The 144,179-nt window shown below is 38.3% G+C and overlaps 1 protein-coding gene and 1 long non-coding RNA gene across 5 annotated transcripts; one reads left to right on the top strand and one right to left on the bottom strand.

Moving 5' to 3' along the window:
- Positions 1 to 42,442: 42,442 nt before the first annotated feature.
- FLRT2 (fibronectin leucine rich transmembrane protein 2) lies at positions 42,443 to 108,340 on the bottom strand. 3 transcript variants are annotated; one of them, XM_087747459.1, is made up of 2 exons: positions 107,058 to 108,340; positions 42,443 to 50,259 (listed from the first exon to the last, which is right to left on the bottom strand). In XM_087747459.1, exon 2 carries the CDS (start codon positions 49,827 to 49,829, stop codon positions 47,841 to 47,843), a length of 1,989 nt encoding a protein of 662 aa, XP_087603585.1. In that variant the 5' UTR covers positions 49,830 to 50,259; positions 107,058 to 108,340; the 3' UTR covers positions 42,443 to 47,840. The 3 variants fall into 3 exon arrangements, with proteins under 3 accessions (XP_087603585.1, XP_087603582.1, XP_087603583.1); XM_087747456.1 differs by lacking the exon at positions 107,058 to 108,340 and adding an exon at positions 104,189 to 104,312; XM_087747457.1 differs by lacking the exon at positions 107,058 to 108,340 and adding an exon at positions 103,867 to 104,005.
- On the top strand, positions 104,303 to 140,654 carry LOC148056821 (uncharacterized). 2 transcript variants are annotated; one of them, XR_015702271.1, is made up of 5 exons: positions 104,303 to 104,402; positions 121,823 to 121,879; positions 136,207 to 136,331; positions 139,259 to 139,339; positions 140,454 to 140,654. It is a non-coding gene; the product is annotated as an uncharacterized LOC148056821 (long non-coding RNA). The 2 variants fall into 2 exon arrangements; XR_015702272.1 differs by lacking the exon at positions 104,303 to 104,402 and having other exon boundaries at positions 121,846 to 121,988.
- Positions 140,655 to 144,179: the final 3,525 nt, after the last annotated feature.

The following is a 144,179-nucleotide window of genomic DNA, read 5'->3' as shown; positions in this document are numbered from 1 at the left end:
CTTAAAGAAGTCTACATGTAACAATTGATTACCTTTGGTGTCTTCTCTGTGTGTGAAAATAATGTGAAAACTCCTAATTTACAATTTTGGATAATCCAAAGATATCATCAGGCAGAAATCAGTTATTTTTCTACTCATAAAGTTTGAGGGGAAGAAATAAAAATATGGAGGAATAGAAGGAGGGATTTTTTTTCATTGGAATGGAACCAAAAATATCAGCCAGCCCTCTTTGTTCAGGGCAAACAATAACAAAAATATGACGACTCAGCCTCTTGTCTGGGAAAGTAACCTGTAGCAGGTTATAGATTAGGTATAGATTAGGTAATAACAAAAAAAAACCTCATGAACCTATGCTTATTTTAAAAGTGCAATAACTATTTTTGGAAGAATTATTTCTGAATTTTTATCTTGGCCATCCTAATGATAGGTGCATATGTTTATTTGACCTGTAACTTCATGCATTCTGCATGCACTATGTGTGCCTGTTTATTGTCAAGTGTAGTTACCTGTCAAACTGAGACCTGAGGAATCAAAAGGAATAAATATTAATATGATGTTTAGTGATTCTTTGTTATGTGCTGTTATGAGTAAAAAACCTTAGTCCTTAAACAGATAAGCTCAATTCTACTTTGAAAACTCTCCTACTACTCTGCACCAGAATAGGTCACAGACACAAGATTTCAGAAGAAAGTAGGAGGCAAACAATGGTGAAGCCCTGTAGTTCTTTAGCTTACATACTTTTCAAAAAAAAGACTATATTATATGTGTATATGTGTGTGTGTGTGTGTATACTCACATATATAAAGTACACAGAAAATATATCAGGACAGATAATTTTGCACTAGCGAACAAGAAATACTAAGTATGAGTTGACATATTGAGTTTTGCATCTGTGCTTTACAAAGCTATCTTTCCTGCACTTCCACCTGATGTTAAGCCTGTCTTACCCAGTACAAATGAGCAAGCAGCCACAGTTTAAAACTGGCCCATTAGGGTAAACTGTCTGTTTTTTTCTTCAGCCATAGAAGGTACAAAACTGTAGGAGGTACAAAAACAGACATATCATTTTCAGTCAAGAGGGTGATAACCTCCATAAAAGATCTGAGTGTAGTACAAGTTTTAGCCACCACAGATAAATCTGTTTGATGTCAGTAATTATATTGCCCTCGATGGTAGTAAGAACTCTTCACTGTTCTACAGTTGTCCGAAGGGTATTCTGCAAATTTCTGTGTTCTGTATAGCTTCAGCTTTTTACAGTCTTCCATTTCATTCTTCACGTCAATCAGGGTGGAAACTTCTTCCATTGCAGCAGAACTGCCCTAGGTAAAATACTCCATTACAAAAGCTGCTTTGCATTAATTGTGCAATAAAGTGAGATTGTTCTTCATATTTTTATGAAATGTTGGAGCTGACCTCTGCTTTATGAAGCAATGTGGAAGGTAGGTATAGAAGAATCACTGAATGCTTTCATATGTCCACTCCATGAGCACTAAGTTAACTGGCATAAACCAGAATCAGTTCAGAAGCCATGTGTGTTGCTAAGCCTACACTAATAAGGCCTACTGAGAGGCTACAGAGTTGGCATGCAGCTTATACTCTTTCAACACATGAATCAAGCCTTTTCTGCAATAGCTTAAAAGCCTCCCAACAGATAAGTCTAACCATTAGAATACTTTTCTAAGAGGAAAATATGGATTTGAGACTCCAGGCAAAGGTTCTGGCATAGGAAAGACAGGCTGTAGCTCCTGCTGCAAAGACTGGTTTTGAGGGGGTTCCCACAGCAGTCCTCACTTTGCTTTGGCAACCTCTTCTCAGCCTCCCTCTATCTATGGGTCTCATATCTTTCCCCCTCCTAATCCAAATCTAACCTTTTTGTCTGGGCAAATGTTGGCTCATCCTTCAGTTAGGTTTAGGTTTAGAATTAGGGCTTGGGTTAGAATCACAGAATCATAGAATGTCCCGAGTTGGAAGGGACTCACAAGGATCACCGAGTCCAACTCCTGTCCCTGCATAGGACAACCCCAAAATTCATACCATATGTCTGAGGGCGTTTTCCAAATGCTTATTGAATATTATCAGGCTTGGTGCCATGACTACCTCCCAGGGGAGCCTGTTCCAATGCTCCACCACCCTCAGGGTGAAGAACCTTTTCCTAATGTCCAACCTACACCTCCCCTGGTATATCTTCCTGCCGTTCCCTTGGGTCCTATCATTGGTCACCAGGGAGAAGAGATCAGCACCTGCCCCTCCTCTTCCCCTTGTGAGGAAGCTGTAGACCGCAATGAGGTCTCCCCTCAGTCTCCTCTTCTCCAGGCTGAACAGACCAAGTGACTCCAAGTGACCAACAGACCAAGCCGCTCCTCATACGGCTTCCCCTCTAAACCCTTCACCATCTTTGTGGCTCTCCTCTGGACACTCCCTAGTAGCTTTGTATCCTTCTTGTATTGTGGCGCCCAAAACTGCACACAATACTCAAGATGAGGCCGCACCAGTGCAACGCAGAGCGGGACAATCGCCTCCCTCGACTGGCTAACAATACAGTGCTTGATCCACCCCAGGACACGGTTGGCCCTCTTGGCTGCCAGGGCACACTATTGGCTCATGTTCAACTTGCTGTTGAGCAGAACCCCCAGATCGCTCTCTGCGGGGCTGCTCTCCAGCCTCTCGTTCCCCAGTCTGTATGTACATCCAGGGTTGCCATGTCCCAGGTGCAAAATCCAGCAGTTGCCCTTGTTAAACTTCACATGGTTGGTGATTGCCCATCTCTCTAATTTGTCTAGATCTCTCTGCAAGGCCTCTCTGCCCTCGAGAGTGTCAACAGCTCCTCTCAATTTTGTGTCATCCGCAAACTTAGATAGTAATCCTTCAAGTCCTGCATCCAAGTCATTTATGAAGACATTAAAGAGCACTAGTCACCCTACTAGTGACTGGCCACCAGCCCAATGTAATCCCATTGAGTTACAGCTGTCAATGCCTATTCTGAAGGCAGAATTTGGGCTCTGGATCTTACGAAAACAGAAATTCCTCTTGCTCTTGGATTAGATGTAGTTGTCCTCCATTTTTAGCAGCTTTTATTTGCTATCTGAAGCAAGCTTTCCCCACTTTGTATGTGTGAGAGGAGAGGTGGATGGGGAGGACAGATTGCACTGTGACTCAGTGACAGATGTGTCTCCCTATGCACCACAAGGGAAGCCAAGGTCCATCATCCAGCATTTGGGATCCTGTTGTAGGTGCTTAACACTTAGATGTTTGACTGAATAGTTTGCAGGTAGATAAGCCTGTTATAGGAATGCAGGTGTCCAGGGCCCCTGTGAATTCACTCCCCAATGAGGCTGCGTGATTCATTTCAGATAGTCCATCTGAATTGCCTTCTTATAGCCACAGCTGGCATCACTGACATTGAAAACCATGGCTGAGATTCAGAAGTGTGGCTTTAAAAATGAAAAATACCCAGTTTCATTATGTATCCCCAGGTACCCAGTTACTAATAAGTTCTTTAATATAGTAAGACCTTAACTTTGTCAGGTATTATTTTGAACTACATTTCTTCCCCTTCTTTTTTTTTTTTTCTTTTTTTTTGTTTAAATACAAGAACACATTTCTCTTTAATCATAATTATTCCAAATTTTTGACAAAATATTTCCCTGCAAAAAGTTAATATGTTCTTAGACCAGCCTTTTAAACATGATTCATTTAACAATTGTGATATTAAAACTCTGACTGGGTAGTTTAGTATTGCTATTGCATAGGAAACATGCTTACTCATTTTATTAGAGACATGCCCAGAAAAGAAAACTTTATAAAAATGTAATTAATTGCACACTTTAAAGGTCAGCATTAATAAAAATCAACCTGTAGATTATTAAACCCATAGAGAAAATTATTAGTGATACTTTCAGGTGTTGTTACAACCAAATCTACTGGAATGCAAGAATAATTCATTTTGTCTGAAAGATGCAGCAGATTCCTCGTCCTCTGTGACAGAGCAAAGACCTTCAGAACTTAATGTGGCTACCTCACAGTTTGAATTATGAGGTGACAGAGAAAAGTTACTTCATAAATTTTAGTCATTGTAGCTGCTCACCATGTATCCTTCAATGTTTCATCAAAATAATCAATTTTTCCTGGGTTATTATGAAGTTTCTTTTATTCCCAGAAAGAATTATGAGTTTTGGGAAACTTTTCCGTTCTTTCTATTTCTCTTTTTTCCCTGCTTGTCATCATGAAAGTGTCACTAGAAGACATAAATACAGTAATAGTGTAGGAAATGGCAGAAACATCATTAGTACCTAACTTTTCTATTAAGAAGGAACTCAGAATTGCTAATTATTCCAATCAAAATCTTTTTTAAAATTAACCTCCTCATTTTCCCACTGTCTTGAAAACTTCAAGTCTACCCACCCAGTCTTGCTGCCTTTCTCTTATTCTGTAATGGAAATAAGCTGTTGGATGTATATGGCTGATTTCATTTATTGTTGATTCAGAGTAAGAGTCTCGTGCACTTAATCTGTGAGTAGTCCCAGAAGTCAAAATATGGAGTTTAGGTGCAGCAGAGGTTTCCAAAGAAACATAATCCCAAAATACATTGGCCCTGATCCTTATTTACATAAAGGCCCCTTTACATATTCTGGCAGCACAAAGGAACCCTAAAGTGTATTTAAATAAAATTTATGCCCACTCTAAGATTTTTTTATGCTGCCAGAACTGTGTAAATGAAAATCAGGTCCATTACTTTGGAGTTTTTTTTTTTTTTTTCTTTCAAGTGTTGCACTGTATGTATGAAAAAGCATTTCTTTGTATCTTTGTAACTCCTACACTGTCCTGTTCAAGTACATTAATCAATTCCAACAACACAAATCTAGGGTTTAAAAGGAAAATAATTTTTGGAGTTAGAATAGGGAAGAAAAGTTAGGATTATTCAGTTTTAAATACAATAAAAGATAGGTGCATTTTATGAAATGCAATCAATTAAAAATAACTTGCTTTGTTTTTCTTTTAGTATTGTGAGAAGCTGTGATGCGGCACGCCAAATATTAGAGACATTGGTTTTGGAGCGGGAGGCAAAAGGGATCAGCTGAAAGATGGCTGGCAGAACACCAAACCTGTGACCATTCTTAACTGTAGAGCAGTTATAGCTGTTTCACAAAGAAAAATGAAAAACAGAATGAGTCATGTTAAGTATCACGTGTAGGATGGGTGTTCATTTCTCTTGAAAAAAATGTGTTATGGAGGTAAATTTTTAAGGACTCTTTTAGATTTGCTCTGATAGGACATGCCTGAAATTATGTCAAAGGGAGACATCCAGTGAATTGCTTTAAACTGTAGTACCTCTGGCCTTTATTGTTAATTGCAGACAAATGATGGCATTTCTCTTTGATCACAGCCCACTTCCTGGGCAGGTTGCACATAGCCCAAGTTCAAGGATTTGTATTGTCTCCCTGAGAGTCCTTTCTCTAGACCTATTACCTGCAGTTCTCTCCTTGGCCTTGTCCCATTTTAAATTTGTTTTTCCTTGCTTTTATGCCAGGATTCCAATGGATTCCAGCTTTTCCCTCTGCAATAAAACCCTCTTGTTTTCATTCCCAGTGGAACCTGAAGCCATAGAAAACAGAAGACAGCTTACTTCTTTATGAAGAAACATATTTTTTTTCTGAATTAATTTGTCACTAGATGCGGTAGATTCCAAGTCTATATTGTCCTGAAATTTCCTTGTTATTGTTTGAAACCTATAGGAACTGAAAGTCTTCAGTGCTCCTTGGCAGTGTGCTCATACTTTGAGATTATTTTAAACTCCCCAAGCACTATTAGTAAAGCAGTGGGTCCTGTTGGTAACCTTGATTTGTACCCCTGTTGGAAGGAGCTCAAAATCCTGACTCTACCCTCTCTCCCTTTTTTATCCACTCTTCCTGTCTTAACTTCTGGTTTCCCCCGATTGCTCGTTATACCTAAAACCCTGTGGATGTACTACCAGACTGTACTAACAGAGTGTCTGTTATGGCAAAGATTCTTTTGGGACAACTCGCTGTCCATGAACATCAGCCAGGTTTGGACAAAAAAGAGAGTTTTCTTCAGCCACTGAAGTGGATAACATAGTGTCCTGGATTCAGGTATAATGAAAGTGAGTACCTGGGCTTTTTAACCTGTTGGTGGCTTGTGTTCATCTATTTGACCAGCCAAGGATGAAGTAAAAAGTAGATTCTTAATCCCATTATCCTACTTGGATCTTCTTCTGACATTATTATTAAAGGTCTCACAGCACTGAGTGAAAAATAGATGCTGCCGATTATCATGAAAAGAATGTGGAAACTTTGCCTCTTAATACAAATGATTTTTATCTTCACAGACAGAGACTCACAGAGAAAAAATGCTGAAATGTCTTGGAGGAAAGCCAAATGGCAGTGTGAGGTGGAAGAAAATGATTAATAGTCAGATCAAGAGCAAAATATTCAGACATAGTTATCAAAATGAGGTAGCCTTATGTGTACATGTAAATCAGAAATATCTAAAATGTAGAATCTTCTTCCTCTATCGTATGAGATTCCACTATGCTTTGCTTAACATGATTCTATATTTTTTCCTGTCTCCCGTTGATCATTTGTACAAAATATTTCTTTACTCTGCTTGACCTCTAAATGTTTCTTTAGTCTGCTTGAACTTTATTCCATTTTAATCACCAACTTGATTCAAACCCACAATTCCGTAAAAACTATTTAACGTGATATAGTTGCCACAAATGACTGAATAGTTCTCAGGTGTTTTGAATGGCTAAAAGTTCACAAGCCACATCCACCACTGCAATTCTCCCTTTATCTGACAGAACTGATAAAGACCTAGGATTGAGTGGCTGAGAAGCCTGGGTTCCCTTGTTGCTTTAACGTGGTTTGCAAAGTTTCTGAAACTTAGTGAAATGTTTTAGATAAGCTGGTACTGCTCTTAGTATACCTTTTCTAGAAGAAAAATGTCTTGATAGACTTCCTTATACTTTAGTTTTAGTTATTTTGGAAATAATTCAGCAAAACATTTGTCTAGCTTATTAAATATCACATAAGTAGGGTCTGTGTACATAAGAATTTTGGCTGATGGGTGGAAATGGGATTTTTATGATTGACCAGATCAAAAATTGTGCCTAGGATACCTTACTCTTTTTTCAGTGCACTTCAGAATGCTTTTGTGAATGATCTTGTATTATTCTCACTTATGCATGGGCAAAACTGAGGCACATATAAGATAATTCATTGCTCTCTCAGTCCCTCAAGAGCTTCAGAGATCTGCTCATTGGCACACTGTTGTGCTAAGCACAGCTCAGAGCAGAAGTGAGAAACGCAGCCACAGAGACAACTAATAGATTCAGCCAGACTAACGAGCACGAAGAAACAGTGAGACCATTGATTAACATGGTGGGTGGTTTTCACTGATAGTGGCAGCCTAAGCTTTAAAGTTTCTTGTAGGCATCATGGTACAAAACAGTTTCAAGTGTGCTATAAGTGGGAACATGCTGAAGTAACTTTGTGAATCTTTATAGAGAATAATTTCTAAATGTGAAGAAAGGATGAAAGCACCTAACTGAAATGTGGATAGGGGATATTGAAGGTGGACCCGAGGTCAGCCAAGTGGCTAGTCGCAAATCCAGAGACAGTCAGGTCTGCAGATTGTCTCCTTGCTTCGAATCCATCAGGCCACATCACAGAACTCTCCCTTGACCTTCACACAAGAAAACAGAAATAACCAATGGACCTACCAGAGCAATGTTTAGGTGATTAAGGATTTCTTCTGTTTCAGTGACATAATAGATACCACAGCTAATAGAAAATGAGCTATGGAAGTCTGGAAATATCAGCAGAGTGAGAATCAAAGTACTGAAGACTGAGTGTGGACCTAAAGCAGCCTGCTCATTCTTCAGAATTACTTATCATCAGTAATTTTCTAGGCAGATATTAGAAAAATAGAGCTTAAAGGTATATTGTACACTGTCCACCTCATAACTACAGGACTGCAAGCACTGTATAAAGCAAACAAACAAACCAAACCCACCAAACCCAGACAAAATCTTCTTCAAAGGCACAAAGGTAATTGGTCTAACAGCTTTACCTGTCTAGAAGGAAGCATGCTTTCTTAGCATGATAGGTGGACTCAGCCCAAATCATACCAGCGTTTTGGCAGGTTACCTTGTTTACAGTGTATTTGTCCTGATTCTAGAATTGAATTGTCATCAGTTTATGGCAACAGATAATATTCCTTGAAAGTGTGCATAGGTTACAATAAAGCAAAATTTCTTCCTTGCCATTAGGGGACAAGGAAGACTATCAAAATACTTGAGAACACAAGACTTTACACGTCAAGCTAAAATAAGGATCTTACCTGAACTAAACAGAAATGGATAGAGAGACTACATAGCAGTTTAGACCCTAAGGCCCTCACTCTTTTGGCAACTATATCTGGCTAGCTCTCTGCAAGCCAGACTTGCATACGTGGGTAGCAAGTGCAGAAGGGAGAGCCTGAGAATCCATGCAGGCAGGAGGTGGTTGAGGGGGGACTTCTGCATGCAGGATCAAGATTGCTAATCTGGCTCACTGTGCCAAACTGCTGAAACTCTGATGGATTCAGAGCCCTTTCAGCATGCTTTTGGAGACCTGAATGTTCATTACCTCCTACTACAAATGCACCATTTTACCGGGGCAAAGATCTTTCTGTGATACTGAGCTGAACCAGAAATCAGATCCCTTATGACAATGTTTATATATTTCCTACAAGGCTCGTTTCCCCTTGTAAAATGCACATCTCATTTTCCCTGATGAATGACATCACAGACCTTCATAAACATCTTTCTTTTACTATAGTCCAGGTGTAGTTATTCACCTGAGTCAATATATCCAGCACAATTAATTGAAATAAATCTATAAATCTTGAACAGCTGCAGCTTTTTTGGGAAAAAAATGCCTTATGGACACAGATCTATTGTCACCCCCTGCACAGTCACATTTTCACCTGCACACATAAACACACAGACACTCATCATATTCGACTCTGTAGCCATTCTCAATAGCATTCATTCCACTTTTAACCACCTGTCAAAACAGCCATTTAATTAGGTTAAGCTGTCTGGCTTTGTAAAAAGGTTTTACTGTACTCTGAAGTCCTTGCTATAAAATTAATAGTTTGACCAACTTCTGAGGGGACAGGTTTTTGCACTTGTGAAAATCAAATTAAAGCCACCTTTGCCAAACAGGATAAAAAAAAAAAAGATCTTGGTGTCTGAAACTTTGAAAGCAACACTTCATTTATTATAATCTTTTTCTAGTGCCAAAGTACAAATTATGTAAAGAAATGGAACTGCAGCTGCAAAGAAGCCAAGACTGTAACATGTAGCACATGTCACCCCTGCAGTTGGTGGGGCAGTTGCAAGACGATGAAGCCATCAAAGGACTTGCATGTTACTCCGCACAACCTATTTGTTGTCGAAGTCACTGAGGAAGAAGGAGACTCTCTTCACTTTACTGTGATCTCTCTCACACTTGGGTAAGTCTCATTCCCGTGGCTGTCAAGGTAACTTTATGCTGGCCTTGTGAATCACAAGCTCCTTGACTACCAGCTTAGCTGGTAGTGGAAAATACTCTGGTGATGCTGCTCTGTCAGAATAACCTTTTTTGTCAAGTGACAGCACTCAAAGAAAGAGCATGTCTAAGAAAAAGGGAGTGGTGTTAAGCTGTGGTTGCATCCTGGTAACTCCTAAGGAACACAGGCTCTTGCCTGCAGAGATAGGCTTATTTCAGTGGGAGCAAAAATGTCCAAATTTCTACATCATTGATTCTACCTTGATCTGTCTGATTTCCTTCATACCTGTGAGGTTCTTAAATATAATTGGAGAAAATCTTCCATTTATTATGGTAGTTAATACTGATGTCACTTGTTAATACTCTTATTACAGTACTATGCCGAAGGTCTATTTAGTATGCGGGCCAAGTTCTATAAACTTATTAAAAAATTAACATGATCCCTGAGGCTCTTATAATCTAATTAAGACACAGTTATGAAAGAGATGATCAAGTAAAGCTTACCTGACAATGCATATGCAGGTTTTTAAATTCTATTTTAGTTTTGTACTAACTGCTTGCTTATATGCTTTGACTGGTAAGATTTTGGCCATTTTTTTAATTTTTATGGTAACTGTGTGGTAAGAAATTTATTTTATCTAAATGATAGCAGACCCTTCAAAAAAAAAAAAAGAAAGAAATATTATGAATAACAATAATTCATCTTCTCATAGTTACTCATGGGGTTTCTTTAGCTGTTGGTTTGGTTTGACTGCTCGCAGCAGAATGGGCCACTTGGGATAAGACAAATCAACTAGGTTTTATCAACAAGAAATTTCAAACATACAGTGCGCTCAAATACTCAAGTTTGCACACAGACAGACTATCCTAAGGTGTACCTGTCCTACAGCTGCAATAATATATAATTCAGGTCAGGTTCCAAATCTACCTGGAAAGCTTAGTATATGAAAGGTTGAAGTATAACTTCTACTTAAACTTAAATATTGTCCAACTTTAGTACAGCTGTGAAATAAGGTATTTCTGATCAAACTTCTCCTGATTCTCTGGGTACACTTTTACTGGGACCCTTCACTTTTATTCTTCAGTGTAAGCCAGTCTCAATCAGCAGTTTGCAATCTACCTTCCAAAGTCAACAGAAACCTACATTTTATTCGTTCTTTTTAAAAACTAAAATGCAACATTTTTTATTTCTGCTAGCTTTTTCTCCAAGCTTCCTTCTCTTTATTTTTCTTTGTTATTGCTGTTTTCTGCAAATTTGTATGAGACAAGTGAAGTATGTCTTTATTTTCCAGTCTCATATTACACTTCCATGTGTGGTTTTCTTAAAGCATTTCTGGCTCAACAATGCTGCTCTAGCGCAGCAGAAGCTGTGGTTTACCAAGAATGCTCTCTGGAATGTGCAGTCAGGGGTAATTCTGCAGTTTCTGTGTACCTACCAGTTCTTTTTCCAATAACCAGAAAATGGGATGCAAATAATTTCTTTTTTATTTTATGCAATAATTCTACTTAGCTGATATTAATTTTCTGGATTCAAGTGGAGTTCTACTGCACCAAGTAGATCTCATTGCTTTAGGCCTTTACTTGCTTGTTTTATTTGTTGTAGAACAGCTGAACCCTTTCTGCTTTGCAGAGTATTTTTTGTAGACTGTTATACTAGGACTTCTCACTTGCTGTTTTTTTGTTTGTTTCTAAGATGTTAATTTTATTCAGTTTTATATAATATTTAATAGGGACTTGTGGAAAAAAAATTCACATTCCCCCCTGCCCCCCTGCTCCTAAGCATATACCACCGCAGTTTACCTTTGTATCAGGTCTGATGATCATGCAGCTACAGGGCAAGTTGGTTTAGTGAGCCAATTTGATAGAAAGGCAAGTACCAAAACTGTTCTGGTACTTCTGTGGAGCAACATGCCCTCAATGACTTTTGTACCTGCAAGTCTTTCTAAAATTTCATAATAATCTGTATAACTTTTTTGTGGAATAGATTTCCTGCAGATTTTCCTGCAGCATCATTTCCTGACAGCACAGTGAAAGGGCCAACTGCAGCTGCCTTTGACCTGACCTTCCAGCATGATGTACACTGAACATACTGGCCACAGTGGAGATGTCCTTCAGTTGGCCACACTTTCTGCCTTGCTCTTTAGTATCCATGTGTGCAGCACCCAAGATTTCAGTCCAACAAGTTTAAACTCAAGACTCAAGCCTGGATTGTCTAGGTAGAGAGCTTTTGGACTCCCATTCTTATGTCATATATCTCTTTTGTTTACTGTTGGAAAACAGAAAAAAACAACTAAATTTTTATTTTCTTGCTACCCTTTTGCTGCAGTTTAGTTTCAAAGTAAGCAACATATTTCTAAATTTGTCTTACACAAGAGTTCTTCTTGCTTTCAGATAAATGTTGGATTTTGGTTAGATTCCCCTCAGAAACTAAGAACTGTGCTGGAAAGAATAAACAAGACACGGATTTGTTATGATGCTGTTCTAATATACTTCATTCTCAGCAGCTCAACTGATCACACAGGGAGGGTGACTGAAAACCCATGTCCTAGGGGCATTTTCTGTTCTGGATTCTGATAGAGACAATGCACTACTTACCTAACAGTGCATGAATATAAGATAGCAATTAGACTTAATATAGCTGAATTTATGAGAGCAAGCAAGCTAGCCTGTGCCTGAGCTATAGACTGAACCTCAATTTCTTTGCATCCCCTCTTCACTTGCCCAGACAATCAACCCAGTGGTGCATAACCTCCTTCATTCTTTTCATCATGTAAAAATTCTGTGCTGGGTGGTATGATGACTCAATATCTTATTCTTACTATTTTCTTATATCCTGGCAGCTGTTGAATTACTGCTGCTAAAGTTTTAATTTCGTACTGGCTCATGGTGTGATTATTAATGCTTGTTCTTCATCAAAAGTGTAATGGATGTGAACAGTAATTGCATAGAGTTAAAAGGGGTTAATTGGGCATGCAAGCTTCTCTGCAGGTCATCCGCTTGGCTGTACAATCCAGTGACACTGCAAAAAAGCATCTTCTCAGTAAAAATATGACATTTTTGTATAACACACAAAGCACACTGACATCATTCTGACAGGTAGAGTACTATGCTAAGCCATTATTATTGCCATGCAGAATTTTTTATAAATAACTACAAAGTATTTAATTTGTTTTCTTAGTGGTTCTTTTTACCACAATGATAGAGAGAATAAAAGTTTGCTTTCAGAGCATATGGCATATATTTTGTAATTCAGTGAATGCAATCCAAAAAAAGACTGTATGTGTCTGTGTGTGTGTATGACAAAAAGATGGGGGAAGAAGGAAAGAGAGAGAGAGTTTCTATTCATTGTTTGATTATCTGTAGAGTCTTTTCTCTGTCACATTCATTCACCTAATTTTCACTTTATAGTTTTGCAGGAAAACAATGACTAGTGTCTGAAAATCATAAGACACTGAACAAGCACAAGGCACAATCCTATATATATTTATATATATACCTGTAGCTGCTGCTACCTGAAAGTTTGCGTGGGCATTCAGCCTATAAAGGCTGCATGTCTCAAGTACTGTGACTGATGGCAAAGAGGCAGATGCCAACAGTCCTCCCAGTGTGTAAAGCATTGTGCTACAAAAGCAGCTGACATTAATGGACCTTCCGTGGCACCTCTGTGAGTAAACTGCTTTACAATAAGAGTGGAAGACTCGGATTCTGACCAATGTTATATACTAAAATAAAGTTCCATCTTCTGTGTCTCTCAGAAAAAAAAAGATACATTATCTAATGATGCTTAAGGGTTGGAGTGATTTTAAGGCATAATAACACTTCCACTTTTTAGCTGTACAAGAAGTATGTCTATTTTATTAAGCTTATAAACAATGTTGCATATGGTTCTTTGGGGAAGGAGGGATGGGACTGATTTCTGTATGCATATGTGTAAGCAGCTGAGTCCTGTTTGTTTATTCACACGTTCATTTTCCCACCTGACAGCCAACCAGATGAAAAAGGTACAGATAATATCCAAAATATCTGCACATACAACGTGACTCAAGCCAATGAATGTACACAGGAGACAGGACTGCACCCTCTATGCATGTTAAAAAGGCTTGTAACATAGTTACAAAAGCTCTGTCTTTGCTAATGAATTCTGCACTAGTGTAACTTAACTACCCACTGCAAACTTCTACTGTTTGATGTTCTTCAGAGGGGCAAAACAAGTTGATGATCCTGTTTTTATCACATTTTCAAACATGTTCTCATAAAAGTGCCCATCTCTGCTTTTATAAAAAAACATCTGCAGAAGGGATTTGAACCAGAATATTCACATTGACAAAGTTTTGTTGATGCAAATTTCTTTAATATAAATAAAGTCTTACTAATGGGACATTTAGTTCCATCCAAGGTAAAATCAGTCAATGTGCTTTTCATAAAGTAATTTAAAATATTTTGAAACAAAAAGTGTTGGGTGCATTAACATTACCCACTCATATGCTGTATATATTTTTTGCTTGAGTAAATCATGAAATAAATATTAATTCATTGGAGGAAGCCCTTCTTGCTTCACTGTATGCTAGATTTTATGTTAGCAGGATTTGGTATATGCATCAGCAGGAAGATGCAACTCATAATAGCAGCAAGTGTCATTTTACACACTTCCATTAATCCAGTACTCTCTGAATATTTTACAAACAATGATTAAAGCTCACAGCCTCATTGGGCTTATAACAAGGTATTACCTACCTATCATACGGATGAACAGAATTATGTTTTAGAGAAGAGTGCAGAGCCTGGTCTCAAGCCCTGCTGTAAATAAGGCATGCCAAGACAGCTCTGAAGAAATGTTTCAACAGTCCTACTGGGTATAGCTCCTATTGTATTAGAGGTGGAAGTCAATGGTTAATAAAGTAATTAATAAATCTGTAATCTCTTATCTGGGTGTAGAAATGATGCAGGTCCTTAAAAGCATGTAGAATGTGGTTGTGCTGAATGAAAGTAAAGGGATCCGGTCAACCTCATATCTAACCAATTACTAAATATGATCTAAAAGTGGTTCTACAGACATTTACAAGAGCCTGGCTGCTTCCTAGAACTTGCAGGGGGATTATTTGTAGGTAAATCAGATATTTCTGGCTGATTTCTGGCAGGTCATAATCCCAATATTTTTCTGCTCTGACCACTTTGAGGTTCAAAGATCTTAGATATAGAAACTTTCCTTCCCTACAGAGAACAGCCATTCCATCTGGACTTATACAAGTGTTAAAAGAGTAAAAAGGTTCCTTGTGTGCTACTCCCAAGCTGCATGCATGCACAAAGAACAGATATTATCTGGCTGCAGGTAAATATTGTGCTTGGAGGAATAGGGAAAGTAAAAAAAAGAGGTGTTTAAAAGTGTTTTCTGTTCTGTTTGCCTACCAGAAAAAATCTACAGGACTGGTCCCCTGACAATACAAATAGCAGACTATTCTTTGGTAGTGTTGTGCATATATCGACACATTGCACCTGTCTGAACGTGGAAGCTGAGCTCCTGCTGTGGGTGAAAAACTTCCAACTAACTTATACTTTTTTGGGTGGTACTATGAGGAAAGTAAAAGACTCTAAGAATCTTTCCTTGAAGTAAAGTTAAGGTTATAAAGAAAATAATTACCTAGCACTGTTTTTTATTGCTCAGGTGGTAGTGACACAGAGAAAATGTAATTCTCACTGAGGTCTGCAATATGATCTTCTTTGGCAACTTCAGTTCAAATCTTTAAAGTCTTTGTCCTATGTATCAACTGGAAAATTTGTAACAAAAATCATTATTCAGTAAAACAGTCCTAGAGATTAAAATGAGATTAAGAGATCTGGGAGACTAAATGTCAAGATTTCAGTGGGATGAACTTTCAGCTGCACCAAAGCAGACTTCTCTAAGTGGTTATTCTACCTCCAGAGGTGCCTTGAGACAGTAATTCCTTAATGGTACAAGGTGGGGGTGGGGGGAAGCTATTAGGCTCAAGCACAAGCTTATTTTCAGGTTTAAAAAAGCACAGGGTCTGAATAAAAGTAAAATTAAAGCTCTCATCACCAGCACAAGACCAGGAGTATAAGAGAATAACATGACAATTCCTGGAGTTATTCTGTGTGCAATATGCAGAAATAATTGAGCACCAGCAGCAGAATGCTGCCACTAAAGCATAAAGGTCTGCCTCGTGCTGTTCCTGGACTTCTGGCTGCAGAGTGTCTCAGGTGGCAATGCATCTGTGCACATCCTCCTGTAATGTAGGAATCCTAGTAATACATCCTATTGAAGCATCCTAATAATACTTCTCACCTGGATTTAAGTGTGAGCATCTTGCTTTGTATTTATGTGAGCCTTATTTCCAGGCTCCAGTAGAGTTGCAAAGCTCTTCAGAGCCAGGGATAACAACTCGATGTGGCATTTAAGCAAACTCTGTACCACGCTTGCATGTACCCTGAGTGGCCAGAGACTAGCCTTTATGTCATTTGCACATTCTGAGTCACTTTTGTCTGCCTTTGAAACTGGTGTCCATAAAATGAAAGATTAATGAGATCATCTGCAGCCATCCCTCACACAAATAGCATTCATCCCTTCATCACTCTGCTTCTATAGAACTGACATTTAGCCTGCTTCACACAATGCTGTCTGATATTACAGATCGTGCAGGGTCACTTCCCCCACCCTCCTTATCCTAAAGCTCACATGCCTGCACAAAACTAAGCAAGACTCAGAATCAGCAGGGATTTTTGAAAAGTCATTGCCCTGCATAAAGCACTCAGCCTAAATGGTGAAAAGTCACAAACAATCATTGTGCCAATGCCCAGGTCTTAGTTCCAAAAGAGTTAATTTCTGCTTTCCTGGTAACCTATTACAACCTATTAAAACACACTCTTCTACAAGCCACAACAGATCATCAAAATAATTACTGTAAGCAAACTAGGTTTCCAAAATGATTTCCTAATTTTTCAACTCTTTCTTTTCTTTTTTACTGAAAAATGATACAAAATATAATTTCCATGTTGGACATAAAAGGAAGTTTTTCAGAAGAAAGAGAGAGAGAGAGATAAGGGGGGGAGAAGAAAGGAAGCAAGCAAGGAAGCAAGGAAATAAGAAAAAAAGAGGGAGGGAGGGACGAAGGGAGGGAGAGAGGAAGGAAGGGAAAGTGATGGACAGAAAGAGAAAAAGGGAGAAAGAGGAGGGAAGGGAAGAAACAGGAATTGCCTAACTTGCATTTGCACGCAAAGTGCTTTCTGTAAAGTACAGGAAACTGGGTCCTAGATATCCAGCGAACTGATGTATTAAGTGGTTTATGTTAAAGAAGAAGTTTCATCTAGCTATATATTCTCATAGACAGTTTATTTTGGTTATGAAGGAAACTACAAATCTGCAACTCATAACTCATATAGCTCCTTTTTCCTTAATTAACTATTTAACTAAAAACCATCTGGTAACCTGCCATATGCAATCAGCTCATTCTTCAGATTTTCATTGCAAATTCCTTGTTGTTATGATATCCAAAAAACCCTTGTTATAGGGGGAAAGGAAATTAATCCATGTCCCATTGTTCCTTGCTGCATAAAACTAAATCCTGTGCTTCTTCCTCCCTCCTCTGGGAATTTCTGTAGTGCAAGCCAGAGCATACATTAAAGCAGAGATGTTTTAATAGATCATTAGCTTTCTTACTGGAGGCTTCAGCAAAGGAAATATTCTGCTGTGGTCACTGGTGAGCACAAAATATATTGAGGGATATGACACAGATGTTTTTATATCCAAGTTATTCTGTATCTCTACAAAATCCAATGTGGAGAAGCTAGAAAGGGACTAATTTAAGGGGCCTGGTATTTAGAGTTTTTGCCTTGGATAAGGACAGCAGGAAGCTCAGGTTCCAGGAGGTCAGGTTCCAGGCCATAAAATTGACTTAGGGTCCCCTCTGGTTACCAGGTGTTCTTCTACGTTAACTGTCCTCTGTTTTTTGCAGGTGTTCTCTCTCTCTCTTTCTCCCTGTTCTTTGAAAATAGAGGGGAAAAAATGGCTAGTCCTAATGAATAACTTGCAGTATTCCAAAACAGTTATCTTCATACAACAGGAAAGCCATATCTCATTCACCACTATCTATATGACCCTCACCATCAGTACCATCACATTGAGTCTGTCATCATTGGACTGTGATAGGGAAATGCCATAGTTAGCATACCAGACATGGGGATAGCTGGGGTAACTTGCCTAAAAGTATTTAGGAAGGAATAGGAATCAAATGCATCTTGAATCAATTTCTGGAGAGCTAATTATCAGGGATGTTCTTTGCAAATCATAACTCCAGCTAAAACAAAGTAGAGGATGAAAATAATCCTGTTTGTTTGTTTGTTTGTTTCCAAGTAGAATGTTTAGCTGTTTTGTACACTGAATGTAGGAATTGAACGCTGCAGCTCTTGGCAAGTCTGCAGAGCTGTGTCTTCTTTTTTCTGCACGTATGTTCCTTTGCCCTGTTTGAAGGAGGCAGTTTGACATACTGAACCAAATAAAAATCCATAGACAGACATTCTAGGCAAAATAGACAAATAAGAGAAGGGACAAGGGCAGACCATAATAAACAGAAAAGCAACCTAACTCTAAGAGTATTTAGATTTGAAACCTTATTTCTCTGTCTGCATGTGCATGTGACAGGCAATAAAGGAAATGCAAAGAAGGGACAGTAGTGAGAAAATAAGCTGCATATTTGTAAGTCAGGAGACTGGATATTAGAGTAGAGAGAAAGTAATAATAAAGCTTTGGGTGGGGCAGTCTCATCATTAAGGACTCTCATTTCTCTTTCATCTCAGCTCCTGTTATAAAACCCAGTGAAATGGATCTTGGAAATTGTAAAGCCAATTGCTGAATTTGTTTGGGGAAGATGAATACTGTTGTTATTGCTGCTCGTTCTCACTCTGCCATACTCTGTCTTGCTCACTCACTGAGTCCGTATTTGCAAGTCAAGAAAAACATTTCTCAGCTACCACGAGATTATATTTTTTTACTACCATTTGACATTTCCATGGCCTGTGATCACAGTGGAATTTTCTCCATAAAGTGATATCATCTCCACATGACTAAACCAGAGCTGAAAATCAGGCTCAGGAAGAAAACAAGCTAAACATACTTGACCACAGCCTTGTATCAGGAAGGGAGGTGACCTGAGACTGCCAAGCAAGGGGAGCAGATGGAAGGGAAAGACTCCCAACTGGAGTATAAATGACTTGGTTCATATTCTTTTAAATAGTTTGTGTGACCTCTAGTGGCCTTTGCTGCCTTCTGTGTCCCTGTGCCTTCAATTTGTGGAAGTCACCTGCACCTACCAATGCAGCAGCATATTTACACGGATGTTAGATATTGCTAGATTTCTGTTGCGGAAGTGCAAGTCAGCCAGGGGTTAGGGATATATATGTCCACAATTTTTCCTTAAATAAACACAGGAGAAAAATATTTTTATTTAAAATAAACATAGCAACTTCTCCTTCCCCCCAAACAACATCTCCCAAGACAGCATCACAGAATGTTTGAGGTTGGCCTAGGCCAACCCCCTGCTCAAAGCAAGGTCATCTAGGGCAGGTTGCTCAGGTCTCTGTCCAGTTAAGTTTTGAATATCTCAAAGGATGGAGACTCCACAGCTTCTCTGGACAATATGTTCCACTGTTCAGACACCCTCATAGGAAAAAACCTCACTTTTTTAATGTTTAAATGGAATTTTTATATTTGGATTTGTGCTGATTGCCTCTTGTTCTCTCACTGGATTCCACTGACAAGACCTAATGCATATTTTTTTTAAGAATGTGAAGACCATATGATATGCACAGTAGAGACAGATTAAAATAAAAGATTTAAAAACTCCTCCCCACCCCCCCCATATTTTTGCAGAATGGATTTTTCCTCTTTTCTTTCTCTCACTCCAGCAATTTCCAGGGCCTCTGAGCTGTAGCACACTCCACACAGTCCTCACTCTGTGTTTGTTTGACTTGGCTATGTATTTGCTTCCTACTGCTCTGAGGAGCCTCCTCATCTCTGCTCGTGCTGGATGCTCCCAGCTTGCCCCTTTTCTCAGTCCCTGCTGACCCCTCACACATCCCTCACTTCAACAGGCACTCCTGCTTCTAAAAAGACACAAGCTCCCCCTCCATCTCCAAAAGGGATCCAGAATTTTGCATCAAGGAGGAGTCAAACAGGTGATCGTCTTCCCTGCTGTTCAGCCACGTTTTTTAATGGAACATAATATAAATAACGCACTGCAGGAGAAGAACAAATAATGTATTTCCTGACTGTTAGGTATAGTTGGTAAACATTGCTGCTGGCTTTCCAGTATGCTGGTGTGCTTAGATTAAGCTGGGAATTTTTCCAAAACTCCCAGTGAAAAAGATGTGTTAATCCAAATCAGAACAGTTTATTTTACAGAGTTAGTATTGCATTGTGTTGTGAGCAGCAGATGGTGGGAGTACTTGTATAGTAAGGTATACACAGAGAGATGATGTAATGAAGGTATATCCATTGCTTGTCCTAGAATAATTTTGTTATAATTTAGATGTTCATAGATTTAGCTTTGTAGCTCTTTTACACTGCATGTCACTGTCTTGTCCCTATTTTACAGACAAGGAATCCAGTCAAAGACGATAATAAAGATCATTATACATTATCATGTCAATACATTATCATACACACTAATCCTAAATTTTGTATTAGTGTAACAGTTTGAGTGACTTGGCTAAACCAACACAGAAAATAGGTAAGAGAAACAGGATGATATTCCAGCATTTTTCTTTTCTTTTCTTTTCTTTTCTTTTCTTTTCTTTTCTTTTCTTTTCTTTTCTTTTCTTTTCTTTTCTTTTCTTTTCTTTTCTTTTCTTTTCTTTTCTTTTCTTTTCTTTTCTTTTCTTTTCTTTTCTTTTCTTTTCTTTTCTTTTCTTTTCTTTTCTTTTCTTTTCTTTTCTTTTCTTTTCTTTTCTTTTCTTTTCTTTTCTTTTCTTTTCTTTTCTTTTCTTTTCTTTTCTTTTTTTTTTTTTTTTTTTTTAATTTTTATGTTGATTTTAACCACAGGGTCTGCCTCTGCTAATGAAAAAATGAAAGATTTAATCACCCAATGTACATCACTATGTCACCAACCTTGATTGACTGTAAATAATGAGGATGACGGTGAGAGTAGGATCATATTAAAACACCATAAGAAAAGCTTAAGTGAATACGGTTTTCCCATATGTATAAGCAGGAGCATTTCCTGTAGCCAACAGCATATATGAAAGTAGGAATTCTTTTGCAATCACAGAAAAGTTATATTGAAACAATCAAAGAATTGAAAAAACAACCCAACATTGATCCTAATAATCAAAATATATTTCATGCCACCAGCTGTTGAGCTAGCCTGGACATTTTGCAACCTCAAGGGATATTAGTTTTCACCCTTTTGGCCAATACGATTGAATTCTAATATTCAGGTGTCTGCGAAAAGATGGCTGGTGCTAAGCTGGTATCGCTCAGGCTGAGCAGATGGGATACATTGTGTCTGGGAAGCAGAAGCTGATATTTCTTGTTAGTTATGTTTGCACTGTGTTGCAATTAAATAAACACAGTAAATATACATACCTAGGTTTTTTGTTTTCTGTTTTTTTTTATTCCTAAAGAAAGAGCTGATTCCTCACCTGTTTGTGAGAGATAAGCTATAATGTACTGTTAATGTACAGTTTTTATCTCTGCTCAGCAATAAAGATGGTTTATAAATGATATCTCTGCCATAAGGTAAGCAAAGATAATAGACCTGATTTGTACACAACATATGGGCCCTTGTATCCAATTTATTTCCTTTTTTATTTCTCGGATTTGCCTAAGGCCTGTGTTCTGTTTGTTTAGGGTTTAATCCAAAAATGAATCTTACAGACATCTCTTCAAATTGTGCATTGACCCTGTTATTAAAAAAGTATAATTCTGACATCTGCTAAACTGTCCCCAAATATAATCTTAAGAAAGACAAAACTAACACAGCTGTAGCCAATTATTGTGTTAATTCTACATTGCGGAGCTTTAGCATCTGCATTTAATAGAAATGTGTTATAATGAAAATATGCAGTTTAAAAACAGCTTCTGAAATTTAATCACTTATCTAGAGGAGGAAGTTTTTTTGTTGCTATATAAGCATTAAGCATGCATTTTGGATCATGCTGGGTTTTTTAAATGGCATTCTTTGAGACAGAAGAGTAAAGTTAAATTAGTATAGTTCAAAGAAAGCTACAAAGTAGCTTTCTGCCTAATGGCTGTGAGACTTGCCAACATCCAAATCTGTGATTCCAAAAACTTCACCAAGCTGTTTCTAACCCTGGAAGAACCAAAAGTCTCTCTCAGGAAGAAGTTTGACCACTGTGTTTGTGGAAATTAGAACACAATCTCCTGTGAGACAGCTGTACTTTAAAGAAAAGAATTAGCCCTTCCTTAGTTTCTGTATCAAAGAACTTTGGCACATGGATCAGCATTTGCAAATGGATTCAATTCTGTGTTGGATTTAATTTAAGTCTTAGTCCTAACATGATCAGCAAAAGCTCAGTAATAACTCTTCTGTGCTACTGCATCCATAACTACCTCAACAGGTGAAGATGCTGCAGTCACGGCCCACAAAGTTGGCTGATATTATGTCTCTAATGGAAGTTAAAACTGAGCGGTGGTTACAGATGATGTGTCCACTGGAATCCTATCTCAGACTAAAAGAGAATGAGTTAGCTTAAAGTATTTTCAAGATTATTCTGATTAAAGTAACTTTGCCTTTGAAATGGACAAAATAAATTCATACAATCTAGGTCAGCTCAGTTCCAGAAAAAAATAACTGAATTTTATTTTCTTTATGAAATCCTAGTTCCACTGAAGTCCATTAGGACTTAACACAAAATTTCTTTGTATGAAACTCTTTTTGACTTCCAAGGGATGAGGATTTCACCCCAACTTTTTACAGTGTCAGATTTTGCCAGACAAACAAAACTTACATTATCTTCCCTTTTCTTGAGTGCAAAATGAGCCAACTGCCTGCTTTCACACTTCCTATTTGTAACTGCTGCAGAAACTGAAGCCTGAATGCAGACTGTGATTTACAGTTCTTGCCACAAATAAGACAACATATTCCCCAAACTATGTTTTTTCCCCCTTCAGGTTAGTAGAGCTTGAATAACAACCCCATCTACCAGGCCTGAACAAAAATCAAGAAGGCCTTACCTCTTATATATGGAGGGTCTGGTTTGATACTTTGCCTAAGGGGCAGATTTTGCCCTTCTATTTCTAGGTGCCAGGTGACTAAATGAAATAAGAATTGGGTTCTGAAGGAAAAAAAATATTTACTCAGATTCTTTTAAATTTTCATTGATCGTACTTCCAGAAAGCAGTGACTGAACACGAGAGTGTCATCTCACGTATCCATTGCTAATGAGTGTTATGAAGAAGCCATGTTCCATTAACTCATTAAAATATTTAAAAAGAGACAGCTGAAGGTGCCCAGGGTGCCCACATCCCATCTGGTCTCTGTCTCCACAGACAATGGTGCCACTGTGGTATACATTTCCTGCAGGTAGCTGACAGAAGAGAGCAATGAAACCTTGCTAAAGGTGTAGCTGGCAATATTATCTCATTCTATGAGGCTGAAGTTCCCTCAGATGTTAGGAGACAGTGTCCTGGCTGAAATCTCAATATTCAGAATAGACGTAAAACTAAAGTCTGGTATACTTACAATCATTTGAAATACATGACACTCAGGTATCTGTGAAAGGACATTAATATAGAAAAATTTAATGAAAATTCCTCTTGTTGTTAGATGTATGTTGTAGGATCTGTAAATCTTATTAAACTGATTCCATTCCACACATCTTGAAACTACAAAGTGGAAAAGGAGCATTTTAAGATAGCGGAAAAATCAGTTTAATTTCAATCAATTTGAATAATGTCAGCAAACAAATCAGATTTGTAAGCACTTGGGGAAAACACGATGATGAATATTGGCCAACTTTGACCATCCAGCACAAACTGTAACAAGGTAATCTAATTTCTGTCTATGATGTTGTAACAGTCAATACAGATGGAGAAGCAGTAGAAGTCATACCGTTTGTTTTCTGTGAAGCTTGTGTCTCGCATATTATCACCACCAAATTAGGGAAGTATAAAGAACCACTGCAAGGGAGATGCAAAACTGGTTCCACACTCAGAGTTATCAACAGCACCCAGAGCAGAAAGAGGGATGAAGTGGCAGAACGGGAACTTGCATGAATGTAGTCATGTTTCATATCATATTCATGACACACAGACAAGAAGACAGTTTAGAAGGTTCAGAACATGTGAGTTCAGAAGCTTCTTACAAACTTTTTTGAACTGAGCATGAAATTGAGTTTTTAGAATAAACAGATAAAATTAATATTAATAAATAGCCAACCCATACAATATTAATTTATGAGTTCTACAGGCACTCAGAAATGAAATTTCTGAAATGTAGTAAGAAATATAATCATTTTAAAATGTGCTTCACGGAAATGAATACAAATAGTTTAAAAAGGTACTATTAGGGGCTAACACAGCTAGGGACCAACACGTATGACTTTCATGCTGGAAGACAAAGTATAAAAATAAATAGAATTAATAGTGAATATAATATACATGGGAAGGTCAGTATAATTTCTGAAAATGAAATTTTGGGTCTCACAGAGTTACCAAAGGTCTTTCACGGACCACTTAACACATGGATAAAGCATGAGGAGAGGATACTATCACAAGCTGAACAGTGTAATGCTGTGTTGTGAAAAGGAAAATGCCAAACTGGAGCAACAGCTGTAAGAGCATTATAATTCTGATTTCCTTAGCACTGATAGCATCAATATTACATGTAGTTTTGTTGTGAGGCACTTGAAAAAACAAGCAAACTTTTTGGACAGAGTCATCAGGAAAGGAAAGAAAAGAAGTGAAAGAAAAGATCTTAGAAGCATGAATGACAAGACATGACTGAATGATCTGACCTTGCTTAGTCAAGAAAGACATGGCAGAGGTTAGAAAAACTAGTAGTTCTTAAAATCAAAAAGGTCATGTAGAAACAAATAATAAATGTTATTTCATTCTCCATGTCCAGAGCTAGTAGGATAAGTAATAATGGATTTAAGTTTCAGCAAGAGTTTAGACAAGTTGTTGGGAAACCTTAACTAAACTCCAGATGCAATTTCCTGGGACATAGTATTTATCACTAAATATAAAGCACTGAACAGACATCTATCTGGAATGTCATGAAGCAGAAGAGAAGGAAGGATTAGAGGGCTTAGAACATCTTTCCCAGACTAATTTTCTATAATTCAATAATTATATCCACGCGTTTCATATTCTGTTTCAGGAATTTTAATCTAAGCACCTAATCTCAATAGTTGTACAATAGTTCAGTTATGACTTTAATTATAACATTTCCAACAAAATAGCTTTGTCTGTTTTCTCATCAGAAAGCACCAATCCAGTGCTTGTTGGGAATTGCTACAGTATTCCTCAAAGACTAGTTTGGGCAACATTTATCCCAGGCCATTATCATTCCAAAGTGCTGATTAATGTCATGCCTGGTCTCAGTTAAGAGCTGGTAATGAATGGCAGGCATTTTTTTCCATCTATAGCCTTGAATTAAGTACGTCTTTCAGTTTACAGGTTAGTATCAAATTTAAAGCTTTGTATGTGGAGACATTTTACATTGGAATGTACACATTTAATAATCAAATGGGGAAGAGAGAACCTCACTACTAAGAGAGTTCAAGAGATGTTAATAGGCAATTTGAGAATGGGTGGCTTTGCATTTCCAAATAATAAAAAAAAAAAAAAAACAAAACAAACAGTCTATAATTTAATAGGAAGAATGTCAAAACTATCTCTAGATCATTACAGGTGAACAAGCATTGGGAAGAGACAATTATTTGGGAAGGGAAGCGCTAGAGGATCCTGAGAAATGACGGGCTTGAAGAGTTCCTAGGAAAAGATTTACACGAACAGAAACAAAACAAACAAGCAAAGCTCAGTGTAGCTTAGAAAGAATATTTGATTGTCCAAGAGGAAGTCCTCAGAAAGCAGTTATGCAGTAAGATGGAGACCCATCTTGAATGAGAGAATGTCTAGCTGAATATGGGCAATAGACAGAAAAATCTGATGTTAGTATAATTCAATAAAGTAGTGTCCTTTTGTTATATGTCCTTTACAAGCATTGTCATGGTTTAGCCCCAGTTGGCAAGCAAGCACCACACAGCCACTCACTTGTCCTCTCCCCCGGTGAGACAGAAGAAAGAATCTGAAGAGCAAAAGTTAAGAAAACTAGGGGGTTGAGATAAGAACAGTTTAATAATTGAAAATAATAATAATAATAATAATAATGATGATGATGATGATGATGATGATGATGATGATGATGATGATAATGATGATGATGATGATGATGGTGGTGGTGATGATGATGACTATGATGTAATGAAAAGAAAAACAACCAGAGAGAGAGAAACAAAACCAAGAAAAAACAAGTGATGCCACTGCACACCACCTGCTGACCGACACCCAGTCAGTCCCTGAGCAGCAATCACTGCCCCTGGCCAACTCCCCCCAGTTTATATACTGAGCATGACGTCATATGGAATGGACTATCCCTTTGGCCAGTTTGAAACCAGAGAAGCTGTGGATCACAGATAGAGCCGCCACTGTCAGCAAGTCACAGGTAAGGACTAGGATCTATTCACTGCCATAAATACTGTGAGTTATGGGGTGAGGATCAGCCCTGCTGAATGAGACTCCCTGCATCACCAGAAGATTTTATGTGCCAGAAAAAACCCTCTTTTTATGGAGAAGACCTTGTGTGTCATTGAAGGCCTAAAATAAAAAAGAAATTCCTCATGGAAAATTGTGTCTATGCAGAGATGTACCTCAAAGATGAGAGGGATTGTCAGAGAGAGACCTGTAGACTGTTAGACACATGCTAAACTTTTACAGCTAGCACATCACTGTTCTTATTTAAGGTCAAGAATGTTTCTGACGTGCTCAAGAAGTGATTCTTCTTCATCCTAGCAGGCAGGGTGAAGTAAGGACTGCTGCAGCTTCTGTGACCAGACCTTAAAAGCTGAAAAGAATATTTGCTTCCAGGAAAGTCCCACTCAGTTCCTCCCTCAGATGGTCAAAGAGCCATTTTGAATGGTCGTCATGGTCATTATGAGTGCACTTATGGATCTGGCTAGATGGAGAAAAATACCGTGCCTCTAATCCTGGCAAGAAATTCTGCTACCTAATATCTTAAAGAAAGTGCTTTGTCCTTTCAGATAAGAACCGAAAAGACAACTTTTATGATCTTAATTTTTAAAGAATTATGATGACATTTGCCTTCTATTATCCGGAAATAAATTGTTTAATAGATGCTTTCATCAAAATGCTTAAGGCTAAATTGAAAATATATGCAACCAAAAAGATTGCAATGGCAGGATAGTATTACTTCACTTACTCTCTGACTACTACAAGCTACTTCAGGAACCTGTGTGGTTCATCAGTTTAGACACCCATACAGAAAGAAAAAACAGAAATCTTCAGATCTCAGTGGATATTTTTTGTGAAGCAGCACTAGGTTGAAGAAGGAACATCATATATTCAGAGTGTTATATATTGATTTAAAATCCACATTACATTTGATGCAACCAAGTATGATCAAAGGCCAAAGAACCTGGAAGAAGTGGTACAGCTGGAATAGTTACAAGAATTCTTTTGAAGGAGAGGACTTGGTGTTACTCTTAATCCTTGAAAACTATTTTAAGATGCAAAATTCTTGGGAGGGAAGCCTTTAAGGAAAACAACATGAATCTACTTACAATGTCAGGGAACGACACAGTCAGGCTGTACCACAAACTATACACTTCAGTAGTTTGAAAGCCTGTTACAGATGTAAAGAGGTTATAAACAGGGTTTGTAGGAAAAAGAAGGGATCCTAAACCCCTATTCTGCCAGTTATACTCACCAACAATGAAAGGAAACTCATTCAAGAATATAAGTCTGCTCTGGGAGTTAGCTCCTTCTACAAAGGCAGAACCAGACTTTGCAAAATCAATAGAAAAATATTTTTGATAAAATAGCAGGCTTTGTAATTAAGGACTGAAGCAAAATTAAGCAGCCCCTGAGACACAGTAAGAACATTTTGAAAATGCATTTTCCATATGACTTTACAAAGGCTCAGCACAATGACAATATTTCATTTATTTCCTTTTTTCAGGGTAACTGATTTACTAGAAACCTAGAACGGATTCAACCATCTCAATCAAACTTCCATTGGGTTTGATCAGTTTATATTGTCAAATTCTGCTCAAATTGTTCAAATCTGCATTCACCATAGACAATTTGGGAGATCAGGCTAGTGCCTCCTGGACTGTTCAGTGCAGAATTTACATTTCTGAAACCAACTAAACAAGAGATGCCAATACTCCATTATTTTGCCCATGATTATCTTGGTGGCAATCATTTACAGAAGCAGCTCCAAAGAAGACATAGAACAGGTGGGAGCTGTCTTTGAAAATCCAGATCCTGGTTATTAGGAGGACATCTGATGCATTCCAAGTTAATCACCTGGGCCACCAGCTTGAGCACGGAATACCTTCCTAGTCCCTAAGTGAAAGCCACAGTGGACTGGATACCTGAAAGCCAAAAACCAATGACTAAGAAAACTCTTTGGACCATGGTGAGGAGTGTGAATCTTGGAGACGTGACACAGGAACCTATTCTTTTTACCCATTTTTTATAGGAAGTTATTGCAAGAATATTTTTGGCAAAAATAAATGTGGGATTTGCTTTACATAACTGTAGGAATGAACGAAGCTGTGAAAGTAGGACACTGAAGTAAAGACAGAATGGAAATGTGTTATTGTGTGTTTGATATTTTTAAAAAAAAAAAAATTCTTAGATATTTCTGTGGATTGATGGAAAACGTGAAAGTTTCAGATTCTTATCTTCATTTAAGATGCATCAAAATACTGACATACGACTATTTCTTTTGAGATAAAAATTTACTTTTTCTCCACATTTCTAGGCTTTTCTTCAGTGGAATAATTTCTGATTAACAAGGAAATCAGTATTGTATCCTCTGCTGGAAATTATTTGTTTTGATAACTCTTCTGATTTTATCACCAGTGGTATCACTGACACTTTTGGTGTTCTGTCATCTTTTAAATTAGAATCAAGCAAAAATATGTAATTGATGTATTTTTTTTTCTACATTTAAAATTATCTGTGCAAAAAGGTTTTAAAATCTGTCTGATTGCCAAATATTCCTTAGCAAAAGCAAAACAAGGATCAGGAAAAATGCATATTTTTAAAAATTTCCTTATTTTTATACTTAATTTGGATATTTGATGGCTTGATTCATAGCCTTTGTAATCCATGGACTTGGTAACATTTCACTGAATTAGCTCATTCCATGACAAATCAAGACACTCCAAGCCCCCTGATGCAGTAGGGGCATAAGTGCATTTTTTTTCCTTAGAAGATATGTTAAATTTTAAAAATCATTTAACATAATTATTTGTTTGTATTTCTCTAGAAGTGCTGTTATTAGTTGGAAGTTTAAATAAATTAAATACCAGAAACGTAAACATATGCTGAAGTACAAGAAATGGCCTTGCATTTAAGGCTGTATTACACAGTATAGTATAATAAAAAAAACTTTCAGGAAAGCCTCAAATCAAACTTTCTGTTGAGAGGACCCTCAAAGCATGGGTTAATTAAAACCTACATTTAAATCTTACCATTTTGGGTATATCTGTTTTGCTTAAGTTATGCCAAAGTATAGGCTATAATGTTTCATCACAAAGACATCTTTTTAAATGCAAAGAGGCTTTCATAAATACTGTCCATTTTGTAATGTTTTAATAGGACAACAAGGTGATGCACTGGGTGAATTACATCCTCTGATACTATTTCCTTCTTTTGCTTTTCTTATCCTTTCTGTTTTTAAAATTTTCAGACCTCATCCCTAAGTGATGCTTATGCAATCAATCACCCTGTTTTTTCTAATATGTGACAGTGCTGTTAACTCTAAATGCAACTTGTTTGATTTTCTTGCTTTTTTATCATAGCAATACCCTGTTGTTCCCTATTCAGCTTGGTCTAGTATAATTCCTTAGATGATTTTCTTGCAGCATCACTTCACCATTTTTGGATTGCTTTATTCATAAAACAAACAATTTGTGTCCGGTGTCTGCCTGTCAGATTGTCAGTCACACCTGTTTGGGTTGTTTTGTTGGTTTTTTTGTTTTGCTTCTTTTTCATACCTTGGTTATTTTTAAGCAAGTAGGAGAATAAAAGGTCTCAGAGATAGCCAGGTGTTCAAAAATGTATGAAAATTGGTGACTGGACAGATTGCAGAGACTGTAAATGCCTGTTCTTAGGCAAAGCTAGACAGAGCATAACCAGCTGGACAATCCACAGCCCTGCACTGGCTTATCACTACATCACTGCATCACTACTCTCTCTCAGTCACCCACAGCATCTTTTGCTTGTTGTCCAGCTAGTTCCACATTTAAATGGTGATAGGTAATGTGGAAGGAGCTGAAAGCACTGTGCAGGCACAACAGAGATATTGTACTAGAGGTGTGCCCTGAATCAAAAGAAGGGACACAGTGGAAATGGACATGAAAAAGGAGGGGACAGAAGAATGGAGAAGAATATGGGACATATGAAATAAATTTGTAGCAGCTCAGCTTCATTACTTGCTCATGCAACAATTTTATTGTGGAAGGAGAACCCTGGCTGGGAACTTGTACTTTTCAGCAGCTTGTAGTACATCTTGGGTAAGAATTCTGTGATATGTTCACTTAAAGACTCTACAGAATTAGAGTTAATTAAAAGAAGCAACAAAGACCAAGGAGGAAGAGGAAAGAACAGAAGTATGAAGGGAAACATATACAGACTTGTAATATTTCTCTATACTTGAAATACCACATCTTCCACATATAAACTATGTGAACACTAAGCAGAAGGGAAATTACAGAAGTATTGAAAGGAAAAAGTTGCTAATAAACAGGGTTTTTCTTTGAGAAAAGCAAAGCAATTAAAAGAGCAAACATTCAGACGCAGTAACATGGCTGATAAATACTTAAGAATAAGAAAAGTTTTAGAAAATAAAAAATAAAAAATCCTTGCCAGATAAATTGACAAAATGATCTGATGCTGTTTATAGTCATATTTGAATGGATGGGAAGGGCACAGAGGTGTGACTAGAATACATTCTTCCACTAGTTAAAAACAGAATTCTCCCAGCTTAAAAATACTATTTTTTGTATCATATCTGGGCTGGAAAAACAAGTCACATTCAAGAATAAAAGAGAAAAGGCATATGGAGGACATCCAGCTGAGCAATGATCAGAGGCAAAGCAGCATGTTCAGGAGTTTGTTTTTGCTATATTAGACGTCTGTTTTGAAAAAAAAACTTCAAATTGTTTCATTTGATCATTGGAGAAATGAAAGCAATACTGGTAGGCTTTGCCATCAAATTCTATTGGCATTTTTTTCTTTAACTTTTTTTTTTTTAAATTCAACATATGGAATTTTAGAGCTGAAGTACAAACATGCCTTCAGTTATGTTAGCTGTTTGAAAATTCAACAGAAAATGGTTATTATGAAGGTTTATTCATTTCAGCACTATCTATCCCGTGATGTTTTATTTAACAGCAGATAGTTTGTGAACAATAAGTAGCAATAATGAAATAGTAATATAGAAAATGCTTTCTTTTGAGACTATGGGTTTTCCTCCTTTCAGAGAGGAAGTTTTTCATTGTTGTAAAGGCTAGTTGCTTTAACTACCTGACAACCCTTAATTAGATTAAAACAAAGCCCTTTATCCCACTGTAAATTTACAAATACATCAAGTAGGCACACTTGATACTGTAAGAGAGACAAGGTCTAATTAGAATTCGACCAAAAAAACAAAGAGATAAGGGAAAGATTGCCTTTCAAAAAGAAAAGAAGAAGTCTTGTCATTGAGTATGTCCTTGACTTAAGTAACGGGAACCAGGCTGTATCATCTTAGGAAAGCTACTAAGGATTCTATTTAAGTAATAAAAATATGGAAGATGCCCTATACAACAGAGATCCACTAAAGCATCCCATTTAAATATGATATAACTTCCTTCAATATCTCTTTAGTATTGCATTTGACCTTCTGCTGGATTTCAGATTCTTGTGCCTTTACATGAGTGAGGAATTGGCATATAAAATACAAACACATGAAACTATGCTTCTTAGAGAAGTATTGAGTGATCTGGAATATCTACTCTCTTCAGAATAAGCAATGATTCACTAAATTTTTCACTTAGATGGCAATATCTCAATACAAGACTTAAATAATCAATTACTTTAAATGTTGGTAAAGATTCAGAATCTGTTCAGAAACAAAAATAAGCCAGAGCATGAGAATAGGACTTTAAGAAAGTCTTATGAGAAATGTAATCTCATTAGAGAAGCCAGCCATCACACTGAGAAGGATAGTGTCTTCTAAAGTGGAATTGACAGCTTGTAAAGATTTCTCAGAAACAGATTTTCCCTATCTAAGTTATGGTTGCTGAATCACTCCAGAAACTATTACCCACTTTGGCATGGGTTTCCACAGTACATTCTCTTTCAGAAGGCTTTATTTAGACTAAATCATAAACCTTAAATTGTAAAGAGGCAGTAGTAGAAAACTAAAAAAACCAATTTTTTAAACCATATTTTTAATTATATCTTTAAACACTTTAGGCCACTTTATAAATACTCCTACAATTAAGATAATGCTTTTTATTCTTAAATAGATTATTTCCTATAATAGTCTAGATACTAGTCTCTAAACTAGGTTAGAGAGGATGTACAGGGACTTTATTACAGCATTTTTAACACACGTACTCTCTGTCCTAGCCTGTAGCTCAGTTATACATTATTTCCATTGCTAGCAATAGACCACAGGATTTGTACTGAGTTTATGAGGCCTCAGGACTATGGCTTGTCAGACTTACCTTGTCTGACCTTGTCTCATTCTGCCTGGAACTTTGCTTTGACCTGGTTTAGATGTATTTTTCTCTAATAACAGGATGACCATGTTTAATTGGTTTTAATATGGCTTGATTTCTTATGGTATAACCATAGTTTTACATACAGTTGTAATAAGTAGTTGTCCTGTATAGAATGAGATATTTGTGACTTTAATGTAATGAAGCAATGTAGAGAAATACAGGCCCGGTATTACAGCAGAAGCCTAGAGAACAGGAGACACAGGATGCAGTATAGAGGAATACAGGCATGGGATGATAAGAGATGGGCACAGGCTGGCACTGGAAAGCCTGTGGCTATAAATAACTCATCAATGGTTAGTTAAAGAAATGCAGACTTGGACAAAACTGGTTTTAAGAGTATCACAAGTGCACCATATGTAGTAAATTTGGATGCAATGTGGACTTGCAGACCAATGAAGAAAAAGCAAGGTGTAAAAGCGGATTAGCAAACAAATAAAAATGACCCCAGCAGTTCTTAAAGTGAAGAAGAAACCAACAATATCAACATCATAGTCTTCCCAGTGAAGGAGTTGGGGTGATGATGATTCACCATATGTTTACCCAACAGATGGAAGACTCCTGAGGGGCAGTGGAAGAGTAAGCACAACACCAGAAAAAGGGTTAGCAGATAGGAAATGTGTTATACAATTCTAACTGTATTATTATTGAAGGGTTTTTTTTAGGTTTGGTTTGGTTTGGTTTGGTTTGGCTTTTTTCGTATGGCAGTATCTTTTTCTTTATATTCCTTATTTTCTTCTTTTTCTATTATAGTTAGATGTTGACTAACTCTTTAATTAGACTGTTAAGATTTCAGTTATACTAATAATGAACTCCTGGCTTTACATATAATTGTTTCTTTTTTACCCACAATGTTTTTAAGAAGTGTGGATATTGTGATGATATAATGCCACTGTAGTTTGTATATCCTTATTGAAATCCTGTGGATTCCATATATTAGATTAAAGAAATCTCTTTGCTGAAATGGTAAACCATATTCTTGTCTCCTACTAAGATGCCTCTAGATGAATCTACTGTTTTTCAGCAGAGATCATGGTGAAATAATAAAAATGCCTGACTTTTACATAGTGCTTATCCCAAGTAGGTCAGTAAAGGATGTATCATCTGTCCCATTATAAGCAAGAATCAGCAGGCATGCAGACTCAGGATCATTAGCATTTTGGTGTCAGAATTTCTATTTTCTGTGCACTAGATGACACTGAAGGTTAGAACTTCATATGTGGATCTACAGAAGAAGCCATAACTGACCTAGATACCCTTCTACATAAATTATTCTAATCTGACAGTGGATTTAGCATGGTTTTGGCTGAAGATATGCTTCAGGATTCAGGATTCAGTCCAGAACTTGTTAAAGCTGTTAGAATTCCCTCTGAAGAAGTCTGTAATGTGAGCCACAGACCATTCCACCCCTTTTTAACTCCCATGCAATCCACATTTTGCTAATATTTATTAATAAAGAGATTCATTCAAGTACTCTTACAGGATGTGGATCTCCTATTAAAAATATGAATATAAATTATTATATAATATGGAAAAGCTGGAGCCTTTAGCATTAACCCTAAATTCCCCATAAGATCCAAAAGCTTTGGCTTTTGTTAGTTCAATTCATGGTCCTAACATTTTTTTAAGAATGCAGTGAATGTACTTAGTGAATAGAAAATGGAGAATACGGAGCTAAACTCACAAATCAGGTTTACGTCTCCTCTATGCCATTCATGATGCCCAAAGGTCTCAGAAACACACTACAGGTTATTCACCAGGGATCCATTTGGTGATACACATGTCTCCGATTGAATGTTGGAGACATGTGTGGCAGGTAGTGTGACACCAAGGAGAGGTGACAGACATGGTGATGGTCCATCATGCTGTTGTAATCCTGCCCCTTCATAGCACTTGCTGAGGGTTCTGCATTAGCTGTGCAGGTGGACATGCCTGGCAAACTGCTCTTGGGTCACCATCTTGCCCAACTGCCCTGAGAAAAACCTACACATGGAAAAATATGACATATTCTCCACATGATCTACTCCAGGTGGGATAGTCAAGCAGGAAAAACAAAAGGAAAAAACCTCTGAGCAAATCCAAGAGAGCATTACCAAAGACCTGTCAGGGCTGGAAAGCAGTTAATACACCAGAGGACTATTTAGCATGACTAAAAGACCTTTCTGAAGTGGATGGCCTCTAAAACACAATTTTAAAATAATTATGAGAAATATCCTGTGAATAAAATTTTGAAGGCCATAATGTTCATTAGAGAATACAACTGTATTTTACAGCAAGCAGTAAATTCTAACATAAGGATATTCATGTTATTTCAGGCACATAATATTCTGTACTCAACAGAGTAATGCTGTTAGTGTTTTACTCATAACTTTCCTATTTTCTGTAGTTATTTCATTCTACTTCATCATCTGTCAAAATCTAAATCCAAATGAGTACGTCACCTTTTAGAATCAATGTAACAAAGGCATTCATCTGACAGTGCATTTCTCTATAATTTCAAATTAAGATCAGCCTTTGAAAAATAGATAAATCTTGTCTCCTGATCAAACTCTGTTTTCTGGATTATTGGGGCTTGCAGAAATTTATCACTGAACAATTTATCTTCTATAACAAGGCAGAGGAATGTTTGCTGTGAAATCTTTTTGTTTTGTTTTAACCATCAAACATGCAGCTTTCCAAACTCACTGTCACTCAGCAGACATTGGTATCTTTGGAAAAAGATATAAAAAGAAGTTGGAGTGATTCAAATTAAAAAAATAAATAGTTGGCAAATGTATATAACATATATTTTCAACCCAGACAAAAAATTATCAATGGCCTATTACTTCAGGTGCTTAAAATAAACAACAACCCTAATTAAATCCCACAAATAGAGAACATTGCTCAGATAAGGAACTTTAGTATCTTTATATTTACTACAATTATGTCTGTATACCCCAGATCTGAACAGAATTTTTATGTTTTGGTCCATATTTATTTAAAATACATTTTGCACTGGCACAGTTTTTGTCTTTCAAATCCCTATTTCTTTCTCCCCTCCCGCCCCCGCCCCAGATATTACATTAGCTTTGAAGTTCAGGGTAATCTGTTACAGAAACTTCAGAAACTAGAAGGAACTTCATTACTTGTATCAGTCCATTTGCTAGCAGGGATGATCTCTAGCTAGAAAACAATCAAGTTTACTAACAAATTCTATGATAATATGCACTTTTAATGCTTTTGTATTTCTGAGTATGAAAGATTTATTCAGCAAAATGTATGCAGTATTATGGGTTAAAAACAAATCCTGAAAACCCATAGTAAAATACTTTCAAAATTACGAAGGCGGGTATTTAAAAGAGAGGAATATCAGGTTCATAGCTCTGCATTGAATATCCTGCCCTGCTTTGTTTCCATCTTGAGCAATGAGTAAGGCAGGAGTCCTATCGAAAACAGAGTATGTAAACTAACAACTAAAAACTACAGTAAAATGCATGTGAACATAGAGGTTCTGAATCTTCAGAACTACAGTATAAGCATGGACAGGAGTCATTTTAACTACAGAGTTAACATATTTGGCAGAAGGAGAGTAGCTGTAGTACTACAAGGCGTGGAGCCTGGTTAGCACAAGGAAACAACATGTACTCAGTGAGGTAGCCCATTCTTAGATGCCCAGGATTCATTCCAGGATGACTTGCCCTTTTTTGACGAAATGGGTGGAGACCCCGTCTCTCATCCTTTCCTCCTCACCTTGGGAGAAACAATACTTATATTACAATTTATGACCTCAGGAAGGGATGGATAGGTTTGTAGATCTAAAAGAAAATGGTCTTCTTTTTACACCAGACTTGTCTCAGAAAGGGGCAGTATAAGTGATTGGAGCCATGTATGGAGTGCAGAGGACTTAGCTTGTAGGCTACCATATGTCCAGGCACACAGTCATTGTCCTGAGCCCTGCAGCTCCTGCTCCTAGTCCTTGAATTTGACATGTGATTGTTCATGTCTTTTAATTATAGAGTCAGGACACCTAAGCTGTGTATGAACAACAGAAGCAAACTGGGCTTTTCATATTTCAAGTCAGCATCCAGATGCACATGGAATGGCAGGCAACAAAGAAGGTACTGCTGCAGCACTGTTAGTGCAGCAGGGAAGGCTGTTGCTGCATCCAAATTTCCTGCAAGTAGAGAACCTCTGAAATGAAACACTGGAAGAATATTTCATAGCAAATTTCTAAGTCTTCCTGTAATAGCACATCAGCTGTCTGGCTCATCTCAGCATGATCTTTTTGGAACAGTTAGATATATGAATTGAGGAGGATGGGTGGCAATGAACACTGCCCATTTGGGCTGCTACATGCAAATGCATCCCCTCATGTATGAGAGAGGCCCTCATTTTGGGCATCCCACAAAAATCCCAGATAACAAAGGGTTCTTCATGAAGCAGAAGCTGAAGAGGGAGTTAAAAGGTAGTTCACATGAGAAGGAAAAACTGTCACATACAGGGAAAGAAAAAATAGGCCTCAGAGAAGAAAATTACATAGAAAAAGCCAGCTGTAATGCTAATGGTGTAGAAACATCTGAATTTTTCCCTTCTTGTTCATATCGTTTTAGTTACATACTGTCTTTTCCCACATTCTCCTCTGTCTACAGTTTATTCAGCAACCACACAGAACAGTCCTGCTATAAACTGACTCCTCAGATGTTCTGTGTGCATTAGAAAGTGTAATTCAGAAGGTGCATAGTATCCACTTCCGGGAGCTATTTTAATTTTCTCTGTATTATTCAAGTTTTAGTGCACAGGCTGTCAAAGCACATACATTATTGAAAAGATGCTTTCACCAGTACTGACAATACAGTTCTTCAAAAAAACTTCATGCTATTCTACATCATTTCTCACTTTCAGACACTTAAGTAGAACTGAGATGACGCATAAATCCAGAGCAAAAGATCAGTATGGGACTCAACCTAGACCAATCCATATTTATACATTCAGAAATATATAGCATATGTCTATATATATGCTTATGTGTATGTTTGAGTATCTAAGTATACATATAAAAAAGATGTATACAGCGTGCTTGCACGTATGTTCGTGTGTGTGTGTCTTATGTGTGTGTAAAAACAGTGAGAGGCAAATAGTGCAATAGACAGGTACAGAGCAAATTACTACTACAGCAGGCCAAAAATGCAGGCAATCAGAAAACAGCTTTTTTTTTCTTGTTTTAATCTTAAATGTAAACACTTATAAATTACATTATCAGGTGAGGCAGCAAGCAGCAATCTGTCCTCTAAGCCAATCATGCTAAAGAAGGTTGATGTGGCATAGAAGAAATGATGCAAATGCAAAGGAAATTGTGATTTTTCATAGTCTGGGTATAAACTGAATTGATATCGCAGTAGAAGATCATTACCTCATGACAAATGGTTCACTGTACTGCCAGCATTTCTGTAGCTTAGCTTTGCTGGGTAATCTTCATCACAGTTTGCAGATGTAATAGTTGTGTAGAAACTTTTTCCTTGTATTGTGACAAATAAGTAATAGTACTAAGTGCTTAGCTTCAAAAGTTAAGAAAACAATTAATTGGACAAGGGATAATGGAGAAAAGTAATAGCCATCTAAACTGGAAGTAGGAATGTCCGATCTGACCACTAACACAATCATCACATCTGCTGTGGTTTGGAATTTCATCTGCAAGCATCTTACTAAAATTTGCGTTGGTAAAAGGAGAGTCATCAAAAATGTGACCTTCCAAACTTGCCTTGTTACACACCCCTTCTTGAACATAGTGCTGTACCTGGAAGTCCAGAACTTACAGGAAATGGTGATTAAAGGCCCACAAAACAAAATAAAACTCAGATCCTTCCCCACCTTTGTAGGCATGGGTTGTGTATTTTGTTACAGACCACCAAGAGGATGCACAACAGTGAAGGTACCTTACTAGGGTCCCCTACAAACAAAAGGTCCTATATAATGCTGCAGAGGACCTGTAATTTGCTGCATCCCTCATAAAATGATCCAGCTCTGCATCTGCCAGCTTCTGTAGTCAGCAAAGAGGAATGTCATGACTCCAGTTATTTTCCTTCTATTCTGGACATTTCGTTTTTTGAGGGAGGTCTCTGGAAGTAGCTGTCTTCCTTCCTGATCACTAGAGAAGTGAGTCTGATGTACCTGAGTAAGGAAGAAGAAACATTTGTCCCCTTCTCTTTGTGCAGCTACTAGTAATAATCTGTAAAACCAAACCTGTAAACACAAGGTTCCTATAACCATAAACCTGAGTTTATCCAGTCTTTCCAGCCCAACTTCCTAGCATGACTACTGTAATTAAATGTTGAAAAACAATGAATTCAACTTAAAATTGATAGCAAAATTCTTTAAGGTAATTTTTTTCTTAACTCGGTATTCTTAAATTTTGTCTTCTGCTAAAAAGATTACACAGTCTTACCATTGCTAATTGTAGCAGAAAATAATTAAAATTTGCTCTGCGTTAAATTTGCTTCATTTTCCACTTGTTCGTAATGTTAAATTATAAAGAGGAAAACCAAAACCAAAGCAGAAAGGTATAGAAATATAGTTAACTATTAATTCTTCATGAAGGCAAGTATCACATATAAAGTAGCCTATCCCTCAAACTTTTCATAGATGACAAAATAAATCAGTGCATGAAGAGAATTCCAAATGAACATCATGACCAATTAGATCTGAGAATACCATGAAGCTGATGCTATTCCCTGTAATCAGGCAAAAAAAAAGAAAATATTGACTTCAAAACTAACCTACAACGCAGATGTAAGTGAAAAGCTGCCTAGACTCATTTCTTGTGAATGAGACTCATTTCTTGCTTGCTAGGGACCCTTTAATATGAAAAACTTCAATACGTTTGTGAGATTTTTTTTAATTGCCTAAAATACTGAACTGTATATTATTAGAATAACTACAGTAATTTGGAATATCTCCCCTTTCTCAGATTTCCATTTGTTTATTTTTTCCAAAAGTCTTATGTGTTTGGTAAGTCATACGTGCTTTTTGTCAGCTAGGAGTAGTGTCTAGTAATGGTGAGAAAAGTTTTCTTGAAAATTACATAGAGTCGATGTGCATGCCGTGCTTCTGCAGTCTTCACTTACAAAGACATGCTAATGCCTTGCTTGAATAAATGAAATTGTTCATATTAACATATACTGCAGTATGTGAGTTCACACCAACTCTTAAATTTTCTTAACATGTTTGTTTAATGGGAAAAAATTCTTAACATTCACATTGTAACTCAGAGAGCAATGAATTACATATTGGTTCCTGAACTGTGAATGCACAAACCAGTTTGTGAAGGCATATGAGGGCAGGCTTACAAGACTGTCATTTAAATCGTTTGACTTTCAAGTCAAACCAAAGTTTGACATTCAAGTGAGTGTGTTAGAAATTTGGAAGGCCTTATTATATAAGTAGAAATATAAAGCCATCCTAGTTTAACAGTTGCCTTTTTTTTTTCTTTCTTTTTTTTCCTTTTTTTTCCTTTCTTTTTTTTTAACCACAGCTAAAGCTTTGAGAAAGTACTGTGCACTTTCTGTACATACTCATTTTATCACATTTTCTTGATTCGATTCATTAAAAGGGATTGCAGTAATTTCTGACAATTTAGTTGTTTTGGAATATTGTGCATGTGTTAGAAGTGGATCTCATCTGAAGAGTCTGAAAATTGTAAAGGAAATTTAAAATTATGTCACAAATGCGTCTGTATAAAGCATGTGTATGTGTCCTTTCTCATGTCTGTAAAATGTCAGTAAAGAGGAGTATCTCTATATTCTGTCCAGCATTATTGCTATATTTCATCTTCACAGAACAAAATCTGCCTTTTCTTCATCACAAGCAGGCAGTTTCAAAGTATGAAGATTACAACAGTCCATCTTTAGACACGTTGTTCTAATTCCCATCACAAAGAATTTTATGTATCTGTGTGATCACCCGCTCAAAGTCTATAAAAGTGGAAATATTGATTTCACTCAAGAAATACACCATTTTAACAGAATCTTTCCGGCAATTGTTCTTGTCAAGAATGGTTGTTCAGCTTAGCACTCTGCCTAGTTCATCACGGAGCCTTCTAGCTTTTTTAGAGAGTATGTTAAAGTTGTAAACACACATGTGCATTTATAGAATCACAAAATCATAGAATTGTTAAGGTTGGAAAAGACCCTTAAGATCATTGAGTCCAACCGTTAACCTATCACTTCCAAGTCCACCGCTAAACCATGTCCTCAGACATTTGAGTTGGATTTTCCATAATAGCTTATACACTGTCTTCATTCTTCAAGGCATTCTACACTTAAAAAAACAGGATAGTGTAATCAGCATGACTTGTTCTTCTTTTGTCACTTCCTTCGGTATTTGAATCTTTTCTATACAGAGGAAAGTAAATAATAGACCCAGTGCACAGGGTCAAGATTCTTCTTATTCTATATAAGATGTCCCCTCCAAAGTGTAACTATACTGTAAACTCTTAATATTCATACATGCATTTTTGCAGTCACATATGTTAGCCACAATACAGAGTTGTAAGTAGAAAATGTGTGCATTGAAGTGTAAAAGAACATTCTTGCTATGCTCAGCGGCCTGTTTGTGGCTTTAAATGTCCATATCTTGTGTGGCTTTATGTTGGACAACGTTGCTCAGTACATATTTCTCTCTCCTGTCATTTTCTGTAAAGCGTATTTCACTGCTCCCCTAGCTTTTCAAAAGAGGTATCAAGCTTATAACATGATACGTAGGCCTACTGCCTTACTCAGTTGATGTACTTCATATGGGGATACACAGTGTGACATATTATACAATGTGTTATACTGGATGTTTTTAATAATCCTTCTGACATATATATTACTCCAATAAATAGTCTGATTTATAGTTTAAATCAGTGGGGTCAGGATTTCACCATAAGAGTGTATTTATTTGTTTTAGGAATGCAAATTATTGTTAAAAAATTCACCAAGTCTCTACTTGTGTAACAGAAGTATTTTAGTGATTTTTAGTTTGACCCTTCACTGACGGTGGCACTTCAAGTAGAATTCAAGTATTTGTTTCATACTTTAATGACCGAAAGTAGTTTCTCTTAGTCTTAGATAGAAGAACTCTTTTTAAAGGGAAATATTGAAAGATGCTTACTGAACAATATTGAAAAATACTCCTCCGTGCACTTGCTTTGGGGGTTCCTTGTAGCTAAACCCTCTATACCCAATCCCAGGAATTTATACACACACATACATGTGCATGAACAGCTCCAGATAACTGAGCTTAGAACTATAAAAAGTAAATATAAAGACTGATCTCTACTAAGATAAATCTTTTGGGGCTATTAAAAGATTATCTGATGAAGTAATCAGTGTTTGTCAACTTTTTTTTGAGAGAGATAAAACAAAATCATCAATTGAAAATGATGATGTCATTATTTTTGCCAGAAATATATAAAGGATCATAAATATAAAAAGGATCATTTATTTTATTCTCCACCTTCCTGTGGTAAAGCAAGAAGGTTTGGTTACCAGGGTCTAATCTGGCTCGGAAGAAATGTCAAGTTCAGGGAAGCATATTAAGGGTGGGGCTAGACATGGAAATATTGCACAGCAGCTCTCGGCAGTTTTACTTGCTACTCAGGGTTAAGACAGAGAATAAGATAATTTACAGAGCAATTGTGACACTCAGAAATATTACATTTCTAAGCTTTGAAATGGCACAGCTTGTAACATTCAATATTTCAGGTTCTGGCAAAGCCAAAAATTAGTTCTTGTATATGTAACTAGAAGAGGGGTAATTTTTATTTCGAAGTAGCTAAAGCATCTCTTTATATATACTGTATATATTACCATATATGTTAGGTATAAGATACAAAAAAATTTATTAAGGCCTATGTCTGAATGTTGTGCATTCTGAAAATTCAAGAACTTGAAAAAAATCACATTTCATTTCAAGGAAACAGATTAAAAAGTAATAATAGGTAAAAGGCAGGTTTAAGATTGTCAAGGATGAATATCAAATGAATTTATCAAATGACTATGCATATAATGGGTCACAGCTTCCACATACATATATTTTTTATAGACATGTGTAGTTGCTTAAGTGTACCTATTAATTGCAAACACTGGAATATAATCTGCTTTTAGTTTACAGTGATTCCCTATATGCATATGAAAATGAGATAATCTTATAAAGATAAGATTAAATCTGAGAAATTGAAGTAACAAATGGTTTAACGGTTTGAGAGACAGAAGATGAAAGTATTTGTCTTTTAGAATCTGAAGAGAAGGTGGACATACAGTAGAACATTTGAAAATATTACCAGGAATGAAAGTACAGAAGTTTGATGTTTTTGTTTTTCTGTTTTCCCTTTCAGATATTCACATCCTTATTTTAATTAACTTGCTCATATAAATACAGCAGGATTGTTGTATTTTTTTAAATAACTCTTTACTGAATATGTCAACAAGATAATATATAGTGTATAGTGAGGTTTTGAAGTTAACAATGCGTGCAACATGGCAGATTGCAGAAAACAGATAATGCAGTCTTCAAACCATCTATTTTTCCATGTTAAAGGTAGAAAGTATACCAAACACAGAACAGAATCAAGTGTGCATGTCTTAGTTAAAATCAATTTTGTGAAAGATCATGTTCAGATATTTGGGACCAAGTGATGATAACAATTTGTTTAGTAGCTTATCTGTTTCTGAGAGGATCAGAATTCAGCTCTCATGAGGCACATTTCCACAGAACCCCAGTAAAATAAAACCTTGCCAAATGTCTTTTGTACTAGTTTTCCAGATGGACTACTAGCCAGTGTCCTTTTAAAGAGCAAGACATTCTATGCTCTACAAAAGTTTAATGCCAAATGCTTCAATATTGCCTGTATTATCATCTGGGATATGAAATTCCCTGTTCAGTAGAGTTCAGGGAAGGTGTGGTCATCAGCTTCCTAGGATTATCTCTGCGTTCAGAAGAGAGCATCAGGCAGGATTTGATGAGGCTCAGAGCCCATAACTTTTGATTTTGGCACTCATTTCTGTTTTGTTTTTCCACTGAGCTGGAAAGATAAGTCATGAGTAAAACCATTATTCTCATGTTCTAATAAAAAAACTTTAATATCTCCATGTTATAATTTAAGGTGAAGAAGTACTATAAATGGAGAATTCAATGGGAATTAACCACTTCACTGTCAAAAGCTGAGACTAACCTTTCACTTCAATGTTATTAATAAAGTGCCTTATGTAGACCCTTAAAACCATAACAACAATACAATATGCATAAAGTCCTTTTGCTTGCAAAATTAAAATCGATACATTTCTCAGAGGGAGAAATTTTCTCTCCAGAAAAGGGAAAATGATTGAGAGAAAAATATAGTTGAACTACTCTAGTAGCAAATAGCATATGCTATTTCATTTTTCCGTTTTACATGACATTCATTGTAGTCCTTTATTGGCTTACAGGTAAAACTGCTAATATCTTTTCAGTCCAAAGTAACCCAGTCCCTAAATATTCTTATGAATAAATTCAATACTAATGTCTCCAATAAGAACCTGTTAACAAAAAGTCCATGCATTCATCAGGTGTTTGCTTCTGCCAGCAAGCTACATGCAAGGAACACTTGTTACAGTGACAGAATCTGTGAAAACGAGGACCTGTTTGTAAATAAAAAAGTCTTCAGAAGGAACCTAAGCACCGGACACAGCAGTGCTGTGATACTGCTTTAACATAATTTCACTTAAACTCTTATTTTATTCCACTCAGCAATCTTTTATGTACATTTATGTCAGCTATTAGCAACATAGAATGGAAGATGGGTGAGATTTTGTCTGTAAACCACTCATTTGCCCTCAGGTCCACTGAAGCTGTTCAAATCAGGACCTGGAACTGAACATTTTGGATGAGTTGTGTATGCACCCGTTTGGGACTTCTGCTCTATAGCCTTTAGTTAGTATCTGTGGCCAGATATTTGCACTAAGGGAAGATGACTCCATTTTTACGAAGTTCAAGGAAAAAGCTACTGATATTAAACTTTACATTGCCAAAAGATCATTGTCTATTTGTAACTCTTTTCCCAAATATGTTACCTAGTGAAAATTACCCATTATGTACTTATCTAGATGTGTCCTGAAATGAAGCTTCAGCTGTTTGTGTGAATCTTTGAAACGTCCCAAACTCTCTTGTAGGTTGAAATACATTAACTCTTTTGCAGCTGGCTAGCAATTAGAAGTGGGAGAAACATTCTTCAAATGAAACATATGACCTTTCGGTTGACTACAACTGTGAATTTGTTTAGATAAAACTCCCAGTTCTATCCACAAATTTTGGTATAAGTGGCTTTTCACTTTTTTCAGAAGTGTATTTATAGAAAAGAAGCTTTGTCAGTATCTCATACCAATATATATATTATTCTTCATGTTGAAAAGAAGCATAAACTATGCTATCTTTAATATCATTTTGATTTTTGATCTAGGTAAGTGAGTAATAGTCCACAGATAGATATATATACATCATCACCCAAGATCAAAATGAACAGTTTGTGAATGCCTTCAGTTTTCACCCTTTTAGGACAGTAACCACATTTATTGTCATCAGTTTGGGCTTATGGATCATTCACCTACAGTACAGCTGAACTCCCTGAATAAGTCATTTGCTACAAATAAGGCGCCTAGCTCATCTTGAAACTATGGTATCCTGAGGCCTAGAACAGAAGACGTTCACCAAGGAGGACAAAGATTCCTCCAGCATCAGTCATTGAAGTACAAAATTCTGGTAAGCATGTACTTTCAAAGGATGCCTTTTGAAATAAAACGTACAGCTAGTTATTTCACTGAAATTAAATACTACATCCACACCCAGTGGGAATCTCTGGCTCTACTTAATTTCAAACAAACTCCAGCATGCAATGGAAACGTGCAGAAGCACAACTATTTGCTGCTTGTCTTGTGGGCTTTGTCAGCTGAAACATATTAAACAAACAAAACGTAAGTATCAACCTTCTCATCATAATAGTAAATAGGTCACAGAAAAAAACACTTTGCATAGACGTTTCTACCTAGAATTACACCATTTGAAGTCATATGGCAGCCTTTTATTCAGCAAAATTTCAGTGACTTTACTATTACAGTAGCCACACAGGTTGCCTAAAATACCTGTTATAGCTGGAGAAAATAGCAAATATACAGAATATAGAGTGGAATTTCAAAATGTGATTATAAAAGGTGTTGAGGGGAGGATGCAGTTCCTTATACAATGATTGTACTTTGCCATCAATCATAACTAGATTCGTTTTGCCATTGCAGAAAATGAGTGTTATCATGTGATTTGAATTTGAGAAACTGCACACTCATAGACTGCTGGGTTTCAAGAATGGTTTGAGTGAAATGAGCAAAGGAAAGGATTAAAACCCTCTCTCCCAACATATGCAGCCTCATAAAGTGAAAGCCTAAGCATTCCACAGTGAAAGTGCTTCAGCCTTTACTTCCAATCCACTTCTAACAACTTCTTCTTCCTAGTTGGTCACTGTAAAAAGTTTTCTCTTTGGTTCCCTACTCCCTCAGGAAAGTTTTGTCTGTCTCTTTTGTTTCTCTTTGTTGTGAACTTTTGCTTGTCCTCAAGCTCAGGAGAAAGTGAGCCACATTAAAAAACAAACAAACTGGAAAAAAAAAAAAAAAGGAAGAATTGCATTCCACCACTGAGCTGGCAAGAAATCCAGAGTTCTTGGCAGTCACAGAGTCAATGGAGTGGCTGGAACATTATATAATTTGGAGAGCAGCGTCATGGTTTTAATACAAGCCTGATGTTTCGCATAGTGCATGTAAAGCTCAAGGACTCAGAAAGTATTCCATCTAAAGAATTTGAGGGAATAATAGAGAAAATTCTAAGCCCACCTACTGCTTATAAAGCACAGATCATTGTGGAAAACTTCCAAAAGCTTAAGATAAAAGAAGGGTAATTCAGAGAGACGGTGTATATTTTTGTTCTCAAAATTCCTCAGTTAATCAAATGCTTAGTTAATGTTCGTCTCTGTATACTTGAATGGAAAAAAAACCCCAAACAACCAGGATTTATACACAATTTTCCCTGCTGAACATATTTCAGTTCATGATAGGCCTGGAGGCCTTTCCAGTAACAAATAAATTTTTAAAAGATATTTCTTATCTGTTTTCTCTGTTTGTTTGTCTTTTCTTTCCTATTTCTCCATACTGAATATAACTCAGACACCTAAATCAAACAGGGCTTGAACCATAAAAGTCAATAGCAACCTATCCATTGGCATCATATTTTGCGTCATGTTTTCAGCAATTTACACTTTTAGATTCCAAATTCTACATGAATACTTCAGAGCTGGGAGCACTCAGAATTTCCCTAATTCAGGCTTTACCTGAACATGCTGTGTCAACAAATGCTGCTCTATTAAAGAGAGCGGCAACCTAATGACAGCTATCTGTTACATACTGATAACCTTCATCTCCCACTGAGAAGGGTCAGAGAATGCCTAAAGCTTCTTAATCATAATGAAAAACAGGAACAGTTTATATCATAAAAGTATATAGTATTGGGGGACATTTTCAGAGTAGCTTTTGTGAATAGGAATCAAGGTCACTGAGTTTGACATTGAGCTCTGCCTACCTTTCCTATTCCAAGTATATTGGGATAAAACTAATCAAACAAGAAAGTAGCCTTTTTGGTAGCTCTCAGAACTCCAGCTTTCAGTTGGAGGTAAGAAATACAGAACTGACAAACGGGAACAGAAATATTTTCAACTGTTTGAAGCTAAACTGCAACTGCTGGGTTCAAGTCAGAAGGGTTGTACCTATTTTATCTGAATTGTTTTTGTTGATTCCTAGTGACCCTGTTTTAATATGCACTTATTTTCCTGTACTACAGAACACCTAGAAACTTAACATCCCTCAGACAGCTTCGACAGCAAAGTGGTTAATGTTTGAAGAATGAGTCATTCTTTCCTTTGCCATGACATTGGGTTCTTATTGTACAACCCTGTACAGTACTTAGCAATATTTTTTAAAGATTTAAAAAGCAAAGAGTTACAAAACCATTTGCAATTAACTTGAAATAGAAAAGATAGCACTTTTTTTAAATCCCATTATATAGTACACCGTATAAATTACAGAGTATTCAAATGCATAAATGCATCTGGGTAACATTTATCAAATGTAATTTTTTCATTGTTGTCAGGGGGTTATTTTTTCCAGAGTTTTTTCTTTTTGTCCTAGACACCCCCATCTCCCCTCACTATCACGTATGACAGTGCTCCAGGTCTGAGACATTGCTGTTGCAGTATCGCATGTTGTTGGGGATGTGGCAGTCTGTGTAGTTAATGCCCCCGTTTGGGGTATAAATGGGCTGCAGTCTGAAATCTCCTTTAAGGAGTTGATCATTATTTAAGGAGACAATCTGGAAGCTGGTTTCCGTCATCTCCAGGATGGAGTTGTCCTTCTTGGTCCCTGCCTCGCAGTAGTCATCTTTCCGCCGCCCCCGGTTGTATTTCCACTTCTGGGAGGTGTAACGCCCTTTTTTGTGCATGTGCCAGCAAAAAATGCTGAGCAGGACCACAAGAACAAATATCACTGCACCCCCAATCAACCCTGCCAGCAGAAATGGGGAGCCCAGGTTCTGAGAAGTCGTCTGCTCATGGCTGGAGGGGATGTTGCTGCCATTGCTCAAAAAGGAAGCCTTGGTTGTGGCTTCTGAACAGACAGTGTCTTCTCTGGTTCGGTAATTGTTATAAGTATCCAGTGGAACCAAACAAATACGATAGGTGGATTTGGGCTCCAGATTTACCAAGCTTAAGTGTTGCTTCTCACCACTAACTATTCGTTCCTGAACAATTCCTCCTACCAGGCTATGGCCCATTTTAACCCACGTGAGTTTATATGCCATCACGGTAAAAAGAGACATCCAATTAACTTGGATGCAAGTGTCATTCACAAAATGGATGGAGAGTTGAATCCGTTCCGATATAGGAGGTGTCACCCTTTCTCTGTCCTCCCTGTCAGGCACAGTGGGGAGTGTGGCTATGGTGGGAGTGAGAGGATTATATTTGCTACTTGGGGGAGGAACTGATGAAGTGGGAACTAATGTAGTTGGCATGGCTGTAGCTGGGACTGGGGTGATAATCAGTGGCAGACCAGGGGTGGTGGTGGGGCATGACAACATATTCATATTGAGCTCCCTGACTGCCATACCTCGGACCTGCTCTGGTCCCTGGCACATAAAACCGCGTACATTGATGGAAGCAGGAATAAATTTGAGCCATTCAGTGACCCACTTAATACTGCAGTCACACAACCAGGGATTATTCCTTACAGTGAGTTGCCTCAGGTTGTGGAGATTATCAAATACCCCCTTCACCAACATCCGAAGTTGATTGTTGGAAATGTCAAGCCGTTCCAGCTTGTGGAGGTTTGAAAAGGCTGTAAGTGGTATATGGGTTATCTGGTTGTCCTGCAAGTAAAGCCTTAGCAGGTGTGTACCTGGAAGATCAGGAGGAGGGTAGGTCAGTGAATTCCGCACTATTGAGAATTCCTTGAGCTTGGAGAGGTGGCTGAAGGTGCCTTCAGCTATGCCTTTATTAGTAAGGAGATTGCCATCCACAATCAGACGCTCCAGACTTGTAAGATTCTGGAAGGCCAAGTCTGAAATGACAGCAATTCGGTTTTCATCTACTCGAAGTTCTTGTAAGTCCACCGGAAGGCCTACTGGTACGCTGCTTAAGTGATTCTTGGACAAGAACAGAAGCTTGAGGCTGATGGCTTCCCGGAATGCCCCATCCTCAACACCAACAGTGGAGATGGAGTTGTCATCCAGGTGCAGCTCTTCCAGCTTCAAAAGCTGAGCAAGGGCAGCCCGAGAAATGGTCTGAATGTTGTTTTCCTGCAGGTGGAGAACCCTGACATTCTTGGGCAGGTTCATGGGGAATTCATCTAATTGGTTGCCATACAGGTAGACTGTGTGCACAGACTGGACATTGTGCAACTCTGCAGGAAATCCAGCATTATTAATTTGGTTATTATGGAGGTAGAGGACGGTTACACCCTCCGGTATCCCAAGAGGCACTGAGGTCAAGCTTCGCTCATTACAATAGACAAAGTTTCGGTCGCAGCGGCACACTTTTGGGCAGGCCAAAGTTTTGGAGACCTGCATGTAGAACCCCAGGGAAAAGATAAGCCATGATTTCATGAGAACAGCCCAATCTGTGGGCCACATTCTAGTCCATGAACCCATTTCTAATTTAAAGAAATGAAGTACTACAGTATTAAAGAACTAATAGCAATAATAAAGCACAGGTAGCAAAATCTCAGGTCATTAAAATTGGCTTCTATTTATGTCCAGTGTTCAGGCCAGAGTTAAAGTCCTGGAGGGTAAGTATAAAATAATCCTTTTATAATTGGCCTACCTCCTACTTTTGATAAGAAAGCCACAGTCTTATTAGCCAGGGTTACAAAGTTTGTTGCCTTCCTCCATGTGTGCTGAAAGAAACAATAGCCGTGTTTTTGCAGGTGAGCAACAGGTTAATTTAAAGCTACCAAAAGTTGTCTGTGTATGAGTTGCTTGGAGGGATAATATTTCCTTTCACTGAAGTCTGTTGGTGTTACACTCAGCTTTCTGAAGCCAGCAAAGTCCTCATATCAGCTATCTGCCAGATCTGGCCTGCCTGTAAAAGAAAAGAGAAAAGAAAAAGCTGAACAGCATGAAAGGTTTAATAGGGAAGATCAAGCCCATTGGAAGACTATTCTAAGGCTGTGCTCTTTGTGGCTTTCTGGAAAAAAAGGCATTAATATTAAACATTAGCTTAATATTACTGTTAAATAGTCTTGAAATAGATTTGATGCAAAGTCATTGCAGTGATTGAAGGACTTTCAGTGACTTCAGTGAAGGCTAGATCTATTACTTGTGTTTGTATATTGTACCTCCAGTCTTTGTCCTCTCACAGTCTGTTTCAAATCCTAAAACTACAACATTTTACAAACCTAAAACTAAACCATTTAACTGGAAAGTTTTGCTCAGGTTTTTTTTTTTTTTTTCAGAACCACTGACTTCAATGAATGCTATTCACTGATGCCTGACAGAGTAGACTCTGGGCTGTATTATTTAATCACACTCTATGTTTTTTTCATTTCCTACCAGACTCTGGAATGTTCTGCTTCTATTTCTGTAATGCCATTATGTATATTCTCCATCTTAATGCACACTGCCAGATTATTGCACCTCACTACAGTGAATTAGCTACTTATGAGGAGAGTTTTTTAAATAAGTATGGTAATCCACAAATACAAGATACCCTGCTGTAAGGCATGTATTTGCTAAAACTATCATCTTGATATCGTTTCTGATGTGAACTGTGCTGTCAACAGACTTCTAAATTAGCTTTCCACTAAACGAAATGGGCTCACATCTGCTAAGTTAATGTTTTAGGATATCAGCTCAGACTACAGCAGTTTTGCAGAAGAGCACTTTCTTTGAAACCATAAAGGTCAGACACTTCTTTTAATTCTGCTATACAGTTGTCTGTGAATGGCTTCAGAAACAAATTTGTTAGTTTTAGTATAGATGAATTCTTAATGTATATTTTCAGCTTTTACTTTCCCAGCTACTATTTATTATTCAGATCTGTAACCAAACAATTCAAATCTCTAAAGCATGTGATGAAAGATACTGTATCGTATGACGTTATCTTGTCTTGTTATATGTTGTTTCCAATGACTGAAAAAAAATGCCGCATTTTACATACTTGAACATAATGAAGGATATAAACTTTCACAAGTACCAAGCATGTGTCGATCTCAGGGTCTTGAATTGCCATTACATAAGCACAGTATTGTTCTAGATTTTGTTGACCCAGATCAAAACACATTGGCTGAGATTTCAGGAAAACAGAGTTTCAGTGAACAGAAATCATATTTAAAAATTCCTTTTGCTTTATTTAAGCAGTTTAAGCACCATGCAGGTAATTCAGAAAGAAATGTAATTCAGGAGTACATGAAAGCTTGTTCTTCTGCTACAGCTGTGCAGTTTATAACATGTCCCAAATGCTGCTTTTGGGAACCTCATGGACTGACAGGGTACAAAGTCTCTTTAGGAGTCAAACTGTTATAACCCTGCAACCTTGTACTTGCAGATTACTATATTTATTTGGAACATCATCAGGTATCAGCCTCAAGGATAGAACAATTGGAGATAAAAAGTGAGACCCTGAGAAGTCCTGTAGCTTATCGTTACCAATTCAAATGGTAAATGTACCTATCCTTTAATGCAGTCTATACTGTGTGTTGCCCTTTTCTAGAAACAGTAAGATTAGCTACCCCACTGTTCAAGGTTTTCTCTCTCATAGTCATATTTCAGTCAAGAGTGGTTTCTTTTCAATTATGTAAGATGACGTGATACTGTAGAGAAACTCTAACAAGATTACATTCTAACATGAGCCTAAGTGTGACAGTTTATCTGCCTTTAATATGGCCTGGCTCCCATCTAGATCACACTGCTCTGATCCGTCATGACACTGTCTTTTTAAAATAAGACAGGATGTGCAAAGCCTCCTGAGATGCTTGGGACCCCACAGAAAAATAGTGGTTCTCTCACTCTCTTTCCATCATCGATGAGAGACAGTCTATACCTCCTAACAGGGCCAATTCCCTGCACTGAGCTCTCATTTGATCTTAAGTCCGATTGCTGATTAGGTTTTATTTGACTCCCGGGTATGATAGAAAGCCCAGCTGAGGATGTGCAACCACAGGCAGCTGCAACTCCTGGTTTGCTGGGAATCTCCTAAGGAGGGAATGTCTTATTAAAACTGATTTATGCATTCACCTTATTCTAGGACTCTGCCCAGAGTACCTCTCACCTAGGTAAATGTGGCACCTGAATAGAAGATTTCAGTAATGATTCTACTAAACTGGGTTAAATGCACAGCACTTCTTATTAGATATTAAAGGTAAAAGAGCTTTGACTGGACAGTCAGTTAAGCATATCAGCACTTTGGAAGCTGGCACTCTGGAGTTTATCTCCTTTTTATTGTTACATGGATTTTGCCCTTGAAAATCTGTTAAAACTTTCCTATTGTCTTCTCTCCTTATGATGGTAAGAAAGGAAGTCCTTTTATTAATGCCAGTGTCCTAATCTCCAGCTTGCCAGTATCCTAATCTTCAGCTATCAGTCCTTAATAAACCGATACTATAAAATTCAGTACAGAAAATATGCACTGGTAACTACCGTTGATTGCATTAAGCAAGAGCACAAGGACAAATCTAATTAGATACTTATGACTTCAAGGTTGACTGTGGTGTAACAGAGGGAAGCGATGAGGAAGCAAAGATACAATGGAATGTGTTTAAATAAATTATTTGGGAAAAGCTTTACCTCAGTAGTCTTTTCCAACTGTTTAATAATAACTCATAGTAGTGGTCATAGTTGCAGTATTTTTCAACAGATGCAAAAGTGAGTTGTGTCCCTGTGTTAGAAATGTCTACCCCAAAGACATTGCAAAGACTGAAGGGCTGAACAACCTGCTTGCTTTAAAAAAAAAAAACAACTCTGTGAAGGAGAAACATCCTCTGCAAATTCCAGAAGGCTGGGAAAGCTGAATCAGTTTGTTCTTCAGCAAGTTGCCAACACTGAAGGCAGGTAGAGTAATGGAGCTTTCTCCCCATCCCTGCCATGTTGGCTTCCTAAAGCAAGCTCTCTATTTTCAGTATTCTTACAAGAACTGAACTGAGTCTCTCTGTGAATGAACTGATCATTTACAGAACTAGAATTTGGAAGTGGAGGAGTTAAGGGCACTCAATATCCTTAGCTTTCATGATTGTAAATCTTGGGAACTGACTCATAAACTATGGATGGCAGTGACTTTGCTTACTGTAAAGCTGGAAAGTTCTAAAAAACAATCAAGGAAGTGAGGATGACAGTAAGGGAATTTGTCACAGTTAACTTAAAATTAAAGAAATCAACAAGCAAATACCTCAGTAATAACATACCTGACCATCATCACCTTGATCACTTTTGTTTCTGTTTCCTTACCCTGTACACTTGATTTCTATCATTTCTCACTATAGACTCCTTGGAGCACAAGCCGTGTCTTCCAAGTGTCTAGGACATTTCCTCTCTTACTGATGCCAGGGTATTATATCCCATTAGGATTTAATGACTGATATAGTAAAGTTGAGAAAAGCACATAGAAATAGATGAGAACATATGCACAGGTTTTAGGTGACCATGTCTGAAAATTTGGCTTCGTGGCCTGAGTTCCTGACATCAATGGAAATGTTCCCTTTCACGTCTTAAGAAGAATTTCTGATCAAGGTTTTATCTCACTGTCTTTTTTCAAACCTGCCTTATTTAAATACTCTTTTGGCATGACTAATGCTAGCTGGAGAAGAACAATTCTGTTTGTTTATTGGATAAAAATTTCAAATTTGCTTTTGTTCAGAGCTGCATCTGAACAGCTCCTTTCAGATATTTTAATTAAAAGTATTTAAAGGCTGAAACATCTGGCTGCAAGTTGGGAAGGTGAAGGTTTTATTAGTCTCCCCTTCACTGGTCAGAATCATCCACACAACTTCAAACTTCAGTTACCCTGCTGTGCATAGCCATGAAATAATTTAGCTACGATAAACAAACGTGCTTCAATGATTAATATATTACTGAAAATGCTACTTAATCATAAATTTGTGGTATCTAGGAAAAAAAAAACAACAACCCACTAGCAGCCTGCTTATGGAACTCTTTCCTTCCTCACTGACCAATATTGCCTCAGTGGCTGTGTCTATGGAGTCTAAAGAAGCTCCATAGTTGCCATCAGGGCATCCTCCCCACCTTTCACGCTGCAGTCTTCCAAACATGTAGTCCCAGGTGTAGCAGTCAAGGTCTCTGTGGCTGCCTGAGAACTTATTAATGTTCAGGGGAGATAACAGAGAATCAAGGGAGGAGATAGCATATGGAGCAAAGCCTGCATATGAATAGTTACAGCCCTATATTATAAGCACAGGAGTTTTGTTGTGCTCCTGAAGTCAAGTTGTCTGTTTTCATTAGTCTTCCCATGTTTTATATTAAGGCTATTAATTTTTTAAAGGGAATAAAATTAATAATGCTTGGCTATTCTTTCCTTCAGGGAATCCTGAAAATAATAATAATAAAAAAATCCTAACAATTGAAGTTTTTTCTCTGATATTCTAATCACTCAGCACCACTTTTCCTAGTAGTTCATCCATTTATCTGAACCTGAGTGCCACGCAACATAAATAGAAAGGCAAGCAAAACCAAAATCAAATGGTCATACCTACTCTTTTCACTACTACCAGTCAGTGACTCTCATTTAACACAAAACCACTAGGCATAAATTTTCTTGACTTTACTGCAGACCAAGGTCATAATCAAGTCATAATCTTACACTACATAATTATAATATACAGTAAGTACAAGGCTATTATGTCCAGAATTGAATGACAACCAGAAAACAAATCTAATTCCATTCCACTGAAACCTAGTAGAGTTCCTAGTGCTTAAGAAAAATGCCACTGTATTTCTATGATCTGGTAATGAAAGTAATTATGGAATAATACCTGATAAATCCCTTTTTTCCACATATGTAGAGTTCATATCTACACATGAATGAACATCCTGCTTTTTTTATCTGATTAGAAGCCTAAGGTGACGGTTTACTGCATATGTTTCTTTATGGGTTACTTGGTTTTGAACTTTGTGTTGAAAATTTAATATGAGGCTATAATCTCTGCATCAAAGGCACAGAGAAAATGACCCAAAGGAACCAAAATGCTTTTACAGGAAACCCTTTTGAGTGCTCGCTGCTGTGACTCCTTCATACTTATGGGTGTGTATTATGTAAGAAGAAGAGGTAAGGAGGAAGAAAAAGAGGCGAAGAGGAAGAGGAGAAACCATCCTTGGTGCCCTCTTCTAAAGTGAATATTGATTTCAGGGTAATGATCAGTACTGGAAGGAAACCTTCAAGTATCTCTGTACACTGTTACAGACACTATGAAGTCTATATGGACAGATTTTGGCAGAGAAAGATACTATTGCCTTTGCATTACTGTTAGCAAAATGATTCAGCAAATGTACACAAATGAGCTCTTCCCTCATGTATTCTTTTCTGCTCTGATCAGGATGTTTCTGGTTTTGCCTCTCAGTTTGCACTTATAATTATTCTCAAAAGCTCAGATCAGGCAGTCTGCTGGAGGCAAGTGAAGTGGATTTGGATCTGCCTTGGTGGGGGCAGGAGAAAGTTTAGAGAGTGGTACATCTTGCAACAATGGGTGTAAAGACGTCATTTGCCATCCTTCTCCCCCTTGCTCTTCTCTAACCTTCTGCTCCTCTAAGCCTTTTATCTCTTTCCAGCTACATTCCTGCAAATTATTAAGCAGACACATTTCCCAGAAGGATGCGGGCTTCAGGAAATCCCTTTTTAAAAGGCATGATATTATAATCAACAAAAGCTTTGTCTTTGGAAATTTGGGTGGTGTACAGGTTCTTGTCAGTCAACAGGAATCTGACAAAGCCCAATTCCTGACCACCAGGAGGGGGAGCTAAGGCAGCAGGAAACTTTCTCTCCCCTGACTAAACAAATAAATGAATAAATGTGGGACTCGTTTTCTTCCCACTTTGTCAGTCCCCACACACATGCACACACTTCTCCTTCCTCCCAGATGTCTGGGATAGCCAGTGATTTCTGGCTTGTTTGACAGCGTCTCTGTTATATGCCTGACAAACTGTTTGAGCAGTATAGCATTTTGTTTCTGGGAAAATTAGTATTTCCATATTCTAATAATGAGCACTATTCCCAGACTGAAATTTATGTGCTTCATGATTCAAGACTGTTCTTTACTTTTAGGTTACTACAGAGTGCAATTGTTGCATATATATGAGGAGGCATGCAGGCGGTGGTGGTGGTGAAGAGAGTTAGCAGTGGAAAAAGAGAAAGAGAGGTTTGTGAAGGATACAGCTCAGGTACAGCAGATTTTTCTCCTTTTACAGATTAGTAGGAATCAGTGGCAGGTCAAAAGAGAGAACAAACTACAAGACATAATCACTAGAGTGACCACTGTACTCCAGGAAGCAGGGCTGAAATAGCTGCAAGAACAGTGGCATTAATGCTTCAGGTGGAGCCATGAATTCAAGGCTGCCATTCATCCCACCAGGCACTGTGCTGTGCCACACATCCTATGCAGTTTCTCAGACGTTGAAGTACCAAAGTTCAGATGGAGAGAATGCAGTCTGCCTAGACTAACGTATCTTCGTTCCTGCATTCACTTTAAGAGTTATTTATTTATGACAGAAGGAAGTTATTCTCAAAACTTGATGTTGCATAACTTCATCAAGACTGTATCACCTGTGATAATTAATAAACCTCTGATCCCAGAAACATTTTTGTTTCCATTCTGTAACAAAACTATTCATCTCTGCTTGTGCACACAGATGCCCTATAGGTTAATAAAATTTTTTGTCATAGTCAATGTATGTCAAGGAATATGACTATTTTTAGTAATAAAAAATGGTATATCTCTTTCAATTTCAGAAATGAAAGACTACAGAACATCTAATGGAAAACATCAAAGAAAAAGCACATTTCCTACTGCAAGCTCCATTAGTGGACACTGTTGTGTTATCCATGCAAATTCATCTTTTGGTTTGTCATACTACCCAGTCCAATCTGAATGCCCATCTGCGTGGATTAATCCTGCACAGACCTTTGCTATTGATCGTTTCAGCAGAACCAGAAGGAGAGTTCTAGAAATGGAAAACTGCCACTAAGGACTTCCTGCCTGTGGAGTCCTGAATTATAATGTAGGAATTGTCAAAAACAACTACTTCAGCTAATTGTAGCTGTCAGAGTAAAAAGTAATGAGGACACACATGGCAAATATAAAAGCAAAATCTTTAATTGCCTGCACAAGCAGGTAGGACTCCCTCATAGAACACAAGGGAGAAGGAAACGTGCAGAACTCGAGGTTTTTAACTAATGTGAACTTCTGAGTTGTGTAGGACCTCAAGGGAGCCCAAAGTCATTGATAGCCGAAGAATCTGTTTATAAGGAAATATCCCTGCTTTCATTGTAAAATTGCTGATTGTTGAGAATTTACTCCAGATGGTGACCATCGTGATATTTTCACTCCCCTAGGCAAAGAGGAACAGATGATCACCTCCAGGACTCATATTAAGTGGAGTATTGCAACTACTAGCAAAGGGTTATTGGTGTCTCTATTAACCTTCCCTCAAGGCCTAGTCTAGTTTTTGACCAGTCTAACGCTGCACTGTTCAAAATTTAACAAATTTGTCAAAAAGTGAGAATGATCAGTTTAGCATGGTGGTGTATTAATTCCCTAGTCTTTCATCCCCAAAGATCTGATCTCATATCCTAGGTGAAACAGTTTTGATGGATCTCATCTAGGACTCCATAAACTCAGCAGTGTACTATGTGATGATATAAACCTGGACTGAGAAACTTGGAAATGGCAGGTGAAAAGAATCTTACATGAGGAGCTATCTGGAACATTTCAGCAAAATGTATTTTCATTAAAATATATGATTTTATTGAAGCCAAAACATTTCATGGAGATTTGTCAGTTTTTATTATGTTTTCAATAGGAAATGTGCCTGAGGTCCAATGCTTTCTGATCAGTTATGACCAGAGGCAGAGAGAGAAAAAAGTATAGAGGAAGAGTAAAAAATTGACCTTTTTACCCAAAAAGGTAAGTTTTAACACAATTTCATTTCACGAAAACATTTATAAAACAGTGTTTACATACCACATTTTAAAACCATGAAAGCTGTTGTGGAATTATCTGCCTCTGGACAGCTGTACTTAACATGGTAAAAGGAAAAGAAAGATATTCTTTGTTTGCTTTCTTGACCCTTTTCCAGAGGGATTACAGCTTTTTGTGACAAAAAGTGGACATGTCTGTTTGAGAAAAACTAATAATACTAAACTAATTTAAAATAATTCCCCTTTTGGAACACAAATGTTCTGTACTGCATTTAGCATAATGCATTTTGTACTAAGAAAAAATGAAGGCAACCTGCTGTTTCTTTGCAAGCAAATCAGTCCCTACCTATAAATTATTCTACACTGTGAAGCAAACAGTTTGCTTTTATCTAGAGATATGTGGGCAGCCTAGCAAAATGTGTGTGGATAATTTGAAAAAGCTGCTTTTAGTGACCTAAGTGACTAAACATTGTTTCTGTGGAGACAACATCTTGACACATTTTAAATCTGTTGCATGGTGCTACATCATTGATGAGATTCTGCATGGTGTCACATTACCTTGTGGGGTATCATTCATTTAGGGTCTTAGGCAAATGAGTGAGGGCTGCCGTGTTCTTATCTTCCCTATTTGTAGCATATGGCCCAGGGAGAAAATATGGCACTAGCTGCCCCTCAACCTCTGAGGCACCTTGATATAAATAAAGCTGAAAGTATCATCATACGTTCATCTTTCCAACAAAGCCAGATGGAGATCTGTCCTTCCCCTTTTAATATTACTTAGCGTGCTGCTCCTTCACAGTACTAAGAACTACTCCGTAAACACTGTTAAGGAGCTATCAAGAAAGATTAATAAAGTTGTTTGCACCCTAACTGCTTCAGAAAACCTGTCATGTATGGTATAGTCAGTTATGGGACCACTGAACAAAATCATAGAATCACAGAATCATAGAATCATTAAGGTTGGAAAAGACCCTTAAGATCATCGAGTCCAACCGTTAACCTATCACTGTCAAGTCCACCACTAAACCACGTCCCTAAGCACCACATCTACCCTTCTTTTAAATACCTCCAGGGATGGAGACTCAACCACTTCCCTGGGCAGCCTGTTCCAATGCCTCACTACCCTTTCAGTGAAGAAGTTTTTCCTAATATCTAACCTAAACTTCCCCTGGTGCAGCTTGAGGCTGTTTCCTCTCATCCTATCACTTGTTACTTGGGAGAAGAGACCGACCCCCACCTTGCTACAACCTCCTTTCAGGTAGTTGGAGAGCAATAAGGTCTCCCCTCAGCCTCCTCTTCTCCACACTAAACAACAGTTCCCTCAGCCGCTCCACATCAGACTTGTGCTCTAGTCCCTTCACCAGGTTCGTTGCCCTCCTCTGGACATGCTCCAGCACCTCGATGTCCTTCTTGTAGTGAGGGGCCCAAAAGGAACACGGTACTCGAGGTGCGGCCTCACCAGTGCCGAGTACAGGGGCACTATCACCTCCTTGGTCCTGCTGGCCACACTATTCCTGATACAGGCCAGGATGCCATTGGCCTTTTTGGCCACCTGAGCACACTGCTGGCTCATGTTCAGGCAGCTGTCAACCAACACCCCCAGGTCCTTTTCTGCCAGGCAGCTCTCCAGCCACTCCTCCCCAAGCCTGAGTACAAAAGATGTTCCCCAGCTAGAGAACAAATCTTGCTTATATGACACAGCGCCTGTAACAGGCAAACAGAAGGTTATCAAACAAATTTTTTAAATCATTGCCATCAGAGAGCCAATTAACAGAAAAGGGGAAAGATATTAAAATGATAGATGAAGAATGTACAGCTAAGCCTCTGAAATCCCTACCCAGCTAAATAGCTGCATTATTTATCAACTGTACAATATCTCAACATCAACAGTGCCTGACAAGGGTCTGGGGATCTGGATTTGTTAGCTTTTCCCAGTGATCCAATTACACTTTTCTTATGCACAGATGGAGAAAGTGCAAGATTCTCACTACTCCAGGAATGACACTAGAGCACTTCATACAGGAAACACCTTGTGCTCCCGCATTTCATCAGAATAAAAAATTTTATTTTACAGCAATATAGAACACTAAAGATACAGCAGTAACTATTTTATAGAAGTACAAAAACATCCAGTACGTGGTGGCATTCTTTCAAAATCCATGGTTTGCCTGGACATAAGTAGAACCAATGATTTCCCTTAGAGTACAGAGAGGAAAGAAACACCAGAGGCAGTAGGGGAGAACAGATTACCGTGAATATGGACCATTTATGGATATTTTTTTCCAGTTAATTTTGTCTGGTTTTGCCAAATTTTTTGCTCATTTGCATTCAGGATTCCAGTAAGTCTGTATGATAATTGTTTTCAGTGAGAGGGTCCTGTTGTCCTTTTTCAGTATTGATGGCCAAGCACATATCCTAAGAATGTACACATTAAAAGCATTGAGGAAAATATGACAGGTGGTGGGATTAAAGAATTTGTTTGGTGCAATGGGGATGTGAATCCCTAAGTCCCAATTCTGATGGAGAGCAAACTTTTCTGGCACATTGCTCTGGTTTGGTTCTCCTTTGGTAAAAGGGTACAATACTACCTTTCCCCAGCAGTCAGATTTCCCATTTAACTTCAAAGTTCCTTGAGACAAGGAGGCTGCATGGGACTGCACAGAACTTAACATAGAGCAGATTCAGTTTCAGGTACAAGTAGAAATAAGAACAAGCTGGAAATAGTAAATAGACATTTCTAACCCAGTGATTCTCAGCCATGGAATTAAAACCACAAGAAGATCATGAGAGGTCTTAAGGGCTCACAAAGTAATAAACAAAGGCAGTGTCAGCCAGCAAGAGCACTGCTCCTGCAGGATGAAGGAGTAGAGATTACATGTTTAAACACTGGCTGCAACAGTTTACATCAACCAAGAAACTACTAGCTGCCTTTAATTTCTGGCAGCAGCTCAGTTCCCTGGGGAAGAAAAGACAGAGCAGAAGAAGAAATGGTGTTTACATCTGCAGCTATGATTAAAGTCACTTCTCAGTCTTCCTCCTGCTCTACCCTTTCCTTGAAGGAGCAGAGATGCTGCCAACACAAGGGGTGCACAAAGACAAAGCAAAGCCAAATGGACATCATATTTCCAGAAGCTGGAAGTGTGCTGCTCCAGCCAATGTTTCTTTTGCCCTATGCTGATGGCTGCAGGACAGAATATTCTGTGTGAATAGTTTCACATGCTACACAGCATCACAAGTCTTCTGACTGTGAACAGAGGAAAGAGGATACAGTAAAGGCAGTAAGTCTAATTTTCTCCACAACGTGCGGGAGTGACAGGAAAGACCCTGAGATCTATGTGTGTTTTTGTAGAAGCAGCTCACAGCAGAATAGACCCCTGGTATTCTGTCCTAAAGTTTCCGTCATTGTATTTTCTCAATAACTGCTCTAAAACTCTTTTTAAAGAGCTCTCTCAAGCTTATTTCACTTAAGAAGTTCAAAGCATTCATGTTGAATGAGTCCTGACAAAGATAGAAGAGAGCACAGAAAGCAATTCATCTTTGTTTTTCCACTTCTCCCCTTTGCCTTTGAGGTCTGTGTGTGGTTGCATCAGTGAGATCAAAATTGCCAGCAGGCCCATAAACGACACCTACCAGCAGTAGAGCAAAAAACATAGTCCTCTACCATTAATACTTCACAGTGGGTGTTCTTTAGCCCTGTGCAGACAGCCAACAAGAGACTTGTGAATCACTTAAACTCTCCTAATAGATTTTAAGTGGGTCCTAAGAGTTGCAGAAGCCTGGAGTTGGCCTTCAGCCCAAAAGCAAATTACATCTGACATGTGTCAAAGCATTTCAGGCAACGGACTCCTTATCAATATGTGTCCTTGTGCTACTTTTCAGCACAGTCGTTATTGCAAGGAATCAGAGAAGTATTCTTATCAGCACTTTGTGCTTATACAAAATTAGACATCTCAAATGAGTTCAGGAAGGCAGAGAGGCAGTGCACAATAAAACCTGAGGACCAGAGGGAGAAATATTTAAAAAAAAAGAGTGAGATAAGAGTTTTAAGCTATTCTACAGGCAGCAAAATATGCTTCCTCAAAAATGCAATTATTGTTTTCTTCTCTTTGCAGAGCACTCTATCTATTCAGGTCACTGCATGAATCAAATAAGAAAACAATTTTTTATGTTTTCTGTGTAGATATCTGGGCACTTTAAATGGACCTCATATGAAGACCTGCAAAGGGATTTGGGGGTTTGCTGATGGTATTTTGCTTGGACTAAAAACTGAGGTAGGTCCCTAATACAAGTATCTTTGTAAGCATGGGAGATCTTGGATCTTGACCTATGTCTACACCAAAATTTTAGACACTGGAGGCACAGGTTCTTAAACTTTTGCGAATAAGGCATATATTTGTTGTAACCCACTGATGTCGGGTATAAAGCCAATGTTAACTTTACATCCAATCCATGGTATTTTCAGTAATTTTACCTCTGCTAGTCTGTTCTGACCTCTACACAATCCTTTTGTATAGGGGGCTATAAAATAAGGGAACTAAAAAGCATATCAGCTTTGATGGCCAGGGAAATATTCTTATTGCATACACACATAACAGCAGGCATAGTCTTGCACCTTCCTGTTTCCTTTCATATTGGATACATACATGCAGATGTGGAAGGATACCTATGGAGCAGACAAGAAAAAAAAAAAAAAAAACCAAAATCCTCTGCTGTATGGACAGACGAAGGGCAGCAGAGCCTACAAGCAGCCTGGAAAAATGATTCTGAGAATTGGAGTAGCTGCAGATGCTGCTTTGATTACACAAAGGAAATTTTCTTATAGTGCAACGCCCTCTTTACTCCACCTCTGTCTTTGAGCTACTGTGTCTGTGTTGTGTTACTCAGGACATACAGTCTAGACAACAGAAGTGGCACTAAGGATTAGAATAAGTATGAAGGGGGGAAGTCACCTGAGCCTTCACACACATGCACACCTTCAGTTTGGATTTGGCAGGAATTTATCAAACATTTCACTCCAGATCTATCTAGGCCTCTCTGACCCATTATAGTAAATAGCTGACCTTAATTCAAAAATTGGTGTGAAATAATAAAGGACAAAAACTGAAACAGTTGCAGCTGTTCCAGAGGATAATACTTACTGACTCCTAAAGAGCTTGAATGAGCTCAGCCCAGAGCAGTGGAGTTTGTTTACTGTATAATATTATTTTAGGAATCCTTTCCTTGCTAGTTCAATCAAAATGAACTGCATTTCCTAATACCATACATCCAGAGAGATACTGCCACATGCTCTGTCCAAACACAGCCTTAAACTAACCCACCCTGGCAGCAATTATCTTCAAGGCTTTTGAGCCTCTTGGGAGATATTGCCCTCCTCTCTTCCAGTGAAGCAGAAAACCATCTTGTATGAAAGAGAAAAAAAAAAATCTGGTTCCACATTCACTGCAAATATTTTAAGCATTAACCCTCCTCCCCCCAAAAAATTTGCTCAAATCTTCTGTGTAGGGTTTATATGAAGGAGGAAGGCTTGCCAAAGCAATAGTGTTCATTATTATTAATAATAACCAACAATTTTTGAAGCACAGATAAGGACTGACTAAGCATTGAATGTTTAAACACATTCACTGTGGCTGTTCTTGTCACTTTCTGAGTTCACTTCCCACAAATCATTGAGCTACGCTATAAGGAAAGAAAATTTAAGGTGATTTGCGTAGGTACCTGTAGCAAATGTGAATTCACAGGCATCAGTCTTCACCTAGGAAGTTCCTGACTCCCACTGCCTGACAACAAGCACTGAATTAGGAAAATTCCTGTATGAAAATCATGTTTTTAGTACCAAAAGCCACTGAGATTCATTAGAATTATTAAGATATCTGTATAAAACAGATAATACAAAGTACTCCTATACACAGCAGATAGTGAAGTGAAATTTCCTGCTACAGGTATCTGTGGAGCAGACAGTTTTGGCAGGTTCAAAAAAGGATTCCACAATTTCATGGTCTTTAAACAGGTTCTCTTAAAGAGAAGAGTAAGGTATGCACCCTCTAATCTGTCTAGTTCCACCATTTCAGGCACTGCTGGGGGCATGCAAGGGGAAAATGGATGACAAAAAGCAGCTCCAACAATTTCTTGTCTTTGTTGGGGACAAAACACTGAGCTAGATGGACTGCTGACCTGTCTCTGTTGGGAGTTTCTTATGTTTTAGTGAGTCACACTTTATGGTCAGAAATAGGGACTGAGCACAACAGCAGAAATGTAGCATGCACGGCCCTGTCCATTACACTTGCAGAGTATTTGACTCAGAAATTAAATATGGCATGATCCTGTAATGTATCTGATAGCTTAAAAGTCATCAACACAGCTCAAATTCTGCATTTTGAAACTCTGGATAGCTACTGATGACCATAAATACAATATTAAACCTAAACTGACCAAACAATGTAATCTCAAGCAATTGTTATTTACTCCTGAACATTCCAGATGCAACAAAAAAGGAAAAGGGAGTCTTCACTGCTCTATTCTGCTTTTGAGGCCATGAGTTTTTGAAGTGAGAACAAAAATAAAATGGCAAAATGATGATGCAAAAATGTGCTTCCAGGGCTGCAGAGTTCTAGTTCCCTAAATAGCAATGTCCTGCTTTAGCTTTAGAGGACTGAAAACTTTATAGAATGAGGTAGTGACCACAGAAGGAACTGAAACATATCATCATGTTTTGGACTCTTCTCTTCAATGACCCCTGAACCTTTCCTGTAGAGAAAAACCCAAGCCACAATGTCTGTATATAGAATTGCACTGCCTTGAAGCTCAGACTGTTTTGAATCTAGAGTTTCAGTTTGAACACATCTGTAATTTTTATTTCTCTAAGCTTTCCAGAAACATCATTAAATTATTTTTTGAATTCCATTTGTATTCTTTGTATGATATAGATGGGATCTTTCTTCTCAGACTCCTGACCAAACTTTGGTGAAAGAGGTCATTAGACCAGCCGCTACATAAAGTCTAAATAAAGTCTGAACTTGCTAGGTTATGTCTTTTCCTTTTGAACTGCTGGGAAGATTATCAGAGTCCTTTGTAAGAAGGACTTGCTCACAAGCTCACTTCACCTCCTTTGAAATAAGATATATTGAAAGAGCCTCATTTTTCACTAATCTATAGAATCCATAACTTTGGTTGTGCCTCAATGTAAAGAGAATTTAGCAAAAATGTTAGCTCTTTCTAAATTTGATACTTTTGACAAATATAATTTCAGAATAAATATAGTGATAACAAGAAACAAAAGCAGAGGATATCCACACCTTTGCTTCTTCTGATCCTGCACTCAATTTCATCCCATCACCATCAGTAATACCTCAGCATCCAGCCTGATCAATCCCTCCCTCCTTTTGGTGGATGAACACTTCAAAAACTTCCACTCCTCTCTGCCATTATTACCTAAGTAATAGCAATCACATTTTTTAAAGTCTTTTTTCTTATCAAACACTATTTTTCTGCTGTCTGAATGTGCTAAAAAACAAATTCCAGAGATGGTCTCTTGACAGCTATGGTACTGGCAGTCAGTAAATGCTTGGTAACAGCAAACAAGGCTTACTTATTTTCTCCTTCTCTAAAAAATGCAGTTACAAATTTGCAATCACAAATGAGAATTTCCTTTCCATGTTGTATTTTCAGTCTCTCTCTGAGAGAGTTAGCTCAGCTTTTGCATCAGCTACTGCAGGACATAGTGAAGATGATCTTACAGTGTTAACACAGCCGTGAAGGTTCAAACACCACTTAATTGCTGAAGGATAATTATATCCCGCGATCTGTCGGGCACACTCATACTTGCCATTGTATAGATCATTATTCATTTTCTGATCACCCTTTCTAATCCAGACTAGTCCAGTAGTGTCCAGCCATCAGTCATTAGAATGGGTGATGAGTATGGTGAAAAATGAGGTGGCAACTTAAGGCTATTCCTTAGGAGAAGTACAGTCTGAAAAAAACAGTGTGAAGAGGAGGCAGTTGCATGTGAGACAGTCTTCTTTCTCTTTTCTGACTCCAGCACCAAACTTTTGATTAATTACTGAGCCAGGAGCAGCCAGGCATACCTCTAAAAGGGGTGCTTGGAGAGACTAGTGTCACTCTACTGATAGAAAAAACTCTACTCTTCAGGCTCTCTTCTTTGTAGACACTGTTTTTCCTCTGACAAGCTCTTTGGGTTGAAAACCACCTTACTGTTGGAACCAGTCTGTGAAGACAGGATTGAAAATGAGACCATCCTCCTAATGTATGGCAAGTAGAATATCCCTGCACCCAGAAAAGCTCTAAATGGTGTTGTTTAACTGCTTAAATAATTTCTTTTTCTAAGAAAGGCTGTGGTGGCCCAGACAGTCATTAGCATTCACATTTGCAAGCACTATTCACATCCCTATAATCACAAAATACTGCATCTTAGGGAAGAAAAGCCCAAGTTCTTCCAGACCCACAGGTTCCAGGAGAAGGAGCCATAAAGCAAATGCCATATCTTAAGATTCACAATAAAATCAAAACTGACAAGGTTACAAGTCAGAACCTATAATCAGGCATAAAACCAGTGGATGTGTTTCTTAAACTCAATGTGAGCATTAAGTAAATTAATTATCCCACCTGGTGTCCCACTTGAATATTTATGATAACTCTATATCTCCTGAGGATAACAGAAAGTAAAATTAAGCCAAGCACCTAAAACCAGCATTCTCCATAAAGCTGGTGGGTAGGCTGTACCAGATATCTCACTACAAAGGTGATGAAAATAAACAAGATAAAGTGTCCTCTGATGGCTTGTGTTCAACAGGCAAAGAAACAGGGTTTGTGGCAGTACCACAGGCTTCATTGAGACAGTGTAATGGCAGAAAGAAAGGGAATTTTCCTTTTCTGATACTTTTTTTTTAAAATTTGTCAGGTTTGGGATTTCCATCCTCAAAATAAGGAGTCAAAAGGCCAGGCCTCATACATTTATGTGCCAGCTTTGTGAAGGTATTTTTTGGCAATACAAGATACAGTTAATTATATTCACCGCAGTGCTCATTTACATGTCAGTTTGGGATTTGAGAGCTCTGCCCTGGAACAGAAACACTGACCGTGTTTCTGACCAGATGGCTGCCAGCAGGAGACAGGCTAATTCCCTGGTTTGTTTGTGTGTTATGGGAACACGGGACTGGGACTGACCTCCTGGGTCATGGAGTCCAGACCCCTGCTATCGCAGGCAGCCCTGTCACTGAAAGGTAATACGTTAGATAGGAGCTGATGTATGGTTTGGTCTTCCTGCTGTGAATCCTTTCGTGGCCCTTCCCATATTCTCCTAGGAGATAAGGCCTTGTGCTTCAGCTGCTTTTGTTCCCAGGGTTAGCTAACGATCCTTTGCAAAATCATGGCTTGACAAACATTATTAGCCTCCTCCTGGAATCCAAAAAGCATTTTTATTTTTCAGTTTAGATTGAGAAACTGAGACATCACGGCTGTGTATTTTGGGTTCAGCTGTGGACTGCATACAGCGTTGTGGCAGAATATAGGAACTACAGAAAACCTTTAGTCTCCTCAGAGGAGACTGCTCTGACACAGCCAGTATCAAAAGCAGCTCAGACTTTTCCAAGAAATGCAGGATAAGACCCAGTATATGGGATATAGGAGAGTAAGGCTGAGGGCTTTAGGGTCTTACGTAAGTGTACTACATTGAGAGGTTATTCTGAGCTTCCTTCAGGAGGGCTTCTTGCACCCTTGGAACAGCCCAGAATGAGGACAACTCAAAGTGTGTCTTAAGTCTCCCTTGGCCTTTGGGATCGTTGGTTTTGCAACTCTAAAAAAGGCAATCCTAGATCTTCCTCAGAGTTAAATAAAGTTGCTTTAGGGTTGCAAAGTGAGATGGAAGCACAAGTAAAATTAAAAGTTACAAGTTCCTGTCTCTTAGTCTGCATTCAATCAATGAAACCAAATGTTCTCTCTGCTTAGACATCCAGCTTTGAAGACGTGGCCCTTAATGGCCTGAGGTTTGACTGTTCCAGCTTTGTTATTTTGGTTTGGTTTTTTCCCTTCAGCCTTTACTACCAACCTCAGACAGAGTCATTCAATGCAAATATAGGGAAGAAGACTGGTGTCACAGTGGGGAACTCAATTTAATGAAAGCACTTGCAGAAATTCTTTTGTTTATTGAAAGCATGTAAATGGACAGTATGATTTACACGGTTACAAGGAAACAAGTACACAGCTTCCCCTGATGCTGTGGTTAAGACAGCTTGGAAACTATTGTGCTGTGTCACAGAACAGCACAAACACACACTGACAAAAGCCACAGCAACTATTCAAATCCATCTTTGTTTTAAATACCAACTATTAAAGTGACCATGCTGGTTTTACCTTGTCTCTCTAACAGTGGGTGACAAAAGTCCTTTATAATGTTGAAAAGTTGCAAGTCTGCCTTTTCTGAATTGCAGAGGGAATTTGTCTTTGTGGTTTTTGAATGGCACTGCAGAGCCAAAGCCAAAAAGAATACCTGCACATACTGGGTCAACTATGTACAGTGGAAAGCAAATATAAACCTGGAATATAGAGACCCACATGAACAAAAGTGCCTAGATTTTATGGCATCCACGTTTTAATGTAGCCTGAATGAGACAGGATAGAACTCATGGAAGTTATTTTACTTCATGAACAAAAAATATACCTCATGCTGGTAATGCCAGGATACTCCTCGTAGGCAGACTACCCCAGTCTCTTGATTCAACAATATCATGCAGACATCTTTGTGCCAAAATTAAATAAATCTTTGTGTGTTTCACCACTTCTTGCGCTTCTATTGACATATGACTGAATGAGCCATCTTAGTCTTCAAACTGAGACAAAAAAATTGCAATAGCTAACTGAAAGTATCACCTCTTATTCTGTTCCTGGAGTGCTCTTGATTCAAATATCATGATTTTCTAAAATATATTAATTATTTGGAATTATACAATAAAATATTCTGCAAATTACAGCAATGAGATGGCTTATTATTGAAAGCGTCCTTATTATTTGCAGTTGGTCACATTAGTCATATGGAGAGCTTCTGGTTTCATGTTCAATGCTCATAATTCCTAGGATTGATTTTCTGGTGGAAGTGTTCATAGAAAGATAATGTAAGACGAACTCAACACAACAGCTTATAATTCACTTTTGAAAGCCTTCTCAAAACTCATGTAAATGTTCTCAAACACCAAGAAAAAATGAATGCAAATGCATCTCTCCAATTTTCAGGCATTTCTTCTTCCAGGGCCAAATTCTCTGTTGATGAAAACAAGTCATTTTATTATGCCTGTCCAGCAGAAAACATGCTGTACAATATTTTGACATTTCAAACCAAAGTCTGACTAAGGGATTACACAGACATTTTAAGAAAGGAGTAAAAAGGAGCTGTATAATTCTTAGCACCTTACAAAGGTTTTTTCAGGTTTGGTTCTAAACTTATTGAAGACTTATGGAGAAATATTTATTTTTTAAAACTGGTGCCACAATTGGGTAATAAAATTTGAGAATGTGAACATTCCTCCTCTCTTAAAAAACAAACAAAAAAAGCCCCCATTTTGACCTTCTTTCCAATGTTGTATGAAAATATGTTAGAATAACATTTAGTCCTGTATGCTTTCTCAACAAAATTAGTATTGGTATTGTTAGTAGAGTACAAAACAGACTTTACTGTGAATGACAGTTATGTTATTGCTTATTTTTAAATATTCAAGTTCTATAATACTTTACTTCTCATATTTATTTATTTTATATTTTTGACGGGGAGATAAGTTTATTTGCACTAGGCTGCAAGACTATGTGCTTTATTTCAAGAGAAGCCAGAAATTATTAAAATTGGTAAAAGAAGGTGGTCTATAATAAAAATACAATTTTGAGAAACTCGTACAAAATCATAGTCACGGATTCTTTTCCCATGTATTAAGCTTCATGGCTCTGATTCTATTTTACCACCTTTGGAAAATTTCCCATTAGTTTCAGTTGGCCCTTTGTTTTATTTTCAGAAGTATTTTCTAAAGTTTCCCATTTCTAAGTTCCCATAATTTAACCTTGGGTGTGATCTTGAAAGAATTTTTATGCACATGAGTAGACAGAGTTACTGAAGTCAATGAGCCTGGAGGGCTGGACCCAGCATCACCACTTATAGTGCTGTATTCTTTTAACTGCATAGAATGACAATCACATCACTTGATTTCTCCATCCCACTTCATAATTCAAGATGTACAGCTCTGCAGCTTATGCAATAGTTATCTTGCTAACAATGGCAGCTCGCTAGAAAAACACAGTTAATACTTTGTGGAATGATAAGGACATAAAACTACAAGAGAGTGATTTCAGTACATTAGGAAAAAAAGCAAAAAGGCAATTTTCTCCAAGTTTCTTGGGACTGTTCTGAATGACATTAAATGTAATAGGCTTGAGAGCAATATTTTGAAGAAAGTATCTGAAACTTTGTTTTACATAAAGTCAGTTGATTCAGGCATGCAATTATTGCTGCATCAAGGGATTTTTTAAAGACCTGAGTAACAAACAAGATAATGGGCTCCATCAGTTTCATAGGATATTTAAGTGTCTAATTCACTTTTCAAAATGAAAATTTTCTGGTGATGCGATGCACCATCACGTACTGTGTAAAATCTAGCAGCCATGGTTTGATTTAATTTGAAGTAAAGATAAAAACACCACTGCATGTTACAGCAGCTTTGCTAATGATCATCAGCCAAAACTTTAACTTATTCCAGAGATTAGTCTTTTTTTACTTTTATCCTCACATCTTTGTACAAAATCAATGCTATTTTACTTGCTGTCAGTTAAATTTTCTAAAGTGCTTTTTCTTTTTCTTCTCCCTCCCTCCCCTCCCATCTTAATGAAGATATCATTGGTACCAGTAGAATGCCGAGGAAGAACCCAACCAGAACCATGTACTGGGTATTCTTTCCTCTGTTCTGTAAAAATAAACTAAGTTCATGCACACACACAGACACACAGACACAGACACACATCTGTATTTCTACCATTTCTTTCCCTTTCTCTCTTCTGGGCATTTGTTCTACATTCTTTCTCCCTCATCTCCCCACACCCCAAGGTGAAGCACAGTCCACTCCAAGACGTTTCTGTGGATTTCAGCAAGGGTTGACTGGCTTCTGACTGCTGTTCTCTCCCTCCCATGACTTACATAATTTAAATGGTATCTGGATTTTTGAAAGGACTGTATTTGGTTGGAAATTGAATACTTCTTTGATTATTAATTGTTCAAAAGAGAATTTCTAAGAGTTTTTTTTTCTCCCGCTTAAATATCAAAGTACTTGAGTCTCCAGCAGCTCCAACTAAGTTCCCCTTAGATTTGTGAACTGAACTTTTTGTTTCCTTTAGTGTGCTGATATTTTTCCAAAATGTCATCAATGAAAAGAGCATAGAAAATAAATCCATTTTTCTTGCAGAAGGTTGTCTGTGCTAAATAAATGGATTTAAGGATGTCCAGGCTGTGCCCATAGGAGATAATAAGAACATTTAGCACTTACAGTAAATGTACTTTTCTGCTAAATGACTTTTCATCTCTCAAGTATAGTAGAAACATTAAGTAATGAAGCTCCAGTCCAATAGAAAAACAGCAAATGGATAATTAAGAAAACAGTGTACATTAGAAAACCTATAAAAACCCAGACACACAGCTAGGCCAGTTCATTAAGTTCAGTCTAACTTGATTTCAGCTCTAACTGTAATAATAACCAGCAGACACCCCCCTGCTGAGAGCCAAATGTGCAAAGAATCTCTTGACCTACTGATTTTAATAAAATACTTGTTTCAACTGCTTCTTTTTAATTAAATGTCTGAGTTTGGGGATGGTAGGTACCAAAGAAGGAGTACTGGATACCCAGGAAGTAGGCAGTACATAACTGAATATATTTGCTTATAATAAGTTGAACAAAGAAATTATGAAAATTACTATTAAACATTGGTACGTGATAATTTATTGGGAAAAAATTGCAGAAGGGGAGTTCAGGAATCAGGAATAAAAAAGTAGTCAAGGACTCAAGAATTATAAAAAGAGCACATCATGAAACATCTCCTATGTTTAAAAGTAAAATATCTACAAGTAGACTTCTCTGCACAACCATAATTGGGACCAATGCAAAAATATGTAAACCAGAGAAAAAGAATTCTACATCAATAACGCCTCTAACCAGAACAGAAAAATTCTGGATATAAACAACATAAACTTGTGATAAGAGTCCTGGATTACCTAGTACGTTACTACCTCTAGGGGTTCAAAGAGATTAAATAAAATTTTTTATTGCACCATATTTGTTTCAGGGGTTTTGTGGTCTCCTATGGGAGAGGAAAAGATATTTATCCAGCTGCCTTGATGAATAATTTAGGGTTTGGGACGTTTTCCTCTGTTGGCTGCTGGACCACCCCTGCACAGGGAAGAAGGAGTGGATGCACCTTGCCCTCTTTTCCCTGGCACTGTTCTCCTGTGCTCCTAGCAGCAGCACAGTCTCTCAAGGGCGCACTTGGTATGGCTGAAAAAACATTCTTTGAGTTAAATCGATTGTCAGGTCTGGGTTTAAAAGCAAATGTTTTCTCGCTCCTAATTGTTTTCGGAGAGAGGGAATTATTTACTATCCTATCTAGTGTGGGTAGCGTTCCACTTCCTACACTCACATGGGGGCTCACATGGGGACTTCTCTGTAATAAATTCACAAGTAAGAGGTTGCTTTTACTTGTGAATCCTATGTTATTCCTACTGCCAGAATTGTTTTGACTTTTCATCTTAAACTGGGCTTTAAAACATATTTTCTGGCCTGTAGCATATAATAGTAGACAAAACAAATGATGTGGATGATTGCAAGGCTCCTTCCAATATTTTTCTTCCAATACTAAGGATACCGGTGCAGAATCAATATTCTCCTCACATCTCTGCTGAACATACCAGGCATACAATGCTGCCACAAAGGGTTTGCAAATCCCAGATTCTCAGATGATATACACTCAGGTGATCTCAGCTCTACGATAATTCCTGCTCTGTTGCTTTAAGGTAGCTCTGGTACTTGCAAAATTTAGAGGCACTTTAGATTGCTCTAAACCATTCTAGCTGGTAGCAGCCTCTGCACAGTCATTTGCCATCTGAGAGGAATTGTAAGCAGATGCCAAGTGGTTGCCTCTGGTAAACGGTTGGCACAGGCCCATCTGACCCCCACAGCAACCCATTTTTTGTGGCCAGGCTAGTGATGGAATTGTCAACCGGGAATAAGCAGTACTACTTATTCTTCTACTTTGTTCTCCCAGAGCAAAGCTGGATTGCAAGAACATTGCTCTATAGGGTAAGCAATACATACATCAAAAATTATTGAAGTATTCAGTGTTTTGGATATGAAGAACTGCTCAAAGGATGCTACATAGATGTCTAGAAATTAATCTTGATGACCATGCAGACTGTTTCCCCATGGAGAATGAAGAGGGAGCTTTCTTTTTCCCCACTTTTTTTCCCCATAAGAACAGGTGATGAGACTAGTGATGAGGATACCTGGGCTCTGGTTCATGTGAGTCCTCTAGGAGGGATGATGCACTACTGACAGCTTCTTCCTAGCCCATGAAGCTTGCTGAGTGATATTTACTCTCATCTCTTGGCCACTGAGACTCTTTAGCTGTTCAGTTGTTAAAGCCGTGCAGAAGCTCCTATCTCACTTGCTTCACTGACAGCGTCAGCAGAACAGGATGAGGCCATACATCAGATGGGGGGTTTTATGGGAATGGCTCAAGTATGTCACCAGTCTCAGTGAATGGGTGTTCAACACGCCTGCCTCCTCTTGGACTAATGGTAAGGAAAGGATGTATATATGTGAAGACTCCGGCCTTCATCCCCACCCCAACTATTGTGGCCACCGCCAAAAATTAAGGATGTCCTCAGAACATTACTAGCAGCTTCTGACAAATTGGAAAAGGTGTAGTCTGTACTTTGAGAACACTGATTATAGACTCCCAAGCAAGAGAACAGAAATTACAATGTTTAACACTTTGCATTACAAGTAAATCAGAATTTGAATTGTTTGGGACAAAGCCATGGGGCTATCTCTTGACTAATATCAGATATCTGCTGTAAATAATACAGATGTGAAAGTTTCTGAAAGAAGAGCTCACAGTAATCCTTTGTAAAGGAATTGCTAGCCAACCTAAGTATAGAATTTGCAATTAGCTCCCATTATAATCATTGAGTCAAAACCCGGATAGGAATAATAGTAATGAAAAATAAAATTCTTTAATTTTATTTAACAAAAAGTTAGAGGCAACTAATACTAGGACGACATTCCAAAAGCAACTGTTTGAATACTTTAATAAAGTTCCTCATTTTCAATCATATAATCATAACAAAGTTAACATCTGAGTGTTTTCTAAATGCCAAATTATTATTCCTACCATTTCGAGACTGTGATTATACAAAGAAAATAAGATTTTAATCTCAGGAAGGACTGTCGAAAATTAATGAAACTTAGAGGTATGGCAGTCAAGCCCTGAGTGAGATCAGGAAGTTTTTCAGACTAAGAGCTGTTAACAGTGCATGCATCACAGTAGCACTTGTTTTATGTGCCTTTTTACACTTAAAAGCATGTTGTAAACATCAACAGTCACCAAAATATTCTGTAGGATAAATAAAAACTGTAGACAAACTAGTTGAAGCAGAAAACTGAAAAACTGTATTTTGGTGATTCTGAGCAACCACAGGTAGCTTGATTTCTAATAGGATTTTAGATGCTTAGTACTAGACCGGTATTTATTTTTCAGCAGTGCATGTTTTCTGGTGGAAAGTCCTGAATCAATTACATTAAAAAGGTTTTTACTGTACTGCTCTCATTAGATTTTTAATTGTAAATTGAATTTAAAAACTATTCAGATATGGGTGATATTTTCATTGTTTATACAAGCCAACATCTTCCTACTGCTGACCTGGGACCAGATGACTCTGAGGGTTGATTCCAACCAGTCTCACACTTTCTCTTAATCAGCTACTGCACCTCCTCTTGGCCAGGTAGCCCACCCTCGCTTTCTGGAGCCAGGAATGGAGAAAAGGTGGATCTCGGTGCACACAGATGTGGATTCAGTCTTCCTTCTGGGCATATATGCTAGCAAGAAGGTGCCATAGCCACATTCATATAGCCAGGTCCAGGTGTCACAGTTACCAATGACAAACTAGTTTTAACTAAGTCTAAAAGAAAAATTATTTTAGTAAACCTGAAGTGAGATGCCTTGTAAAATCTCAAGAGTTCTATTTACCATTACTATTAAGGAAGAAAACATATTTTAAAGTTATAAAATTCAACATAGTTCCCATTTTCACAGATTTTTTTGAGGGACAAATAGAAAATAAACAGGATTTAGAACTAGGACAGTGCAGATTTGCCCCAAAGCAGCAGGGGTCAAATGCAATTAGCCCTAGCTTCCACATCAAAATCAGACAGATCTATAATAGTTTCTGCATGACCTGCTCCTAGTTTCAGCCTATAAAAGTTTAGACTGGAAATACTGTTCCGAAAAGAATACAGATTGTAGACATGGTATTAGATTAATATAATTATGAGGAATTATTTGGTTGAAAAACTTGGAAATAGAATACAAGATCCCTCAAACTTTGGCATATTATTTCAAATCTATCTCAGCTGGACCCAACAGCTGATGGCAGTTCTGTATGAAATAAGTAAGTAGATTACAGCACAGTTATCACTGAGCAGGTGTGCACAGCAAAACTCACAGTTCCCATTTGCAATAGCTGGCTCCTTGTGAGGCCAAAAAAGCAAATAAGCATGGAGATGAAGTTATCCACTTATTCACTGAAAGGTCCCTCTGGGCTAAGTTCAGGAGCAGAGTGAGACAATATATATGTGTGGAAGAAGGATAAAAGCATGGCTCATGCTTCCATAGTGCTTGTGCTGTATTTCTTCTATGAATAATCAGAGACTTTAATTGTTCAAGGCTTTCAGTCTGATAAACCAGCACTACAACAATGGTGAAAATAAATCTTTTCTACTCATTAAAATGACAAGATGGGTAAACACAAAGTATAGGCATCTTAGTATATTTTCTACTCTATATTAAAATAACAAGACATTTAAATATCTTTATTCTTTTCCTTCTTAATATGGTATCAAAGAAAAATTAATCACACTCATATCACCCTTCACCAAAAAAATCAAGGGAAAGATTTCTCTATGCTGCACACAGATTTATATATGATCTTCATTAACATTAATGGGAGCCTTCGGCTAAATCCTCAAGCCCTGCAGCAGACATCTACCCTTTATAATTTAGGGAAGAACTGAACAGATAGTGGAGTAAGACCTAACAAACGAAAAAAAATCAGCAGAAATCAAAGAGTAACTGGAATTGCAATAGGGGACAGCAAAAACACTGCAGAAGTTTGTAGTTTCCAAAGGAATGGGACTCTTGGCTTTCAAAAGAGTCCTGAAAAGGTAAAAATAGAGTTGGTGTAAAAAGGAGTGCCAGAAGTCCAAGCAGCTTAGGAAGCTCAGTAGCTTATCATCACCTCCAGGAATAGTGGCATATGCCTCCATGATGGTGCAGAATGGACGATATGGTATTACTTCCCAGGGATGAATCAAAGTGGTACTTTCCGCCTCTATACTGTGTTTTGTTAGTGAGTAATTGGCTTCTTGGAAAGAAATTTATCTGTCCTTGTTTCAGCAAAGGGAACATGGAAGAAGATATATATGAACAACCCTGTGCTTTTTCAAGCAAACAAAAGTCAAAATAATATTTTAAACAAGATGAGCTCTTGTTATAGCTGGCTGTATATTAAATACAGTTTTGCAGCATCAGAGTTCATTCTTTGAGTTTTCCTGTGACTCTTCACACTGTATGTGCACTGAAAGAAAATGAGACACACTCGCAGGGGTAAATATGTCAGTCTTGGCAATCTAAGCTATTGTATCTTATAACATCTTCTGTTCTCTTATTCCACATCTTGTAAGTTAAATCCCATATCAGATCAGACCTGCTACATGGCAGTAGAATTTGATGTAAACAGAAAGCAAGATTTAATGGAATTATGCCAAGAATACTTTTAGGCCAAACTGTATATAATAGAATTTCTGTTAGTGATTTGGGTGACAGAAGCAGAAAATCTAATCAACTTTTTTACTATGCTATCACCTCTGAATTTAACTATAGGCAAACAAATATCAGAATGTATCATTTCCATACAATGGGGGGCTGCAAAAATATAGATATTAAATGAAATAGTCATTTGAAAGGCAGAAAAGAAGGTGAGTTTAAAGTAGTCTGAGCCACTGTTGCTGTGGATCTCCAGTATATGGTGTGAGAAAGTATTTTTTACACGTAGAAGAGCTGTGCTGCAGAGCAGGGTACTTATGCAGGGCAAAGACAAAATAAATGAAACATTTCATTTATCACGTGTTCTACAGAAAGGCCAGCTTCTTAAGGAGCTGAACAGAAAGAATTACATTCAGGCATTAATTTAACATGTAAAAAAACTGTTCTCTGAGTTGTGATTAGCATTGTGATTCTATGTTAAGAAACTCAGATTTGTTCAACATTTGTGTGATACATTATCTGTGTTGCCTGTTCCCAACAAATGTGCAAGACCCTTCTGTATTCATTCAAGTCACTAAGCAGAGCTTGTTTTTTGCTCCTCTTTCAGCTGTTTAGAAGTTCATCCATAACTTGTATGCTTGACACTGCAAACAGTTTGGCCCTCTTGCAAACCAAGAAGCCTTGGCTTATTCTCCATCCATTCCACCTGTCCTCTTACTTTGCTTTCAGTCATAACTATAGTTAGATGTATTTCTTTATGAATCAAGAATCAGCAGAGTAAAATGGCTACAAAAAATGACAAAGACCGTGTTTCACAGTAACAGATGTAACCTAAAAGTTGCACAGAATTAAATAGAGAAGAACTGTGATTTGGGATCCATACAGAGAAAGGAGTTATAGTCCCCAAAATAAAAGAAAACTCTCTACTGAAATAGCTAAAGAGTGCTTTTCCCTCTTCCCTACTAAACTCTGCTATTACTGAAATTAATTCATTGATGTAGATGGACTTTATCAGAAAATTCTGAAAGATGACATTTTTAAATACGTATGTTCTAAATTCTCTTTCACTTATAAATGAAAAGTAAAGAACTATCATCATTAATGCCATCATTTTGAAAAAGCGATGAGAGTTTCAAAGAAAATCTGAAATATGTGTTCTGAAATTTGTCTGCAAGAAACACAGTGTATGTGTGTATGTATGCATATGTGTATATTTTCCTTTGAAATTTTTTCCCTTCCTTCTAAATTCAGTACAGGTTTACCCAGAGAAATGGTATCAAAGGGGTTAAAGACATAATATTAATGCTATACTACACTGATGTCAGAAATTTATGGTGGGTTCTAGTGCCAGAAGCTATGGCACAGGAGAGAATGTTATTTTAACAGCATGATTCTCTGTGAAAGCCTGTCATCTTCTGTTCTTGAACCTTTGCTAATGTACTAAGGCGACATGCCCAGATAGAAAAGGAATGTTTTTCAGCTGTTATGTGGTGGCTATTAATATAGTTACTGCTGTACAATAAATATGCTGCTACTGCTTGCCATCATTTTAAATTGACAAAGACATAGGAATCTCTTGGGACACCATTGTTTCTGAAGGGCCACATCCTTCATTCCTTATTCAGATGAAACTCTTAATAACTTAGCTCAAGATAAGCTTTCCTTTTAAGAATTTTAAGCCCTTGAGCCCATCCGGGTACAAATACCATGCTGTGTCAGGCAACATTTACTGTGACTGACAGGGCATAATGCAACTCACAAGTTCAAATTTTTCTGCATTGCTGCTCTCATACTGCTTTGATATTTTTCTAAAACATGCCTGACAATACCATAGGCAGATCCAGCACATGCTCAGCAGCAGGAAGACAGAGATGAAATTCTGAACGTTATGACTGATTTACCATTATGTCTCACTAATAGCCCTCACAACTCAGTGGATGAATAAAAATTTTAGCACTTGTTTAACTCTTCCCAAAAATTTCCTTTCCTTCTGCTACCACTTTCCCAAATCACTCAACTGTATTCCAAAGATTTCCTTACATCTTTTTCAAAACCAAATGAAAAGCAAAGAGAAACTTTCTGTCTAGTAAAGAGATTTTTTATGTATGGCATTTGACCAGTTGCACATGGTTTTCTAAGAAAACCAAGAAGTTCTTGCAACATCATGGCCAAAGGACTATAGAGCTAATTCTTTAAAGCCTGATGGACAGTTTTATATAGTTGTTCATAGCTTACACACATGTCCTTCTAGGCAAATTATCAACAATGCCTGTTCTTGAAAAGATAATTCTACCCGCCCCATTCATCAAGAAAGAAATCTGAGTCACCAAGATTAGCAGAAGCACCTTGATTGTCCCAGTCACCTGAGCCAATTAGGTCACCTGAGCCAACGTGACACTTCGAGGCATCGAGTCGCTCACAGAATCAGCTCAGTGATCTGGGAGAGCAAGAAAATTTTGTGGAATCAGCAGAACTTATACAAAAAACATCTACAGAGAAATATTTACGTCTCTGTATTTGAAATTCCTGTATGTCTGTAAAAATAAAATACTTCTTTAATGTTAAATCAAAGTAGCTGTTAATGCCTTTTATACCAAAATTAAAATGTAACATGAGTGTATACATTACTGTTCATATTTGAAGTAGTGCTACAGTAGATGTAAAACTGGTTGTTGTTCATACCTACTTATACATAATTCCTGCTCAGAAAGTTTACCACCTACCTTTCATGTACTTTGTTGCTTTCACTCACCCTGATCTGTTTTTCTGCCAAAAACACATGAAGTAAAACTTGAAAATTCACTGGAAAATGCAGAAGTGTAGCATTATTTCCCTTACACATAAAAGGCAGAGAGAGAAGGGGGGCGGGGGGGGGAAGAAAAAAGAAACAAATCCAAAACTGTCTCCCTGACTGCATCACTGCTGGAAATGAAAATTGAAGAGACTTTAGACAATGTTGAACAAGATTTCAGCAGAGGAAGCAACTAATCACAGAAATAGGTGATCTACTGGTCTGAGCACAGAACTGCAATTTGTATGAGCACATGCTGTAGAGCTAGAGGAGGCATCCTGGGTCAGTGAATCCAATTCCCTGCTATCATAAGTAATCATGTCATATAATCCCATTCATATCATTTCAGCTCCATCTTAAAACCCTTTTTATGAATTTGCAGAATAAATGCATTCATAGCTAGTTTATATTCATTTGTTCTTGTGTAACCTTGTCCTTCAGCAAAAATAGCTCATCCTCCTCCCGCCCCCCGTTTATTTATAGAAAGCAATCATACTTTTTCTCAGCTATTATTTTGCTAGGCTAAGTCCAGCTCTTTCAGTTCCCTCATGTAAAATATCTTCTTCATTCCTCTAATTATCAAAGCATCTGGTCTGTGTACCTGCTCCAGTTCAAACATCACTTTTTGAATACTCTCTACAATGTTTCTAATAGTTTTATGCATTCTTACTATTAACCATTAAGTTTTCATTACCTACTGGAAATACTTCACTTCATACATACTAAGATGTTCCTCTCCTTTCCTCTCCTCTCCTCTCCTCTCCTCTCCTCTCCTCTCCTCTCCTCTCCTCTCCTCTCCTCTCCTCTCCTCTCCTCTCCTCTCCTCTCCTCTCCTCTCCTCTCCTCTCCTCTCCTCTCCTCTCCTCTCTCCTCTCCTCTCCTTTCTCCTCTCCTCTTTCTCCTCTCCTCTCCTTTCTCCTTTCCTCTCCTTTCCTCTCCTTTCTCCTTTCCTCTCCTCTCCTTTCTCCTTTCCTCTCCTTTCCTTTCCTTTCCTCTCCTTTCCTCTCCTCTCTCCTCTCCTCTCTCCTCTCTTCTCCCCTCCCCTCCCCTCTCCTCCCCTCCCCTCTCCTCTCCTCTCCTCTCCTCTCCTCTCCTCTCCTCTCCTCTCCTCTCCTCTCCTCTCCTCTCCTCTCCTCTCCTCTCCTCTCCTCTCCTCTCCTCTCCTCTCCTCTCCTCTCCTCTCCTCTCCTCTCCTCTCCTCTCCTCTCCTCTCCTCTCCTCTCCTCTCCTCTCCTCTCCTTTCCTCTCCTCTTCTCTCCTCTCCTCTCCTTTCCTTTCCTTTCCTTTCCTTTCCTTTCCTTTCCTTTCCTTTCCTTTCCTTTCCTTTCCTTTCCTTTCCTTTCCTTTCCTTTCCTTTCCTTTCCTTTCCTTTCCCTCTGTCAGTCATGGCCAAGTTACACAAGTGTTTTGTGATTGATTCATACATTCAAGTCTCCCTTCCCATCTGCTGTTTTCCTAGCCTGCAAGTTAAACTTTTTGTTAATTAACAATATAAATGTATCAATACCTAACATTTTTGTTTGTTTTGCTTAATTTCATCATAAATCTGTTATTTCTGTGTCTTAGAACTGTCAAAGATTTTTCATATATTAGTGCAGCACTATAATGAGAATTTATTTCAAATTCATGTCATTGGTTGATTTTATTTCTAATAAACTAAATTCCTAAATGAAAATGCTAATAATTGTCAGCTCCAAAGATAATACTAGAGGAATTCTGATAATAATATCTCTGGAGACAAATTACTCCTTTTTTTAGCTCTCTTCCCTTTAGTTGTTTTACACTTAGAAAACTAATTTTTTCTAAGTTGCATAAGTCTCTGAGTCTCTTCCTCAGGCTAAATAATTTCATCATATCAGATATTCTCTTGAAGTCCAGACAGAAAAGGTGCACTATAATTTTCTTCTAGAATACCAGTTATCTTGTTAAATACAGCTATCAGGCTAGTCTAGCATGACTCCTCCCTCTATCTTTGGCTAATGCAAATAGCATTACATCCCATTTTTCACAGATATCTATGTTCTTGAATATTTGTCTCAAAATGTGTTTCAAATCCTTGATTATGACAAAGTCAAAGAACCATTAGCCAAAATAACAAAGATGATCGCTTCCTTCTTTTCTTCTCCTTCCTTTTCATATGTTCTCTGATTATGAAGGATGCTTCAGGAGTTATTATTTCAAATCTTCCAGATTTCCAGGGTGAAATTTATGTGTCCTTAACTCTTGCTGCATTCTCAGATAAAGGAACATCAGTTTTTAGATACATGTTTCTATTAGCCTTTCTGCCTTTGCAATTTTCAGTGTCATCTTCACTGAAAACTCAGTAACAGAGTTCTAATCCTGATACCGAGACTAATCTAACTTACTTGGAAGGACTTATAAAAACTTCTCTCTTCATTTGTTTCCCTACAATAGGGATAAGAGAATATATGTCACTCACAACAGGGTTAGGATGTTCAATTTGCCTATATTTATATGTTGCTTTAGAAATAAAAAGCACTGTCTATGGCATCATGCTGTCCCCAGTAAATGACACTGTGATCTCATAACCTCAGTGTCCAAATGCTAACCCTCTTGGGTCTCTTGCAAGTTCTGATGGATGAAAAACTCTCATATTAGGTATTTTCTAGGAGTGCATCTAGATTAAATCACTACAGTCTATCTTTTGCTGTTGTGCTATGACAATAAGTTATTATATTGTTACTATTATTACAGACTAATCCTGCAGTGGCAAAAATTGCTAGTTTTATTACAATAACTTCATAATTCATGAAAGCAAATAAGAAACAGAAAACGCTAGACGGGCTGAAAATTCTAATAAGAAATGTATGCAGCATAGATAATATTTATGTGCAGGTGCATATATATATGTGCATGAAAAATCTTCATAACATATAGCTCAGTAGTGTAGACTAGTAGCTTAGATAAATGCACTTTAATCGGTACTAAACCTGGTGAGTAGACACTGAAAAGGTTACATGGTATTAGACAGAATGAGAGGATTAGTGCTAAAAATATATGAAAAAGAAGATAGTATAACTTTTTAAACAATATGGTAAGTGGCAAGATCCTGACTAGAAAAAATAATTGTTTCATATGGAAAATGTATGCTATACATCACAGAAGGGAGAGGGAGGGCAAGCCAGACCTGTCAAAAGCAGTAGCCATCACCAGACACTTCAGAGAGTTCTAAAGACTAAAATGCTAGAGAGATCCTAAATTGTAAATGTTCATATATTTGTAAACAAGTTTCTAAACTTCTACATAGCTCCTGAATGATTAACAGCTGTCTTATTCACTCCCTTACAAGGGTACATATCCTCATATCCATAAGGTTTTTTTTTCTATTTTGTAACTAAGAATATCCTGTTATCCATATAAATAGCTGATAATTGTCCTGATCATAACTTTTTGACTTTGTGGATATCCTGTGGCACTGAGTTCAGCAGGATGGCTCCTAACTGTAGAGAATACAATCACTTTAGTATTTGTCTATTTTTGTAGTATTCTTTAAACGCCATCTGATAGAACGAAAAAGACACTTTGGAATATTCTATTTCTCCATATCTACCTAATAGCTTTTGTATTACAATATCAGCTCCTTTTGGGTATCTCCCTTCTGAGCTAAATGTTTCTATTTTGTGTAGCATTTCCTCACAATATTAACAAATTTAGTTGTGAAAAAATGCATATTTCCTTTGAAAAAAAAAGCAACATAACCAAACCCAGGAAACTCTCTTTTGCTGTTGACTTCAATTTTGAAGAAATTGAGATGTCTAGATTTTTATGGGACATTTCATACAAAGATCATCTTTCACTGCATCATCTTTAAGTGTTTTACAGACAATAGATGATTCACCAACATAGCTTTGAACAAACTTTCTGGGATAGGTCAGAATTTTTAACCAGATAGGACCAAAGGTTAAATGACTTGACCAAGTAAGCTCAGTGAGTCAACAGCAGAGTCAGAAGGAATAAGATCCAGGATTGAAATCTCATCTTTTTGAAGCCAACATAAATTTCCCAACATTTCCTGCAGAGCCAGGATTTCACTTCAGTTTCTGTAATATGCTTTTCCCTCCTCTAATCACTAAAGCACAATTGCACTAAGTTACTTAGTGCACAATTGCACAATTGCACTTCAGTTACTAAACTTTTGAAGGTCGTTTTGTTGGTGGTGCTGGTGATAGTTTTTGCCCACTCATGTACTTGATTTCACATGATTTCACAAAAGTGCTCATCATGCATTATTTCAGTAACATAAGCTTAGGCAAGTAGCATGATTTAAAATTTACTGACACTATAATCCCTTCAAATAATTCTAGCATAGCATTAACTTATTATAGGGAATGAAAATGACAGTATAATACCAAAATTGAATCAAGTAAACTATAAATGAAATTTCTGTAGAAAGACAGATCTTATTTCAGGCTATTTGCACCGAAGAGCATGATGATAATGTACAATATTTGTGTACTTGATCTAGAAATGCTTCAACAACTTTTGTTTATTTGTATGGGACACATACTAATAAACAATGATAACATCTTTTGTCCTAAATCTTTGGAAACTGTGAAACAAAGTAAATGAAATAAAATTATTGTATTTTTGATCAGTCTGGGGAAACTCGAATTGTCCAGCAGATTTAAATCTTCCTTCTTCTGATAGCAACAAAGCTGTTCAGGTATTTGCTTAAAATAACTATTTTTCATTCTTTCTTGTTTACTATTACTATACTTGATAAGCTTATCACAAAATTTTGCAAGCACCAAAACACTTTTAATGTTCTTGCAGCAACACTCAAAAATTAGTGGAAGCTTAGCTTGGACATCTTCAATACTTTCTTGATAACCCTAATAATTTTCTGATGATAGCAACTCTCCAGAATTTTGCTCAAAATGCTTGAGAAATATTTGAAATGAAGGAAGTGATTCTTTAATTTAATACTTATATTTTTAACCAATACAGATGGGCATATTTTCCAATGCAGTTTTACCAGTGACATTCAATCTGGACAGCTACAGTTCTCACATTACTGAGATAATGTTATTGCTATTAATAATCTCAAAGAACCTCTGAGTTTGAAGGCACAGCATAGAGCTGCAGATGGCTGCATAAAGGTCATTATTTTTATAGCTATAACATTAAAAATACAGGAAACTCCATACACATGGCTTTGTTCTGCTGTATGTTTACCTTCAAAAAGCCAGAAATGAATGTGACAGGAAGAATATTTGCAGGAAAAATAACACTGTATAAATGACACTCTAGTGCAAGCTAAGCTTATGGCAATATAAATATTGATGTTATTAATGCCACCTAAAGTATCCAAGTATAAAATATACGTCCCTATCTTGTGTGCAACATAGCTGTTTATGTCAGCAAGCCATTACTTCTGTTGCAATAAGTTTTATTTTAAAATGATTTATTGCACTGAAGTCCATCGGGAAGGAAAAGGAGCTTGAGGAGGTGCATAATGGCAGTAAGAGAGGACAAGGAAAAGAGAGGAGAACCAGATGCACGCAGACTTCAATAGCATAAATGATCATAGTATCTTTTCAGAGGTTGCTACAGACCAAGATTTTAACTGTTGGCTGCAACATATGTACTTCTCTTATGTGAACGTGGTTTCCTGAAGTGAATGGAAATTTAGACATTTGTATAGGGTTCAGTAAATTTGGGCTATGGATATAAGATCTGGAATACACACATAACATCTTATGAATAGGTGCCTGGACAAAAACTGCCGGTGTTCAATAGACTCTTGCTGTTATTTCAGTGCCATGTGTTCCCATTATCTTCTTAATTACTCACCCACAGCTGCAATTGAAGACAATGATGTTGTAGTCAGTGCACTCGTTGTCAAAGGAGAAGATAAGAATCCTACGGTAAGACTCAACGCTGGTCATTCCTTTCTGTTACTCCAAATGACCAAACTCAGTTAATTAATTTAAGTGATGAGAAAGTTTCCTTATGCCAGCTGTACCAGCCCCGTCACTGCAGTCATATTTTCAACACTAACACATCAGTGCTTTGTTCAACGCTAATTTTATTTTTGCCTAGAAATGAGGCTTCCAAAATTTCTTGGAGACTGTGTAATAATTTTTGCTTTTAGAAAAATGTCCTGATGTTCCGCTTATTTGAGACAAAGGCTAAAAGAATAAAGATGGCATGCCAGCTAGTAAGACAAGTATCATGATTTTCAGTTTCTCAGAGACTACTCAGCATCTCTCACTGTTTTTTATCTGATTATCTGGAGACAAACACTTTTAAGAAAGGCAGTTTATAAGGGTCTGTGAAGAATTCAAGCCTGAATGCTACAAGTCTATATGGCACAGAACTCGTATGTATTAACTTAGATTCCAGGTGTCTGTATAATATTTTTTTGTCTGGCTTTGGGGTGCATGCTTGTCTCAGTACCCATGTTCCATCGGTGCACTGAGCAGGAAGAAAAGGAACATATCCCTTTCCAGGTGGTTTGTAGAACTTTACAGCAGAGTTAAAACTAGCAATCAGGTCACAAGTTAGGCGTTTATATGTGGCCTTTTTTTGGATCGATGCTCTGTTGCATGAGAGAGGAAGCATAAAGAGCTCATATGCATATTAAAAGTTTTAGTAACTACTCAATGATGTGCTTGAATGAAGTACTAATTAGCGATAAAGGAAATGGAAAGGGTAGTCAGAAGTTACCTCACTCCTTTGATGCCAGTGGGAATTATTTCTATTGATTTTGCTGAAGGCCAAACCATCACCTAGGTCTTTGACTCCAGGAACTTTGGTCACTTATATTAAACAGAGACTCTCAGCTATTTTGGTGCTATTAACCACACAAGTACCTAAAAATGGACTATATCCAAATCAATCAATTACATATAACAATGGGCTGGTATTAAATTTCATGAGTTTATGCAGATCAAAATAGTATTTAGGGCAGGAAATAAGTAATTTCGCATCACTTTAGATACCCTGTTTCACCGAATCAAAATGTTTTATTTGAAATTTATTTAAAGATTTCTAAAATTTTCAGCCAATTCTGAGCATAATATCAAAGAGAAAATTCATTAATTTGTGTTAAATTTAAGAGGACTGGATTCATCATTAATATAATGACATTCTCTTTAATTTTTTGCTACTCTGGAAAGCTAATCTAGAGATCAGCTCATCTAGTTGCCCATTCATTCCTTGGTTCAAATCTTAAACTACCATAACTCATCTAATGATGAGATAATTAAAACCAAGAAAATTATGTCAGTACAGACCAACTGAGGAGCAGACCTGCATGTTCAAATTACAGCGTATATATTCTAGCATCATCAGATACGCCAAATATCAAATCAGTAACTGGATGTCATACTTTCAGCCCACTGGAATCACACTCAGTAAAATATTACAGTATTTTCTCTCCAGGAAACACTTGAGAAGGACAATTTCATTTAAATATATATATCAGAAATTGTTAGGATAAGCCTCATATTGTGAAAATTATTCCAATAAACATTCTTTATTTGGGAAATTAGTTTGGGAAGTTTTAGTACAGAGACATGTTGTGCAATTCAAGCAAACCAAGATGTTGGAGACATGCATAAAAGCTTTCCTTTGAAATAAATTTTAATTCCTTCCATGTCTCTAGAAGGAAACTGCTTTTGACAGATTATATTTTGCCACTGTTTCATTTAATAATTCATATCAACATTTACCAAGGGAGATTGGTCTTTGCTTTAATTCTCATTGTATGCCAGCCGACCTGCTACCTATTCTTATGACTTTTATTACTTATTGCTGTTGTTTTGTGGACTTTGCAGGCGGCACTGCTACAATTAAACAAAAAATGTCAGCATGAGAAAATCTGATCTTCAGAAAGGGCTTTTATTTCAAAATGTCTCAGATTTATATTTTTAGGTCATACTATATTTTGAAATGAAATCCTTCTCACTAAAAAAACTAACCATATAATGGGTGATGCTTCTTGATCCTTCAAATGGAGATAGCTGCCAGCCATTTCTGTGTGTTTAAATATATGTGGAGACCCTGCAAAATGGTTATCATGTTCAAAACCTATTGACTTTGACTGGAATTGAAAGTATGCAGAATTTTGCAGAACTTGGACTCTGATGTGGAAAGGGGACTGCTTCCCAAATTTATTTTTGATCAAGCTGGAAATAGAAGGAACCAATGTCATACATAGCATAAAATGGAGGCCTGCATTTCACAAGAATAATACCTTAGTCACTTTTGGGGAAGGAGGGGAAGGTAGGGGAGAGATCAAAGAAACTTGGCATGGAATGACTGCAAAATGAGTACAGCTGCATCATTCTTAAGCTTTGGGGGCAGGGGAGAACAGTCTTAGATATTGTTAAGTTCAAGTAATGTGGAGTCAATTTGCCTCAGGAGCAATACTCTATATGAACTGAAATACTCATGAGAAAATATTCCTGACTTACATTGCTACAATGGAGAGCAAAACAGTCAGAAATCAGCCATGGCTACCTATAGTTCTCTGTAAAAAGTGATATATACCTAAGTTGTAACAGTAATAGTAACTTTGTTACAGTATTCTTCAGATTTTTGCTGTACTCTCTGGACAGTCCTACAATGTCTTTCTCCTGTTGACACCAAATTCAGTTTGTATATGGAAAAATCAGATATTGGGAAGTTGTATCTTTGTTAGGAATTATCTGATTATAGTAACAATTTTAATGCTTGCACTTGGGCTGGAAGTAGACAACTGTTTTGCTGAATTTATTTTTATTATTCTCCCAGGCCCCACACACTCAAGTGGCAGAATGGCCACGTACTAAGCACATGTATGAGTTTCTCTACAGAATGGCATGCTGATCACCAAAATAAATCAAGAAACTTGGCTCAAACAATGTGATAATTTTTCTGTTTATGGAATGACAATTTTTTTCACAGTTTATATTAAAAAGTAGAGGATTCTTTTTCATTTCCCTATTACTTAGTATTTTTAATGAAAATCTAACATGCTTTAAAAAACTGAATTTTTGGACATTCCCTTTGGACTAAATGTTCTACTTTTGATTCTGTTTTCAAAAATGTTGTGGATTTTTGCACTTTCTTTTTAAACTCTACTACAGATACGTGTGGCATGTACAAATAGGTAGCTTTTTGTAGCTACCCATTTGATTTGTCAATGCACTGATATCTACGCATTGATTCATAAACCATCAGCACCCTCTACTTTACTTCATGCACTCACACAGTTCTGCACATGTACTGCATTTCTGATTATTTACAGCCCTAAATATGTTTTGAATTGAGGCTGTCAATTGGTCTGATGTAAGGATGCTCATCTTTCTGTTTTACCCTATAGATGAAGGTTTGAAACAAGAAGTAAGTGTCTTCATTTTCAGTTATGTAGATGTAAAACAATTCCAGATTTCAGAAGAATAAACATGGATTTATACTGAAGAAAATCTGTGGTGAAAGTGTGACCAGTCACACACTAGTTCTTGCTATTTCAGGTCTTATAATTCCTTTTCCCTTATTGGTAGTGGTGGGTCATGAGAAGATTTAAATAGTGAAAAATTGTCAGAAAGATCCTCCTCTATTTCAGGCCAGTAATATGAGATATGGAGATGTTTAGTTCACATGATTTTATTTGCAGCATTACGATGCATATAAGGGAAAGAAATAAGGATCCCCATGTGACTGTCAGCAATTATAGAGCACACGTACTTATTTATAATACAGAGAATCTTCCTACTGGAAATTGCCTGAAAAGCAAGCGATACACGGGGCTGATGAATTCAACTTGTATAATTACCTGGGAGAAAGGAACTAGAGTGAAGAAAGGGGAGATTTGCTTCTTGTCAGATCGTCTCTATTCTCATTTCCACACAGTCTAAAATGACAGCTTTGTACCTATATCTATTAGAGAACCTGTAGACTTCTTCCTAAAGTAGCTCTCTCAGATAAGAGATGTTAAAATAGATAGAATCATAGGACCATGAAAGTACAACCCTTTAATCTTGGTGGGAAGACCTAGGTTTCAATATATCTAGGGGTTTAAGCATTGGAGGTTAAGACAGTAGTTAGAAAGAAAGAGAGCGAGCAAGGGTGAGAGAGAGATGCTGTATATTACATTTCTAAAAGAATGATCCATTGGGAGTCACTTTTGCAACACTGTTATTTGCAGTTGGAATATGCAGCACATTTGATGTCATTTAGCTAATTACCTATCTAGCTTGTTCATACGTATAAAGTCCGCGGAGTTATAAATATGATCCATGCACTCATAAATAATCGTGGGTACAAACCACTGCCCTGAATTTCATGTTCAGAAGGGAATTTAAAGCCTTGCGATTCTGACTGACCAGGAATCATGTTGCATATTAATAATTCTCTGCATGAAATAAAGCCATTTGATATCATCAAACACTGCAGAATTCTTTTGTAATGATACCTTTCACTAAAGTTTTACAGATTGGAGTTAGACTACTACAGCAATGAGCAGAATATAAGGTCAAATAGAACAGAATAGAATGTGGCTCATTATTATTCAGATTGTTTTATATCTAGTTGCAAAACACTACACTAGTTTCTATAAAGGAAACAATGACTAACAAAATGGATACATTTATTCTTAGACATTAATTGCCTCTGGGGTACTACTGAAATTTGTACTGGAAAAGACATCACCGGTCACCAGCTAGCAAACCTCCACAGGCTTTGCTGCCCGTTTCTGTTTGGAGACAACAGTGTAAAGTCTCACTGTAGATTCTGGAGGTAAATATTCACCAGCAAAGCAGCAGTACTCGATTATCTCCAGTAACATTAAAGCAATTTCCTCATACTGTTCTTACCTTTCTTAGACAACATCATCATCAGAATACGCACAACTATAGGTTTAATTGAAATTTAAAAATGGCGAATTGATAGAGGACCTCTGTCATTATTCTTCCCAATCCTGCAGTAGAGAGTTCCAACAGCAAGAGAAATTATTTAATTCACTAAAAGTGATCAGTTTGAAATTTAACGGAAGTGCCAGAAGTCTATGCTTGCATTGATAAAAGCATAATGTCTGTAGTCCTCTGGCAAAAGAAGATGAAGGTTAGGCTGGTAAATTTGTTAGAGCCATACTACATGCCCACAACGGTCACATGCATGTGAAAATCAAGCTTCATTAGATATAGTAATGGTGGAATGCATGAAAAATATCATGGAAAACATATCATTGACAACAAGTATAGCAATTGCTATGAGATGGATATAAGAAACATAACTGAAGTATAAATAGATGCCTCAATAAATTATATAACCATGTTCACATATGAATCTGAAACTCCAAACTGTGCAGCAAATAACTGGAGCAGTGTTGTAAACCTGCCCTTAGACAATCGTATGCCCAAGCCTTTCCTTAAATCACCAGTTAAATCAAGAAAAAAAATATTTACTTTGTGTGAGAGATTTGGAGAGCAGGGGTCTCTATTGATTCAGAGGCAGCTAGGGCACAAACAGCAGAGTGTCAGCTCCCAGACTACAATCCTTTCCCCTTATTGCTAAAGAAGGAAGGCTGGCCTACAGTCATGGCTCTAACAAGGAACTCAATAGAGAAGTTTTCTGTTTTATGTTGTGGATATTTAGCTGCTGTAAACTGGTCCAGCCCTGATGTACGCGAGCGCTACACATCTAATATAAAGCAGCTTTCTGAATCTGCTTGTGCATCAGTGCTCCTTTGATTAAATGCTATTATTAACCCTTCCTTCTATCTTTTGTTTGCGTTGCCTCTTTTTATGTCAGGAAAAATAGTGCAGAGTTTGTTTCTGATAATGTGCTTTTTACAAGGACTTGTACAATGTGACTTAGGCTCAGTTCTGCTTTGTAAGAACAGAGGAAGAAGAGGACGTGGAGGTGAAAGAGCAGTTCATCCTCCTTACCTAATAAATCTTTTCATTTCTGACAAGGACTGGAAAAATGAGGCTCTGTTAATAGTGGTGGGTTTACCTGAGTACACCTTTCATCTCATACAGATCACTGTAGACTATGTCTGGATTTCAAACAGAAACAGAAAGACTTTGTATTCACCAGGAGAAACCCTGTGCCATTCTGTCTCCTCTTAAGTTTTAAAAATATTGCACTTTTTGTTATTTGTCTTAGACTATTAGGAAAGATGGCTCAGAAGCTGTAACATTGTTCCTGTTCTCAGGAACGAAATGTTAGCTAGTAGGAAATAATTCAGGGTATTTTAATTTTCACTTGTACTTCTAATAAAGTCTAATAAAAACTTGCAAATCTGACAAAATATGAGTTTTCTCCAACTCCCTAAGCATAATTACTTAAAAAATGTTTGGCTGAATTTTAGTGCTCATGAAAAGGGAAGACAACTACTACTGAGTGAAGCATCGCACACGAGTTCCCCGGAGCAATTCTGCCAAAGCAGTTCAGTCCCACACCTGTCCTGGAACTATTCACAGAGCTAATCTATGCAGTAGTTATTCCCATGTGGGCAACTATCCATGAGAGGCTTGACTGAGACCAGCCAGATTCATCTGACTTGTATTTTATTACTCACAGGAAGTTTGATCTGAAAGAATGAAGGGCTAACATGTTAACTCATACGGTGCCATCTTTCCACTGAGTTTTTTCTTCTCTTTTACAGTTATGGTATCTGAATTCTAGTCAGATTCTTTACTAGACTTTCTGCAAGATTGCAAGTAAGCAAATAAGTAGAGTTACATATTGTCCCAAATATTATTACTACCAGAACGCTTGTGGAGAATGCTGAAATCATAAAAAATTTGCACACCCTTTCTAACAAAGCAAGGGCATATATCTTTAGTACAACCTTCCCCATAAATTATCTCCTTCCTTCATATTAAGCGCCCAGACTTGGTGCTGCTGCTGATTGTAGGCATTTGATGTGTCTGGGGAAAGAGAAATGCCAACCCTCCCATATGAACACACATGCAGGGAGTTTCTGCAGCCACTGCTGGTTCAGCCCTCAATGTGCATCACTTCTTGTCCCCTTGCTGTTTTTAGAATCCAGTGTTGAATTCTACCTTGCCTTCAGCTGCAAAGGGAAAAAGCATACTGCAAGCTCAGACCATAATGTAGAGTTTGATCAATGTTTGACCTAGCCAGTGATTTAATCAACAGGACAGCATGAATGCACTGATGACGCAGAAGCAACATCACAATTCTGTATGTTGCAGTGCACAATGATCGTTTCCTTCAGCATGCTTCTTATAAGCAAAAATAATAAAGACCCACTTCAGTGCCATTTGCCCCCACTGTATTGTTCCCAGTGTTCCCCTAATTCAGTCTTTTTTTTGTTACATAATGGATCTTTAATCTCTTTCAGATGAGAGGTCTAACGGCAAGAGAAAATGAAATGACATAAAAGCTGCCAGGATCTATATTATATATTTTAAATAACAAATAATATTCATTATTCCCCTTTGAATTATCTATGTAAAGCAGACTTTCTCTGTATATACCCATGCCTGAGAGGAAAATTTGAGACTAGTTACTCACTAATTGCTTCGTCCATCCCATCTTTTCTCTGTATTTGTTTTTTCTTATGGTTAACATGCACAGTTTCTAAGGTCACAAAAATGAGGACATGGAATAATATTAAGAGGGAATACACCAAAGCTCACCAAATCAGACTCACCAAACCAGTAAGGATTCTGTTCTAGAGTTAACACACTCTGAGAGAGCATTAACTGTGTCTGATGATTCCCATGTGTTATGCCCACCACAGAAAGTTCTGGGGGAACTTCACAGATCCTTTTCTCCCCTCCCAGCTCCTCCTAGACTGTGCATTGCCCTGCCTCTCTCATGGCAGTAGACAGTCTTCCTCTCAGATGAATAACAGCTTAGGTGGTCAAAACTGTGATCATTAGGAAACTCTGATTTCCTCTTGCACAGAGAGTTGATTGTTTATCTCTGCACTTCATTCAGTCCAGACAATTTTGATTACTCACTTTCATCCTGTTTTTCCCCCAGTTATTTTCTAGTCACTTTCCCTTTCCTGCTTTTATCTTCTCTCTGCACAATACTGCAATACTCGAGCTGCAAAAATAATATGGGAAATATTTAAATGAAAGTAAAAGCTTCCATCAGCATTATTGCTTGTTTTAGTTTTGATAGTATCTTTAGGATACTTTGTGTCCTCAATGCACCTGACATGACAGACATAACAAAACGAACTCCAGCTTAAAAGAGAGATCCTTCTTAGCTGAAGAGCTAACTAAAAATCCTGATTCAGTCTGTGCTGCCGCATGTATTTAAAAAATAAAGAGAAAGTGAGAGAGAAACAGGAGAGAAGTATGCTGCTACCAGAATATAAATACATGCCAATAAAAGTACCCTAGATGGTGGAAGGGAGTGTAAATTTCATAGCAAGACTACAGGTCTTTGCATCATTTCTGCTTCTAATAAGCAGGAGATACTCTTTTAGCATAGCATTGCAGGAGTTAAAAAGAATGCCTTTCTGTCAAATATGGCTATCATTCAACACAAGACAATATACAGGGCTATACTTAAACACCCCTTCCCAAGATCGCCAAATATTTCTTCACAAGACCTAAGTAGCTTGTGAACTGATACTGATGTTATCCGAAATTCAAAGGTGTTTATTCTCCTAGTGCTTAAAGAGGATCATCTTTCTGCAGCTAGACTGTAGGATATCTTCTCTCGGTCAGCACATGTATAACCAGGCAATCATTCGGCAGCTTGTAAAATATGATTGCATATGAGATATTGATGGCCTAAGGGAAGTTCTGAATATCAGAGGTTCATAATTAGAATACCTATGCATTTGATCCAATAGAGTTTCCATCAATGTCACAGAGATGAGTGGTTATGAATTTCAGAGTCATCTCTGCTCGTACAGACTGATTTATGCACTTTCAACTTTGGGCAAATGAAGGGCGAAGAATTAAAGCCAAACCTTTCTACCTAGAGAGTTCCTTATCCTTAGAGGGGTTCTGAAATTTATCGCCTCTCCCAGTGCTCAGGATCAAGCTCCACAGTTGGAAACTCATGACCTGTTTATGCTCATGCCATCCATCCGCTTTCAGTCATTCTGTCCTCTTATCTGTAAATCCAGTCACACCATGTAGGATGTGTGGATCTGCTGATAAGAATTTTTTGCAGGAAAGAAAATCTAGGCAGATCAACAGTTCTGTTGCCAGAGCTGCTGGCAGCAACTCTAACATCTCATTTATTCCAGATTTATAAAGATCCACTGTGCTGATCTGAGGATAGAGCTGAGTGTTTGACTTCTGTGATAATAGACTATCTAGTTGAAACATGTATTTGGTACTAAATATTAAGTTAAATAGATACTGATAAGATTATCCAGTGTGGGACAGAAAACAATCATCTTGTTAGCAGTGAGGTTTCCATAGTTCTGGGCTGTAGGTTTGGGTTTCCTTTGGTTTTGCTTTTGGGTTTGTTGGTTTTTTGGTTTTGTTTTGTTTTGTTTTGTTTTTCCTTTTATTTAATATTAAATCACTGCATTTTACTGGAATTATACATAACTAAAAACTAAGGCTCTAGTATGAAGACAGGGATTCAGAACGCTGTAGCCAGCACTCAAAAAAAAAAAAAATAGAAATCCAATTGCATCATTCTTTTTAAAACTGTATTAAACAGAGCACTACTTGTGAAAACAATTCTCTATTAACTATGGAGGGAAAGCACTAGGGGAGAAAAGCAAACAAACTAGAAAAACTCATAAAATTTCCATTTAAAATTTCTACAGTATCACTGATTGCCCTGCTATCTAGTTAAATTATAAAAAAGGAAGATGTTAACTAACCTTCAGAAGGAAATAAATTTTTCTAAATGATCTTTTGCCATTCTAATTCTCTCAGAAATCTCTTTTTTTTACATTTTGTTTGTGTGTGTGTCCCTGCATGCATGTATGTGCATGTTTATCATTATGAATACACAATACCACATGAATAAAAAAGATATTTTGATAGAGCCCAACATGGATAAAGCAATTAGAGTAACCTTACTGCCAGATGCTCTGCCACAGAGGCTTAAGCATCTCTGGGCAATTATAAGGGACTTGGCTCTGTCTGCGGCATTCAAAGTGCACATTTAAAAAAAAATGAGAGGTGTCCATTATGCTTCTTTCTTGCCTAAGTATTTTCAATTACAATGGTAGACACTTTTCTCTCTAAGTGAAGACTGTTATTCTGTTGCACAACTGCTAAAGAATAAGGTTCTGAAATTAATTTTGTCAAACAGCGAAAGTAATTTCTCAAATAAAAAAGAAGACTTCTACTGGCAAAATGCATTTTACAATTTACTGCTGAACTGCTGCAAGAAGAAGCTCTTCACTGAGCAGCATGGCACAGGGCCAGAACAAGCTATTTCAAAAATCACTGTTGGGCATATACCAATTTGATACACAGGATTTAGCAATACAGTTGGGAATGACTCTGTGTGTATGTGTTCATGTTTTGTTAAATTTTAGCAGTCTCTAACTGTATACTCATCTTCAGTATGCGGAAATTTGTTGTTAGACTGCTAAATTTGTTTTAAAGATGGAGAAAGTTATCAGGCTGGATAATAGCACTTTTTACTTGTTTAATTTACTTATTTTGTGTTGGAAATTAATCTTCTATGGGCAGTTCAAAGGATAAAATGTCTCAGATGAAATCTTTGAAGACATTTAAATTAAGAGTGAAAATTTTATGAGTGTACTAGAGAGATGACTGTGAGCTGATGGTTAGCCTTATATGTCTTTTCCACCTCCAGATTCTCTTGTTTGATGCATAATGTGGGGGCTTACAGTAATGGATCAGTACAACATGATGCAATATGCATATAGAGCATTAACATATTAAATTGGAGCCTCCAACCACCCTATCCAGGCTCATATTAATTCAGGTGTCAAAGTGATTTTTTTTTACATAATTATAACGAATTATGAAATAAACACCAAGTTTTCAACTGATATGTCTCAAGAAATAATGTTTAGTCTAGGAGTATTTGCGACTAACTCCAAAGCTAAGTGGCTAAAGATAAGAATAAGGTTAAACCTAGATCAGTCAATGAGGTGGCCTGTGAAACCAGATGAACAAGATTGCTAAATAGGATACATTTATTTAGATGCAAATCTCAGTGACACAAGAAGCACCACCTAGGAAAAACTTCCTAGATCACAAATGAAATTATAAGGTACTACTAGCAAATATTCCTTCATTTAGAGACACCTTACATGGTTTCAGGTAGCATTTCAGGCATGCAACAGGCTCACTAAATCTACCTCACTCACTAAAATCATAATTCATTAAATGATATGCACACCTGATGCCTAGTCTAGAGGTAGTTTTTATATAAGTATACCTACGTAGGCTTTGTCTGTGACAAACACATATACTGCTACAATCTTAATACGGATGCAATTCTAGTAATTTAAATGACTTGTACTTACATAGCTTGTTTTCCCATACACACATGAAGAAACTACTAATGAAAGCATATATACATTAGTATAACCAAAGACACACTGTTGGGGTTGTATCATCTTCAATTACAGCTAAATGACATCACTTTTGGGTATTCAAATTATTACTCACATGAGTAATCTCTAATCATGAGAAGAGTGTCTGTGAAATTAGCTTGCCAGCGAAAGAGAGAAGGATTGAGTTTGGAATGAAATACATTAATTTAAAAAGCCTTTTTTTAGCTGTGAAGTTCTATTTCATCAGCACAGGTAAGTTTGTTATAGACTTTCCATCAACCTTGGGAGCAACACCTCTTGGGAGCACCTCTTTTTTTTTACCCAGTATAGAAACTTCCAACACACTGGAGGAAAAATGTAAGTTTTACTTCTTCTTTAATTTGATTTGCAGTTCACCAATAATTTTGAATGAAAATTAATTATATGTGCTTTGAAGGGTCTGAGGGAGACCTCTGTGATTATAGACCAAGTCACAATCACCTATATATGTAACACATACACAAATTATGTATATGTATGTATATATAAAACCTGCATTTATTCTTCAGAATTGTATATTAAGTCTCTTGTTCTGTTAGTAAGATGTTGATTTAAAATAATATTTTTTGTTGCATTCATTTCCAGTTACATCATAAATGTCATACCCATTTTAAAACAGCTTTAATATTGCATTTCTTTTTCTCTGTAGGAAAAGCATGCAGGAAAGCTCAAGAGAAATATTTATAACTCTGAACCTACAAGCCTGTGACTGATAATCCTATGACTACAGTTTGACCATGGTTTGGTCCTCTGCAACCTGTGCATCACTGAAGTCTCCCAGCATGGGCAGGACACACTGCAGGAGCACTGTGTCCTTTTCCCACATGGGCAACCGTTTTCAACATGGTGTCCCTTGGCTAACTTTTATGGAACAGCTCAGCAAAATATGAGCAACTCATGCGGGTATGTGGTGCAGGACTGGAAGTACTGTCAAGAAAAGCCTTCTCTTTAGTTTAATTTTCCCTGTTCGTTTTGATGAAGGAATGACAAAAGCTGCCAGCAGGAACTGGGAGTGACACTGCCACACGCTGATTTCAGTTCTCAGAAGGTGCTGATGAGGCTTTTCATTCAGAGCTCTGACCTTTCCTGCTCTTAATGGGTCATGTAGTACTTCCTTACAGTTTACAGTATTTACTATGAGAAGTGTCTACCATCAGCCTTCCCAGACCTTTGCTGAACACAGAAGTGCATGACAGTGAACAGCTAATGAATCAGAGAGACGGAATTCCAAAATCTTTTGCCTGTAATTCTCCCTCAAGGTCCCCAACATTAAAAAAATGTTGTCAGTTTTGTCTGGATAAAGATTGTGGAGTAGTTTTGGATTAATTCAATCATAGCTAGCATGTTTTCAGGAAGGAACTGATTTAATGTCTATATGATTTTGCAATTTTGAGATCATTAGATTACCCATGACAACTTGGCCACAATAAAGATCCTTGACCAAAGAGTAAAACTTCTGCCCCTTCATCCAAACATTTTCACTGTGATATAGTCACAAATACATGATGATAAAAGAAACTAAATGACGTCTTCTGTATTCTGTGGCTCAAGATATGTCCCTACCTGAGCCGGGATTTGTAAAACCAGACTGCAGACCTTTACAGTAATCTACAGATTAATGTCCGATCTACCTTTCAAAATAATTCTTTTTCTTCAAAATTTTTTTCTTCAGTCTTTAATCCATAACTGTCACAGAAAATTACAATGATAATTTACCTTGTGAATAGGTAGCTGGTGATTAAGTGTTATGAAAGTGGCCTATTGACTTGAAGACCAAGCCAGAATATTATCTGTGACCTTTAATATTCTTCTTCGTAAGGGGCAGATCCTATACAAAATACTGACGAGGGCCTGCAGGAAGCAAGTCACCTCTTACCTGGGGCCAAAGTAAAACCATGACTTTGCAGGACCAAGTCTAGCAATGATCTGATCCTGTACGTCAAAAGCCTATTGAGTTTTGTCTGCAAGGACTGAAGGATCAGTTTCAATGACAGTGTATCTTTGAATGATCAACAATTCTCTGTGCTGTATGCTTTTATAAATACGTCCTCACATTAAACTAGGCTAGAAAAGGTTTATTTCACGGCAAATTAATAAATAAAGCAGTTATAGCTTGAAGTAAAATATACAGAAGACTGTTTCTAGATAGAGCTGATAGATAGCACAAGATTTCTTTTTAGAAGGGATATTTTACGGACCTCTTTAAGCATCACTAAGTTTTCAGAAATGCTGAATAGGGCATGATGGATTTGTTTTAAGTTGTTGCTAGTATTTAATTTTGATTCAATTCAAAGGGCTACGTCAGAAAAAGGAATTGAAGAGGGGGAAAAAAAGACCTGTTAGCTGGGTAAATCATCAATTAACAAAAAGGAAGGTGTAAGAAGGTCCCAACACCTTTCACCAGTGGCTGAAAATATCAAATTAAATTGCACTGTTCCTGGGACATATTGTTTGATGTGACTAGAATATAATTTGTTAAACAGAGAATAGTTTTTATTTCAAACGCTTCTTTTCTGAGTATTACCTATGGATTAAGGTTTGGGTTTCTTTTAAATAAATGAATAAAACATGCCTGTCAAGAAACATATTTTAATGATGATTTTTTGTGGTTGTTTTTCTTTAAAAGAAGTCAATTACTTGAAAGGTGTATGTTAACACATAGCTGTAGGGGAACTAAAGCTCATATCTTCAGTGTATGTTAAATTAGCCTTCTTTACAATAATAACTATATATTATTCTTTTCTATTGTTTTTTTATAAAAGACAAAAAAAACCCCAAATATTTGTTTTACCAAAATAAAAGAAAAAACAATTTTTATACCTCTGGGGCAAGTTCCAGTTCTTTTGGTTTCTTGAGGAAATAAATAAAAAGCATCAGCAGAAAGACTCCTAAAAAGACTGCCCAAGGGGGAGGGAAGGAAACACCTAAAAACATCATATTACCAAGCGCTGAGGTAATCAACTACAATCTGGGAAATGTCAAACAATGGTATTCACCTACCCAAAGATATTGCTGATCAAATCCTCAACTGCCATTTACAATCACTAACTAAAACATGGAATATAGCTGTGGATATAAACAAGAGACAAATTAGTATTGGGAAGCTGGGTTTAATAATCCCCTAAAAGAGACCATCTGTTTATAAAGGCCCCCTTTTCCTTGATCTCTGACATGTATTCCTAATATAGACATAGCTGGATTTTTTTTTTTACATTTTTTAAACACCCTGCTACTATAAAGTCTACTTATAGTATATCTGGTCTGAGTGTTGGTTTCAAGTTTCAGTTATTATGTAAGCTCTCAGGGGCAATAAAATTTCACATAGAGTCAGCCTGCTTTAGAGTAAGTATTAAACCATCAGACGAATGTAAATGCAATTCCTTTATTATTGATGTTCAATACCACTGGATACTTTTTATTTTTCTGATTTTTGCAAATGTTCATCATATGATCATTAGAATAGCTGCAATAGATTTAGAGTTCTTTTCAAGTTCTGGATTCATGTTTGGAACTGGAGTTTGTTTTTCTTGGTTTTCCTGTTTAAAACACTAGGAAATCTCATTGTCCATAATGGATATGACATTGGTAACCTGACAAGCTAGGTGATTTGCAGGTATAAAAGATCAAAACAATTTATAGCCTGTGTTTCCAAACCACTATGGTGAAGAAAAAGGGAAAAAAACACCATTGACTATACACTTCTCACAGATAGAGGTCACTAATGGTCTGGATTTGAATCTGTCTGGTAAAAGCCTGAAAGTTACATGAAAGTAATCTAGTGAAAAATGAACTAATTCTGAGATTAAAGAGGTAGCAGAAATGATTAAGAAATAAAGCTCTCACCTTCCTGGAAACAATATTATCTTAAGTGTGCCTTCTTCTAGTCCTTTAAATAGAAAGTGCAGTACAGGAAAAGCCTGATAGTAATACTTGTTTGAACTCCTTTTTGTTTTCTTGACTTGGTGAAACTATGTCTCTCCTTCTTTTCTGCGAGAAGAGTTAAGGAAGTCAGCCCTAATAACATCCTACATTTTAGATATTGCTATTTTAAGCAGTTAAAGGCAAGCACATTCTTGATTCTTGAAGGAAACCATAGCCTATGTAATGCAGATTCCAACTGGGAGGGTGTAGGGTTGCGCAAAGGCGATACGTCTACATCCTAAATCAAACTATCCAGCAGGCCAGGATATAAATGTGACTTGTAACAGTGGCTCAAATTAGATCCAGACTCTCAAAGCCAAACACAGATAACATCACCTTATACAAAATATAGGTTGTATGTGTACGTGAGGAGCGACTTAAGAACGCTGGGTGCATTCCAGCACCACTTCTTCCTGCTACATCCTTGGACTTTGGAAAACACTGACAACTGTTCTAGTCACGGGTAGTTTTACAGATACTGTATTTACACAGCGCTCTGACTTGCTTCACCTACAATACTCCAGGCCTGCACTGTCTTACTTTTAACTGCCTCACTACCACATCAGGATAGAGAACAATCATTTAAATAGCAAACCTCCTACAAATAGTAATGATGTTTGAAATCTCTCCTCTCACATAATTTTCAGGAACAGGATCAACACTAACATTTTAACATCACTTTTGTCACTTAAGAAATGGTCACTTTTAAATAACATCTGTTGTATCTTTTTGATTATGCAAAGATTATTTCCCAGTGATAACAGGAAGAAAGGAAAGAAAGGTGGATAGAGATATAGGTACAGTACCTTTTAAGTATTTTAAAAAAAAATACCAGGATGGATTTGTCTCTTTCCAAAAATATATATACCTTAAACCAATTCATGAATTTCCTCTAAAACTACAAATACATAAAGGTGCTCTTGGAGAAAGACCATGTCAGTGAATGAAGCAAGGAAGTCCATGGAAGTTTGTGGTTTTTTTTTTGTCTGGTTGGTTGTTTCTTTTAAACCGAAGTAGTGATCAATCTTAACCTCTAAACTGGTTTAATTTCCCTGCAAGCACTGTAAAGTTAGATGCAGTAAATAAACCTCTCTAACACACACCCTGTCTTTCTGTGTGCCCGTGTGCCTGTGTGTGTGTGTGTATGCCTATGTGTGTGAGAGAGGTCTGACTTGCTTTAGTATCTTTTCCTGCTCCTCATGCAAGGAACCTCTCCCTTTCTATTTAGCTGAGCTCTGCATTACAAAAAGCAGCATCTGAAGAAATCTAATCAGTACCTTTCACACACAGTACAGGAATTTACACGGATTTGTGCCTTGGATTTATTAGCTTATTGTAAGCCTTAAAACAGATTTCCTCCATTAAAATTAATTAAAAGCTCCTGTTGACTGATTCCCACTCGGAAAAGAAGGTGGAGAGTCTTATTCTCTTACTTTGCTGCTGATTTCTTTATCTTTTATGGGGATTTATCTCATGCTGTAGAGAGGTCTTTTCAGCTATTTGACTTCTTTCTGTGATGTTATTTTTTTTCCGCACATTCCCCCCCTCCCCCGCAGTATTTGTCATTATTTTGCCAGCAATCACCGTCTAACTCATCAGGTCTATGAGGGGCTCCTTTGTATTCCTAAGTCCTGATTCAATTCTCTTAACCTCGCCCCCACCCACTCACCACCAGCCCCGCTCCGGAGGCTGCTGACTGGGATCTGATAGATCCTTCTGCTGGGCGCAGCTCCCCGCTCTCCCCGTAGATCTCTTAACACTTGCCAGCGCCCAGCTAAGCCGACTGCCTCTTCCAAGCAAGACTCACCTTTAAAGGTCCCATTTCTCAAAACCACCTCCCAAATAATACTAATGGTGGTGCCGGTTCCCCTGCAGCAGGGGCAGTTCTCGGCTTTCCCTTCCCCGCCCGGCGCCGTGCGGAGGCCACGGAGTGGGGGCCAGGCTCGGCACCGAAATGCTACCGGGGATCCGGGACTCCGCTGCGGCTGCGAGCTCCGAGTCCCACTCCTAACCCACACGCTGGCATAAAATAACCCGGGGACCCTCCTAACACTTGCCGCCGGCCATTCATAAATTCGTGCGTGTGTGTGCTCGGCGCCGCACACTCGCAGACATGGGGGTCTAATGAGGCGGAGGCGATGTTTCCGACACACAACCTGATCCCGGCTCCTTAACTTTGCCTTCTCGGAGAAGGCAAAGGGCACCGCGGCTTTAAATCGCCCGGGGCTTCAATTACCAGGAAGGAAAAGAGAGAGAAATGAAATCCCAACTGTACCTGGCGGTGTCTGGGAATCCCTCGCCGGCACCGATCATAATCCCCCTCCGCGCCTCTGGCCCCCCACACCAAAACTTTTCCGCCGCCGCCGCTCCTCGGTGGTGGCCGCCGCCCTCCGCGCCGCGCCGCGCAGCGCGGCCGCCCAGCGCCGCTCCCAGCCGGCCCCGCGGGCCCGCTCCCCGCCGGCCGCCGCCGCTCCGGAGCGACCCCCGCGCCTCCCGCGCCTTCCTCCGCCCTTACGAGGCAGCGGCATCGTCCTCCCCCCTTCTCCGCCACCTCCTCCTCCGGCGCGCAGCCCGCGGCTCTGGCATCCCCAACGCACTTTCTCTCCTCGATTCGCTCGCTCTTCTCCTCGCCGTTCCTCCTTCTCCGGTAAAAAATAAACCAGAAGGGACCGCGGGTACGCCTGGTCTTGGGGTTTCTTTCTTTCTTTTTTCTCTCTTTCTGTCCTCTGGAAATGATGAAAGGATCACATGAGGAGCAGGCACGGAGACCCAGGACCCTTGAAAGTCGGAGAAGGCATCGGACACATATGTGTGAGTATGTGTGTGTGTGTGTCTCTGGCTCTCTCCAAGTCCTGCGCCTGCCTTCAGCCGGGATTGCAGGCTGATCTTAGCAGTAATGATGCCTCAGATCTGACTATTCCCTGCTAATGTAACTCGTGCCTTTTTTTCCTCCCTGCCTGACACCCCAGGGAGATGTTTACAGTAATGAATTCAGTTGATAGCCATCTCTCTCTCTCTCCTGGAGTCCCTCCCACATTTCTAGTTTAAAGAATGCTTGGAAGGCAGGGCTGCAACCTAAGGCTTTCCAAGAGGCAAAGTCAGGCTAGGTTTTCTCTTTTTCTTTCCTTCCTTCTTTTTTTTTTTTTTTTCCTCCCGCTTTTAACCCATTGCTTGCTGAGGGCAGTTTAGCGAGCTCCGTCCCTTTTGGACTCGCCCTCCCCCCCTACTCTCAGCGGGGGGAACCAAGCGGGCGGCGCTGCCTGGGGGGGTGTGTGGGCTGCGCAGCCCCCGGACCCCCGCCCCGCCTCACCGCGGAGCCCGCCGGGCCGGGGCTGCGGGAAAGGAAGGTGCGGGATCGCCGCCCTTGGCGGCGGGGCTGCCTCGGCCCCTCTGCTCTGGGGACTTTCGGGGTGTATCGGAAGGGAAGCCGGGGAGTGAGCTGAAAATCTCCCCGAGCTGCGGTCTTAACTGGGAGATACCTTCGCTAGCAATAATTACAGCCGTGCTCTCCACCAACATGGCGATATTTCATGTGCAGCCACCGACAAGCCCGCTTCCCCCGCCCCCTTCTTTCCCTCTCCTTCCCCCCCTGCGAACTTTTAGGTAGGCAATAAGAGTACGCAATAAATATAACGCAGAATAAAAGAAAGTCCAACCCTCAGGGAAGAGACGGACCTCCTTTAGTATTCCGTCTGATTTCTATCATCAGTCAGAAAGACTTCAAAACCGCTGGAGAAACCGCCTTTTGCCCTAAAGCGCTAACAACCTCCGCCCCCCCCCCCCGCCCCGCAATGTCTCCTGTGCACATTCAGTGCGTGTGCGTGTGAGTGTTCGTGTGTGTGTGCGTGCGTGTGTGTCTATATGCATCCCGGGCTGTCCGCGCTTGTTTCGGGGTAACCCTTCCCCCGCCGCCCCGTTCCCTAGTAAGTTACTGCCTTGTCCTGACAAGTCCGCTTAAAGGCAAGACTATTTAATACCGAGAAGCACTTGAGCGATAGGATACAGCCGTCAAGGTAGGACGTGGGGTGTGCGAAGAGAATTTGCTTCAAACTCCTCCATTACTAAAGAGAATGCACAACACGGCTTTTGCTGCAAGTTACTTTAAGAGAGGGGCTGGGGAGAGATGGAGGAGAGAAGAGGAGAGCTGATCAATGCCATGTGTCGAGGAAACAGAAAAGGCAACTGAAATGCCTGGGGGCTTGCTTCCTCCTCACCCCTGGCTGCTCACTAGCTTGCATTTTCTGCTCAGCCGTACCTCAAAAGCTGAATCATTGGCCATCGTCTCCGCACCTCCTTCGCCCTTCGCTTTGGGGGGGCTAAATTATTCACGATTTCAAAGGCTTAATAAGCCGTACCGAGGAGCCCGTCGCGGAGCCCCCGAGAGGGTCAGCCCCGCCGCGGAGTGCTCCGCGCGGCCCCTGCCCCCCCGCACCCGCCCCGCCCTCCACCGCGTGCCCTCCAAGGGGGCTTCGGAGAGCCCCCGCGTATTGATAGCCCCGAGCCGCGCTGCCTGCCCGCTCGGAGAAGAGGTTGTGTCCTCACCTACGCGGATGCGCGGAGTGATGCGGCGGGGGGGGGGAGGGGGGGGCGCGAAAGGGGGAGCGCAGGTAGCCCGGCATTTCTCAGGGGACTCGGCGAGGGGAAAATAGTTGAGGACGAGACCCCGCTCCCCTCCCGGCACCGCTGCCTCCGGGGCCGGGGTCTGCTCTAGGCCCCCGGGATGGAGGGGAGGGAGCCCGGGGTCCTCTGCGGGGCTCAGCCGGCCGGGAAGGAGCGGGTCTGGCATGGGTCAGACCCCCGGGGAGAGCCTGTATCCCCGGCTCGGAGAAGGGGCTGCTCTGAACTCCAGTCTCTGCCTGCAGCTCCCAGCTGGTCCCGAGGGATGAAAGGATCAGGAGCCCCGTAGGGTCCAAAGGCGAATGAACAACCTTTTTCAAAGGCTGTTCTGGGTCTTTTTTGACTTTTTAAGACGTCTTTTTTTTCTCTCTCTCTCTCTTTTTTTTTTTTTTTTTTTTTTTTAAGGCTCTGCATACTTTTCAGAGCACTGCTTTGAGCATCATTTATATCTCTTTCCCGAAGCTGATGGACAACCAGTGTATTTTCTCGTGAAAAAAAATCCCCCTTCTAAGTCTTTCTCATCTTCTGTCCACCCATCCCTTCTTTCTCCACGTCCCCGATATTAGCAACCTGTAGACAACATTTAAGGCAAAACAGACCTTTGTCGATCACAGGCATTTCTGACCCGTATGCCCCCAGCCACGGAGAAAAGTGGGAATGCCTAAAACTTCTGCAAGGCTGCTGCCCTGCCCCATAGGCTCAGAGAGGTTAGGCAGAATTATGCCTGTCCCCCTCCCTGCCCCTGGCCCCTCAACCAGCCCACACTTCAAATCAGAGAAAGGTACTTAGGACACACTTTGATCAAATCAAGTTCGTGTCAATCCAGAAAGTGACTTAACAAGCCATTACCTGCTCCTGCGGAGATGGGTCCTCCTCGGTAGGTCACCCAAAGCCCACCGGGTCCGGCAGGTTGAAAGGGGAGAAAGTGGCAGAACAGCTGGGCTCCGGCATGGTATTATTTTAAGGATGACCACCAAGGTCTCCGTTTTCCATAGCTGCCAATGGTCACCATCACCCAAGGTTTCTCTCAAGGAAAAGAGGAAGGAAATTTTCTTTCCAAGCTGCTGTCCAGCCGGTCATTTGACCCTGACACCCACCGATGACACTGAAGAACACCCTGCTAAAGCGGTTAAATGCCTTGTAATTTCCTTTCTTCTCTTTCCCCCGGCGGCTCCGGCGCAACGCCAGGGAGCGATCTTATCGCCGTGTGATCATTATTCACCGGTGACAACCAGAGATGCAGAGCTCCTAAGTGAGGGTGACAGATTTCAAACGCGGGGCTGCAGTGTACTCAGCCTCAGACATATTCTTCCTCAGACTTTGCATAGCAAGCAAGTCAGGGGCTTAACCCTTTGCAGCCCTTTCTCTCGCCCGGGCGCCGCGACCGCAGCCCATGGGGGAGCGCTTATTTGAGAGGAACCGCAGCGCACACGGCTGCTTGGCTGGGGACTTTTTATTATGTGTCGTTTTCTATTCTTGGTTATTTTCAGTTGAAACAACTCAGAACCGCCAACTCTGGGGAGCAGCTAGAGAGCTGAATACTTCTCCTCTGTGGTTAAGGGCTGGAAAAATCCTGTCGGCAAAGCAGATCTGTCGGGGACTCACCTGTAGTCCCTATTTTGTCACCGAATCTGGTATGCAAGCTATCATATGCATCGCATGACTCCCTCTCACACACGCATATACAGAGCTTCTGCACTTTCCTCAGCATGGTGTGGCTGAAAGTACAGATCCGAAAGTGCTATTTCACTCAGACCTCCGGATTCAACTCGTTTACAGGTTATTAATAACAGCAGAGAAAGGAGCAAGGAGAAAGAAATATATTTCCATGAAAAAGAAAAAAAGAAAGCTTTTTTCACATATGCACTTTGTAGTCAAAAGAAGTATTTACCACCAGCAAACTCCAGCATGTCAGAACATGTTTCCTCCGAAGCAGAAGAGAGCCTTAAAAACGAGAGAAAAAGCATGTGCCATTCAAAGATGAAATGAAGTGCATGAAAGCTTTCCAAACTCAGTACCACCAGCTCGGAGCCTGATGTCAAGACAACACTGTAGCACTGTAACACGAAGATATAGAGAGGGAAACAAGGAAATTAGCAAACTCCATTTGCTTTCTAATATTAATTTTTATATATTTTCAGTAAATTATGATGTTTCTGTCACCCTTCTCTACGCGCTCCCCTCCCCCCCCCTCCCCCCCAAATTAAAAGAGGGACTTCTAACTGCAGCTGAACGGCACTGGGAGCCTGGACGTAGGATGAACTGCTAGGAGCTCCTTCCAGAGCCCCAGTGGTCGCGCAGTAGGAAGGACACGGAGGCAGGTCGGTGCGTGTGAAGGGGAATCTGAGTGCTCATTTCATTAAGTGTGCAAGATAGGGCTGGACAAGGAAGGGGAAGAATCCTACAATAAGGAAACGGGCAGAAAAAAAAGATATTCTCCTCCCACCCACATTTCTAAGTTTCGAATATAAGCACAACAGGCAAATAAACCTCCTTTGAAGAACACCCCCCAGCCCCTCTCCAAAAAAAAGCAGACCCTTTAGGCGTTGCATATATCCTTGTCCTATTTATACCAGCGGGTGACATAAGTGCAGCGCGTGATGAGACCTGATCGACTGAGGTTTCCAGGGAGGAGGACAGCTGCCGCAGGTCCGCAGCGGGAGCTCCGCGGGCGCGCAGCGGGGCCGGCCGCGGCCCCGGCGCGGCGCCGCCTGCACGTCCCGCGGCGCGGCCAAGGTGGCAGCAGAGCACAGCGCTAGGACGCTCGGCGACCGGCGAGGAAACTTCCCCCGTTTTCTCCTTCCAACACACTCTGTTTAAACTGGTAAAACCTCCCCCCCCCCGCCATTTAATCTTGGATATAGTCTGTTTACTTGGACTTTAAACAATTCCCCCCCGCCCCCAGCTGTGTGAAGCATGTATTTATTTATTTTCAAACTACTTTGCATGGTTGAGAGGCTGTAAACTGAAAGGAGAATGTAGAAACGTATTCTCTTTAAGTTATCTGTGATCAGACAAGATGGCCAGCCTGGAGTGATGGCCCACTGATCCATAATACAACCTCACTTATTTTAAAGAGAATGTGAAATGGGGTAACATTAAGAAAGATTATAAAAATGAAAGTGTCTTTTTCATAAATGTCCTTTTTTTTCCAGCTATATTGTTAGAATGATTGCTTCAGCTTTCAAGAGAGAGGGTAAAATGAGCTGGAAGTAGTTCTGTAACTGGGAGGCTGGTCTAAAACATACTGAATAATCTCAATTTTTGTCAATAATGTCAAATCTTGAACCAGGCCTTAAGTTCATGCAGCTATTGGAAGATAAAAATCACAAAGTGAATTAGTAAAATTTTGGCAAAATTGGTTTCTTTTTTTTTTTTTTGTTAAAAAAAAAAAGGATTTTGGGAAAGGGAAAGGAAGGGAAAGGAAGAGAATTATATCAAATTCTAGACAAGACGAAAGTATGAATGTGTTCCTTTCCACTTTAATGAAACAAATGAAGCACTTTAACTAGAACTACATTAGAGTAATACACCTAACGTGTATTTTCTCTGAGCTCTCACTTCTGTGGTGAACTTAAAATGAAAACACTATACTGGTTCTAAAACAGACTTTGGCAGAGTTTGTGATATGACTCAAATGGTAAATTTCTGCCATTTTGGAGTGTAGGGATTGGATTTCATTTCCAAACAAAATTAATAATAAAACCTAAGTATATCATTAGACTGTCCTTGTTTGTTGTGTTTCTCATCAGCTCTTCCCTCCCCCTTTTCCTTCAGCTCACTGTTACCTTCTTTTTTTTGCTTGCAAATGTTGTTAGGTATCACCTTGTAATAGTATGCATAATGCTTTGGGTTGCTGCACTTCATAGCCCTGACCTGACCTAGTAGAGGCTCTCCCTTCTTTCCACCAAGGGATTTCTGCATTTAGCTTTTGACAGTATCATGATAAACTATTTCTATGGATTGCCTTTGGCCATCCTTCACTGTCTTGTCCCAGGAGACACAGGAATCTGGGAGTCTTATAGATCTTTTTTTTTGTCCTTAACACTGAGGAGGATGTTCCAAGGTTTTCTGTTTGCTGCCTCTTTGTCAAGTTGATTTCCAACAAAACCAGGAAATAAGCTGGTCAAAATCTGTTGAAAATCTTGTTGTTTTGTTTTTTTTTTTTCATGTCAAATTTTGTTCAAATCAAAATAGATCCACAGAGATGCCATCTGATAGATATGTTGGAAATAGATAAATAGGTAAGAGAGGAAGACTGGTCTGTAATATTTTATTATGTTTGAAACAATAAAAAGAATATTTTTCTGACCATGCTTTGTGACCAAAGTAAACTATGACAAATTGCATTGCATATTGTTCCATCTCATTTTAAGCAAAAAGTCTGCAGGGAAGACAAAATTCTATGTATAAGTTGCTGGTGGCTCATCTTAATGCTCATGCTGAAAACAGTTGCACAAATATAGACTAATCCAGACAAAAATTAATTGCATCTGATGAAATTCAGGTAATTGAAATGGCTAAATCATAGTGGACATAAAAATCTGGCAGTCATTAAACATTGTTATGCATTGGTTCTTTGTTTTTTTAAATATGCAAAATGCAAGGGAAAAATAGAATGACGAGAAAAGCAACTGGCTGAAATCAGCACATGTAAGAAAAACAAAAGTTCATTTATGATTGACCTATCTGCTTACCATGGTGGGAGTGGAAGGCATAAGTAGAACCTCGTGAATAGCATACAAATGGCCTATGTAAGTTGTTTCTTTAACAGATTCTAAGTAAAATCATTATGGTCCTTTTCATTGTCATAGCCAGCTTTTAAAATAAAAGAAATTTTTCTGTCTCTGGTTCTGTCACTGAACCTTTACCTTTCTGGAAAAAAAAAAATCCACACACTTCTATCAGATGTACTCTAGCTGCCCTATATAGAACCGAAACACCACCTAAGTGAAAGTTACACAGTATTCATTAAGCTGCCCCTTATGCATTCATCACTCTTCTTTTATTCTAAGTGGAGAAGGCTAGAAGGCAGACTATCAGTTTACTCTAGAAAAAGCATCACTTTCTGATCACAAGGGCATCTGCCCTATCTCCCAAGGGACGTCAAGAGCTCACTCATTCTAATTTTCTACTGATTAAAAAACCAGATTCATTTGTACTTTCTTATCCACAGGTTCAGCAAGCTAAAATCATTCTTTCACTTTTCCCTCTGTCAAGTCCGTTTCTGTAACTTTTTGTATTTTCAAGAGGATGATTACAATTATGGAAGAGTCCCTCTAAATGATCTAAGAGGATCCAGTTTTCTTTCAGCTTTAGAATTAGGAGGATTTATAAATGTTGGACAGGAGAAAATTATTTTAAAACAATTAGCTTGGTCAAAGTCTCTCAATATTATTTAAAGAGATAACATGAAAAAATTGCTACAATGTATAATATAGACCCCAGGGCTCATAGCATAGTTCTTATAGCTTTATAGCTGCTCGATTTCCATGCAGCACTTTATGCAAGACTAGCAAGCTTTGTTCTACAATGTTTTAAAAAACCTTGAGCTCTGACAACTGTTGTTAACCTTCTTTCAATTCCAGTATAAACTAATTATGTGTAATAGGATACAAAGGAGAATGTAGATTATTCTATTGAAATTTATTGATTTTTGCTTTTTCTGGATTAATCCCTTGATTATGACACAGAGGTAATGCCATTTTTTGAAGCCTTTTCTAATCCTTCCTGTTTATTTATTTTAGAACATATTGTTGTAAAAGGGATAGGTGAAAAGGAAAACTGGTTTCAACTACCTAAAGAACAAGGTATAAAGACATTACCCTGACCATCAAGGTCAAGAATCAGAGGCTACATGATTACACCTCCAAACTCAGAAATAAATGAGCAAAAGTCTTTGCATGTTGCTGTCCCAGAAGGTCCCCTTTCCAGGGGCTATTACTAGAGGGCAGAAAAGCATGTCGCTGTGGTATAGACTGATCACCTGAAAGGAAAGCAAAAAAAAATCCAAATCAGGCAGTATGACTAGGCAGATAGTATCTGTTTTGCATCCTGATAAACTGGCAGTAAGCTTCCAGGCCTCTGAGAGGATTTTGAGGCAGTGAAAATATCTTGTGAAACCATTTGTCTTGCTCTTCAGCAGTGCAAAGCACCCACGTCACAGATTTGTGGACTGAGGGGGATAGGAAGGTTGTCACAGCACTCAACAACTTTTCTTCAGTTTCAAAACACAGGGCACCAGCTTCATTTTGTTCAGTCCTAAACTTTTTCTTAGGATCTAGTAAAAAAGAGCTTATGCCACTTCAATAATCTCTTTATGAACAGGAAATCATGGTCTTTTAGACTTAAGGGAAATATTGTTAGAAGGAACAAGGATTTCTGATGAGATCTACTGAACCAGTGAATGGTTCAGCATCCATCCAGGTAACCATGGCCTGTTGGCAGAGAGATAGAATGGATGTGCTTTAATGAGGGGTGTGTGCTCTGTGGAAGCAGAAATGCACTGCTGAAAGGTATGAGGCTACTTACTACATTGATGCTATGAAGAATATTTAGTCACTAATACCAATAGATTTTTTTCTTAATTTCATTTCCATACTATAGCAGAACTGGGAAAGGTGCTAGATTTATTTCACTGTATTGGATTTGCATGGCAAGGTTTCAGTAGCAGGGGGGACTACAGGGATGGCTTCTGTGAGAAGCTGCTAAAAGCTTCCTCTATGTCTGATAGAGCCAATGCCAGGTGGCTCCAAGATGGACACACCACTGGCCAAGGCCGAGCCCATCAGTGACGCTGGTAGCGCCTCTGTGATAACATATTTAAGAAAGGGGAAAAGAAACTGTGCAACAGCAATTGCAGCTGGAGAGAGGAGTGAGATTACATGAGAGAAACAACCCTGCAGACAGCAAGGTCAGTGAAGAAGGAGGGGGAGGAGGTTCTCCAGGCACCGGAGCAGAGATTCCCCTGCAGCCCATGGTGAAGAACATGGTGAGGCAGGCTGTCCCCCTGCAGCCCGTGGAGGTTATCGGTGGAGCAGATATCCACCTTCAGCCTGTGGAGGACCCCATGCTGGAGCAGGGGGATGTGCCTGAACGAGGCTGTGACCCTGTGGGAAGCCCACGCTGGAGCAGGCGCTTGGCAGGAACTGTGGACCTGTGGAGACAAGCCCACACTGGAGCAGTCTGTTCCTGAAGGACTGCACCCCATGGAAGGGACCCACACTGGAGCAGTTCATGAACAACAGTAGCCTGTGGAAAGGACTCACTTTGGAGAAGTTCATGGAGGACTGTCTCCCGTGGGAGGGACCCCACGCTGGAGCAGGGGAAGAATGTGAGGAGTCCTCCCCCTGAGGAAGAAGGAGCGGCAGAAACAATGTGCGATGAACTGACCACAACCCCCATTCCCTGTCCACCTGCACCATGGGAGGGAAGGAGATAGAGAAAATTGGCAGCAAAGTTAAGCCCGGGAAGAAGGGAGGGATGGGGGGAAGGTGTTTAAGATTTAGTATTATTTCTCATTATCCTACTCTGATTTGATTGGTAATAAATTAACTAATTTTCCCAAATTGAGTCTGTTTTGCCAATGACAGTAATTAGTAAATGATCTCTCCCTGTCCTTAACTCATGAGCTTTTCATTTTATTTTTTTCCCCTGTCCAGTTGAGGATGGGGAATGATAGAGAGGCTTTGGTGGGCACCTGGCATCTAGCCAGGGTCAACCTACAACATTCATTAATGGGATACTGAAAGAACCTGTCTAATGGGAAAACACATTTGCAGAATTGCACCAGGATTGCAAATTTAGGGTGAATTTAATTCAGCTAGGGGTCGTTGTTAGGAAATTCCAGTCCTCTGTGTTTTCCATTTTGCAATCTTCACAATTCTCAAGACCTTGAACAGTCCCTGGGGAATGACCTGTATCAGCTTTGTATGTACTATATTCGCTCAGCCTGTGAGAGACTGCTAACCATTTTGTATAAAGAAAAGAGCTGTATGCAAAGGCAGCAGCACATGGGAAGGTTTTCCTGGATCATTTATTGTTGTTATTATTATGCTGAATTAATAATTAAGAAATTGCAATCTGCTGCTTCTTTGCTTTTAACTCAAACAGAGCCTTCCTCAATTCATGATGAGTTTTCTTTTCAGTTACTTCTGCTTACTTGGTGGTGGTAAATTTCATTTGAAATCATCCACAGGCTTATTTAAACACACCACACATACAATGTCCTAGGCAGAGTAGTTACAAAGAAGAGTCAGTAATATACCCCCAGGATAAATTGAACTTTTTACTTGTGACAAAAAATGGTCTTCCTTTCTGTGCCTCAGGCAACAAGAATGCTAAGAAGTTAAGCTAGTCTTTTGGTAGAGTTAGAGAAGGCAGTGAAATCCTCCCTGAAGAGAATGAAGCAGCTTGCGTGTGTAATAGTTTATTGGTGACTTTTAGTGAGTCCAAACAAAATGAGTTAGGGAGAGGGCAGTTTTCAGGAATTAACTCATCTCTTTTCTTTTTGAAGCACATGCATGGTTGTCACCATTCGTTCAGCAGGACAGAATTCTGCAAGCTCAGAAACAAGCTGAATTTTCACTATAGGAACATCTTTGGAGTTAGTTTTGTGCATTTGCTCAACACAACTTCTCTTAACCACTATTGAACAAAATAGGGTAATTGCATACTTCCATTGTCATTGTTCTTGGATTTTTCTGGTGTTTGACTCGTTGTTGGCTATTGAACATTGTTATGGCCAGTCTTGTCATCCTCATGATTACTGGCTTATTGCTGGACTTATTGCGAGGGAGCAGCAAGAGGAAGGCTGCTCCACGAGGGAGGACGAGCTGGAAGCTGAGGGTGACCCCAGGCAGAGGCAGTGCCTTCAGGCAGTTCTGCAGCAGGGAGGTAGGGTGGGAAGAGCAAGGTGCTGGGGACAGGGTCCATTGACAATCCCAGACAGGGCAGGGTGGAGAGTCAGGCTGAGGATCCATGCAGGACTGGAGACAGGACTGGAGAGAAGGCTATCACATATGTCAAGGGTCCACCCAGAAGACAGGATTGGACAGGAGACTTGCACATCTCCAGCAGTGCTCAGGACAGGTCTGGGTGCCAGCCCTGAGCTGACATGGAGCCCCCGCATTGGGGCAGAGAGTGTGTGTGGGCTCTCAGGGAGGATGGACCCAGTCAGGGCCTATGGGTGGGCCCAGAACGCTGACACTAATGGTATTAACCACCAGCAACTGCATACTTGACTTACTAAAACCAAATAATGCTTCATTAGACAAATACATAACATCAGCTCTCTGAAGGGCCATTTTATAAGCTCACAAACAAACCAGCTCTTTTCTCAAACAGCAATGATTTTACCAATGCATACTGGATAGTCTAATACAGCAAATATTTGAAAGATATGATAATTCGTCTACATGTGAGAAAGTTTTTAAGCTCATTGAAGATAGTATCAATGCTTCACTTTTCTTAGTCTTTTTCATTGCTATTCATGAAATTGGACAGTCTCACAGAGAAGATGCAGTATTACCATTTTGAACAGTTGTATTATGATTTTCCTTATAATTGATGATAATTTGACAGAGCTAATTTCTAGACTAAGGTGATTGCTTGAGACACTCAGACTTTTGCATTCACCTAAACTAATGTGCTTTGCACAATTATTGCTCAAAGCTCTTTGCTGTGCTCCTGCAGGTACTTTTTGCCCAGCAGGTATTACTGAGATGTATTCTTGAACTTCTGCAGTTGATAGCAAAAGATGTACTAGCGCTGACCAGGGTCAATTTTCAGCTTCCCTTTTTATGCTAGGCTGTAAACTGGTAACTATCAGGAGTTGCTGCCCATCTAAGAAAGCTATTCCCATTGAGGGAAAATGAGGAAAGAGATGGGCAGACAACTGCAGGAAGTAACAACTTCAACCAGCCCTGCTTGATCCCCCACTGCAAATGAATCAATAGTCACAGCTCTAATTTAAAGGAAAAAAAAAAGATCTCTAACTTTCAAGAACGCAAATCCTCAAACTGGAAAAAAAGCCAAAAAAACAATGAACCCATGAACCAACCAAGACAAAGAAAGTGAATAAGATAATTACTGGAAAAAAAATTCCTCATCAATATGGTTTTAGATTTCCACATCATGTTGTAGATTGCAATCATGATTTCCACTAGAAATGCAAGTTTTGAATTTCATGATTTTCAATTGTGTGACTGAGAAACGATTGGAGCTAGCAGTTCTTTTGCTTTTTTTTTTCCCCTCTTTTTTTGTCTTTCCATATTCTAAACTGGCCGGAAATGCTGAATCATGTTTGTGTCATGTGATATCTGAGCTAAGGAGCATATTGCAGTACCTGTACACTCTTCATTGCCCATATCCTCAGAGCCTGGTCTACTGTTGCTTACCTTGTGCTCTGATAAAATTGATTTGATTTAGCTAGGATTATTCTAGATTGGCAGGGGATAATTATAATCTCCTAGGACATCAGTCCTTGGAGACATGGGGGTAGATCCTTTGGGAATATATCTTCTGTATTTGTACTAAAAGAGAGGGCATGGAATTTCTTGCTATGGATCTGATTACTATTGCAAATCTGAAGTTCTATACTTCTGAGAGATAAATGGGCAAAAAACGTCTCTTGCTTTTGCAGGGCAAACTCTATTGAGTCAGCTGAGTCAGATCACACTGACTGCACAAATTTCAATGCCATGAATCAAAGAATTGGTATAGCTATGCCAACACACTGCTACTTCTGGCCATGCCATTGTTTGACGCTTTAGAGAAATGTGCAAAAAATCCATAAACCACCTGGCTAATTCTTCAAGTTACATATCTTGATTAAAAAAGTTATGGTTGAAGAAGCAAAAGTGAGGGAAACATGATCTTTTTGTAGCTGAGTGCTCAGATAGACACATCGTATTTAACAGTACCTGAAGAAGCTTCCTTTTGTTTCTCACTAGTTTTCTAAATGCTCATATTTTATGAAGCATGCACATACAGACATACATGACTGGACTATTAAGACTCATTAAATGCATTGATTTGTCTTCTTTCTGTTTCTTATCAGTCATTAATGATGCACTATGACTTGTCTCCCAAATTCTTCATCTGTTTTCATCTATATTCCTCATATTTTATCTCGAACAAAGAGTAGTCTTGTGTCATTAAGGCTCGTCAAAGTCACAATTACATTTCACTCATCTGCACTGAACTGTCTGTCATCTGTTAGCATTTTGAATGCTCCATATGTCTTTCTGCACTTGTCTGCATTCTTCTTCATTATTTACTCCTCCTCGACCATCCATTACTGATTGCTAACTGCTTTCTGCTTTTAATTTTTTTAATTACCAGCTGTGTTTGTAACCTTCTAGCAGTTTCAACCCAGAAATATTGGTAATGCTTTTTTTCCACATTTACCAAATGTTTATACTCTTAACACTAATGTTTATCTACAAGACCAATGTGCCAAAGCAAGGCAGGATAAATCTCAGGATTGGGGATCTGTTATATCCCACAGCTGTCTACATGCTTTTTCCTAGTCTGTCTTTTATGCTCTGGATGCTGTCCTTGACATAGCCTAAAACTCAAAAGCACTCCAAATTCCTTGTTGTAAGTAATTTCTTTTGTGATGTAAAATTGTCAGCTGATAACGACTAGATTGGTGGCCAGGAGGGGGTAAGGATCGTTACTGGTGGTTTTCATTCCTTCTTGGTTTTATTATGCATCATGTTTTATTTTTATTTAATTAAAATATTTCCTTAAGTTTTTCTTTTCATGTAACTACTTACTCTTGTCATTGAGATTTTTTTCCTCTTAGGTACCTGTTTCATCATTTATTACATCTTATTTTAAAAAAGAGTATATGTTATCAGCAAAGCTGTCTTTTCAAGTATATGCAATACCTGGGAAAGCTGGGTCCCAAAAGGTGATTTGCAACTTAGATGAAGAACCCAAATTTCAAAGGCCTGCTTTAAAAGAAATAAATGTCAAAATCATTAATTATGGACTGTAGAGATACTGTGTTCCTTATCTGTAAAATGGGTCAAATGAGCATCATTTCCTTCACAAGGAAATCCTTCTCATTAGTAGGTGAAGGTTATCAGACAGAAAGTTCATGTAGAAGGGTAAAATAGTATATACTTTATACTATACTATATATATATGCGTTGGTTTACTTGTTTTTGCTTTTAACAGAGATTCAGGGAAATCTAACTGTGGCATCATTACATCATGTAGCCTGGTTTCAGAGGCCTAAGAAATTTACTTACTTGAGTTCAGGTAAACAAAGCACTATTTAGTGCTTAGTAATTCTTTAGACTAGAAATAATAACAGGCCACAAGAAATCTGCTGAGGCTCAGTTTACTTTCATATCTCTCTGTAATTAATTTTTCTACTTTCACTAAAACAGAAATTTCTGATAGTGTGTGCAAACTGTTAAATAGCACTAAAAAGAGCAGAGGCTATCACAAAAGTGAAAAATACTTCATTAGCCTTCTTAACTTTTCATATACTGGTTTAATTTCAACTAATTTTGTAAATACCAGAAATACTTTACTTCTTTATACCCTCTGTACCATGAAATTAAGCAAAACAATTTTTAACAGGTGTTATATTTTTAAAGTAGCAATGTAATCACCTAAGGGGTCTATGTAGCATTGCTAGAGTATGCCTAATTTGATTTTAAAATGTTTGTATTAAGCTAGTAAGTTTTAACTGAGAAAGAACATATAGCTTAGAAAGATAACCAAACTCTTGATAATCCATCCTGATGGTTAATTGTCTTCAATGCTAATTATACGTTTGAGTTTGTCTATCTTGAGTTTTCAGCCATTGGTCCCTGCTACTGTTTATACATAATTTTCTTCATGCAACTACTTATAAATAGTGATCAGATGACATATGAACCTTCTCTTCACAAGCAAAATGGATTCAGCTCCTTAACTCTCTTAAGTAATGAAATATTTTTTTCCCCTTTTCCTTTCTTTTGTTAGTTACCAGTTCCTTGTCAACCACAGCATCACGCACCCACACATCCCAGCTGCCACTGTCTCACTTTCTATCCAAAACAGCAGAATGCATCACCTGTTATCAATACTGTCATTCATTCTCAAGAAACAATCAAGAAATAGGTACTTATCCAAGCTACCTCCTGGCAGCTATCCATGTTTTAAAGACTGAGGAATTCTATTTCTAGTCTATTTCCTGATCTTCATCAACATAGAGCATAACATGGCTCTGGAGAAACTTCTGAACTTCCACTAGAAACAGGTAGTCACACAATGGGAATGGAACAAGTTTGTGATATTGCTGAGGTAGCTGGAGAAAAACTCATTTCCAATTGCAGCAGCCAGAAGGATCTCCATTCTCCTGGCCTTCAGGGCCACGAACAGGATTTTACCTCTGACTTCCCATGTCCTCTGCTTCTCTGCTGCTCTGTCGCAAATTCTGTCATTTTTTTTGTCCAGCCATTTCACAGCTTGCTTGTTCCTGCCATTTAATTTGCCTTGTTAAATGCTATAGCACATTCAAGCCTTTTGACTGACTCTTCTTTGTTACCATTTAATCACCTTTGCTAGTTTTCATCTCCTTTCTGCCAGTGGATTGACTGCTCCACTTCTGCCACTTGTGTAGTTGAGGTTGTTATTGTATTCATCTATGCTGAGGTATACTGTGGATTAACTCTTACTATTAGTTCTTAACTTTGACTTATTTATTTCTTCAAAGGACATAACTCTTCTCATGCTGCCTTCTTTTCTCTTCTTGTACTCTTTTTCCCTCCTTTTTTCCCCTACCCTTTGATTTCTTAAGTTCCACTTATCTTACCCCAGAATCTCAAGCCCTAAATCACTAAGTGCAATGTAATAAGCACAAGTGACCGTGCTGTTATAACTTAAAAAAAGAAAATGAAAAAGGGTCAGGGAAAATGCCCCAGTTAATCTCTGCTCCTGTGTTTTATACAGCCATTTTCACCCCTGCAGGACAGATAGTAAATGCTAGCAGCTTTCAGCTTTGCCCCAACTTGCCTACAGGCCAAGACAATGGGAAGGGGAAGATGAAAAGGCCACACCCTGTAGACATGCATATCTTCTAGAAATGACATATTCTTGCTTTTTCTTTTCTTTTTCCTCCCCACAAACTGTATCTTCCCTTAAAATTTTCTCCACCTGTATTACCACTACTGCTTTGTTGTATCTAAATACAGCACATGGTATACCACGGACCACTGCAGTTTTCATTCTCAGTTCTGCTTAGCAATGGCAGGTGAAAATGAAAACTCCATTCCAGCTTATATAGCTGACAGCATCATTTAGAGCTACTATCAGCTCGACTGGTTATTGCTACAGCCTCTCCACCTAACAGTAACTGCTCAAATTCAGTGTTTTTTGGCTCTCCTACTCCTGCCACACTACTACCAGAGAAGTTTATGAGAGGAAACAGGCTGACAGCTGTAAGCTAAAGAGATATTGAGCCGGCGGAAGACTGACTACATTTGGGACCTTGTGGCACAATTCTTGATCAAGAAGAGGGTCTCCCACTCTGTGGAGTTGCCATCAAGAGTGTTCCTCATGAATCAAATTGGGGGGAAAGAACTTTTGACTGGAATGGGTCCAGCAGTGTTTTAGGCCACATATCCCAAGTCCTTCCCATCTTCTGATAACAGTAAGTCTATGCTGTGACTGAAACTTAATAGATACCTTCTGGACATCCACCAGAACACAAAAGCATTTTGGAAAAAGAATGGATGTGACCTCTTTTACATTTTGGGAATGCAGTGGCCATATTTTGGTCATGTGTTGATGTAGGATTATAAGGGCCTTTTAAAATGAGGCAACCCTTGCTGTCTTCATCTAAATAGTCCATCTGGCTTATATTGTATTTTTTGCACATCTGTGACTTCTCTCTTCTCATCAGCTCCTCTGTGCAGGGTGAAAGAGTCACAAGATGGCTGGTGGCACCACACTTGATTTGAAAGCTATTAACAAAATTAATCCTGTAAAGAAAAAGATGCAGGGAAGAGTCTATAATTTACACTATTTGTGCATCCTTCAGTAGAAATGTGAGAAGGCGGCTGAAATGAAAATCAAAGATATGAAAACTAAAAAGCGTGATGTAGGGATGGAGGAAAGTTTGGGAGCAGTGGTTATCTGAAAGCTCTTTCATTTTCATTTTGATTTGGTGTATTGTTAATCAGCAGCCTGTCTTTTTTTTCATTTGGATGTACTTCTCAAACCATGAAACAAAAGGACAAACCAATCACTTTTCAGTGTTAAAAGCAAATTAAGGTTGCTTGCTTTATTACCTTTTGCAATGCAATATTTTGTGAAAATAATTTTTCATTAGTTCTTTCTAGCATAAACAGGGATCTTCATGCAGACATATGTATAGTGTACATATATATATGTTCACATATATGTACAATATATACATTCATATATATATATATAAGTACAATATATAAAATATATTTGTATAGCCAGGGATCTGCCTATACTGGAACAATCTTTAAGCCAAATTCAACATTTATACAACTTGTCTCTGTATTATCCTAGTGTATTTGGGTTAAGCAAGTTTGCACCTTTTTAATAAAAGATCAGACACTTTCCCTTCCTTTTCTGCACAGCCTGCACATCTGGGAGATGATTTTGGAAGTGCTAAGAAGAGGAAAGATCACTTCCTGGTATGTGTCCTACTTCAGCTGAACATGGCAGCAGGCTCTTTTCCATTGCTTACCTGGTATTAGTGCTCTGTAAAGTGATCCCCTCACCACAGGACTGTCTCCGGCTCAGGTTAGTGGAAACTGTTGAATTATATGTCAGCCCTTTACCAATCCCAAATCCAGCTGGACAGTGGTGAAAGAGTGTCCCGATCCAATGTCGGGGGAGGTTTCGATACGATCCCAAGGACGAGATTAAGACGCTGGAATCGGTCAGATGTCATACAACCTTTTACTTTTATTGGAGGGGAGAAGAGAACGGAGGGAGGAGGGGAAAAGAATAGGGGAGGGAGAGAGAGAGAGAGAGAGAGAGAGAAGGAGGGGTTTATCACCACCACTTCGAGTCCTGATGATCTTTTGCTGGGTTTTCGGTGGCCTCAGGCTTCGTCGGGGACTGAAGGGGGGGGGGGGGGGGGAAGGCTTGAGGGTGCAGGAACAGAAGGACTGGTCTCGCACGCCGCCGCCCCGCCGAGGGCCACGTGTGCTCCTTATATAGGGGCTCACGCATGCGCGGATCACAAATGCGTACGTGCGGCTCGCCACGCATGTGCTGTCCCCGCCTCTGCTCTTTTCGCGCCTTTTTGTCCCTGCCTCGGCTCTTTTCGCGCCTTTAGTCTGTGCGCAGGCGCACGAGTTTGTTTTTCTCAAAGCTGTGGAGAAGGTGGTCTTTACGAAGCGCGACACTGCAGGGCGCTATAGCGGCAATGTCGAGACAAAAACCACGTTTTTCTATCGGTCCTTTACAAAGAGCAATGCCTTTTTTGAGCCAGAATCATAGAGCATGTACTCTAGATGTCTTGCTCAGTGGCGAATCAGTGAATGCTGGGTGGGGAAAGAGTCTCTTGATATTGTCAGGATGGAAAATCCCCCTCTCCTATCTTCTCAGAAGACAATGATTAGCTGAAGGTAAACCCTCAGGGACTCAAGTCTTTCAAAAGAACCCATACAAGTCACAAGTCATCATGGCTAACAGTAAATGCCTTGCTGTGTTGAAACCTCAAAAACTTCGAGTTTTCTTGCAGGCTCTGAACTCTCAAGTCATAAAAATGACATCAGTCTGATTGCCTGCTTGCTTTTCCACTGTATTTTGTTTCTAACAAGAGCAGTACTTGTCTTCACAGCAATTGATGATATCATCCCTTAAAAGCTGGAAAAGACTTACAAATGTTGTTGCAAAGGTTTGATGTCTTCTCAGGAATGACCAAACCTGTGCTGTTTCCTTCACCCTCCCATTCTGGGTTTCTGTAAAGTAGGCAGGAGTTGTTCTCACTGATTTAATCCTCAGTTTCAGTTATACCTGTTACAAAGCAGATGGCAGATGTTCTACATCCTCCACATCTCAGAAAAGGGTTTACATTGATAGCAACTGTATTAGTTTTTAGATCTCATAAAAACATGCAGATGAGTGCAGCATGCCACTATTTTTGGCACTGGCAAGAGAAAAGTTGAATTATGAACAAGTTGCTGCTGTGATCTCAGCATATCCAGTGATTAATTGTGTACCTACTGGAAGTTTGTGCACATTTCTGGAGGTTTGTAGCAATATTCAGGTTTAGCATTGTTTTTCATAGGTATGCTTGACTTGCAGCTGAAGAGTAAATAGAATTTTAAAAACTGTAAAATATATATGGCCAAATAGAGGAATATCATTATGGGACTGGATATGTATTTACACAATGTAGAATAATGGTTCCAGAGAAAGTTTTCTGGCCTATTGGGTGAATAAAATGCATTTCTTAAAGCATTCCAATAGCATTTCATAGTATTATGGGGGAAATGGGCTAATTATTACTAAGGACATTTAAATGAGTTTCCTGTGTATATTTACCTGGGAGACTCACGCTCCTTGTCAGGAATTTTCAGCAATTATTATCTAACCTCCTAAATAATGTCCCCTTTAATTCTAATGGGAAAGAAACAGGCTGGAAAGTCATAAGCAAAGCTTTACTTTAATTTAATTCGCTTACTTAACAAAAGATAAACAAAATTTTAAGATAGCTCACATTTAAAAAAACAAAACACAACAAACTCAAAGAGAAAGAGGCATATTTAATGGGAATTCAGTGAACCAGAGATCTGAGACTAGAGATCACAAAGATTTGTGAAATATGGTTCTGATGGACAGAGGTATTAAGAAGACCATGACCAATATGTACAGCTTGGCTGGTACAAATGCCTTTGACATAGTAATTCCAAAATGTGCTGTGACTGGAATAGTTTATTTTCCTTGGTGGGAAATTAGCATGAACCAGAAGAGGAAAAGTTGAGTTTATTTAGAATGATGTAATAACTCTAGTAGTATCTTGCACAAGTGCTAGAGAGGTACATGGGCATTCAGGACAAAATCCTTAATGAGACAACTTGGCACCCAGGACATCTCTTCTCTTCCAGGGGCTTCCTTTCCACTGTTACTACAGTACTGCTTTACTCTAGTTCAACACATTGCTGAAAGCAGGGTCAACTCATTGTCAGATGAAGTTGCTCAGGGTTTTATCCTATCAGACCTTGAAAATATCCAAGGATGGAGACTGTACAACCTCTCTGGGCAATCTATTTCATCTTGACTGCTCTCATGGGGAGAAAGTTTTTCCATATATTATGTGAACTGCTCTTCTTTCAGTTTATGCTTCTTGTCTCTCATTCTCCTACCACACATCACTGTGAAGATGCCAGCTCTGTCTTCTCAACATCCTCCATGTAGGTGTTAGGTCACCAAGGCCACCTTCTTCTCCAGGCTGAACAAGCCCTGGTCCCTCAGCCTCTCTTCACATGGCAAACGATCCAGCCTCAAATCATGTTGGCGCCCCCTGCAGAACTCACTCCTCTTTATCGATGTCATTACTGTATGGAGTGGGCCAAAACTGGACAGAGTAGTCTTGTAGTGGTCTAATGAGTGCTGTGTAAAGGGGAATAAACACTTCCCTCTATTTCCTGAATGTGCTCTGCTCCTGTTCATACAGCTCAGTATGCAGCTGGTCCTTGCTGTTGCAGGTGAACACTGCTGGCTCATGCTCAGCTTGCTGCCCACTATGACCCCCTGGACCTTTTCAGCAGAACTGCCTGCAACCAGTCCATTCCCAGCCTGTAACACTGCAAGAGACCCTGCTTCCCATGTGCAGGACTTTACATTTGTCTCTGTTGAATTTGATTAAGGCTCCTGTTGGCCCCATTCCTTCAGCAGGTCTGGGTCCCTCCAGCCTCAACCGTATCGACTCTTCCTCCCCTTCTTGGTGTCACCTGCAAACTTGAAGAAAAAGCCCTTCATCACCTTCTTCAGGTTATTGTTAGAGATGCTAAACAAGACAGATACACATGCAACATTTGCGTTTCAAGAATTCAAGTAGTTCATTGGGTCTTTCTGGTTCTGAGACTTAAAAAGTGTCTCTCCTAACTGTCCTTAAGTCTGACCAACTGAAGTGATTTGAACTAAGGGCAAATTGATGGGCTGTATTATAACACCAGAAAATGTCTTTATTTCACTGAACATGTTAACTGAATGAAGACTGAAAGATTGTGTGGTTCATAATACTGGGCAGGCTTTCAGCAAGGGGATTTTAAGAAAATCTCTGGTTCAGCAAATGCATAAAAGCAAGTCTTTTGATTTTCATAGCTGTACAGCGTGGTGCTAGCAGCGTGAGCTTGATGTATAATTATAATTTCTAACAATGAATTCTATTAAAATCGAAATAAAAGATCTTTGTGAGGAAATATGAGCTCTAAAATGTGAGTGTTACATTCTACGGATTGTCATTATTTTGAAGCCTTAAAATAAATAAGTGTTTCCAGAAGCAAACACAGGCTATTCAGATGCCAAACTCTTTTGTTTTCATAAGTGTCCCTTTGAATGCATTGAATTCAGCATTTAGCGCTTGGCATCTAATTAATTTGTTATCAGGGAGGAAGTCAAGGAGTGATTCAATTCCCCATTCTCATAAGTACCAGAACCTGTTTTTAAAACTGTGGAGGCAGAGCACTAATAATAACAGGTTTCTCAGCTTAAATACTATTTCCCTTCCAGCTTCACATCATACCTTAAAGAAATTCTCGCCCAAGCTCAGGAAAAAAAAAAACACAACAAAAAACAAATCCCAAAAAAACCTTCCTTAGCAAAATATAACGCTGAGGATTTTTTTCCATTACTAAAGTAAATAATATTGTTCTTTTATTCTGCTTTGAGAAACCTCATTCTCAGTACATTTTGAAGTTAATGGAGATAATATTCTGGGGAAGATGAGCCAAGGGTTTTGCTTATTTCCTATGACTAGACTTCCAAGAAACCAATTCATTTTAACTGGAATGATGGAAGGACAGCTCTGTTATTCACCTTTTCAAAGTGCAGAACAGGCCTTGATTTTACTGAGTAGGCTCATCAAACTTAGATCATCATTTAATTAAATGTTTGTAGCAATAATTGACCTCAGGAGTAAGTCATCTGGTAATAAATAGATTCCACTGTTTCTAAATAGTATTTTACTGACTCTGAGATGCTATTCATAGCCTGGTAGCTTTGCCACAAACCTCATTAGCAATTTACTTAAATGCATATTCCATTGTAAAATTGACAGAGAATCAGAATGAAGTTTAACAATAAACATTTCAGTGCGTGGTCCAAAACAGAAAATGAAACTTTTCTTTTCAAGGACAGATCAAAAGTGAGATAGGAAAAAACCCCAGACAAACAACCCAAACACTGATTTATTTAGTTTCTTCATGTTTTTCTATTTTTTTGACCTGCTTAAACAATTGCTTAAAGAATTCTGTGCATATCTCAATTTGAGTTCAATAATGTTTCAAGCAAAAAGGCAGGAGCTTTTTATTAGTTTTGATGAAATACAGTGATAACATCGAGAAACCAAAATGGACATACATTTAATGTCCTCTCTCCTCCAAACTATCAATTTATTACTCTGCTTTTGTTTAAAACTTATGAGCTAAGTTCAGAGGTGATGTGTAAAGTGTGTAATTTAGAGTCCTTTATGCTCAGTTAGACACCTTAAGACCTACTTACACTCACTTACTAGAGTATAAGTCAGTGAAATGGAGTGTAAATTGATGTGATTTACATGTGGAGGAGCTGGAAGAGTGAGAAGGTATTACCTATAAGACGGAACAGACTTTTTATGAGCACTTTCTAATATTAAGCTGGTTTTCTTGCTACGCCTCTGTACCCCTGAATAAACACGTTTGCATTTGCCTGCTTAAGCTCCTGTGCATTCAGTGAGACTTTCTGGGCCAAAGTCGCTGATGATATGTAAGAAGTGTGATAGAAGTTATGTGCTGAAGAGTGAGTATGAGGTTTATAAATAAGTAAGTAAAGTCTTTGGTTCACATTCTTCTTTGTAGTTAGCTGCAAAACCAGCAGTTTTGTAGTTACTTGTAATGACTGAAGATTTTCTCATCTAAGGTGCTTGCTCTACCTTCTATTGGGAAGATTTTTACATCCAATGCACGCTCCATGTTGTGCCCTGGTGCCTTGTTTGACAAGCTGGCAGGTAAGAGGTAAGCTCCGTCATGTTTTCTGTGGGATAAGAACATGCACCTGGCAGCTACCACGTTGCTGTAATTTCAGACTCTTACCCTGTGGTAAGTTGCTCTTTTGCCAAGTGAGCTATGTAAAGCCTTGTCAGCTCCCAGAATTGTACCACTTGAAACATATCTGTTGAAGCATTACCAGTACAGAGGCAATTCCTGCAGGATAAAGAACCGTAAATCTATTAATCTCAATTTCTACTGCCTTAAAAAAATCTACTGATAATACACCAATTTAATCATTAAAAAAAAAGAAAATCCTGACCAAAATATTACCCTAAGATCATGGTTATACATAAACAAGTTTAAAATGAATCTGAAGCATAATGAATATATATGGGGAGAAAAGAGAAGTAAGAGTAGTAAAGGAGGTATAAACTATCCTAGTTAAGACTCTGGGAAGACTTTGGCCTGGATGCCTCTGGAAAGTTTTGCAGCATATGTCAGACGAAGTGTGAAAAATAAAACAGAAAAATCTATCTAGCTTTTGCTATGCTGGCAAAACCAAACACGTTTGTTCTGACCAAAAAATGTTTCAGCAAGTGTAGTTCATTTTGCTCAAAGAACTAACATTGGCTTTTTTTTTTCTTTTTTTTTTTTAATGCTACATTTTTATAGAAAGCCTTTACCAATTCATTGTAGTGATGTAGTTATCTATTTTAGTATACAAGGTGACAAAGGCATTCATATAGGTATAGTCTATATGTAAATTTTTTTGCTAAGTATATTAGTGTGATATACAGGTACAGTTAAACTTTATATATAGGAAGAATTAAGCCTTCATATGAACTCTAATTTTCCTGTTCAATATGGCTTTTTAAAATTTTTTTTAATTTTTCCCACAGCTAAACTGTAAACAGGTAGCTAAACCGTAAACAGGTAGCTAAACCACAATAAAAAAACCTACTCTGAGATTAAATTGGTATTTCAGTTTGCATTCAAATCTTGATTTATACTAAGAAGATTTTTCAGTGCAGCCAAAAGCTTTTTCTATGTAGGACTGAATCCAACTAATGCTTTCTGAAACTTTAGTCAAGACAAGGCAAGTTGCTTTTTGTTACATATTAGAATGAACCTATGTCCCAATATTAACTCAACCCACTTCCTATATAACTAGCTTTGTCTTGATTAGAGTTTTTGAAGGTGGTAATTAGTTCCTGCTAAGAAATAAAATAAAAAATTTCATCCTTTTCTCTATTTTTTTTCATTCTTTTCTGAAAGAAATCTTAGAATCACCCTTGAATTTAGGTATACACTTTTCCCAGATAGTAATTTTTGTTCTAAAATTATGTACATTAGGGTCACCCACCTCATCTGTTAAGTCCTTCCTTCAATAACAAAGACATGAAGCCATCAATGAATTTTACCTAATTGGTAGTCACAGTTACAGTCCATTCTCAGCTCATTTTTAAACTGTACCTCACAAATAAATATTTCAGCCTACTTGTTTCTATTTCAAAATAGCAAGCTTTATATTTTAAAACAAATGTTTTAAAAGAAAAAATAAAATCCAGACAAAATACAGCACTAATTCTGAGATGAGAACTAAAAAGGAGAGTTTGGGAGATCTTGTAACTTAACTGACAATAGGGATTTATCATGTTGCTCTTTGTTAAAAAAGAAGATGAAAGTACAAGGAACTAAATTTAGAAAAAAGAGGAAATATGCCTGCTAGCATACATAGAATATCCCCAAAGAGGATAACGAATATGAGGTCACTTGGAGAAACTGCTGATGTTCATGTGAGCAAATCTTTATTTTAAGGGAAACTGACTCAACAAAACAAAAAGTTATAGCAAATGTCAGTGAAAGAATTTTCTATGAACCAGCAAGGCATTAGAAAGAGTTTGTGTGTGTAAATGCAGCTGAGGAACCAGCACACTGTCCCCACAGGAGCTCTTTCACTGGCTGTGATCAGCAGGACCACTTGGAAGAGGGTGAGACTGGGGCCATCTGCAGGGTAGCCCCGGCTGACCTGGGAGCTCATCATAACACAGTCATATGCATGGAAGTGTTGATTTACCAGCATCACTTTGACATTTGAAAAGTCTCACTATGACTGTGGTCTCATGCACACATGTTTTTGAATTAACTAAAGGGAGTATAATTATCTATGCTATTTATGTGTCTCCAGTTACTGTACTATTTTGGTGTCAGCTGTAAAGCTAGGATAACAACACTGGCCCAAGGAGATACTTCTCTTGCCATGATTCTGCTGATTGTACAAGGAGAAGCATTTATATTCCCTTGTCTTTCTGCATTTTTGCTTTTTATAGGATACTTGGGGACATGATATTGTGCCCCCAAGATTCACAATTAACATGGCAAAAGACAGAAAATAAATCAGGATGATGGATTTTTTGAATACAGTCACAGGAGATATAAATCCACCTTGGCACAGACTAAGACAGGAGTTCAGGAAGTGGATTTAGATTGTGAACTTTTGTAAGATGAAGTCCGAAAAATACTTCATGAAGAATTTATTACCTAGATTCAGTCATTCTTCTTTTTCTTTCTCCTGTTTCATTTAATCAATTTTCTTGGGAAATTTTGGGCTGAAATTATACCTAAATTGTAGGGGTTTTTTTTGTTGTGTTTTTTTTTTTTTTTTAATTTCTGTTTGACAGACTTTTGGCAGTTAAAGTTGAGGATATCAGAATTAATAAAACAAATTAAAAGCTCTTTGCCAGCACCTTCATCTCCCCACACTTTTAGTAAACATCTTCAACATTTTTTTCACCAAATTCATCGCCATTAGTATCAGGCATGGGAACAAATGTAAACGTGCTTAACTGCCTTTAAACAGTTACCAATATTATGTAATTTAAAGTCAACAAGGTTTTGAGCGTATTAATTCATTTTCTGTTTTGTAGAAGCCTTAATAGCCTTTCCATGAGTAAATGAGGCATTTTCTTCAAACATTACCCTTATATCTAAGCAGTTCCTATATATCTGTAAAACGTTCAACATTAGCCAAATTCATCTGCTTGTTCAAACCAGGATTCTTTTTTTGTAAAGGGAATGCATAGCTATTTATAGCTGTTTATTGTGTAGTTCCTTATTGACTATGATCTTGACTCACTTGGGAACAGTCTTTAAAAGCTATTTCATTGTCTTAAAAAGCAGATAGGTTGCAAGTGGGATTTTCAAAGGTACGTCACTTTTCTAAGGTAATTCTGCACATTTAAGAGTTGAAATATTTTATAGAATCTGATCCCTGAGGTTTATACATTGACATAATCCCAACATTTTATCTGTGCTCTTCTGTTTTGAAGGGCAGACTGGTGTGCAAAGTTTTTGTTCATGGGATGTATATTTTTGGGGTAGAGAAAAATACAAATTCAATAGCTCACAAAGCCACACTAAAGTCAAGGACCCACATTCTGCTATGGTTGAATGATTATATCTTCACCGAAGTAGAAGGTGCTCCAGATTGTCAGAAGTGTGAAATGAGGATCTTTCCCTAACATGCATCACTGTGAATTTTAACACCATACATATGTCTAAAATCCAAAGAAATTCATATCTATGTTTGGCTTTGGAAGCAGATGACATTTGAGTGAGCAGTGTTCTCAACCAAGAAGAATTAAAAATAGCAGATAAAGATATCTAATGCAGAGTAAAATCAGATACAAATGGCATATGAATCAGTGAACAACTCAGGCTATGACCTCTTTGATTGATTCATGAATAGCTTATGTCCTCTTGATCTTATACTAAGCACAGGTATGCCTGATTTTGTGGTGCTACCTGCACTGAAAACAGCCTGTTCCCTGATCACCGACAGGTCTGTGTTGGGTCAGGTTTTTGCTACTGTGTTCATCAAACAAATTCACATTTGATATTACAGAATGAGAAAAAGCAATCCAAGGCAGTAGTATTAATGTTACACCTCACCACCTGTATTTCAGCTTCGTCTGTAAAGGTAGCTATTGGTATTAAAACAGAATTGTATTGAAGTAATGACTTAGGAAATGCCTAGACCAGAGTCACAGCAAGCCAGGAAGAGAAGCCTTTCTAAGGTCTTGTCTATTCAGTTAGAAGTTATTAACTGTCCCACACAAAGGGAGACCTCATGAACATTTCTTGGAGTAGAAATACTCACTGAGATCTTTAATAGAAAGCAGGAAGGTTCTGTGTTTCAAAGGAAGTGAAATAGTCAATGGGTGTGTATTATCCTGAGTTTCCTCTTCTCCATCTTTTCCCTTTGTAAGATTTTGATGGTTACATTTTGGGCTTGGGCCCATGCCACTTAGGATGTTGCTGAAACTTCCTTTTTGTATCTGATATCTCAAGCAACAAAAGAAAACCTTGTACTATTAAGAAGAATGTACTTCCTAGACACAGTCCCAGAGCACTCTCCAGCTCCTTTTTCATTTTGCCTGTAATATCTGCTTGAAAGATGTAACATGATTCTCAGGAAAGATGCATTTTCTATATGCATTAGTAAAGCCCATTAAAAACTCCATGGAGTATTTTTCACTTGGGCATGCAGAAGAGCAATTTTGCATTGTTTGGAGTGCTCCATCTGCATTGTTTTATTAAACAGAATGAAAAGAAACAATCAAGCTCCATAAAAGCACTTTTGAGAAAAGATTCAGGGAGGTATGGAACCACAGGCAAAGCCCTCCACTTAAGTCAGTTGCCTGCTCCCTACAGGGGCACTGGTTTCACAAGAAGAGAGTGGTGGCAATGGGACTTTTTCTCAGTGAGGGGTAGCTGCTCTTTAGCTGGACTCTGTACTGGATGAAGCTGGGTAGGATCCTGAGAAACTCAGTCTTTCAAAGCCAAATCTAACTTACATATTTGCCCTGCTTTGAGTGGGTATTGGACTAATGGCCTCTGGATGTCCTTTCTATCCCAAATTACTGCATGATTCTAAGATGGTATTTTGGTTTTCTTTGGTCCAGGTTGTGGGGCTTAAGACTGAGGTTTGGATCTCTCTGTTTCTACAGGAAAAAAATTGTAGTCTTAAGAATAACTTCCTTAGGCTAATCCAGTAACTTGCAGACTCAGAAATAACTGAGTCAGTCAGTAAAAAAAGTAGGTGACACCAATCTTCAAAACATAAAGAAAGTGCATTATATTTTGCCATTAAAACTCACCTCCTTATCCTTGGAATTCCCTTTAAAGACAGTGAGTGGGCTACCCAGGTAGATCAGATTTCAAGCTATGGTTCAGAGCCTCAGAAATCACAGAGTACAGCCTGCCTGCTGATGTAGTCTGGTACCCCAGAGGGCAGGCTCTGCCCTGACAGCATTGCATGGAAGCCATTCATTCAGTATGCTCTCGCTGTTTTCAGAGGGTATCTTGGACATCCTGGTTAAGAGGTGACAAGTGGCTTCTCTCTTTCCCTCCTTGACTGTTCAGATAGACTTAAATGGGGTAAAATGAATGACAGTGGTGACATCTTTCAGTGTTTGCCTACTTTGGATAATCATTAGTTCAGAGTTTGGCTTGACTTGGATTTGAACTCTGATTATCGCCTCTTGGTATGTTATAAGCTGCCTCAAAAAGATGACAGGATAAGCGTAAAACTCTCCTACCAAGGGCAGAAGCAGAAGACAGCTAGCACAAGGCATATGCTGTGGCAGGAACAGCTGCACTAAAAGCTGTCTCTGGGAAGGAGCTAATGAGAAGTAACTCAGAGAGGGAAGGAAGAAAAATGAAAGAGATACTACACTGTTGCAGCAATGATTTTTCCAGTTATGTTTTAAAGACCAAACTGCGTTAGTCATTTCACCAGTGTTTGCATCTGGGAAAAATGGAGAAATAATGCATGAGTTGCAGGAAAAAGTTAGAAATACATTTATAAATGTATTCATTAGAATTATTCTACAAAGAACATATAAGTGAATGTTGAAGATTTGACACATTTTTAAAACTCCTGAAAGGTTCATTTCTGTGTTCAATGTATTTCTGATGTTATTTCTGTCTTCTGAGTACATTATCTTCATAATCTGGTTAAATAAACTGTGGCCATGAATCCAAATTTTTATTTTGCTGATGTGTCTTTGAGCAATGCTTAGCATCACTACACCTGGTAATTATGAGCAGAGCAACATTAGTTTCTGGGTTTAGGGACAATTAAAAAGGGGATCAGTTGTAAGATACCTAAACTACAGATAGATGGAAATAGTGATTCTAGTCACTGTTCCCTTCACAGACAGGCACTCTGCTCTCACATCAAGTTCATGTGACGGGAAGTACTGAAAGAATGAAATCAGCTCAGAATTTCAGTGCTGCACAAGCTGCATCTCAAACTTTGCTCTGAACTTCTGATCCCATAGAGATAACACCCTTCTTAGTACTGATGAACTCCTAAGCTATAAGTAATATTCAGAGGGTCATCACTACTCTGTCTTCTCAAGAGAAAACTTTCTATTTTGTGCCCATGAGTAAACAGATAGGATCTGAATATTACTTTTAAACAAAGCTTAAGAATCAGTCACTCTGCTTATCTACATATCTCTAGCTATATTCTGAAGGGTGGAAGAGAAGAAAATTGCTTAAGTACCTTTGAGGCTATTGCTATTAGACACTAATGTTGCTCCTTTTGGCACAATGACATAGATAAAGAGAGATAGACAGCAAATATCAACTTACCAGGGACTTCAGCAGAGAGAGATACTTATATACAACACATTTATATAAATCATTTCACCTCTTTGCTTTAGTTTCTTTGTCTATTAAATAGCTCTTGTTACTCTTATCTATCAGAAAGGGTCTTCCAGGGATCACCCTCATGAACTGTGCTAGCATGCATTCAACATTAGCTCAGCTATTTAGTGACTAATAAAGCTATAATTTCATAACTGTGATTGCAAAAATGTGGTGAAATTATGGCTCACAAAGATACAGTAGAGAGGGTTTTTACAGTTATTTAAAAGTATGACTTCTGAAAGTTATCTGCTTTTTCACTGCTGTTCAATCTCTACAGGCAGATGGATTTCCGAGGAAAATCCATGTTGCTCAGAGAGAGGATCACGTGATCTCATGCTGAAAATATCCTCTCTCCTCTAAGCCAAGAAATTTTGACCCACTTACAATTCAGGTCAGTTTATACTCAGGCCAGTTGCTTCACTGGACAGCTGGTTGTGTGCAGTTGTCTTGAGTCAGTTTTCTCTTTAATTTGCCTAAAAGTTCTCTCCCTTGGGATAACTCATTAATGGACTAGTGGACAAAACCCATTAGGTTTCACCACCAGTGGCCATAACACTTAACTAAATATGGTCAGGAATAAGGATTAACTTGCCTGAAATAGTAGCACAAAACTGGTGGGACAACAGGATAAGGTTCCAGGCACTTTATGGCATAATTCTCTTCTAGTGGATTGTAGACTCTGATGACAGCAAGGGCAAGAACAGAGCTCTCATATCTTCTGAAGGGAAATTATCTTAGTATATATAATCTTTATACAACTTGTAGGAAATGTACGTTCACTCATCTCACTCATCTTAATTTTGCTCTTTTTTCCTTGAATTTTGTTGCAAGGCTTGAAATAAATATGTATCAGGACCTTTTAAATCAAGACTAGGGGGAGCAGAACTCTTGCAAAGTGTTAAATAGGTGTGCCATTGGCAGAGGAAGTCTAATGCTTTGGTGCACTGGGCCTGTGAAACAGAAACAAGAAGTTCCATTGGTGATTAATGAGAATTCATGACTGATTTTTAGCCTGAATATCAAGGCTATAAGTACAGTCTTAGGACCTTAATGACTCAGTAAATTAAGGTACCTCAGCTCCCTCTTTATAGTTTTGTTTTGCATAGCCTTTCTAAGATTTTTTTGGCATGTAATCTTCTGGGTGCTGCATATCATTGTGTAAGAAATGCAAAATAAGTTCAGAAAGCGGGAACCACTGCACTGTGGTGTTTCAGTCACCCTTGGTTCCTGTTTCCAACACAGATTTACAGCCTTCCTTGACAGACTTATCAAGGTTCTTTTCTCCTAAGGAAATGAAATTATACGCATCAGATTTCCTTTCAGGGTGAGGTTTCTAAATAGCATCACCTTTCTTTTTACATAACTAGGACTCTGGGAGTGGCTTTCTTCTGTGATCTTTGATATTGGCATACTGGCTTCACTGGGCTACCTTCTAATTTGTAGTGATTTTGGTGAGAAGAGATTCAGGTCTGTCATGCCGGAGATTTGCATGAGCAACTCTGTTCTGTATGCAACACTGTGGTTTAACTTTTGATGGGAAAGTAGAACTCACGGTGTCTGACCTATTTGTCACGTTTTTGTTCTGTTTTTTGAGATAAAAGTGTCATATAGATGAATCGCAGACAGCAGAGTATGTGTGTTTGGTTACTGTGTCACTTTTGGTAAATCAAATAGAAAAATCTTTTGTAATCAGCTAGCCTTTAACTTAATAACATTTTTGATAAATTGCTTGTATACAGTAGGTCATCAAATCCAAACATTAAAGACGTTGGTTTAACACTGCAGGAATGAATCATCCAGACACAAAAGGCCAATTTTACAATTCTTTATCTGGAGTAAAGAAAAAAAAATCTTATCCGTTTCAAAATCTGCACTAATGACGGAATAAAGAATTTTAGAACTGGCCTAAGGAAGCTAAGGATATGCTTGAAGTGTAACTGTTCATTGCAACAACATTTCCAGTTCCTTTACCTGTGAGTTTTAGCACTCTGTGGATCATTGTTCTGTAGTTTATTGTATGGTACCATTAGGAAAGTCTTCCTTATATTCTTTTTTTCTCTTCTTTTCCTAATTTATTCCCACATCTTGTACCTTTTCAGCTTCCCCCACACACACCCTCTGCTGGAGCTGCCACACTGCAAAATATGTCAGTGACAACAGGTTTGACAGCCTTTGAGGTGGTGAAGGATCTGGCTGGAGAAAGCCTCTCCAGCATGCTCATCAGGTTAGTAGGGATAGTGCAGTGGATGGCAATGTCTTATACTCTTTTCAGCCAAAAGTGTAAAATGGTTGCAGCTAAACTTGTCCTTGCAACAAAACAAGGAAAGACTGAAGAAACCTTCACTAGATAGCAAACTGAAAGATTATAATGCTTTCCAATTTATAAAACAAGACTCCCTTCAAAGTACTTTTCAAACACGCCTGCTTCTCACTTCTGTCACTTTTACACTATAAAGAGGCCTTACAGTGGCTGTAAATATAATTTATTTGAATTTTATAGCCTTTTATGCTGCTTGAACAGTGTGCTGAGGCTTCAGCATAAATATGAATTAAAAGCCAGATTGTGCCATTAAGGCCTTCATTGGCCTAATTTAGAAATTCCCCTCTCAAAAAGGAGATCACAGAGGCAAAACAATTTTACAGGGTAACCCTGACTGTGTAAGGGAAATATCTACTTCAGTCTCCCCAGGACTCAAGCACACCCTCTCTTCAGCAGCCGTGTGTGTGCGCATGCATGCAAATGTGTGTGTACACCTACCTCCCTGTACCTTTAGGTGGCCAGCAACTATAGAGACCCTCTGCAAGGAGATGATATTAAAGGAGGTATATCTGGCCCATTTGTTGCAAAAAGGTGGAGGGATGCTGGCTGTAATGTGGTGGCAGGCATGGGGAAGAAGCCATCCATCTCAAGGTCAGCACCTCAACAGCAAGAATCTACGAGCGACTTCAGTTTATGCTAATATGTTAAAACAAAAATACAATTTATACCATTTCAGTTTGCATTAAAACATGCTCTGTTCTCCTTGCTGCAAAGGTAATAATCATAATAACCATTGGCGTATGAGCAGGATAGAGAATAGTGAGCATTTACCATGTTTGTTGTCCCTATGATATCACACCACCAAACGTGACTAAACATCCTGAGGTTGAGAGAAGAAGATAGTACATGTTAACTCCCATTGCACACCCTCATAATAGCCAGGTAAAATATGATTTTCACAAGCTCCTTTTGATACAGGTAAAAATAATTGTATCTTATTTAAATCTGGTAGGTGAAAGACTCAAAGTTAAGTGACATTTTCTAGGTCAGAAAGCGAATCGGCATCTGTATTTGCAATGGAGTGCCAGAGCCCTGACTTCTGTCTTGCGCTCCCACTGCTAAATCGTATCTCATAGAGCTGAGCAGTGGTGATGAATGTGCTGTGGAATTTGCTTTGCAAAACAAATATTTAACTTTCTACAGATCATTGAAGACCTGATAAAACTCTAAGGTGTCACCCAACCAATTTCCTTTTCTTTTTAATCAAAGAATCTTTTTATTCTTTTCGTCTAAATGGATGGTTCAAATAAAATTGGAAAGGCCATTTATAGTTATCTTCAAATATCATTCATGCAAACAGGCTTCACAAAGACAGTGTTCAGAACAAGGATCTGAAGGAAAAATTCCCATTAAAAGCATTAGTAATTTCAAAAATACAAATCACTTTTGCAATGAGTCAAGAGAGCCAATGCTTCCTTCTTGCTTTCGGGTGTGGAGAGGTGAATGGCCAGGAAGAGGGGGTGATGTGTGCAGCTTCTGCAGCCTGGGTGCTGCTCCCCTGCAGACAGGCTTGTGGTGCAAATTCCGCGGTGGGGAAGGGCAGACCAGGAGCCAAGCAAGCACTCCAGAGAGCAAGATAACAAGATAGATATTTTCTTCCCAGCAAAGGCATGGGAATGCCGGCACAAGCTAATAATTCATCCAGCTCCAATCTCCAAAATTGAAGAGCACAAAAGGCATTCAGCCTGTGACAGGAGAGGGCTAGGGTTTTTTTTATTCTTTATTGTTTACAGTATCTTCTTCTGAGAATTGAAGGCTTTCTTACGTTTGGGTAGAAAAGCAAAGACAGCACAGATGCCGAAAAATATATCCAAATACAACATTGGTAGGAAAAGCCAGTCTGAAAATGCCAGTGTGATGGAGGGATTCTGCACAGGGGACTTTACACAGTTGTTTTTCAGCCATTTCCAATAAATTACCTAAATATATTACCTACATAATTTGTTGTTCATATTAATTTTGATCACTCTGTCTATAGCAAGATTCCAATTTGATAATTTTTTTTTAGTTTAAGATCTTATAGATTTAAATTTGAAATATTTAATGCCAAACTTTATTCCTTTTTCACTCCTCCCTAGAAAGCAAAGGAGGCCTTTTACAAGTGTTGACATATTTAAACTTGTCAAGTTCTGATACTAAAAAAAAATGTTTAAAAAAAGAAAAGCAATCAAAGCTTAGGAACTATTAGGAAAGGGACTGAGTGTGAAATGGAAAACATCATTGTGTTACCGTATATTTTGCTGGAGTGCCCATAGAGTCAACATTGAATTAATTATTTCTGATCTTCTTATCCTAAAATGGAATACAGTAAAACAAGACAAGGTGCATTGAAGGGAAAGAAGGCTGATTAAAGAAACAAATGGCTTCTGTAATGAGAACATAGAAATAGATTAGGATTAAACAAGACAGAAAAGATACAAATAAGGGGGAAATTACAGAGATCTAAAGCAGCGCTATTTGCCTGGGGAAGGCACGTTTATATGCACCGACTATTCACTGCTTCTCTGATACAAGAAACAATGGAAGTCAAATTAAGTTTTCATATATTAGGTTCAAACCAAACAAAATATTTTGGGGATTTTTTTCTACATAAAAAAAATATTAATCTGTGCAACTTGTTGCTACAGTATGTTTCTGATGCCAAAAAATTACGTAAATTTAAAAACTCATTAAGCAGACTCAGAGAAGAATAATCTAGCAAAGGCTAATAAACATACGATACGACCTGCTACTCAGGAAGAACTTGAACTTCATATCAGAGGAAGCTGTTAGATTACACTAAGAAAGCACCTTTTTAATAAAATTTGTCATGTTTTTATACTGTTCTGTAGATGACTCTACTCTTCTTACACCTTTCTTGGTCAGCACTGAAGACAAGGAATAGGACTATGCGTACCTTTTGTTCTACCAAGGTAAGTTACTCTTTTTCTGGAGAACAAAAAATCTGAACAAACATCCAAAATTTAGTAAATCTAAGTATTTTGACTGTCAGAAAAATGTTTGCCAGGTTGCCATGACTTAAGGTAAAAAAGAAATTGTAAAAAGGCAACCTATCCATTTACAAGACAGAATATCCTGTTTTCCTCCCACACCTATTCATATCTACTTGCAGTCATTACAGGTAAGAGCATACTGCTTGTAAGGATACTTAAACATATAATTACATTAAAGATATAGTTAGTAAAGTAGTAAAACAGGCAGAATCAGATAATACAAAAGTAAGGATTATTTTATATTGGACTATGTTTAAAATGAAATTTTATTGATATTTTTGGACCAACTCCATTGAAAAGATTAAAGAATACCTTCTTATTGTTTTTGTGATGTTTTACCCTGGGATGATTTTGTTTTCCTGCTTGCCTCAGTCAGTTTGCCTAACTTTCACCATCTAGTCATCTAAAAGAGCAATTTAGAAGATGTATATTTTAACAAAACAAAGTAAGTGATTTTTTATTATGCTCTGCTCTGCAATGAAATGATCTCTTCTGCTCTTGCTTTGCAGCTAATTATACAGTCTCCTTCAAATTCTCAGTAAACATAAATCTGCCTTTTCTGGTGATTGATACAGAGCTATCCTGATTTATAAAAATAAGGCACACCTAATCCTAAATAGCACGTACCAAAAGGAATTGAATAAGAAAATAAAATGAAAAAGAACAAATCTTCAAAATGTGAGGAACAAAACTGACTTTATTGCCCCTAAATATGGTGTTCTAAGTGTGCAAATCGGGTTTCACATCATTACATCTGGAAAGTCTTAGCTACTATTTATCAGATTTATACTACTATTACCACTCTTAATTCAAGGAATCCTGATGTTGCATAGGAAGAATTTTTGTTAAACTAACTAAGCTAAACTAAGTGTAGCTGGAAAAAGCAGACAAGCTTTTATACAGAAACTGTTCTTTAGGCCTTAAGAGGAAGCCTTTTTCTTTTCTGTCTCAAAAAGCTGGACTATTTTTTTCAGTTATCACTCATTTCAATGACAAATTTTTCCTGTTCCTACAAAATCTGAATTTCTCCTAGCCTTAAGCAATCGTGTCTGTGACGATGCTACTGAAATAAGAAGATTCTGAAGGACCAGCAGATTGATAGATGGCTAAGAAGAGGTTGGAGCCATGACTGTTTGTTTAGGAATAGATATCCTTCTGTTACTGGTATGGAGAGGCGGTGATGATCTAGCACAGTCAGAACTGGATTTGCTCACTCTGAACAGCTGGGAGAGCAAAGGTGAAGCATGTACTATTTAGTGTAATTCTGTGTGTTAGAAAAATTCAGAGCTTCATGGGAATGATGCATCACCTTCGTTCGTCAGACTGGTCCTCCTGTGGTACAGATTACGTCTGAGTCTGTCTGAGTTTGCTTAGTGTTTGAGATAAGGAAAGACTACGAATCTTTCTAAAATCTCTTAAGAAACCAAACACCTGAACTGCAAACAGATGACATAAGCAGCAGTGGTCAATAATTTAGAAGTTTATCTCTCTTTTGTACAATTCAGTGGGTGTTTAAACATTGATTTTCTTGAAATCAGGGTCCAGCTCCTGGATTCTGAATTAATTTTTAACTAATGTACAGAAATAAATGCTTCTTTAAATTGCTGTTACTGTATTATTTGTCACAACCCCAACAGCACTTTTTGCTGTTGCAGAGGCCTCAATTCAGCAGCCCCTCATTCTCCAAGCTCCTTTAAATCAATAGCACTATCTTTAGTCCCCCATAAAATAATAAAAAGACTGTCAGCCTAAACCCCACATAGGACTGAAAGATATGGAAGCTCATGTGATCATTATTTGCATTTAAGAACAAAATAAGGGTTGAGAAATACTCTTTTAAAGCTGAAGTGTTATAGTTTGTTGTTTATCTAGGGCTTTGTGTAAGAAAGTTCCTTTGCTTCATGGGCTCTCTGTGGACTCCCAGGTGTGTAAGAAATCCTGACCTGCAGCCCGAGGTCAAAGTCTGAACATCCTCTTCCTGAAGTTTTCAGCTTTGCATAGAGCTGCTGGACTAGAGTGTATTAATGTGATGTTCACTTTGCCCTCATTTTCCTTCCATCAAGGGAAAAGTGGATGTTCAGTAAATTTGCCAATCTACTCTGCTTGGTGTTACTGGACTAGGTCAGGCATTCTGAAGTTTTGTGTAGTGCGTTCCTTGCAGGAGCAATTAGAACCTGACAATCTTTTATTTGTTCTTGTCACTTGTAGGCTTGCTTTAAATATAATACAACAACAACAACAAATACAACAGGGTGATTTGTATTACACCAAGCTCAGTTAGCATTGCTATGTCAGGTTAAGTTATATTTTTAAGAGGAAACCACCAAATTACCCATTTATGGTTCCAGAATGGTAAATTACAAAACCATTATTAAGATAGAAAACTCTACAAAAATAATACTATCCTCTATTTTTTCGATTAATTCTAGAATGTCTCTGCTATATATGAATGGACAGAGAAATAATAGCCAATATATGTCCAAAATATATAGATGAGTTTGTATGCAGCTGCTACACATTTGATTTAAAAATAAAGCTGCTTACATACATTCTGTTGCATGTTGTTATAACTGTAAATGGACAGAGTGGACTTTGCATGTGAAAGAACAGTTGCACATCAACAGGTAGGCCATGAGACTATATTGACCCTTTGAGGACAGTGAAAATAATGCTAGTGATTTGAGTGGGCTTTTCAGTTAGATTCTGGATATATGTACCTATGTCACCAGAGATGTATATTTCAACTGCAATAATAGACAAAAATATTTACCACAAAATGAATCATCCTTAAGGCATGACTATTTTGCTTTCACTTACTAACCAAAACTTGCTTGGTTTTGTTGAGGAAGCTTTTACACAACTTCACTCTCATTGCAGTAAAATAAAAATGAAAATGATTTAAACTCTTTTTTTTTTGCCTCCTTGCATAATTTTACAAAAGGGTTTGGTGGTTCATGAATGGTTTCAATTAAGTAAAAATATGTTTAATTTGTATAAATCAATAATTTGAGATAATTATGTTTAGAAGTTCAAATGAACATAATGAACAGAGGAAAATGCCTCTTCTAATCTTGATATTGTTTTAGGTTGAACACATTTCATTGTTGACATTTGATTTTGTTACTGGTTGAAGTTCAAATTACAACCGTGGAGGCATATTTGTTTCAGGTTTAAATTTCTTTTTGTTTTAATGTAACTGTCAAGTCATGAAAAAAGTCAGACCATACAAATGACAGTTTTAAATACAAAAATCTTTTATAAGACAGTTAAATTTCATTTGTCTTAGCTTCAAAGAAGAATGGGTTATTTCAAATTTGCAAAGTCACTAGCAACTAATTTTGTATCTGATTTACTTCTTTTGTAAAGGCAAGCTGAAGCAAGCAATTTCCTGCTAATGTTCACAGTAAACGTATCCCCACATTTCACAGACTGTCAGAAATATTAGGTTCTAAAAGCTAATTTGAAATACCTGGTGAAGAAAGAGCTTTTCTTCTAGTTGTCTGTTTCATCTGATAACCTTTCTAAATGCTCTGACAACAAGCAGGTTTAAATGTTAATTTTGTGTCTATTCAGAATGAATCTCTTCAAAGAGTTAAGAAATAGTTCAGGACAAAAAAAATCTTGAGGAAATCATATTCTGTTGAAATTTATGATTCTGTCAAAACTGCATTTCTTTTATTGGGTCGAATTTGCAAAGTTTCATTTTGTGAGGGGAAAAAATAATCACCACAATGTTAAAAAATCTCATTTTACCATTTTCATAACAACAAAGTTTTGCTTTTGATTTTACCACTTGCATTTTACTTTCTAATTCTGTTGTGTTTTATCCCAGTCCATAAATTACACTTTAAAAGTTTAACCAGCCACAGTAATTATCCCTCCCTTGTGTCACCCCTGCTAAAACTTACCTTCCTAGATGGTTTGGAGTCTGGGTGGTTTGTCGTATGTTGGAAATTCTTCACAAACAGAACTTCTAGCTCCTGCAGAGCTCTAAGTGCTGCTTTCAGTGTAAACAATTTTCCTAAAAGCTCTTTCCTGTCCTATGCAGATTTCCTGTAAAAGTGCGACAATTCTGCAAGAGCCCACTTGCAGTGTCCAATGCTTGGTGCATCTGAAGTAGAGGTGAGCAGCCCAATTGAGGAAGTCATAGACATACATCTCAGGCAATTCATGACAGACTTGGCTTTCCAAAATGAAAAGGGTACACTTGCACAGTGATGACCTGGGCCTGTGGCTTATTTTTAAAGTAAAACCTGAACTCTGCCCACTTCAGTGTAAGGAAAGGAACAGAGGTCCTCCCTCCAGGAAGATGCTCAGAGCTGGAGATCGGGAACAGCAAGTGCTCACGTGCAACTGGGACCCACACCTGAGGAGGGATGGGTGACATTCTGATGTGCTCCTGACCACAGAGTGTCCCTGTTGGCTAATTCTCATCTAGTGATCGCTGAGCTGGAGGACTCTGAGTGGCTTCAGCCCTCCTGACTGCCTTTTGGCATGCTGCTGTGAGGGGTCTGGCTCTCTGAATGCACTCTGCGGGGAGCCTGTGTACTTAGTGCAGAGGTTTCTGTCCCCCATTTATTTAGTCACCTAGGTCCTTTGTAGGCTCTGGTCTTTTGTAAAAATAAAGCTGAAGCTGAATCTGAAGACATTTAGGGCAGGGCTATCAAAAATGAAGCTGTTTAACAAAGATCATCTCTTGTTCAGATATCACAGTGCACTGTTTTGCAGTGAAACTATTTACTGAATTTTAATTACTTGG

The sequence above is a fragment of the Nipponia nippon genome, unplaced genomic scaffold (assembly GCF_047370975.1).
Source record: "Nipponia nippon isolate SJK-2023a ecotype South Korea unplaced genomic scaffold, ASM4737097v1 scaffold_11, whole genome shotgun sequence".
Taxonomy (NCBI): domain Eukaryota; kingdom Metazoa; phylum Chordata; class Aves; order Pelecaniformes; family Threskiornithidae; genus Nipponia; species Nipponia nippon.
Note: the sequence above shows the minus strand (reverse complement) of the source record. Positions and strands in the feature narration are given on the sequence as shown.

What these genes read in the sequence shown, in the direction of transcription:
- FLRT2 (XM_087747459.1), bottom strand. Translation starts at nt 49,829, where the DNA reads ATGGGTTCATGGACTAGAATGTGGCCCACAGATTGGGCTGTTCTCATG.